We start from the raw sequence: 144,179 nt of genomic DNA on the forward strand, positions 1-144,179 counted from the left end.
TACATTCCCACAATGCAATTTCAACAAATGCACTACAGAATTATTTCCTGGGTGTATTTAGGTGTTTATATGTTCATAAATAACTTCATATATTGTTATTATTTCATGTTGTTTCATGTGCTGTCTTAATTTGATTATCTTTATATACTCTATGTTCTCTCTGTGTGTGTAGCATGAAGGGGCTACAACTTTCCATTTGTTGCGCATACCAGTGCTGTGAAGTCACAAATAAATGAACCTTGAATGACATGAAGCAATGATTCTACATTGATTATTAGAGGAGGAGGTGAACTGTTGACCCTGTTTTTTTGGACCAGATTGGCAATTTTTACACGCTGCACCTTTAAGAAGCCGTCATTTTGAAAAAGCATCCTCATAGTTTTGATTTATTAAGTCAAGATTATTTAATAATTGTCTCTTAAGAAGGCATTTCTTTAATTTAAAAGTCTTAGTTTTGACTTCCCATGGCTGTTCCCAACATTTCATCTATTTTTTCCTCTGCTGGCAGAAATGGCCATCTGCAGCATAAGATATGGCAATTAGGCCTGGATTAAACTCAGCTCTATAAAGTGAATACTGTGTGTGTGTTTGTGTGTGTGTGTGTGTATGTGTGACAGTGCTGTACATTAGTTCCAGCTTCCTCGCCCTCTTGAAACCAAGAAGTTTGTCTCTCTTTAATTAAAAGTCAGACTGATTGTTTGTTTGTGGTCTGGGAGCTGCACTCCTTCTTTCTCTCCTGCCAAGGTTTCATTTTTCACCAAACTGTTGGCCAAGACGAGGGAGAAGGAGGAGGAGGAGGAGGAGGAGAAGGAGGAGGAGGAGGAATGCTTTGGCAGTGTGCGTGAAGAATCCATTTTCCTCAGCCTGCTGCTGCAGCGATGGCGGCGGCAGTGGTGCGAGCGACAGCGGCAAGGGGAGATTAGGAGTTGATATCCTGCCTCCTCATTCGTCCCTGATAACACACAGCAGGATAATGGCTCTGCTATTTCTGCTGCTGCTGAGACGATGACGGTTGTTATCTGACTGCTGGAAGCTGCTGTTTAGAGCTGCGGGAGGTGACATGGCAGACCAGTCAGTCAGTATCAGTGATGGATTTATGGATCTCCTGCTGGTTAACATTAGTGTCGGTGCAGCTGCAGTCAGAGCGTCAGACTGATGATACACAACAACATCACTCAGTTTTAGATCAAATTTGTTAATGTGAAAATAGAGGCAATTACAGATACTGTCGTCTTTTATACTAACATGCTCAATAATTTGATCAAATCTAAATGTTAAACGGGTCATGCACAGACGCAGTGAAACTATTTTCTGTTTTCAGTTTGTTGTGCCAGGATTTCTCTTGTTTTCTCTCTCTGCAGTGGACACGGCTCAGACTTCTAAGATGCTTTCTGGTTGCTGAATCTGGAGGCTCGTTGTGGCTGATCAGCACAGAAGCAAGGCGCTTTAATCCAAAATCTCAAAGGATTAAAAAACGTGGATGACACACACACGCCAGGATTTTGTTGAAGAATGCTTCACATCTGACATGTGACTATCAACTTTTAAGGACGTTTTGTCTGACATGTTACGAAACAACTGCCTGCTTTCACATCCAGCAGACCCGGAGAAACATGATCATCCAACTGAAGTCCAACATCAACTCCTTTTAGCTCTGGTGGTGCCTCCATCCATTTTCATTTACCCTCCTCTGTCAGATGGTAGACTGCTCCACAACAGAGGCAGTTAGGAGACAGAAAATTGTAAATCTTTGTGAAATGAACATTGTGTTGTGCATGAACCTGTTTTCTGCCCCATGAATACGCATACAATCCATAACTTGTAACTTAATGGGTCCATTACTTATTATTTGTTACTATTAGCCATGCTGGCAGCTCTAGGGACGACAACACTGGTCTATTAAATGGATGGTCTACCTCTTTGGTCCAGACTGAAATGTCTCAACAAGGATGCGATTGATTTGTTTCATGATCCGCAGATGATGTATCCTAACTGACTTTGCTGATCCCCTTTTTGACTGAACCTCGTCTGACAGCCAACAGCTTCACGTCATTGACCACGTTTATCTCTCTGTCTGTGGTGTAATCAGCTCAACTTCGTCTATAAAAACACTGAATGACTTGGAGTTAATTGTCTGAATCATGTTTCATGTTTGATTGAACTCAGATATTTAGTTTGATGACTCCAGAGAGAGAGAGAGAGAGAGTGGTGCAGTTAGACATAGAAGATAAGTTTAAAGGCCTCAAATCTCTGCAAGAATCTACAAACAGAGACGAGAAATGTTAAAACCAACATCTGTGCAGCAGCTGTACAAAAACAAAACAGTTGATTTCTCTCTGAGGATAAATAGAGTCGGTTAGTTTAACAGTCAAACTCATGACATTATGTCTATGACGCAATGCAACCTCTCATCCAGCATTACATTCATTATTTAAGGACAAACAGCAAATTGAAACCTTTATTTTTTTAACACCAACTACTTTGTGAACACAGAAAAACTACAGCAACCATGAAAACTTCTACCAGCACGGCAGCATGGCCATTCACATCGTCATACCTTGGTTTCATCCATATCTATAAAACTCTTAATGTTTTTTATTATTTATCCGGCATGCAGAAAGACTGTTTAGTAACACAGTGTATCGACAGACATGAAGAAGTTTATGAGACGTCTGTGTGAGCTTGAATATTATTAACGACTTTAAAACACTACGCCGCTGCAGCAGAATGGTCATATATCACCAGTCTCTTTGTAAGAATGATGCAGATCTGTCATTGTCAACATGAGCCTAATAGTATATATTTTTCTTTTTTTACTTATTTGAATTTGAGAAATACATGTTGCATTCCTTCCTTGAAAATGTTATCGCAGACTAAACCATCAAAAAGCATCATGTTATGTTTCTTTTGTGAAGTAGATCTATGTACTTCTAGATTTAGTGACTCCTTCATGTGCAGCAGTTTTATGTAATGGTGGTTGGTGGAGTTATTAAAGACTGGAGCTATTTAAGTCTTATGCAGCAGATGTGCACTGATCCTAATATCTACTCATTACAGTCACTTCACTCTATTTTTGAAACAAAACATTTTTCACTCTTTTAATATTTCGTCTGTAATCAGATTCAGTCAGAAAATCCTCATTTTGATCTTTATCTTCTTTCTGTTCTCTTTGCACTCTTCAATTATTATTCCTTGTGATTTTTCTACGTCTACCACTTCTCTTTACATTATGTCTCGACAATCTTTGACTTTACTTTTATTTGATTTTGTTTGATTTTACCCAAGGAAAGATGAATCTTTGCTGGATCTTTACTGTCATATTCGACAGACAAAGACTTTCTCTCTTGTGAAACAGTGCTGGAAGCTTGGTGGGGCATGTTGGTGAGCTAAGTGCTAACATGCTAGTGCTAGCATCCACAGAAGCCAAAGCACAGACTATGGCTGCTTGGTGCTATCTGGGTGCTTTACTTATCAGGTCTTTGTTTACGTTGAAGAGCAGTGATGTTCTGATGGTTTGTATGTGGTTCATCATGCAACTCGCACAGATTCAGAGTCTGTGATTCTTTCTTTCTTTTACCCCCATCAAACCTTTCAGGTCTTCAGACTTGCAGCTTTTGATTGACTGTTCCAGGGATGGGATCAGGAGCTGGGTAAGGTGCTTTTAGTTACTGTGGACATGTCCTGTGCCTGATGAGCTGTGATCAATATATCGACACATCGACATTTCAAACTAAACTTAAACACTTCCTGTTCTCTCAGGCCTATGGACATTGTTTGAGTGTGTGTGTGTGTGTGTGTGTGTCTGGTTGGGTTGTTGGTATTGTGGGTCTGTATAAATAGATGTTGTTTTCTTTATTGTCTTTCTGTCCTTATAATGCTTTTTGTTTTTATGTCTCTCTCTTGAATGTAAAGCACTTTGTATTTCTGTAGTGAAATGTTTAAATTCATTAAACAGTCCGGTCAAGCAAAAGCTAGCTTTTCACTTACCTTCCCTCAAAGGTCAGTGTTCTCCTGATGGTTTGCAGTCAGTTCAAGACTGCCGCTGAACACCACTCGTAAAGATTGCCATGATTTTGGGTGCATTTTGAACCTCACAAACATACTATGACACTTTCTCACATACTTTGCATGTGTCCCTGCCAGGGTTTGAACCTACGTCCCTATGGTACTGGTCATCTTCCTTCCCCACTGAACCATCAGAGAACAAACTTCGGACTGGATGGAGATTGAAACTGAAACATGACACAAGTCCAGTTTAAACTGTCGGCCTGCAGACAAAAATAACACATTGTTGAGACTGGATATTCATTCAGATGTTTCAGATAAAAATCCTGATCATCTGTTGGTACAGCATCAGCTGATAGTCTAACTTTATTCTGGGAGAAAATAATTAGATCTGCTCTCAGGTTAAGAGTTCAGATGACTCAGCTGGGTAATGAGCTGGTTTGTAATGAAAAGGCTGGAGGTTCAAATTCACTTTGTATTTTTAGCTTTTACAAAAAATTGTCTCTTCATGAGAGTCCAACCAATAAATGTTTATGTCCAGATTATTTAGGATGTTAGGATTTATAATTTTACAGATAGACTCATCTGAGCATCTCCATGAATCCATCCTGAATTCCTCCTCCTCCGTCTGTATTTATCAAACATTCAGTTTGATAAATGAAATGAAAACTTATTTAGACTAAATAAAATGTGAGTTTTTGGTGAATACCTTCTGTGAGGCTCAACACTCAGATCAGTTGAACATTGTCCAGCCCTAAATATCCCACTATTTCCCAGGCCCATAGTAATACTCTAATCTCAATAATTAACATTTTTCCTACAGGTGACACATTATAGAAACTGTTTCAAAAATGCTTTAAAGGCATAGCAATGAAATTGACAAAGGAAAAAAGTGAATGTATACAGTATAAAGGTATAAAGGTCATTGTTGTATCTTTAAATTCAGAGGATTCAGTCTGTAAAACTGATTAATTGTCCTCAAATGACCAACCTCCCCTTCAAAAGCAGAATTAATTTTAATTCAGTGTCTCTGTCAGGTTTTTAATTTCCAGGAGTACTGCTGGATCCAGTGGTGGGTACCTCCATTTAGAAAAAAGAAATAAAGCCCATTTGTAACCTTCCCGTGAATTAATTTGTGTAATGAGCTGCTGCTAAAGTTTCTCTGCTGAAGAAATATGAAGCTGCTGCTGATTAAATTAAAGTGATGAGTCTCTGTTGAACACTGAAACACTGAGCATATTCAGACAGTCCACTCAGCTCCATGCTGTTGTAAATGGACGGAGTCATTGACCTGTCGACAAGGCATTTACAGTCACACAACCAACAATTACAAGAGTCACTAGAGCTGAAAGTATTGTGTAAAGTATTGTAGAATGAGCACCCAACACTGGGACTCCTAATTTCCTCCTAATACCAGATTTTTTCCACAGATTTTGTTAGATTGATATGGATCGCATAACATGACATATTCCCTTTGGTTCATTTAGGCCTTGTGATTCGAGATAAGACATTTATTTTGGGTATTTTAGCGACTCTCTAACTTTAAAAGTTGAACATGTGGCCTTTAGATACATGCATGTAAAAACAATGTTGCACATTCTTCCTCCCCGATTTCCAACTGGGTTTTAATGTTGAAAGCCTCCATGCAGCAGGTGTGATATCACTTTAAAGTGTATGCTTTTCTCCACATGTAACAACCTGTCATTTCAATTCCCTCAGATATCATCATCAGTGACACACAGGGCGCTGTCTTCCTGTCTGCCTTCTATGTAAACTCCTCAGATAAATGGCGGTGGGTCGGTGGAAATAAGGCCTGTAGGTGAATCTGAAAAGCTGGCGATAAGAGAACAGGATGAATCAAAGTCTTATCGGAGAAGAGCTCTTATTGCTCTTTTGTTTACTGCTCATCCTTAGAGAAATGAGTTGCCAGCGAGCATCATCAAACATCCTGCAGAGGTTCTTCCTCTGGGTTTAACCGCCTCTACAGGCAAGAAATAAAGCAACGGAGTCAAGTGCATTGTTAACTTCAACTCTGATTATACACCAGAGGTGGAAATCTTTAAAAAAAAAAATACATTTAGATAAAGACTCTTTCTTGGTTTGACCCTGAGACGTCTTATTGAACAAGAGACTGATTTCAAAATTTCAATTATATACAGGACTTGAACTCATCACCTTTGTGCTGTCAATCTACTTCTTAAATTAGTGAGCAATTAGGGCCGTATCATCTTTTGTGGCAGTGACACAGAATAATTAGATTTGGAGTTCAAATGACATTTCAAAAGGACGCCATGACAGCATGAAGAAATTGCTTGATTTTCAACTACAAAGGAAGTAAAGCTCATAATAATGTGGGGAACTGAAGTCAAAGAGATGGTCTCATTGTGTTCTTATCTCTAAAACTATAAGTCCCATCTTAATATGAGCCTAGATATTCCAGATATAGATGCTTATTGTTTAATGTAATATAATGATTGCCATTGTGTTTCAAAAGGGGATTGAACCCATAAAGTGGACATCACTAGGCAGATTAGATCAGACTGAATAATCAGGACGTAAATGCTGATTTATTGGACCCAAACAAGTAACCGTTTTACATAAAATTTGAAAAAACACACGAGAATTTGAACCAACAACGTCTGAGTTACAAAACAGTTCTTTAACCAGTTGAGCTACCAGAGGTCTTGTTTTGAAACCAGATCTAAATATTTTTACCTAGAATAAAGTTAGACCTGCAGCTGAGATGAGAACATCAGTAAATCAGATCAATCTGGATAAACAACCAGAAGTCTGAATCTCCACATTATCACTCTACAACATCTGTTAATTCCCACTGCAGGCCAACAGTTTGAACTGGACTTCAACCTTTTTTCACTTTCAATCTCAATTTTCAGAGATTGAGTTTCAATTTTGAGTTTGTCTCTCTGGTTGCCCCTGATTCTCAGTACTGAAGATGGTCAAGTGGAGAAGGACAACGACCTGCAACATTGAGACGTGGGATCGAATCCCAGCTCGAACAAATAAAGGTATGTGTGTGATTGTGAAGATGTATGTGAGGTTCAAAATAACTCAGAAACTGCGTCAATCGTTGCGTCTCGTCTGCGTCGTTCGTTGCGTGAATTTCCGTCATGGACAAATTGCAACCATCAGGACAGCACTGGCCTTCAAAGACCTGAACTGGTAAGTGAACACAACTGGTAAGTACAAAGCTAGCTAGCTTAGCAAGCCAGCTAGCTTTTGCTTGACTGGATTGTTAAATTAATTACTTTTTTGCTAGTAAGCAACTGAGCAAACCTCAGCAATGCTTTGGCCTCCATGACTGGCTGGTGCTAGCATGTTAGCAGTTAGCACACCAACTCTCCCCAAAAGTGGTTCTCAAAGAAGAAACAGACGAAATACAGTCTGGTGGTGTAATCCATTAGTAAATTACTCAAAAGCAATTTAATCTATCTAAGCAATTATGAATTGTTTAAATGAATTTTTATGGGAAAATGCTAAAAGTTGCCAGCTGTTAAATTGTAGATATTTGCTGCCGTTGAACTTTGATATGTTGTTCTGGCAAAATGAGCTTGTAAACCTGTGATGGGTGATGGGAGAATCCATTAAAGAAATCAATTAAACACTTGTTAGTTGCAGTCCTACAGTAGTTGTGAGTTGTGGCCAGTTTAATATGACCTCTTTGACACTGGTGAACTGACAACCGCTTTTTCTTCTAATAAGCATCCCTGCGAACCTAATCTTTCAGCTTCTGTGGCTGGCTAGCTCTGGCATGCTAGCACGACAGACTCAGTTTGTCTGTAAACTCCCTTAATGACAGACATCAGTGTCACAAATGGCTCATAAGCTGACGACTGACACTGTGGCCTCTAGTTTCACAGCGGAATAATGAGCCCAAAAACGTGGAGCTTATTAAACGTAATGAGCTGTGTGTGTGTGTGTGTTGTCCCCCTATGAACCATCATGAGCTTCAACGCAGTTTAACTGAAGTTTATATGCATAAAAAGGCTTGTTTTACAAATACATAAAAGCCTAAACAGGAATTTTGCCTTTGATTATATCTCATATACACTATTTCACAAAGGCAGTAGGAGCTGTAAGTGCATTGCAATGAGCACTGACATTTAAAACCTTGTAGTACTGCAATGAAGAGTACTCTTTGTGGTACTTTACTGATACTCTCATTGCAGGAGCCTCTCACTGTTTGTTGCAAATAGTATAACCACAGCCTGTGTGTCTGCAAGGGGGAAATGAAGTGACGGCTTGCTGATATATCACCTCTGTGTTTCCTTTAATTAATCCTCCTCCTGTGCTGTAAAGTGGGCGTAATAATTCCACACAGGCCGCTCTGATCTGCCTAATGTGCTGCTCTACCTCTGACTTAAAGCTGGACCATAAATCCAGCTGCAGCACAGCCTTTAGAGACGGCACCTGAATAATGTGCCTATTAGATGATAAGGAGGGACGCAGCAGGGGGCGGGGTCAGCTCTCAGGTTCACCTGTGAGGGAGAAACTCACCTCATATACAGTCATCAACCTCTGAAGGAAATGTACATCAAAGATCTGTAGAGAATCATATTACTGCAGTAGGTAAAACTAAAACTCAGGTTATAGTAACTGCTGTTAGACTGTCTTCTTCGTGGGTTTTTTTTTTCTTTCTGTAAATCAACCAAACTTAAAAGTAACTTCAACTTCTCACTACAGTTTGGACAAAACAATGCTTATACTTTATCTCTAAAGTGGTGGCTCTTGGTTGGAAGGTCATGCCTTCTCCTTCTTGGTCAGTCCTTATAGCACTACAGTCCCAACGTTTTCAAAGATGCCAAATGTCTCAAGAATATTCGCCTTCGATCTGAATATATATTTGAATATATATTGTATTTTATTTATCTTTACCATGAAAGCCAGTCGAGGTAAAAAAAACAAACAAATGCTAATAAAAAATAAAACACAATACAAGAGAGGTGAAGGTGGTGGTTTTACTTTAATGTTACTAGAGTAAACTTGTCATGTTTCATGCTTCAAGTTATTGTTTAATCTGTTTCAGTGTTCAACTAAGACCACCACATCTGTGAAAAAGTTCATCATGACAAAGTTTTATCCTGGTTTAGTTGAAAAAGCTGAAATTGAGAGAGTGAACAGTTTGCTGAAATATTTGTGACTTGCCAGATTCATTCATTAAAAGCATTCCCTCATTATCTTGATGAAGAATATAACCCATGAGACATTACGCTTCTCTCAAAACATTTTTTGATTAGTTGGGTATTAATGCAATTTCTCGGAGACGGGGTGAAAGAGATCAAAACCGTTCTGTTATATGTTTTTGTTTGACCTCTCAGCCTCATATCCTCATATTGTTGTATTAAAACACATTTTTAAAAAAATCTTTACATATTTACCCCTTTACAGAAAAACACAGAGGGAGAGATGAAGACAGAAACATGCAGTCGAGTTTGATCTCAGTTCTCTCAGATATTTTATGTGTTGCCTTAAGAAACTCTGCGCTCTGCATAGCAATGTCAGGAAACAGAATGTAAATTTCAGATTGAATTTGGATGAAATGTGCCCACTACTGACCCGAGGCCAGTTTCATTCACTGCGTCCTCCTCTTTTTATGGGAACATTAAACTTGTTTCAGGTGTCTGAAGAACTGAACCAGTTCTCGCTCTCAGTCCGTCCAGATAGTGTTAAAGCACCAATGTGGTTTTACAGCTGCACTATCTGCAGGAGAGATGACTCTCTGAATTGTTTCTGCTTGTTTTTAAGACATTTTGCTAAAAAATCCATCACTCAACTTTACTGCGGGCAGAACTGGAAATTAACCGTTTAACGCATGGTTACGTTTTTCTGCAAATAAGAATGTGTACAGGAAACAGAAAGGTCAGAAGAATAAAAAGTTTCATTATAAAGGCTGTGTTTAACTTTGATCATTGTTTCATCTACACAGAATGACAGAATGACAGATTTAAATCTATCTGCAATTCAGCCAGTTTTGATACTCTCTGCATGTTAAACTTTACTTAAGTAAAAGTACATTATTAGGATCAAAATATACGTATAGAAGTTGAAGTGCTCCTTAAACACATTGGCCCATTGCAGTATACTGTATATTGTATCGGTATTGAATAATAATTACTGATGCATTCATTAATACACTACAAACTATGCTTGTCTCATCAGGTGTGAAAAATGTGTGGACAAAGAAAACAACTGTTTCTCTGGTAATGAATGTCACTCCACGTGTGGCTGAGCTGCAGTTTGCAGGAGGGATTTTCTCGTGTCTTTGCAGCTGAAACTTGCTGAGGTTTATATTGGAACTGCAGATCTTTTCCTCTGAGTGTTCAGATGATCAGCTTGTAGGTTTCAGTTTGCAGTGATTGATTAACTCACATGGTGATAAAATGTGTCGTGTTTAATCGCTGATACTTAAGTTTTTACTGCTGCTCTGTGTAATCAGGCTGCTGCTGTCAGTGACTCATATTTCACACACACACACATCACACACACAAATCACACACAGACAAACACAAACACACACACACACACACAGTTATACGATTCTAATATAACGCTCCTTAATCGCAGAATTCATATCAAGTTTTTTGCCACATAGATTTTCAACATTCAAGGAATTCCCCTTTGTATTTTGGAGCATAGCGGTCACAGTAATGTGTAGTGTCTGTGGGGCAGGTTAAGAGTCGGTGTCTGTGGGGTTCCAGCTGACGTTGATGAGGCCGAAATAGCTCAACTTTCCAGTTGAAGTCTTTCTCCACCTTCTCTTGACTGAGAGCAGTCATAACCTCCAAAGTCTCTGAGTAACTCGAGCACAAATTGATAACTTCATTCAATGGCACAGGAAGGCCATTAGCAGTTTTACCTGCCAGGGGAAGTGAATTTATAAGTGAGACCAATGTTTTCAGGGTGGTGCAGTGGTGCAGTGGTGAGCACTGTTGGTTAGTGCCTCACAGCAAGACAGTTTGAACCTGTGGTCTTTCTGTGTGGAGTTTGCATGTTTTCTCTGGGTACTCTGTCTTCCTCCCACAGTCCAAAGACATGCAGGTTAGGTTAAGTGGTGACTCTAAATTGCCCGTTGTTGTGAGTGTGAGCGTGAGTGGTTGTATGTGTTTGCCCTGTGATTGGCTGGCGATCAGTCCAGGGTGTACGCCGCCTCTCGCCTGAACTCAGCTTTGGGCCAAACTTTGGGGATTCGTTTACTTTTCCTGTAGTTCCATCATCAGGTCAACATTTTAAATTTCTCAAACATTTTTGTTTATGACTAAATAATTGCCAAAAAATGACACGTGGAACTCTCTAGTTGTAGTTTTGTTTTGCAAAATTTAGCTTGTGAACATGGTAAACCTGCTTTGCAGTGACATAGTGGCTTTACCATTGTAAAAATGTTAGCATGGTGATGTTAGCATTTTGATTGTAACGCACTGCTGTGCCTAAGTACAGCCTAGCTGCATGGCTGTAGACGTTTAAGCCAGATTCAAGTGTCCTACTTGTTTAGATAAAGATGGTGTTGAAGCTAGCGATGCTGCGCTCTCTGTCTTGTTCATACACAGTGAAAAAAAGCTGTCTTTTTGCTAAAGTTTTTTTCTTTGAAAAAAAAAAAAAAAGCTTTTAGCTATGAACATGCTCTCAGATCAAACTCGATGGTGGCTTGATGACACTTCTCTCCCTTCTCTAACTTAACAACGAACAAAACATCAAAACAAGCCAATACAGAACGTGAAAACGAACGAGGACGACATGTGAAAAGCTCCTGGCCGAACTCAAACTGGGGACGTTGGTACACAATTAGCACCTTGAACCCCTGAGGGTGAACACAGCGCACCTGTTAGAGGGAATGTTTGAAACTGTGTTAAATGAGGTCTCTTGGTAGTATAGAAAGAAAAAGGGCTGTGTGTGTGTGTGTGTGTGTGTGTGTGTGTGTGTGTCTTTGTGTTTTGCTGTGAACTGCTGAATCAATGACTGTCTCTGCCGACTTCAAACACTCTCCACTTGTCAAAGCAAACCTTTTCCTCCAGCTGAGTTAATTTGGCTTCTGGAGGAACAAAACAAAAGCCATATAGTAGAGAAACAAACACAGACACCAACAAAACAAAGAGACACTAAAGATCGTCAGCTCTGAGTTAGTGAAGTAGATTCTCCATGGAAGGAATCAGGAGAAGCACTCCTCACTTTAAAGGCAGCTGTGTCGTTCTTGTTGATTGATGACAGTTTTTTGAGTTATTTCCTTTGTTTCCTTCACACCTGCAGAAAATCATTACAATGCAGTCTGGAGCTTTGATTGCTTCCTAGAGAGACCACCAGAGGGTTTTTAGTTTTTAGTTCAAGTTCAACTTCTTTATTTGTCATATGCACACTGAAGCAGACATTTACAATGAAAATCTCTCCCTCCAACAATACTTTTACAGATACTGTATGTAAAAAAAAAAACAGACGCATGCAAGTAATAGTAAAAAAATCTAACTTAAGAAAAAATAATGCAAAAGTTAGAATACGAGATTAAATTTCAGTACATGTAAAGTAACATATAATACTATGGTAAGAATATGAAGATGTGGTAGCACGTGTAAATAATGATGCAGTGCAGGTATGAACAGAACTAATGAATATATACAAACACACACAAACAGGTAGTAAATAGTAAGTAAAAGTGGTGTTGGACTTAAATGAACACTTTATTCTTAATGAAAGAAAGATGACACACATCTTTCCATTCATACACATTTGGTCAAAAACAAAACAAAATGATAATTAAAAGGCAGCAGAATTTCAGTTTGTTCAGTTTAACCCTGTTAAGGTCGGCGTTCACATATGATTGAAAGCTAATTTTCCTTTTTCAAGAACTTTCATTACCAAGACTTCAGGGATTCACCACATGTGAGCACTAAAAGTTAGCTGCTGGCTAAAATTCTATTGATGACTTGATCACTTAATTAACTTAATTGATTATTTTATACCATACACTATAAAATCGGTCATGTCTATTCTTGCACCTTTTGGAAATGTCCCTCTTATCTCGACCTGAAACTGTGAAGTCCACACACACTAATTGACTGATCTGATGGTGTAGCAGGCCAACAGAGTTGTTGCTGGGAGGTGGATTTGTTCTCTCTTGAACTTGGCTAGAAGTTTTGCCCTGCTTTAAAACTTTGTGCCGAGTTTGGCTAAACATATCCTGGATCCATCTCTGTTCTGATCCAGACTGTTGCTTTAAATTACCTTCAGACAGATGCAGTGGTAATTAGATTCAGCCTCCATGTTGGTTGTTAAGGTGACAGTTTGTGGTTACAATTATGTCAGGTGATCATTGCAGGCCCTCGATGTTTTGACTGAACAGTCTTCATCTACTCCATGTCAAACAGACACTTTTCATTTCCTGTGCTGTTACAGATACCAGATGAGTTCTGACAGTGTTTGCGTTGATCTCTCTCTCTCCAGGCTCTTCACATACAACACCTCCGGCCGCTGACTGACGGCTCGGTGGAAAGCTAATCGATGGCAGGAAAACATCAGCAATAATCACAGCCGCCAGAAGCCCAGAGAGCACGACCTGATGGAGACAGATCCTCGTCAGAGCAAGAGGGCAGCGGTGATGGAGCCTGTCTGACAGACAAGAGCTGCCGAGAGCTTTGATAAGAGATGGAACATAACCTGGGGCCTCTAAAGCTGAACGATCAATCAGCTGGATGGATTCATTCAAAGAGGAGAGCGGGAGGCTTCAGAGCTGACACACTTCTGCTGCGGTCATCATCAAACGTCTCCATCAACAACCCACAGTTTCATCTGCAGTCACTCTTCTCCAAAGACGGAACATGTTGCTGTTTGAAACTTTTTCAGGTGATGTTCGAGAAATGAAGTGTGCTCAACAGATGAAAAAATATTTGGTAAATTAATGTTTACAGCTAGGTTTTGCATTAATGTTGATAAAGAACATCCTTCTACTGACACAACATATTATATTATATATAATATAATGGAAATGCTTTAAGCTACACACAAAACAGCAAGAATGAGGCATTCCTCCTCAATATTTTGTGCACGTGGCCTCAACAAGTCACTCTACTGCCTAAATGAGGCCTGTGCAGTACTAGACTCACTGCTTCCACAGATATAATGTCACGGCAAATAGTATGTATGACCTGAGTATTTTATCGTACAATGTGTGTAGCTTCTGAATGTCACATCTTTAATCTCTTACCCTCATCTATCTCTTCAGACTGTTTCTTCTCCTCCTGTAACATGTGCATTTACTCCTGGGAATCTTATCTTAGGAATCACAGGGGAAATCATTTGATGAATCTTTCCCTTGAATATAATATAGAATACGTATTCTGTCGGCCTCCAGGTTTTCTTTGTGTCAATTAATGTGTTCATTTGACCAACACAACTTTATTTTGGCAGAAATGTCCTCACTTTTGAGTGTATATCCAATGTTCCTGACAAATATAGAAGTACGAGATCTTTCTCATGTATGCACACACACACACACACACGCACACACGCACACACACACACACAGGCAGTATCTTTCAGTCTACATGCTCCCAGTTTCACCACGTGTCACCTCAGCAGGTTGATTGACAGGTGAGGATGTGGTCAGGTGTTGCCTTCAGGCCTGACCTTTGTTTTGTGTGAGGAAGAGCGGAGCGCTTAGAAGACAGAGTGCAAGTAAACACACCGTGATGGAGAGAGGAGAGAGAAAGGTGTCCGCTGTGTAGACAGAGAGGGTCTGACCCTGAACGTCTCATCCTTCAGCAGGAAACAATCAGCTGTTCAACAAAAAGTCCAACTGGTTGAATAAAAACTTTGAAAAGTCCAGTTCAACCCTCAACAAGTAATGAATAATGAACAACAGTGAATATCAGTACAGAGCCTCCTTTATGTATGTAGCAATTTTATTGTTTTATTTATCGTTTTTTCATTTACATGTACATTTACTTTAGTAAATTAATGCATAAGTGCAAATGTAATCAATTTATAATAGCTGTTTTTTAATTTGATTAATCTATTATCAAACACAGTAAAAGTCTGTCAGGACTGTCCAGTCTCTTTATATATATCTATATAAAAGTCATTTTTTATAAATAGAAATATACAGAAAATCCTGTATATAGAAATACCAAAATACGTGAGCATTTAATTTTGCAATTCAACCTATTCAAAGACATATTACAATATGATATTAATATATTAAAAGTGTGTCACTTGACCACATGAAAAGTCTATTTTTGTCTCATTACAGCCTCTGTGTGCTGACAGCAGCTCCAGTTTCTATAGAAGCTCTGAATAATTTATCCCTTTATGGTAAAAGACACAGTAATTAGAGCAGAATGTAAAGAGCAGCACATTGCAGAGTTGGATCACAACAACGTCAGAGTTCAGGCGAAACACAAATAATTGTTGGCTGGTAAATTGCTGCAGTAATTCATGTTGTCACCAGTAACTTAGAGCAACTGAGGACCTACATTTTCCCTCTTCAGCAACAACAGACTGTTTACAGAAACATTCTTATAAAGGAGGATTACAGCTGACAAAATACTTCTGGTTCAAATCCAGACGTGTTCAGTTCATGCTGGAGGAAGCAGCAGGAGGACTGAGGCCGCCTGGATTAGTAGACGTTAATAAAAGTGACATAAAGCTGGTTTGTACATTTCGGCAAAACTCCTGAAGTCTTAAAAGGGAAAAAGTGAAAGGACGAGCAGTGACTGACGCTTTTCATAGAGGCACGGTGAATTCTTAGAAATGACATTTGGAGCTTTAAGAAGGGGACAAAGGACACTTATTTTCTCACAGATTACCTGTCGTGACACTCTCAGGAAATATGATAAAAAAGTCACCACCTGTTGCACACATTCACATTCCTGTGTCCATCCCTCCAGAGAACATCACACAGACTTGCAATCATTTCCTGGAGATACTCTAAATACCTTAAACCAAGTTTTCACCCTAAAATGTCAAACTGTATGTTGTGGGGACTTGTACTGTGTCTAGGAGGAAGGTGAGTGTCCACAATGTGAGTGAGTAAACATCATTATATCCCCACAACATGAGTAAGACACACACACGTATGCCAAGATGCCTGTGGACGGGTTTGACACGTGTTAATGTAACCGGTGTGACGTCAGAGAGAGAGGGAGAGGGAGAGCGTGTGTGTGTGTGTGTGTGTGTGTGTGTGTGTGTGAGAGAGAGAGAGAGAGAGAGAGAGAGAGAGAGAGTCGGTGAGTCAGTGTGGAGGCTGCCGGTCGCAGTGGATCTTCAGACCCAGAGGCAGCAGCCACTTCTCCTCCTCCTCCTCCTTCCTCCTCACCAGCGGGCACTGCGGGGCGCCAGACCCGGCGGGGAAACGTGCAACATGCCCGCTGAGCAGCTCCAGCCGGGCCCGGTGTCGGTTTTTCCACTTCTGGGGGGATTTACGCGGACGAGCAGACGGAGACTCCTGATGGAACCGAAGCGCAGAGAGCTGTGAGTTTGAGGCGGAAAACTGGAAACTTGACATCCGGAGCAGATTTTGTGTTTTGGTGAACATGCTGTGGTGGAGGGGGTCACCCCGGGAATCTGCTGCTGCTGCCGGCCACCACTGCGCACCGTGACGCGCCGGGGAGCGCGGTAAGGACCCCGCCAGCTTCACCCGGAGAGTCTGGGGAGGGAAGACGAAAACCTCTCTGCTGCTTGAAATCTCCTCCACTTTGGATTTGTCACCTGAGGCTCCTGTGTGGTTTCTTATCCTGGAGATGCCACCAGTCTCTCGCCTACGTCCTCCTCTGGGTCGGATCGGCATGGATGTGGCGTAGTGAGGAGGCACCAGCCTGCGGATAATCACAGTTCGGACTTTTTGGCTCCCTGTGCGGCTCGCGGCTCTCCCTCATGCAGCTCCTCCGGCTGGCCTGGGCTCTGACTGCCGCTGCGGTCTGCTTCCTGGTCCTGCTGCTCATCCACAGCCAGATCCTGAGAGAAGGTACGGCCACAGGCTTTGGGATGGTGTGTGTGTGTGTGTGTGTGTGTGTGTGTGTGTGTGTGGTGTGAGTGTGGTCAAACTGAGAAATGCCTCAACAGGTCACAGAAAAGGTGTTTTTATTCACATGATTTAGGTACTGTGTGATCTGACAGGGTTCAAATCTACGTGTGCGCACTCGTGCGTGTTTTGCGCACCTGTCGCCCCGTGTGTGTGAGGCAGTGAACGGTGCGGTGATAAAAGGCGGGAGATGGAGAGCTGATACAGCAGCAGCAAAAACACAGCATCCCCGTGTTCGGGCCGGACCGGATCGGACCGGACCGGACCGGGCTGTGTAGCCGAGCTGAGCCGAGCTCCAGCGCAGGTCTGGTCTGGTTTCACTGGAAGATTCCAGAAAGATTATAGACAGATGACAGAGGGAGGGAGGAAACACTGTGACTCTCCCTTTACCTGACTCTCCCTCACTGTGCTGCACACACACACACACACACACACACACACACACACACACACACACACACACACACACACACACACTGCAGTCTGCTCCCTCTCATTCAAACTCCAATTAATTATATTTGATCGATAAAACAATTGCAAAGAATTAAAACAGATAAATTAGATTCAGACTAAACTGCTTCCAATGATCACTTTCACTGTAGATTTATTTTTCAATAAATGAATTGTTTATTCTATAAAATGTCAGACAACAACAATGAGAACGACCTGATAATGAATGAGTCCTTATTGAATGATGAGGAGCTCCTGGAGAACAGACTGTGTCGAAGGATCATTAAGTAATGATTAGTTCATATCTGTGAAATGACACACAGTCTTTGTTCAGGAATCCTTCCTGATTAACCACACAACTTTACCAGCAGTGGGAAGTAACCAAGTATATATACTCAAGTACTGCACTTAATTACAGTTTGGAGGTACTAGTACTTTACTTTGAGTATTTTCATTTTCTGCTAATTCATGCTCCAACTACACTGCATTTCTATAACTTTAATTATCTTGCAGATTGGGATTAATGATACAAAATGTAATCAAGAAAAAAGATGATTACGTATTATTATGTGTTAGAACAAAACTTAATTGGTCCCAAGGGGGGAATTCAAAAGCTATGCTGCAGTTTCAGACCACATACATCAGGGATAGTAAACTTTTTGCAGGGGTAACTTTTGCAAAATGATGGGAGGCTAGGGGCCAGTTAATAAACATCAGATTAAATGATTGAGCATTAAAACACTCATAACCTGTTTGGTATTGTGCTGTGTATCTTTATTGACTTGCGTTATTTATCTATTTGTTCTTTATGTTGATTGTTGTCAGGTTTATTACTGTGTCCACTGTTGGGTGTCCTGCTATGAGACGTGATTAAAACTTTCTCTGTTGAAGTGTCTCACAAATAATGACGGATGTGGATTATCAGTTGCGTCTGTTAACTTGTCGGCAGTGGTCGACACGTGATCATTTCAGTCTAGAAAGCTGAAAAGCATCCCATCTCCCAGCCTCTGTGCTGCTGTTGAATCACGGTTGACAATGCCGTCTTTGTTCTTGTCTTCTTTTGTGAAGTTGAACACTGTTAAACACAAACTACACGAATGGCTGTGGCTGGTTCCAAAGTTACATGAAGTGAAGCAGCTTTGGCTTTCTCCGCAGCAGTCGTTGCAGTTGTCAGGATCGGTAATGTGTCTGAGTAAGACGGCTTTAAAGATGTAAACTCCTCTTTTCTTGCTGCTCTGAAGCTAGCATGGTTTGAGCTTACATGCATCAAACACAGTGGTTTACCATCAGTGTGAGGTGGCAAAATAAATTAAATTCTTCTGTCCATCTTTCATTAAAATTTCCCATTTCCTTGTCAATCCTTTGATGCTTGCTTTCCTCACTCATATTTGCCAAGAGGCAAATAAAGTAGCAGCCAATCACAGCAGCCCAGTCAGGTGTGATGTTGCCAGATCTCACAAGAGAAAAAGGTGAATTAGAAAGTCGGTCTGCTGGCTGCAAGTTGAGTACTGACATATGTTAATGTTTACAGCCAAAGGTCACATGCCTCACAGTTAGACAAGATGCTAAGCTGATTTATGATGGTATATTCTAACACCTTGTGATCGGCTGAATAATATTCAATAAACCTTACTCTCCATCACAGCTGCAAACCACAGCTCTTTTTTTCTGGCTCATTATTGGACAGCTAACATGCCACTCAGAACCTCAAACCAATAACAGCAAGTTGTTCATTTAGCAAAATGTGTCTTTTCAGGATTGTTTCTGACATCCGACGTCCAATTCATACACCTTTAGTGTTGTTTATGGCCTCACATGCACAAGTTTACATTCTTTGTTCACTGATTTAACGCTAACTGTCCAGCAAGAAGCGGTGAATGCTAACAAAGCATGATGCTAACTGTCAGTGTTCTATAAACATCTGTTCAACATTGCTGACACTAAAGCGACCAGACATGTGATGTATTGCTGGAGTGAAGCTTTGAACACTGATGACTGTCCTCATTTCATTGACTATTCATGTCAATAAAATACAAGAAACTTCTCTGCGGATGTTGGGAGTTAAAGAAAGCATGAAGGAAAACTTGTTGGACCCTCCAGCAAACAACTTGATGACCTAAAGTGTCCTTAAGTTTCTTAAGTTGTCAGTTTCTCTATGAAAAAAAAAAAATGTATGAATGTAGGTTGTTATTTATTGTCAGTATGCTCATGAAAATACACTATTGATCATTAAAAAGCAGTAAAGGACTGCGCTCTTTGTAGTAAAGAACACTGAATTACCTCTCTATTAAGGAAAACATTTAATTGGCGTTAGTGCATTTATAATACAGTTTACATGCACGTCTGTTTTTGTTTATCTCTTGTTTTGTTCTTTTGCAATTATTAATTTGGAAATAAACTATTCCAAACCCCCGAAAATAATTGGTGCTAAATATTAATTGAGTTTTTTTTTCATTTTGGATGCCTGTACAGAAGTCTCAATAAGGAACAACGTGAATCTGGTCTCACCTGCAGCCTTATAACGAAGGCGTCAGTGCAGTGATTTGTGTTTACAGTCCTCAGCAGTAGACGGATGAGCAACATAAAGCTCAGAAGAGTCCTGCAGAGTGTCGGAGCCTGCATTAACAGAATCAGTGTAAAACTGCTAAAAACAACTTGAGTAAAATGAAAGCTTCCCTCCTCAGAAGCTGTAATGATGTTGGTGCGATGTTTTTTCACAGCTTGTTATCAGAGGTTTCTGTAATGTTGAATCTATCCCCCAGTGAGACTCTGCAGGAGAGCAGCAGCATTAATAACCACAAAATATTCAAATGTAAAGTGCGGAGTGTGGCGTATAAAGCACAATTTAACGCACATGCTGAGCCAAATAGTCACACTGAGTGAGTTTTGATCTCACAAAATATCACCAACCATTGTTTTATTCTGTTTATACTCCAGCTTGAACCTTCAGTTCTTTTATCAAAGAGATACAAAGGCGGTAATAGTGATTCTCATTACATGTTCAATTATATCAAAGGGGTACTCCACAGAACAATTTTGGTTGTGGTTAAAGACTTTTCTCTGAATTAAACCAAGATGATGATCTTTCCCTTATCAAGTCCTAAAGGCAAACTTAACCTTATGTTCCTAACCCTAACCATAAAAAGGTTGTTAATGCGGAGGTCATGATAAGATATTGTGTTATGAGATCACATATTTTGGCTGAAAATACACATACAAAGACATACAAAGTCAGTGTACATTGTAGTGAAAGATCAGTGTGAACACAATTGTTATTTGCCAGATAAACTTAATTTCTAGGAGACAGGTAATGGCTCTTAATTTCGGGTGATAACTTGAATAAGTCGTCACATACATACACATTAATTTGATAACTGGGAGTCTGGTTACACTCAAACATGGATTTAACTTTATTTGTCAGTCAGACCGTTAAGAAATGAAAAACTGGAGCGATGTTCATGAGCCAGTTCAGGCACATTCTCAGGCAGGCTGAGATTTAATGCTCCGCTCAGTCTCTGGTGTGTGACTCAAACAATAAAAGCCCTTCTGCTCTCTGAGAGACTGAAACAGAAACAGTTTTTGTTTGGCAGCTGCTTCTGACTCTCCTCCTCGTAAGCAGATGTTTGAGATAATCAGTGCTGCTGCAGAAAGATCATAAATTCGGCAGCTGCTCATTGAAATTCAACAATTAGAGGGGCTCAAACAGACTCAACTGAGCAGGCTTTGGGTTCCTCTGATGCTGCAGAGGCTCTTCTTTGGAGACCGATCAGGTCTGTCACTTCACATTACATAATCAGGTTAAATGGGTGAAATATAAGTATGTCAACTTTTACTCTCTGTATTAAACCAGATTAGTGGTTCATCGTATTTCTGTATTCAGCGGCATGTTGACGTGCGTATGGGGGTATAAAGTGGTTAAATTCCCAAATGGGAGATCAAATGAACCATTATAAAAGCTTAAAGAGTCGGTTTTAGGAGGTGGTGTCTGTTGTTGTCTCTCTTCCATTGATCATCTCAGTATGAAAAGCTTTAATGAGCACAAACTGTAGACTGAATTTAAAGCCCTCACATTCTCTGTTTACTGAGTTTCTCTTTTCTTTTCTCTGCCTGCTCATAAAGCTCACTTAGATCCTGGAAACGAGCCTATTATGCAGCAGATACACTGTTGTGCCTGCGGTGTAGAAAGCTTACCTAAGGAGCCTTCAGAGTCCAAATTAATTCTCAATGCTCCATTAAGTCAAGCATATATTCATGGGAATTATGAACACACTGCGTCTGAAAGAAAGAGAAAATCAGCTACAGAGAAGAAGAAAAAAACACAAACAGAAATTAACAGAGCAAAAAGCTGCAGAGGGTGTAATTGGATTTGAATAGACTCATCTGGAGAGGGAACGTCAGCGAGTGATTCAACAGCGAGGATGACTGGTGACACCTAAAACTGAAGCTCAAATCACACCTCAACTGCACAACAAAAAATGCTCCAACCCCCTCAGCTTGCTGAGACAAAGACAAGATGATCAACCACCATGTGACACCAAAATCAGCACTGAGACTTCAGAATAAGTGTCCCTGCAGCGACAACATCAGGAGCGACAGTAAACTCTGCACTTGGGTTGAATTTACCTTCCCAAAAGTCAGAAACTAAATTCAAAATCCAGGGAAACATTTAGGAGTTTAATTCAGAAACTTAGCACAGTGTAATAAATACATTTTAAGGATGGCTCAAACCAACACTGACACTGACAGACCTCATCGCCCTTCAAAATAAGAGCCTCTGCAGCATCACAGGGAACCTCAACCTACTCAGCTGACTGTGTTCAAGCTCTGATTGATGAATGTCAGTCAGCAGCTGCTCGATTTTACGATTTTTCTGCAGCAGCACTGATTATCAGACACATCTGCGCATGAGGAGGATGCCAAACAAATAAAAACTGCCTCGGAAAGTTTCTGCTGACTGAGTGAAGCATTAAATCTCAGCCTGAACACAGTTTGTCATCTGTCTGAACAATAGAGATCTTTTCTTTCTTACTTGGCTTTTGTTTTGTTTGCTTTTCCTCTCAGTTATGACAGTACATTTCTCAATAATCTCATCACAAAGTTACTGAATGAAGAGAGTCACTTCAGGAAGAGCTTGTATTGGCTGATTTGCATCAGATGTTTCATTCATGCTTCACAATTATCAGCTCATTCACAGTAACATCCAGTCATATTCATGCAGGTGTAACAGTCTTAATAACTTTCTCTTTGAGTGCTATATTCTAAGTATTGTTAATTTAGGAGACACATGATCCAAGTTTTGTAATTTGTAATAATGAAAGTTACAACAAAATAATAATTATTAATAATATAGATCAAGTATAGGAAATATTAGAAAACATAGAAATATGAAATAAAAGAAAAACATATAAAAGTTATGATCATTTAGGGAACTCACCAAACAAATCTTCATAAAACAGATCCTTTGTTTCCTGTTAATTAGACTTCAGTTCTTGGTTGGTTTCTGTTTTCTGTCGTGGGTTTTTTTGTAGCTGTTCCTGGATTTGTATCTTCGCCTGCCTGCAGGTTTTTTCACATTAACATTGTTGAAGATATTCCTTTTGTCCACGTTTGGGTCATTTTCCCTTTGTTCGCGGCAACCAACCATGACAGTTCCTGTATATCTGTTTTTGTTACGAGGTAGAATCATGAAATAAATATGAACAAAAGGTGCGACACAGTGTGACTGATACTAAAGTGGAAATACACAGCTTTTACTTCCAAGTGTTATAATTATTTGTGCCAGTGTCACAAAGACAAGCGCTAGCAGCCTGGCTACTGTCCAAAGCACGTGACGACAGTGAGAACCTCAGTTTGAACTAGAAACCACAATCCCTGTGCTATAATAACGGTGGAGGAAAACATTGTATTAATAAGTAGGCAGGTTATGTTAGTGATCGAATAGAAATACAGCCACCTGAACACCAGTTTGGTCCTGCAGCTGTCACTGAATGCCCATCTGAGGTTCACTCTTTGTGTGTTATCATTAGGGCTGTGCAAAATGACGATATGTGATTGTTTCATATGCTCCATTGCTTATTTTGTTGTGTTGCAACAAAACATTGTTTGTTTGTAGTTGAAACCTCCAACAACTTCATCCTGTAAATCCACCAGCAAACAGCCTGACTCGTAGGCCAGTGCAGCACACTGGCTGGATTATAGAGGGAACTCCGATGTTTAACTTTGCTAAACTCCTGCTAAACTATTACTTGCCAGAGGAATCACTTGGTTTTGCTTTCGCTGGCCAAGTTTTGTAATGCGTCTCAAAAGTATTTCTGGGTTACGCCTATAAAGGTGCTATAATTTTTTTTTTATACAGTTATGGGGTGTTCATTTCAGGGCCTGTCTGTGTGTGGTACGAGGGGATGGCTGCCGATAGCTACAGAAACTTTCTGTCCAGCCTCATGTTGGATTCTGGATTTGTCTCCTGCTTCACAGATTCATTAACCGTCAACAGAGGATCAGCAAACAGCCGCCACATCACGTCCAAACCAATTTCAGTCTCATCATTATTCCCTTGTCTTCGCTGAGGACAAACACAGTGACTCCAGTTTTCCTGCTCTGTATTTGTTGCCCTTATTTTCAATTTGCAGGGAATTTAAAAAAAGATGACAGATAATAAAGGCTCATATCAACTAGATGTCAGTTTATCCTCCTTCCTCTCATTCATGAATAGATTACATGTCAGCCGTGATTGAGAAAACAATTGTCCGAAAAGTCTGAGTTAACAAAGCGCTGTGATTAAGCTGTAAGCTCTGTGGAGTCTTTATGCTCCCACAGACAGGGTGTTGAGTTTTGCCTGAAATTCATTCAGCTGATTCACAAAGTCAGATAAATTATCTGGTGTTTCACTGCAGAGGCAAACTGTTTAGATCACCGGGAGGACATCGATCCCTGCAGGCAGCACATCATCACAGCAAGTTAATATGTGAGATAGGAGAGGGAAGAGAACTGGGATGAGAGCTAAGCTAACCCAGCTTGGACCTGAAGCTGCTCCTGGCTAATGTCATGGGAAACCAGAGACCCAGTTATGCCCACATCTCTACAGAGACATGGCTTCATTATCTTTTTATCCAGTATGTTCTATGTATGTGTAGCATGAAGGGGCTGCAACTTTCATTTTGTTGTAAAATGATATATAAACAAACTTTGAAGCTTGAGTCACTAACATTGCAAGGTTTATTAAGGGAGGATGAGGGTGAGCGGAGGAGGTGAAATACTGCCCTCTAACGTTTGGAAGATTTAGCCAAATTTTACATATTGCACTTAAGTAACATTTTCAATCCAGGACTTTTACTTGTATTTTCACAGGGTGGTAATACTAATTTCACTTAAGTAGAGGATCTGAATACTTCCTCCGCCTCTGCTGTTGATGAAACCATTTCATTTTAAATGCGCTGTCACGTCTCGTTCCGCCTTTGCTGCACGTCCTGTTCAGGGACTGTGGCTGCAAATTAGTTTAAAGCTTGTTGTGGTGATGGTGCTGTTTTTAAATTGGACATAAGTACATAACGTACAAACAGTGAGGTGCCGACCAATGTGAGCTTCAGTGAAAGTCAAATTAAAAGCAAATCAAAAACTTTGGCTTAGTTTAGTTTGGGGCTAGAGGGAAATATTAAGACCAGTGGCTCAAGAACATGGAGGACTTAAATACAGGACACCAGGACGCTTTTAGTCAGTTTAACACAGGTTTTAATGATACACAAGATTTCACAACACTTTCTGAATACAAGGCAGATGGACCACATGAACACAAGACGATGTGGCACAGGACAAAGGGAGACACAGACTATTTATACATGAGATAATGGGGAACAGGTGGAAACAATCAGGGCGGGGCGGACAATCACAAAGGCCGGAAAACACACAAGGGCAGGAAGTAAGGAGAAACGAGAGGGAAGTTAGTTTTCAAAATAAAACAGGAAGTGACAGACAAGACTAGGCACAAGTGAACTTGACAAACTTAACAGACACGACGAGACATAACAGGAAAGTCACGGGATCATTAGGAGCAGGAATATCTGCAGCACAGTTCATGCCTGTCTGTCAAAGACTAGTTTGTTTCTTATGATATAAACAGGTTCTGAAGCGCAGGTAATTGGGAAATCATTCAGAATTTGTGTCGACTCAGCTGATAACTCCTACAGTTTCTTTCTCTTTGTAAACTGAAGTCATTCATGTTACAGTTAAAAGTTTGTATGTGCTGCTCCACAAACAAACCTGCAGCATTGAGCCTCGGTCATCAGGTTATCATTGTTCATTTTAATTTTGCTGCTGTGTCTCTTTAATCTTGTTCACAGTGAACATGCTGTTCGCTCGTCTTCTCGCAGCGTCCTTAGCTCTGCCAGACTGACGGAGATGGAAACAATAACTTTTTCATCCTGGTGTGCTGCAGCAGATGGAGAATAAAAGGAGGTTGGTGATGAGCGGCAGCTAACGAGCAAACAGAGACTCGCCGCTGCTCTGCTGCTCGCTCTGGTTACCATGGGATACCTGTTAGCGAGCGGCATCTCTTACATCACCTACATGCAGACTGACTCCCAATTACTTCTGGATCTCAGCAGCTCCAAGGATTCAGGATCACTGAAATAGAGACGTCGACCTGTGAAGTTTTAAAAAGCTCTGTCACTGATCCTGATGATTTGAACTTTTATTTTGCTCTGATGATCATCACGCTGAGTTCAGTTTAAAGGCTCAGTCACACCAGAAAGTGGCACGACAAAATTAATCTGCACATCTTTGCGAAATACTTGATGCTTAGTGAAGATTGATGTAGTGAAAGTTACAGTTAAGTTACTTAACTTACAATAAACTAAAAACTAGAACTTGGTGTGAAAAAAAATTAGGAGTAAAAATAGAACTAAACTTAAGGGAAAAAAAGAAAACTAACTGAAATGATATGTCTTTACTTTTCTTTGTCAATACAGTCAAATATATCAATACAACAGGTTGAGAACAGTGAAACTAATAAAAACTAAATATATCTAAACTGGATAAACTGAACTGAAATAAGTACAAAAAAACAAAATGATGATTTAAAAAAGCTAAAAAATACAAAACTATAATACCTCTGGTAGTGACCATTTACTATTTGACTGGCAAGCTAACCGCGAACATGCTAACCTGCTGGGGACATGCTACCGCCATTCAGTCATTTTATTCAATGGAGTTACTGAAGAAAGAAAATAAAGCTGTCTGAGCTAACAAGCTCGCTAAGGATCAGGCTTGTTATCCATGCAGCCGAGTTTCATATCCTGATTCCTGTGTGTGGTTAGCTTAAGACATCAAAAGACCTCTTGTTAAGGTTAAGACAAGATAGTGGTTTCAGTTACACATTAAAGGAATGGTTCAACATTCAATGGGCGCCTAGAGAAATAATGAGATACTTTGTAAGTGAGCATTGCAGATACATTCATTAAAAAACACTTCCCACTTAGTCTTTATGGTACCCTCTCCTTAAAAATATTTGCTGTTGCAGAATAATAACTTAATTTGACTTAATGTCTGCCTCCAGTTTCTCACCACATACTCTCATCCTTTGCTCACTGCAGAGGTCAGTGTCACACTCCCCTGTGGTCTGTGGTGGTCTTTGTGTCAGATATGATTACACTAAGAAGACTGAAGGTTAAAGCGTCTTGCTGGCTGGCAGACTGTGACTTTTGACCCTTTAAACATGAAAGTACATAAACTGCTGATTCCACAGAGGTTTGACTGCCTGTATTCATACGGAGAGGAAGAGGAAGAGGAGGAGGAGGAGGAGGAGGAGGAGGAGATGATAACCCCCATCACAGCAGCCTCCATACAAAGATGAGTTTATTAGCTTCCATGTAGGCTGGAGGCTAACAGGGGACAGAAACACATCAGTAGTGTTAATGCAGGCTGCCAGTTGTAATTATGAGCTTCATTAAAACTGCACACAGTCTGAGCGTGAAGATCTGAACAGTGATAGTGTTTTGTTAAATCAGGACTCTATGAAATACAACCACTTACTCCTACAGTCAGTGGTCCTGTATTTCTGCACGTGAACTTTCAGTCATTTTCCTGTAAAAGCGGAGAAGCTTCTGTGGTTTGGAGAAAGAAAAAAAAAAGCTCTTAGTCAAACAGACATTAATGGCATTGAACAATAACTCACCTGATAGACAGCAGCGATGACTCCGAGCAGATGGAAACAACAACGCCGTGTCTTTATTCATGTTTCACAATGACGCTGCTGACAGCGAACGCTGCTCGCCACATCAGAGCCCCTCAGTTCCCCTCAGAGTGCTGCTGTCTCTGCGCCACGTTTCAGGTTGACAGTTAAAAACTTTTCACCCCGACCAGCAGTGTGGACTTCACACAGCTGCAGAGATGAGGGAATACATTTTTGAAAACTGCTGAAGGACAGAGTGGCCTTTGTAAAATAACTGTAATTGACGACTATGGGCGGTCTTACAGGGCCTTTGACGAGACAGTTTCTCTTCTTACATTTCTGCTTAATTAAAGAGTGTAAGTCACACTGAATCTGAAAATATGAGTATCATGTCTGTGTGTTCAGATTTGACTGACTAAGACTAGATTTCAGTACTCAGTATGATTTTATTGTGTTGCTTGGTGAGAGGATGTTGGTGAATTAACCTGTTGACCTGAAACCTGGGACATGTGGAGCCTCTAGAGTCCCACAGCAGTTGCCTGCTTTGCCCAGTTGGCGTTGCTGCCGTGGTGAAACCTGTATGAGATGGAAATGTTGTGTTAAAGGTGACATATCGTCCTGATAGGAAAGCTCACATAGTGCCCAGAATAAAATGGTCAGGATTTGCCATTTTCAGAGAGTCTCAGGGGACTGTGTGAGGTGAGGGTCATGTGACCAGCGGAGCTAGGCTAGCGCTGCCAAACTAGGTAACCTGTTCTGTGAATGTACAAAACTATGTACGGACTAACAAACCATGCAATGCGTTGGTTTGTTTTGTTGTACAGACGATCAAAACATACAAACACAACATTTAAACAAGATACAACTGGATGTAAAATTTACATTGAGGTAAAAGAGCAGAGGAACTTTGCAGGAAAGTAAAAGCAGCCTGACAATTACACTGGCTGTCTCCATTGACCAGCTGCTGAATCAGAGATGATCTTGAAACGTATGAGTTGTTTGCGCTTCTTAGAAAGACTTAAAGTCTTAAATGAGCCGCTGCTGCTGTTGTTCTTTGACCCCGCTGACCTCCGTCTTTCTGAAGAACTGTTCCCTCTGTTCTCCTTACTCTGAGGTCCTGGGTGTTGTAGGTCTGGTCCTCTCTGAACAGGGGAGACACTCCATGGCTCTATTGATAGCAGTTCATCAGCATGCAGGGGGGGGCTTCTGCTTCTGCACTGTGACCAAATACACCCCCACCCAGCGGCTGAGGCGTCTGTCCCCTCTGATTCAACCCTTCATCATTCAGCCTGTGCCTCAGCTGTGAAGATTTTCAATATTGATATCTTCAGCCTTCGATGATTCCTCTCATTAATCCATCAAATGTTTAGTTGATAAAAATGTTAGAAATAGAGCCGCGTGTCTACCTTTAGTTCCCAGAGTTCAAAGTAGTTCGTCAGACTGCTTTGCATTATGGATGTGTCAGTTTTGCTGGTTGGACGGTCCGCCACTTAAATAACTCAACAACTATCAGAAAGATGGCTTTGGCATTCATGGTGCCCAAAAGATGAATCCAACTTTGGTGATCCCCTGACTTTTCCCGTAGCACCACCAGCAGTTTGTCACTTATCCAGTGAAATATCTCAACATTTGCTTGACTGACACAGATACAGATTGGTACAGGCATGAGGTGTGTTGCAATCAACCTGTTTTTATGCGCATTATTAATTTCAGTTTAAAAAACCAGAGTGGAAATGCGAAAAATCTGACAAAACCTTGAGATATTGCAAAACAGTTTTTACGCTTGGCTGAGGGGGAAAAGTTGGTGAATCAATAAAGGCAAAATGTATCAAAGTGAAATGAACTGAAGCTTCTGCTTCACCGCAGCTTAACACAGTCTCCTCATTGCTCCACACAGATGTGATGTAACCTTCCTCACATTAATACCAGCGAAAAACAAAAATGTCATATTTCCATCATATTTTCGACATTGTTTTTGACTGGCACTCTTTTGATTACGTCATCTTGCTGCGCTCTCTTCTTTTGCAATAATCTAATGGTTTTCTGACTGCAGGATTGGCACCGCATAGAGTTTATCTCAGAGAACCAACTCCTAATAATCCCATAATGGAAACAAACACTCATTTGCAGTTCTTCAGTCTGACCTGCTTCACAAGGGCCTGGAAGACATCTTTAGAGATTCTCATATAAGGTGTTAACTGTCTTTGAAGAGGTTGCAGGGGTTCTTGAAGAGGTTTTATATGTACTTGAGGAAGTTCTGGGTGTTCATGGGGATGTTGTAGAGGTCCCTGAGAGGGTTTTAGCTGTCCTTAAAGGGGTTTTAAGAAGTCCTGAAAAGGTTTCAGGCATCTTTAAGACACAACCATGAGGGGGTATTATAGCTCACTCGAAAGGTTTTAGCTGTTCTTAAAGAGTTTCAGAGGTCCTCAAAGAGGTTTAAGTGATCCTTGAGGAGGTTTAAGAGGTCTTGAAAAGGTTCCAGGTCTTCCTCACAAGGTTCCAAAGGTCTTTGAGGTTTGTGAAATCCATTAAGAGGTTTTAGCTGTCTCTTAGTGGGTTGAGGTTTCAGATGTCCTTGCGGAAGCCTTGAAAAGATTCCTGGTGTCTTTGAGGTGGCTGTCCTCGAGGAGGTTTCTTAAAAAGGTTTTAGATGTCCCTGAAAAGGTATCAGACGTCATGGAGACAGTTCCAGATCTTCTTTAAGAAGTTGTAGAGGTTCTAGAGGAAGTCCTAACGGTCCTAGAAGAGGTTTCACTCAAGTTCGCCAGTATAGTGTGTGTAATCAGTACTGTCTGTTGCTATGGTGACCTGCGGCTTAATGAAACCTGAGCTATGAGAGAAGTACATATGGTGCAGACTTTACCAAACCCCGGTCAGCCAATCAGAGAGCAGGATTCTATTCCTATGGTTACTGTGGTAGCATCTGTGTAAAGTGCTGGATGAGTGTGTGAGGATGTGGTCAGCTGAGTGACAGGCTGACTGACATGCTGCAAAAAACACTGACAGAAAATAATCAGCTGTGAGTTCAGATGTCCAGCTGCCGTCAATCAAACGCTGTTTTTTTTTAAAGCTTGTTCAGCGTCGCAGCAGCAGAGCGAGGAGGAGTGAAGAGTTCTTCCTGTCTCACTTTAAACACCTGCTCAATTTATCTAACATCTTACATCTGAGGCTGAGGACCAAAACCCTGTTTATTAATATTTCTCATATTCACTTTATTTAGATATTAATTTTGTCAGCTGAATTTAATTGATATTATTGATTTATATTTTCAGAGGAAGTAGAAGAAATGTGATTTCACTAGTAGGCCATCTGTAAACTGATCTACAGCAGAGACCAATGTTTTTTGGGAATCATGTGGATCACAGTATTCATGTGGGATGGGTCAGTTTCACTTTCCATCACGACAGGACAGGACAGGACAGGACATGTTTTTATTTTCAGTTTTTATACAAATATTGAATTATTTTCTTTATTTTTATCATAATGGTAGTTATTCTTTCTTATTCTCTTTTATTCTCTGCTACGGTGGCTGGTTGCTGGTTGCTGGTTGGTTGCAACCACCTGACCAGTGCATGGCATGTGCTGATAGCTGATGGTTCGTGCAGCCACCAAATTCAAATGCCAACAATGGAGTCTGAGTCAGATTCAGGAAGACAGTGTGGCAATTCATTGTAAAGGAAAATGATCCATGTATCACCATAAAACTCCTATAGTGTAAGACGTGTTTGTGTAGTTATCAAATACACCACTGACTGACCCTTTAATGAAGGCATCTTTGGTCTTTGGACTAAGGCAGTGTTTCCCAGATGACATATTACCACAGGTGAACCAGTGTTCCTGCCAACATACTGGTTAAATGGTGTGAATAAAAACTTGTGCGGTAGAACACAAAGCAATCTAAGAAAAGGACGACAAGAACATCAAATATAAATCATTGCATTGCCGAAAGACCCCTCCCCCCCTCTAAAAACACAACACAAGAACGAGATGGGGTGGGAGTCATTCTTCCCGGATTGTGATGGGACAGGATGTTTTATAGGATTGCGATGGGAGAGAAGTATTTTCTTGGAGTGCAATGGGACAGGAGTGAAAATTCACTCCCATCACCGTCCTGTCACCCTCTAGTCTGCAGCAGTTTGTCAGTTGTGACACAACAAAATAAAAGACTGACAGTTATAAAACAGAAAACAGCATGAAAACAATATTTCCACACCTGGAGCTGTAGAATATAAACCCAAATGAACAGAAGCCTTAGTATAAAGCCTAAACCCTTGATGGGATTATTTTATTCAGTCATATCACCTATTTATTAATCTGTGTGATACAGGTGGTCTGTATTTGGATACATCATCTGGTAAATGCAAAGACCTGATCCTCAGGCCTAGTGAAGACGAACAGAGAAATGCCCACAGTGTAAAAACCTTCCTTTATTCAACTACCTTGGTGTCATTCAGCAGTGCCCTGAAGGTTTTAACCACTCAGTGGTTACAAAGAGCTTCAGTTTGTGTGAGCCATCCTTTTTGACCTCTACTTTTAGAGTGCACAATTAAGAGCAGCTGTTTGTTGACTCTCAAACTGAATCCATTAAAAAAAATTTGTGAGAGTAAAATGTCCTTAAAACAGTTGAAACTTATTTTTATATGATTTGCTGTGTTGCCTCCCTCAGGTCAGCTGGCGGCAGGGACATGTGAGATCGTTACTCTGGACCGGGACAGCAGCCAGCCGAGGAGGACCATCGCCCGGCAGACGGCCCGCTGCGCCTGCAGGAAGGGACAGATCGCCGGAACGACACGAGCCAGACCGACTTGTGTTGATGGTACGACACTTGTTGTCCTCTGACCACTGCTAACAAGCCCTCCAACAACATACGTTAAAATACGACGACCTCTGTAACGACTCAAAGAAGCATTTCCTGATTAGGCTGTGGTTTAGGTTTGGTTAGGCACAAAAATTACTTTGTTTAGTTGAGTGAAAACAGTGTTTGGGTTCTAAAAAAGCTCTTAAATTTGGGACATCCAGCTTTTGATACCATTAAGACAGGCGAAAAGTGATTTATTTTTATTTTTATGTGTTTCTGCCTTCACCATATTCCATATTCACCCAATCGCTACAGTTCAAAGGCCACTCGGATGACTGATGTGTTTGTATTTAGCATTAAGAATTAATAAACATATTTTAAAGGATTATTGTTTCATAGTGGGTTAAAAAGTTGCCAGTGTGCAGAATGTCCTCTGAGAGTGAAAGGCAGTTCACAGCTTGAGGCTAGGTTGTAGTTTTAAGGAAACAGATGCACACAGACCTGCAGCTTCCCTCTAACATCCTCCACATCTCTTCATCTGGACTGTGAGGTTCAGAAAGTCACAGCACAGATGGGAACAGACCAGAGTTGCATTGCATTTCATCACTGGCTGTCTCCTCCTTTCTCTCTCTCTTTCTGCCATCTGGAGACGGTGGCAGCAGCTGGAGGGACTCGTTCTGCTCTGCGGGGATTTACAGGCTCTCCTGGTGATTTCCAGAGACTGTGAACAGTTGTTTAGCCGAATTAAAGAACCTCTGCAGTCTCTCCTGCTGCTTTCTCTTTCATAACGCTTCAGTTGAATTGCACCTCAAATATTTAACTCTTATGTTCAGATATTGTTTTTTCTTTACATCAGTGTTGATTTCCAACAGTCAGGACAGTTACAATTAGGACAAACTATCCAAAATGATCATACCCAACAGGAAATGACCTTGTTCATTGACCAGGTTTAAGCTCTGTCCTAATTCCACTGTCAGACTAAAGGGTTGGTTGGTGTCTAGCTTATTACAGTAGGAGCATTTAAATCAAATAGGTTTTGAATTGGCGGAAATGGATTTATGGAGTAAGGCTAATAGTTCCCCCATTGTCCAGTCTGTATGCTAAGCTAGGCTAAGCACATTCATAACCGAGGGAATTTAACAAAACGTTGAAGTGTTTCTGTGAGCTAACGTATCCCTTAAATTAACATTAGCTTGATATCTAGTTAGCATGCTGTAGCTTAGCCCCATAATTGACTTTATTGTGAATATTATTCTTTACAATCCCACCATGATCCTACCAATGTTTGTAGTGGATTTTACAACTTGTTCTGCTTTTACAGGGCTGGTGTGGCATTCCTCTGCTCTTTGTGTTGAGATTTCCCACAATGTTGTTGGTTTACTAGCAAGCTAATGTGTCAGATAGGCAACGTTTGCTCTCTAGCTAAGACTCGTTAACTCAGTATCTACTACGATTGTCCATTAGGTAAAAATCGTACATTGTACAATATGGTTTGTACATAATGGGTGCACTAAAATTAACATTAGCTCGCTAGGTAGTGCTAGTGCTTGTGGTACATTTTTATAGTAGCACAGCTAGTTTAGCTAGCAGTTTCTTTGTGATACTTTTGGCTTAAATTGACACAATTTGCAGCACATTTTCTGACTTTCTAAATATTGACAGAGCTAAGCTAGCATTTTCCACCTGCTTCAGGCCTTGATGCTAAGCTAGGTTAACTATGTACACTGCAGTGGGTGTACAGACATGAAAATTCCTGGAGTTATATATCTATTTCCTAACAAAACAGTCTCCTTGTATGTCTTACGTTTTTGGGGATAAAACTTTTATATTATTATTTACTGATTTACTGAAAAACCACAGACAGTGTTGGGGTTGAACGGGTTAATATTTGGGTTGTTGGAGCTGAACAGGTTAGAGTTTGTGCTGTCAGTGATCGGAGCTGTTTGAACGTGCTCTGCTGCTTTGGGAGGATATTTTCAGCAGCAGAGTCGATGTGAGAAATGCTGCTGATTGCTGCGACCTGCTTTCTGAGCTCAGAGACTCATCAGCATCTTCCTGTTTCCTTGAATGTCTCTGAGAAACTATAACCAAACCTGCTAAGACTCTTATTGACTTCGGCACTACAGTGGTTGGCAAACTCTTTCTTTAATATGTTATTCATTTACAAAGAAAACATGAATAATCAACAGTATATGTGGACACCACATGTCATATGTCACATGCAGTGTAACAAATATTGGAGAGCACTAATGTTAGTGATTCAAAAGGCAGTCAAGGCAGTGAATAAGAAACACATTAAAGCTAAGTGTCTCCCTGAAGGTGAGCAAACTGAGGTGATAATTCTGATCTTCAACCTTGTGAATGATCAATGTGAATGACAAATTGTTGTCCAAAAAAACTGTCCAGCAGAAAAGAGTTGCATTCAGGATGAACTTTGGCCTTAATGTGAGTTTCTGTGACCTTTACAGAGCTGTGTGTTGGTATTTATGTCAGGTTGTGTTTTGTGTCGTCTCTACAGTGTTTCTGGGAGAAAATCTAGTGTAGTTCAGATAAAATGCAACTTTATTACATTTACTTTGATAAAAGTACCACAAATTAAAACCACTCACTCACAAGTAAAGGTCCTGCACTGAAGTAAACATGCAGAAGTACCAGCAATAAAATTTTTTCTAAAAGTTCTCATTATGAATAATAGCCTGTATCAGACCTCTTTAATTATATTATCTATACCGCTTATCCTCAGAGACTCACAGGGGGACTGTGATAACATGTAAGCTCGACTTTAATGTTGCAGTTGTTCAAGGAAAAGCTATGTTTAACCTCTCTATATACTGTTGGGTAGTTAAATCAATATTCCTTCATATATTACTGACATCCTTTGATTTGTAAGTTCATTTTTAATCTTAAAAGCATCATAGCGTTTAATAAATGCAGCGCAATTAAAAGTACAATATATTCCTTTTTATATAACATGGATTCAGCATTTTGTACAGTTATTAAATGCTTCTCATTTGGAACAGTGTAACTGGTGCAACACATTTTCATTGAGTTGCACCTCCCTTTAAATTTTCATCAATTTTTGACATGCTTAGTAGGTATTTATAGTATTTTTGTACCTGCATTTTTCCAATATGTATTTCAAATAGGCATATTAATTTAATTTTCACTATAATGAATAAGGTTCTTTCTTACTTTAACTCTTAAACATCAATCTTAAACGAAATAAACACTTTTCAGCCAGAGTGCAGTCAGCATTCAGAAAGTCTTGAATAAACTTCAGAGCTCAGCACCTCAATCTGCTTCCTAGCCACCTTTCTGCGGTCGCTGAAAGCTGCATGTTGGTATTTATGTCAGTTTGTATCTGAGGCAGTTACTCGCTTTGCTCTTTGTTGATCTGCAGCAGAGCAGCAGAGCTCCGACCGCCGAGCTCAGAGGAAGGATCAGACTGCAGTCAGTTCTTATCTGTCCTCTCACATCTCAAAGCTCGGGCTCCAATACCTCGGCTGACTTTAAACAAGAGTCTCAGCCCTGGTTCCTGTGCAGAGGTAATCCCAGCATGCATCACAGCAGGGCACACTGAGATGATACAGAAACTTCAGCAAGATGGAAAAGTCCCATTAACTCTGGTATAAAGAACCTGAGTCTGGGTCTCTAAGTTTGATTTTCTTTGTCTGACCATGAAGCAGTAAATCATTCAAAAATCATCTGAGAACTCAGTTGAACCTTGAAAAATGGCCACAGATGCTTCTTAACCACCTCCTCTGCTGTTCACACCTCATCTGAGCAGTAAAATGAAAAGACTCTCGAATACAACAGAATATTACCTGCTGTTTTGTTTCACACATTAATGGTATCAGATTGACAGCGATGAATAAAAAAAAGGCTACGAGGCTCTGAGCCTCTGTGGTGAAACAAACAAACAAACGAGAGACAAGACCTTTTTGTCTCTCATCAGGTGAAAACGAACTGAAAAGGGCAGAGAGGCGATGTGTTCAGGGATGCTGAGGCACTGAGAGGGATTCCTGGAGTCTGAGACACATTAAAAGCTGCTCGGGAATTATGACTTGTAATTATCTTTTCATCCTTTTTCTCAAATAATTTCAGCAATGTAGAATATACGTTTTGAATGTATCTATAAATAAGTTCAGACGAAAAACTAATGAAGATGTTAAAAAACATGCATCCTAAAAGTACATGCAGACTGGATCATTAACAGACATGAGTATACACTCATGTGATATGGTTTCATGAGAGTTTTCATGAGACAAAAAGATAAAGAATACTATACACACAAATAATGCTGAGAAGAAAAAAAAGGCAATCTTGTGATTGGGATCTAATGGGATCATCCCAGTGTTAATACATGTATCTCACAGTGGAGATCCTATGAAAACTAGATGGTAATTCTGAAATCTGTATCTCATAATTATGAGATTCTAAGTCGTAATTAAGAGAAACCATCTCATTTTTTCCTTTTGTTGAATGCAATGTGCTTCTGCAGAAAATAAATTAAAACAGACCCTCAGGAAAATAAAGAGAGAAGAAAGAGAACAAGTAAAGGACGGCAACATCAAAATGAAAGTAAAGCGGACTTGATTAAAAGGAGGGAAGGAAAAGAAAAGCTGAGTAAGCCAGAAATGAAGAAAGGAAACAAAAGGAAAGATAAAAAAAGAACTAAAAGGATGATTTTCATTCCCTCTGCGGCTCATCAAGCGCTATCTGTCCGTTCTTTAAAAGAGAAATAATGGCTTCTGTGTCCACTTCCTGTTTAGACTGTAGCGCAGTTTTTATTTTTTATTTTCTTCCATCTGTTTGCCTCATTTTCTTTTTGTTTGTTCCTCGTTCTTCCCTCTCGTCCTCGGGGGACGAAGAAGCGTCCCTCCTTCTGGACGGCGTTTTTGATGAATGTAGCGATTACAAAATGGCCTCCTCTCTTTTCGGATAAATGAACTGCGCTGAGCGGCGGCGGCGGCGGCGGATGGATCTGCCTCGCGTTCGTACATTAATCAGCGCAGTGATGCAGCGCTCGCAGGTGTTCAGGTGTTCTCTGATACCTGAGATTAATCCACTGCCTCTCCACTACACACTGTTTGTTAATGTGAACGTCTGTTTTCTGTTTCTGACTCTTTTCTATATTTAACACCGAAGAAGACACTGATTCCCCTGGAAACTCCAGGTAAATCATCTTGCGTCCATCCTCAGTTCTTATTGGTCAAAAACCAAGAAACCTGCTGGTCAACGTTTCCATAAACTCAGATTAAGTGCAGACTTCTGATTTGATCCAAGAAAAGTGTTCTGTAGATGACAAGATGAAAATCCCAGCACAAATGAAAGTTCTTTTTTGTTATGAACCAAAATCTAATTGTAGAAAACATCTTAAAATGTAGATTGTTCTCATGGGCAACCTCTAAACACAGCAATGATTGTTTAGATCTAATAAAAATAGTTTATCCAATGTGGAACGCCATTTTACTTGTAATAGAATCACTTAACGTGACAAGTGAAATATCTAACTAACACTAATTCCAGGGGATAAAATGTTTAAGTTATTTCCACTAAGGCAGATAATAAAACATGAACACATAACAATAAGCCCTTAATTCTAACATTACAATACATTTTCAATGGCGTAAATGCAATAAAAGAAAACAACAAAGTCTTAAAGAGGCAGGGGTCCTCTTTGGTCCCTGTTAATGGATCCCATTAACAAATGATTCCAAACTTTTGCCAAACTTTAAAATCCATAAAACCATAACTAGAGCCGTTCATGCTGTGAAGGGGAGGTTGGAGATGGAAACAAGACTAAGAGTCTGCAGCCATGTTTGTGGCTCTGTGAGGCTGTACAGCGATGCTGTGAGCTAACTGGTCCTGTTTCATCAGCAGGCTAACATGCTCACAAGCTGATGTTTGACAGGTGTAATGCTCACCATCTTTGTTTAGCATGCTAACATTTGGTAATTAGCACTAAACACAAAGTAGAGTGAGGCTGAATATCATTAGTTTTGCTGGTATTCAGTCGTAAATCGACATGTGAATCCATCCAACAGTTGTAGAACGAGTGAACACACCTCCAGTGTATATCAAAGCAGACACTGATTTTGTGGTTGTTATCTTGGATTTGTGGCTAATCAGTTCAATTAATGTATCAAAATTCTTAAAGCTCCTTGTTGGACATTTTGTCTTGTTCTCTCTGCGTAGGGTTGTCTGAAATCATCCACTCATTCACTACTGCTGCTCACTGGGGAGTTCAACATCGGGGACAATGAATACACTGAACACTTACAGACAACTCACTTCACTGTTAATTATGTCTGTCTGCCTTCCATTCAATACAACAGCACTTGGTTAGTGACCATTGGTTGTATTCTTCCTTTCACATTGTGGGATATTTAAGTGGACTATATAGGTTATAATAATCAATACTATACATTGAGACAGCAATACAAAGTGCAAACTCACTATATAGTGGACTGTATAGGGAGTTGTGAATGATTTTGATGTCTTCAGTGTGATTTAAGGAAACAGCAGCATTTACAGCCTCACTGTGAGGCGTCTGATAAAGCCCTGAGACTCTGCTGAGGTAATGGAGGCCTTATGGCGACAAGTGTGCGGCGTGTTCATTCGGCGGAGGCGTCCTGGGACGATGGAGGAAAGGGACGAATCAACAAACGTGGCAGCCTCTGTCGGCTTCCATCCTCGTTCTCAGCAGGAAGCGGAGATGCTGTGATTACACGTCGTCCTCTCAGAAACAAACAGAGCACTCCTGTTTCCCGCCGCTCTGCTCTCTGACACCTTTCATTGTGTCTCAGCAGGAGTCTGAGCGCGCTCAGTGCCGCACCGCCGAGCCACAGGAGAGAGGAGGTGAAATGTTTCCATACAAGCCAAACATGAGCAGGGCGACACAGAGGCAAAGACAGCAGGGACATTAACAGGCTCCTTAACAACTGTTGTGTGAAGAATTGATGCGCTAGCATTCAGTATCTCTGCTTCCTCTGATGAAGAAGACGAAGAAGAGGAGGAGGTGGTGGAGAAGAAGATGAAGAAGGAGGAAAATGAGCAACAAGGAAGGCTGGAAAAGAAAAAAGGAAAGGGGTGGAAGAAGGAGAAGGGGGAGAAGAAGAACAGGAAGGAGAGGATGAGTGAGAAGGAAGAGCAGATGAAGGAGGGAAAGGAGAGAAGAAGGAAGAGGACAAGAAGAAGTGGAAGGAGGGGAAGGAGACAAAGAAGGAGAGCAAGAAGAAGAAGAGGAGGAAGAAGAGGGAGGAGGAGGAGGACAAGAAGAAGTAGAAGATGGCTGGGGAGAAGACGAAGAAGAGAAGGAGAGGAGGAGATAAAGAGAAAGAACAATGAGAAGGACGACAAGAGGGAAAAGGAGAAGAAGGACATGGAGGGAAAAGAAAGAAAAAAGAATGGTGGGGAGAAGGAAAAATGCCCTTTTCAGAAGCAGTCAAAGTATTTCCTGCTTCTGGAGGATCTCTCTCTCTCCATCTCGATAGAGGTGTGAGCAATGTGAGAATTTAATTAAGTATCATGGCTGAGAGGAGCTGCTGTTGTTCAATAGGAAATTGGTTTGATAATTGAGGGCTAACGGGCTATCACAATCACACCACTGCTCTGCCGCTCCAAAGGGAGAACTGATTACCTGGTTATGTATTACAGGCCTGCACAGACTTTCATTTTATTCATCTTTCCCCGGGGTGGACTCGCAGAGTGTAATTTATTGCCGGGAATGAGAACAGGGCTGGAATGACGGGAATGATTGGGTCAGGAAAGCATCGCCCAAATAGCAGGAAATCCCTCTGAGTTAAGGAATTCATTATCAAATGAGATGACAGAAAGAGAGAGAGGTCAGACACGGGTGTGTTTGTGAGGGTGTGGCTTTCCACGCCTGCCAGGAGCACTCTGGGTAAAAAAAACAACAACATTATGTTATTTATTTTATTTACATTATGTTCTTCGTGCCGTGCTATGCTATGCTACATTATGTTACATTACCCAGAGTCCCACTGTGTTGCATTTAGTGTGTTGCGTCATGCTACGTTGCCTTGAGCTGTTACATCAGGCCTACGTTATGTCATCGAACCGTAGGCCTCACACCACAACGCATTGCTTTACATTCATTATCTCGTGATGATGTGTCATCCCATCTCATTTCACTTCATGCTGTGTTATGTTATGTTGTGTTACATCACATTGTGTTATGTTACATTGTGCTGTGTTTATTACTTTGTGTTGCGCTGATGATGTCAATCGTTACTGACAGAAGAATCTTGCCAACCAGCTTTAGCACCAACATTAATCACATGTGTTTGTCTCAGGAAGTGCTTCTCTGATTTATGTTGTTGTGTTTGATGCTTCCTCCTCATATCTTTCCTCTCCATAATGAGGAACATCACTTTATGTTCCCCCTTGTGTGTTCTCTCCCTCTGGGACCAGCGGCCATCTTTAATGAGATGCTCATACTGTTAATTGCTGACAGATGTTTGTTCCATATTCTGATGAATAAATGAACTGTAGCTATATTCTTTATTTCATTGTGAGTCGAACGTTATGACCTGGAGTCACACTGACATCTGCCGCATCCCTCTGACCTTTGACCTCCTAAGTACTGGCTGTTAGTGAGGCTGATTATATGGACGGTTAATATCTATCCCAGAATCCTTTACTTAAAGGAGACATTCAACAATTTTACACATGAAGATCAGTTAGGCATGACGAAAAACATCACTTCCAACGTAACACATAACTTTCCAACCAAGTTTTAAAGGGTCATTCCACCAAATCTACACATACATTTCAGTTCACTGGTTAGTCTGATGTAACCTCTGAAAACAGTTCTAATGTCTTCAGGGTATCTTAGATTCAGATTGGAGACTACACATTTATAAGAAAAAGGGTGCATTATAAACTGGTGGTATACAGGTTGAAAGACATGGGTGTTTACTAGGTAGGGAGGAGACAAAATCCAGTAGCATTATGGGAAATGTAGGATCCAGTGTTTTAGAGCCTACATGGGACTAAAAGTGTCTTGGCCTGTGACACAAGTTAATGTCCTGTGTTACATGTTTTTAGCTGTTTTCCTGCTCAATTACACTCCTGTCTTCACAGCTCAACACACTCCTCCTCGTCTTCATCACCCCCCCCCCTCCCCCTCTCTCTATGGGCCAATCAGGGAGCCACAATATGCAAATGTGGTTATGAGAATGTCCTATTTCTTTATAAATAGCTGATTGCGATGAAAAGGAGGTGTGTACAGTAAACAGAAACAGTGATCTGATGTTTAGTTTTAGTTCTTTGATTTCACTCCTTTCTATTACCTTTGGATATTTAAAGAATAAAGATGTAATATTTTGACAAAGAAGTCATAAGTTGGGGAGAATAAAGTTGTAATTTCAAGAAAAAGTTGCAAGGTTATGGGACTGAAGTTTGAAGAACAAAGGTAATAAATTCAGACTAACCAAGTGACAGACACGTCTTTCCATAAAAATGTATTATGTTAAAAGTATTAAGTCATGATACAAAGTCATAATGTTATGAGAATAAAGTTGTCATTTTAACAGAAGTTGTAATGTTTTAAGTTGTATGTTTGCAAAAAAGTCTTGATTTTATAAGAATTAAAAAATATTCTGAGGAAAAGTTGTAATATTATGACTCCTCATCATGATATTATGACCTTTTTTAATAAAAATATCATGACTGTATTCTAAAAGTAATACAAACTTCTTCCTCCTCCTCAGTTCGTATCGTCAGGACTCGTCAGTGGTGTGAGATGATTCCCTGTTTGGATGACGAAGGTTGTGATCTCCTGGTCAATCAGTCGGGCTGGACCTGCACGCAACCAGGAGGCCGAGTCAAGACCACCACGGTGAGAACCGAACAGGATCAGCCTGAACATGAACCTGTTCCACCTGCTGCCCTTTGTGTTAGTTGTGTTTTCTGTGTTGTAGCACCAGCTAATGTCAGACCTGATATAACAATACAGGTGGACACATTTGAACAATGTAGTCCAGCTTACGCTCAAATGTGGAACGGTGCATTTGGAGTGAATTTGGTGTCAGTTGTTGAAAAGTGGTTTGTAGTTGGCACGGCTAATTTTTTTGTTGTTGGCAAGACTTCCTTCTTCTCTGCTTTGCAAATTCCACATTTAAACCTTGATAGAATCCCTTCCAGCTGAAATTTGACAGAAAATAATACACTACATTGTGCTTAAACCTCTAAAAACCCCTTAAAGCACCGGTGCTCCTTTTTACAAGCCTGTCTTAAGACAGTATCCACATGCCTATGAATACTGAAACAGGTTTTACTTGTTATCATTGTTCTGTCCATATTGGCCATTCAAAGATCTCCTAATGGACAGTATGAACGTATTACATATTTGCACACGATTATTGTTACCTAAAATATATGATATTGTTATAAAATAACGAGCCTTTTCTTTTTAGGGGTAAAAAGTGTTGAGGACACACTCCTGCTGCCAGCTTGTTTCAATCGTTCACACATCGTTCCTTTTTGTGTTCAGTTAGTGATCTAATTTTAACTTCAGCTTCTAATAACATAATAACATCTTCTAACGAGGACGCTGCTGGCCCTTATTAAAATCACAGCCTGTGAGTGTGTGTGTTGATTGAATAATTGCTACCCATGAGCACTCTCTTCTCCATCTGCCACTCTTCACAGCGGCTGATTAACAGGAGTTGTTTCAAGGGCCTCTTCATGCAGCAGATATCACCACATCAACCAAACCTCATTCAAGATTAGATTTTTTAAAAACGCATCTCCTTTCAATTATCTGTCATTCTCTGTTTAGCTGAAGACTGTTGGTCTGATGAGCCTGATTATCTGCTGGACCATGTTAAATTACCGTCTATTCAAAAGCCTTCAGAGCGACTGAGTTGTGAGAACTTCTGCTCTCTGTTTCTATGTGTCCTCTGCGCTTCTCTACTGCCGTAGTTTATCTCCTTTGTCAGACTCTCCCAAACTATTTTAGTTCACATTTTTAACTGAGCTTAAAAGTTCATCTTTGACATCAGAAGCCAGTTTTCACCTAACGTGCACTTATTACCTTTTTGTGGAACTTCTGAGTGTATCACATGGTCTTCATCAGCTGATTGAGTTTAAAGATATAATCTTGGACTCCGGTTAGTTGACTAGTTGCAGCCCTGACATTGTCCCTGCCTGAAGTCAGTGATCTGCACACACTCACATGTAAAAAGCTGATTAGGACCCCAGTTATGTGTATCCAAGAAATCAGCTTTTTGTTGGAGAAATTAAGTTCCTTTAATCCCCTACTCTGATTACACAAACCAGGTCTCAGTGTACATGACGTTTAAGAAATCAGATTACTGCAGAAACATGAGTGTAACCTGCTGTCTGTCTGTCAGAGCTGAGAGTTTCCTCTGAGTGTTGGAAAGGTGATGGGCAGCGTCCTGCATCAACACACCAAAACCCCACTCACGCTTTCTCTCCTGCGTTCCGGTCGGTTGGTTTGAGACGAGTCAGCCCGCTCTCTGAATAATGAAGTCTGTCAAACCGCCGCAGACTTTCACACATCGAGACGCTTACAAACCTCCTTCCTTTCTGCCCCGTCTGGGAGTTTCTCCCTCCATTGGGAACTTGTTGTTTTAAAGATGGACAGCAGAGCGAAGAGCTGCTCTCCGCCATGAAAGTCAGAGTCAGATCGTTGGAGCGTCGCCTCTAGGCCTCCTGAGGGCTCACTCGGACACTGCTGCAACACTACAGGACATCTGGAATCAGCAAACGTTTTGGGTTTTTTTTGCCTGCTGCCCTTTGTGTTAGTTGTGTTTTCTGTGTTGTAGCACCAGCTAATGTCAGACCTGATATAACAATACAGGTGGACACATTTGAATGATGTAGTCCAGCTTACAATCAAATGTGGAACGGTGCATTTGGAGTAAATTTGGTGTCAGTTGTTGAAAAGCGGTTTGTAGTTGGCACGGCTCGTTCTTTTGTTGTTGGCAAGACTTCCTTCTTCTCTGCTTTGCAAATTCCACATTTAAACCTTGATAGAATCCCTTCCAGCTGAAATTTGGCAGAAAATAATACACTGCTTGTGCTTAAACCTCTAAAAACCCCTTAAAGGATCGGTGCTCCTTTTTACAAACCTGTCTTAAGACAGTATCCACATACCTATATGAACACTGAAACAGGTTTTACTTGTTATTGTTATGTCCATACTGGCCATTCAAAGATCTCCTAATGGACAGTATGAGCATATTAACTAAAATATACGATATTGTTATAAAATAATGAGCTTTTCTTTTTTGTCTTTCTTGGACTAAAAAATAGATAAATAAATGTTTTGAATGATTTAAATGGTTCATTTACCTCCTCTTTTAAACTTTACAAAATATATTTTTATGCACTTATCTAAGGCATTATGAGCATTTCATTAAAGCAGCCTATAAAAACGGTTCACCGCTGTTTTCACATTTTGTCGTTTTACAACTCTGAATCAAAGTAGATTTAATGTGGCTTTATGCAGCAATATCAACATGTTATGTAACAGAAAAGGCAGCAATTAAGGGTTCATTTCAGTTTGGTTTATACGATGGACTTTGGGTAAATCGCCTTTTGATCATTCTGTAAACCAGACACAAAAAGCACTAGAAAAATCCTTTAATTAACGGAGCCTCAGTGCAAGCACCTTTAAATAAATCCCTTAAAACCCTTAAAGTTTTTTTAAGGCATTTATTTGAAGGACAATACTGAGAACATTTAAGGCATAAATAATCCCAAAACATGCCTGACAGCATGATATCATGACCAGATGGAGAATTTAGGTTTCTCTGAAATCTGGACCATGATCCCGACTCTAACTGGAAGCTGAGGATGCTGGGAGAGGACGTTTCATCCTCTGAGCTCGTCCTTCAGCTTATGAACGTCTCCCCGGCCTCTCACACACAACAACACGCTCTCATCTCTTGTCTTCATTTGGTTGAAAGATGTCGGCGCATTGTTGCATCTGCCGCCTCCGGCTCTGTGCTGAACACATAGACGAGAAAATCTCATTTCTTTAAGGAGATTCACACAAACAAGCTCCCCTGCTAATGAAGGACAGCAGATCTGATTGCCTCGCTGTAAGGCAAATTACATTTACAGCACCGAGTGGGCGGACCGACACAGAGCTCTACTGTGTTTACACGAGGAGACGAGTCAGCATTCATTAAAACTCAGGAAACAGGATCAGAGGAACAAATGACGTTCAATTAGCCCTGAGGAAGTTTACAGGCTTACAGACGTACAGAAAGTGTAGAAGATTTAACGGGAGAAATATAACGAGTCTGGACGAGGATTTCACACAGTCTGAAGTCTCTACAGACTGATGGAGAGGCTCTTTAAAGGACGCCGCTGTTGTTATATATGGATCCTTTGTGGTCCGATGGAAGGAGGTATTCATAGCTTCATCTTAAAGGGAAACACAAGACTTTTTTAACATGCAAAAACATTTTATTATTCCTAGAATTACATCTAAGTACAACTAACTACATCAGCTCCAGGATATATAGCTTACCCGCTGACCTCAGGACATTCCTGGTCATTTCTTGGTCAAATGTTAAAACTAAAAGGTGACCAGTCAGGAGATCAGACAAGCTAACAGCAAGCTCTCTATCTTTTAAACTTCAATTTTAACTGACTTTACTGCTTGTTTTATTATCGTTTGGTGTATTTTATCATAATATTAACTAACCGTTTGCTCATGGTCTTTTTAATTCCATGTAAAGCGCTTTGCAGCTTGTTTTGAAAAGAGCTATATTAATTATTATGATTATCATTATTAAAAGTCAAAACCTAGAGTCTGAATAGTTCGATAAAGCATCACAGCTAATTAAATAACAGCTATTCTGTGAACTCTTTACAGCCTCATTTCCCATTAGGCAGAATAGGACACAACCAACTTTAATGCTCAAATGCAGCGTGGATCACTATAGCAACACACCAGACGGGGTAACGACCAAGTGTGATAGTTCATGATGCTTTTAAGGACCGGGGCTATTGATACCTTTACGGACGAATAGAGGCAAAACCGGTTTCATGTTCTTGTGGCCTGAGAGAAGCTGGCGTCTCTTCACCTGAACACTCACCTGTGTGTTTCAGAGCCGGACTTTAATTTCTCAGGAGGATTTTAAACGTCTATAGGCTCTGGGAATATTAAAAATGGGTTTATAGCGCTCTTTAATATTTTAAGAAGCCGCAGCTTTGCATTATTAATGAGATGACTTCTGGCTTGTTTTTGCTTTGGAAGTGAAATAAATAGTAACAGAGCGCATTGTTTCTCATCACCAGCCGCAATTCATCATAAAGCAATTATGTTGGAAACAAGGCCGCCTGCTTTCCAGTTTACTCCCAGCTGCAGCGTTTGTCATGGAAACAGCAGATAGCACACACACGCACACACACACACACACACACACACACACACACTCCTCTGATAACTGTAGTGTAGCAGTAATGTGATTTAAACTGATGTGTAACTAACAACACGATGAAGCTCATTCTGTCGTCTCTGACACTTTGTAATATTTTCTCTGACTGCAGAGCACGATCTCCTCTCCTCAGAGCCTCTGATCGTATCTGCCTCTTGTGTCAGTCTCCTATTAATTTGTTTGTTTGATATCAATTGAGCTTGTGAAAATAAGCTGCAGACGCCAACATCGGCGACTGATTGGTTGGTTTTGATGTTTTTATTGCTTTTATTTTACTGCAACGTTTGGGTCTCTGAAAACAGCTAAATTATTATTACATCTCGTGTTTACATCTTCTTCAAAATCATCAGCGATATTAAGACTGAGTGGTACATTTTGTCATTCAGTCTTCTTCTTAGCTGTTTACTGTTTGGGAGGCGAGGTTCACTCAGTGTGTTTACATGCACGCAAGAAACCAGGCCACTCCAGATTAATCAGGTCACTCCGGATATCGGACAACGTGTTTACACGTGCCGCGTAACGGGGTTACCGCAAAATCCAGTTTACAGTCACAGCTCAAATGTGTCTGAATTTTTCAGCCAAAAGGTCAACAGCAGAAACCAACTTATTTTGACTTTTAGAGGCAACTTAATGTAAGTTTCAGTTTCAGTCAGGCTGTGAATTTAAAGGATCAGGACACTCAAAATTGTGAATGTGTAGCTTAGTTGGCGTAAATGTTGTTCAGTTTAGTTTGGGAGGTGGACTTTGTCGTCAGGATTTTGTGAAACTCACAAAGTCACAGCTGTTTGGACACATCGGTAACGTTAAATGTCTTGTTTGTCTTTCCTGCGTCACCACACACAATCTTCTCTGGCCGATGTTGGGTTGTTGGTTTGGTGTGTTTGTGTTTCTCCATCAATGACTGTTCACCTGCACTTCAAACATAGAGACTCACCTGAATTGGGTTGAACTTGGTGAAGCTGCTCTGAAGTGTTTTCATTTCCGATTGTTCAGTCAGATCAGTCAAACTCAGAGTTCATCTCTGTGCGATTTCACCTTTTTATGTGGCATTTTGTTGCCATAGCAACCTACACTAATGTTAGTTACTTCTTTTGCGTCGAACTGAAACACCAATACCATCCTTTACGACTGGACTTAATGGCTAAAATCACTAAGCTCACAGGTGAGTTTTAGTATCTGATTCTTTCTGTTTACAAATCTTTGTGAAGTTCATTGCGATAAAGGAAAGAAGAATTACTCCCTCCAGAACGATACCGTGGCAGAGTGAAGAAGGCTTTCAACCATCATTTAGGAAGATAATATCTAAAGAAAATATAATTGGACAGTTAGAGGCATAGGTCGACAATTTGTGAAGTGTGCTGATTCACTTTCTCGCCCAGATTGAGGTGAGAAAGTCAGTACGAACCTCGTGTCTGCATTTTAAATATAAAGCTACAGTTAGGAGCCAGTTATCTTAGCGCAGATGTGAAGAACTGAGGGGCGGATGAAACCAGAGAAAACAGACCGAGAACAAAAAGGCACTGCAGTATGTGTACATGGTTACTCCACCTCAGGTTGTGCACACCTTCAGTAAACTGACTCTGCTGCTGCGTTTTCAGTGAATCTCTGTTTGTTTCCTGTTTGTTTAAACACCTGGCTGTGAATTAAAAGCTCTGTCCCATCGGGGGAAAAGAAGAGAGTGATGCATGACAGTTGCTGCGTTCTGATCCTCTTCCTGTAATTGATCCCATTGGGCCGGCAGGTTTAAATCGTGTGGTGGCAGCTGCTTTAGTGAAGTCAACAGCAGGAGACAGGAAGTGTTGATTATTTTGATCAAAACTCTGAACAGTCAGATCACCCCTGCTGAGGCTGACGACATCCAGTTGGGATCTGTGAGGGTTTGAGTGAAGATCTGGATCAGAGAATGAGGCCCGTTTGAAGACCAGTTTATCCCTCCAGAACCACCAGCATTTGTAACAAAACTACGGCCTGAAATTAGTTGATTTCAACTATTTGTTGTAAAAAATGGCATAAAATACTAATGTTGTTTCAGAGTGTAGTTGGTATCTTCATGGCTATGGACTTTTCACTTTATGATGATAAAGATAAAACAGCTGTTGATGATGTTACATGCATTATGTTGCTGTTATTTATATATATATATATCTATTAATTCATTCATTTTTTTATACTTTATTTTTTCATTCATACAGCTTGACTTTTTCCAAATTTACAGTTCATGATAAAGGTGAGTTGTTGTTGATGTTGCTGTTGTTTTTATGATCAGTCTTTTTGTTAATATATTGCAGGGTTGACTGCAAATGGACTTGATGTAGAATCTGGAAACATCAACATCAACATTTTTATTTTCTTTTTCTTTCGACTCTAGTGAACATAAAGTAGTGTGGCATTTAACAGCTAAAGATAAAGATATTTCTCTCTGGAGCTGGTAGAGACTAAAAACAAAAAGAGAGTGAATCCAATCCAATTTACATTCATCAGGTGGCCGGAGACGAAATTCAAATGAAAGTGGAATGAAATGTTGCTTTGCAAGTGCTGGATTGGTAAAAAGCAACTGTGTCATATCAATTTAAATTGTGATGATATGTCAATGTTGTGTTTCCACAGCCTTCAAGTGGCCAGAGAAAGCAGGTATTCCAGGTTTAAGTAGCTTTAAAGGTGATTAAAACATGTTCTCTTTGAGTCCGATAGATATGATGTCTTTGGGCACTTTGGGTCTTCATTGGAATTTAAAATAAAGTTCTTAAAGTATGAGCTGGTGATGATGGAGGTGCTTTTATAGAGATGAAGATGATAGACCTGCTCGCTGCTGTTCATCTCTTTGAATAATCAGCTTAGAGCAGCTGAAAACATCTCATTTCTAACATTCGTATACGATCATTACCGTCTGTGGAGCGAGGGTGTAATTTGCCGTTGCAAAGGTGTAATCAGGCGACGCAGCAGAAAGCAAAACTCATTTGCAGCACACTGCATCAGCTCACCTGGAGTTTTTTTCTTTTTTTCACAACATAACCGTCCTTGACTAAAAAGTGTGTGACTTTACCTGTCTGTATGTTTTTGTATGTTCGTGTGTGTTTGTGTGTTTAAGCCTGAAACCTGCAAGAGGTACTTTGAATTTATTTCAAACTGGGAGAAAAAGACAGAGGAACAAATCACAGTCTGTTCAATCAGACAGAAATCCAATTCTCCTTGGAGAGAAGGTGAATGTGAACAGGGCATGATGCAAATTCAGAGACTGGATAATCCTGTAATTTTTTTTGAGGAACATGAACGAATGCAGCTGGTTGTTTTCACCTTGTTTTCTGCTCACATAGAAACTATCAGGGGTCAGTCTGACTGAAGCCTCCTTGTAAACAGTCAGAGGGGTCTGAAGGCAGTCACATGACAGACAATATGTCTACGTCATTGTTTTTGTCTGATTTTACTTCAAATCAGTGAAATCAGAGTCAGTCAGCAGCAGGATCAGATCCAGACAGACAGGTTCCCATGTTTCTACAATCATTCAAGTTGAAATATTGTAGCAGATTGGCAGCTGGTAGGTTTGAGAAAAACATCATTTTTATTACCATTGGAATAATGTAGTAATATGTAGAAATAATCATTTTTAAATAGTACTGACAACATCACTTTTTTGGTTAAATGGCAGCCGTCACTGGCTGCAGCTTTAGATGATTAATGTTCATTCTGTAATGAGCTCTCTGCATGTCTGTACTCAGCTAAAGATTTTTTTGTGAGTCCAACAAGTGGCAACACTTCCAGAGTAATAATCTATGATGTATCAGTTCTAGGAAAGTCTCCCGGTTTAACTTTCATTCATATCAGTTCAATAATTGATGCTGACCTACTTCATAGTTGTGAAATAGGACCTCTAGGATTTGAATAAAGTAGTAGAGAGTTATGGTGTTAAGGTCAGTAGGATCCAGCTGTTATTTCAGTGTCACACACATATTAATTCAACTTGTTGTATCTTCTCCTGCATGCAAATTTTGAAGCTAAACATAGTTAAGATCCAGTATGGGATTCAAAAGGAAAAGGATACTGGATTCACATTTGATAACATTCAATCGATTTTGTTTTATACTTAAGAATTCCACAAAAATATTCCAAAAGTTGGAAGTGGTGACTCTGGATGGCGATGCTCTGAGCCTTGACTGATATGATACAATGAGTGATGTTTCCTCTAAACCCCTTGAACATTTTGTTCAGTTTCCCCTTTACTTATGCCAGCATCAGTGTATGTAATAGATTTTTATTTTACTTTATTTCAAAATACAATGCAATCAATCAGCAAGTCAGGTTACTATACATATTATAAGTTATAAGACAGTGCTCCAGAGATATAAGAAACACTGATGGCACATTTTAAGTCCTTGACACGTACGTTTATTTGCTGTGCTCTGAATCACGGACCAATTTTGTGCTCACACAGACACGTCTGTGACAGACAACTGCTCTCTAATTAAGATAAGATAAGATAAGATAAACCTTTATTCGTCCCACATTGGGGAAATTTGCAATTACTTGATTTCCATGTGGGAAACTCCTGAAAGTAGACAAAGAGAAAGAAGAGAAGACACCTGTTGTTCTGTTTGAGAAATAAATTGTGGAGGTACAACTATGTGGGATGCATTTGCTGAAGATGAAGTTGCTGCAGGTGCATATTAAGACGGTACAGGAATGAATGGACATTGCAAAGCACATCTGTCTAAAGGAGCTGGTTTAATACAAAAACACGTAATGCTTGCTGCAGTTAGTTGCAGTCAGATCATGGTCAGATGGACCACAACCAAACCGTACCAGAGTTTGTTAGTAACCAGGCCAACACTGCTTCTTTACCGTGGTTCTAGTTCAGTTGTTGTTGTCCAAAGGGTCAAACTAATGCATCCTTCAGAACAAGATTGAACAACTGAAACAGTTTTCATGTTGTGTGATTATTTTGGTTTTCATTTCAGTGTATCACAGCAGCAGCAGCAGCAGCAGCAGCAGCAGCAGAGAGTGTATCGTGTTGCCTCCTTTTCCTACAAAGACATTTCCCTTGTGCTCTCACTGCAACACATTCGAAATGTTCCAAACACACCTTCACCTCCATGTTTAATCAGCTGTGAGTGGAGCGTTTAGGGAAGGCCTGAATGTTGATGCTGTTTCAGAGTGATGTATGGTTCTAGTGGTGTAATCCAGCTCGTCCTTGTCTGACTCCTCCGGCTCTTTTAGGATTCCAGCTGCAGTCAAACAGGATGGACATGAATAATTCAGGGGTGAGCAGCTCAGAGGTGCTGCCACTGCTGCTGCTGCTGCTGCTTCTTCTTCTTGTGAGTCTTCACCTGGAAGCAATTACAGAGAGCTCTGCCTCCACAGTGGGGACAGAAATGAAGTGTCCCCGCTTGTCCCCAGGGCTTCATGATTTTAATCGGAGTCTCAGAGCCTTCAGGAGGACATGTCCAAATGCTATGAGACGGTGTCTTCACATGTGGGGTGGAGCTTCTGTCAAGTGAAATTGCAGTGTAGTTCACCATAAAAACACCAGAGTTTATGATTAATTCAGGAGGGGAAATTTAGCATTTTTATATATTTTTTGGTGATAATGCAGCTAAAATGGAAAGTTAACATCAATTACAAAAAAAAATACAAGTCTAGCAATATAAATTTCTTTGCTTCTAGTCAAAAAATCTCACAAAGATTCATTATGAATTAATCCCACTACCGAGTATTGCGTGTGTATCCAGCCTAATACACTATTAAAACACATCAGTGAGCCATAGTGGGTGACATTTTCTTTCATTACTATGAACACACACACACTATGGTTTATTCTGACTCAGTCCCACATACACCGTCCTTCTGTTGGTTGCTTACCAGAGCATGAAATTATTATTTAGTTATTAATTAGTCCACCATTGAAAATAGTCCCCAACAAATGCACTTCTTCATCCTGTTGGAGTAACGTTTGTTAAAAACTAAAGTGCCCAATTGTACTGTATATTAATGAGCTTTCTTTTAGAAAGTAAATTTGTGGGTTGATTTTAAAGATTTACGTCTTCAGTGGGAACCAATGGGCGAGGGAGCCACAAACAAGTCAGAAAGCATTAAGTGAATGACTTAACACATTGTTGGTTTCGGGTCTGCACATGGGATGTGTTGGCAATAAGACAAATATAGAAAATCTCTAGCTTTATTCTAAAAAACAAAAATTTACACAATTTACACAAAAACACTTTGTTTGACAAGTACCAGTAGGTTTTCAGTAGGACCCAGTGCAGCCTTTGATATTTTTGATTAAAACATTGATAGGTTGTAAAGATGGCAATTCAGCGCCTCTCATCATGATAAACAGACATTTCATATGGAGCACCACAAGGCTCTGTCCTGGATCTGCTGCTTTTCAGTCACTACAGTGGGCCATCGTCTGTAAGAACAATACCAATTTTCAGTGCTATGCAGATGACACTCAGCTGTACATAACATCTGAAAATCAGCTTGCTAATGACCCAAAAGTTACTCCAACTGATTCAGGGCAAAACTGCTGAAGAGCCAAATGTTTTGACAGGAATTTTCAGAGACCAAAACAAAAAAAAAACTGAATGTTGCAGTTCAATTCATAACCCGTATGAGCCAAAAATCAATTGAAGACACTTTGAGATACAAAGTTAAACCAGCAGTAACTGAGTTTTGGCTTTTTTGGGGCAGTAGAAAGAACCTATCAACACAACAGTGTCATGTTACCCTTTAAGTTGATATGGTAAAGTTATGGAGCAATCAAAATCATTCATTTTGAGTCAACATTCACTCTGCTTTAGTACTGTTTTTGGTCTTACCCAATTCCTGAGGAAAATATCTGGCTCTTTAGGCAGTAAATGCTCTATTATGCTCACCAGCTAGTTTCTAGCTGTGTTTGTCTGAGATTTGGTGCTGAGCAGGCAGTGCACAGTGAGTTTTTTGAGTATTTCTTGGAGCAAAACAGTACATGCTGTTTGCTGAACATCCAAGCATGAGCGGAAACGCACCATAAAGCTCTGTAAAACCGATGGGAGCTGCAGATTCAGGTGATAATTCTCTGTTCATCAGCAACTGCTATCACATTGTTTTCACATTGTCAGTGGATGAAATAACGATTACAGCCGCTGGAAACTGTGAAAATAAAAAGTAAAAGCTGATAATTATGTGAAAAACATCTGTGTAGTTTTGTGTTTGTAGCTGAACAGCTGAATAATGAATGTAGCAGCAATGAGGTCTAATATAAAATTCAATTCTGTAAGATCGTTAAGTCAATACTGCTGACTTCAGGTTTGGTCGGCGTCTTTCATTCTTTGTCTTAAACTTTATAGTCAAACTTTTAATTTCCAGGAAAGGTTGTTTTAAAAGCAACTGCGGCATTCTTTTTAATGTTTGAAGTTAGCTGTACTTTCATGATGTTTTTCTGAAAATTGTCTGTAGAGTTGATGTTTCTGCTCCTCATTTACTCCGCTTGTTTCCTGCTCCTCTCACATGCAGAGACGTGCTGTTGTATAAATTCCCATCCTGTCAGTGACTCTGTATTCCGCCCGAGTTCCAGCTCAGCTGCTTTAATTGGATGAAGGACTTTGTGGTTTTTAATTCTGCGGTCTGTGTGAGGCCCATTTTCCCTAATGAAGCCCAGCAGAGTTTCTAAACTCAAGACGCTTGCCGACAGCAGCTGGAAGTAAAACGTGAAGCTGAGGAGACTCAAACTGAGCTGCTGTGGAGGACGTTTTTAATCAATCTGTTGGACCCTTATCAATTACTTTATTTTTATCCCTTTATAGATTTCATTTGTAGAAGCAATTTTGAAGCTTTTAGTTTATTTGGCATAGATAACTCATGTACTTGATCTAATGAAAGCAACTTGAATTGTACTGTCGGTAACGTGTTTATCTTATTTAATTCTATGTAAAAGGCTCATTGTCTTTTGCAGCATACCTGTGTTTGATGTTGATAATTTAACATGTAAAATGTGCAGAGATTCTTTGGGTGATGTGAAAACGAAGTTGTTGTAGTCCTTGTTGGGGTTCGTTGTGTAAACTGTGGCACTAAAAGAACAAATTTTGTTCCCGTGTACACTGAGAACTAAAAACTAAAAACTTCTTGTACATTGTATTTTATTTGAAAAGAATCCAGATGACAAAATTACTATAAATATACTCAACATCAACTAGTTTCTTTATAATCAGTTGTTTTATATATTCATAAATGGGCATATGCTATTTTGTTGCATTCATTTACTATAATATTTATTATATGTAGTATAATTATATATAAAAATTACTATTTCCACGTTCTGCAAATACGTAATTCCACTTTACACTATTATTTATGTATTCGAAAACCTTTATTGTTTACTGTATTTTCAGATAATAATTATGCAAAATATAATGTAATATATAAATTACGATGCGTTATTATTATGGAAGATAAAAAAAGATTCTGGGGGAAGTTCACAAGCTACTAATATTAGAAAATGTATGAAATATAAAAAATCATAAAAAGTTGCATCAAAAACTAATGTACACATTAATGCATCAATAATCATCCAGTCACATAATGTAATTTACATTACTCTGAAATGAAAATATTCTACATAATATATACTGTATATATATTTCATACTGACACATGAGCTCACCATGTATCTGAAAGTCTTGTCTGACGCTCTGATTGGTTGTGACAGATGTTCTCCTAATGCTGCTTATTTCTGTCCTCCAGGTCTCCTGACAGCGGCGGCGAGGACAAGACTCTCCCCAGAGAAACACTGGTTCTCATCGTCCATCGGCCATCATCGCCATGCGGAGCCTCTCTGCTTCATGCTTGGGTGACCTGCGGAAACTGCAGCCTGAAGTTCTTCTTTCTGGAAAGAAAGTGACTCCGTTTATTTTCCAGGAGATTTGAAAAGCAGACTATGACAAACTGCTGGATCGATTTATTTTGTTTGGCACAAAACTCTGTTTCGTTTTTACAGACCAAAGATGAACAGAGCCAACGATGAGACGTTTTAAAAAGGGGCGGAGACCTTCAGAGGCCCCCCTCCCCCCACTCCACCATATCCATGTAAAGAAATGAACACATTGTGATATTATACAGTAAGTGACTTAACTGAGCAAATTAAAATTGTATATGAGTTAATGATAAAACATGTATCTGTGTGAGGAGAAGCTGTTGATGTGCTGAACATCAGTCGGATGGAGAAGGTGAAAAATCATATCAGGCATTTTTATGATAAAAACATTAAACTTTGTGCACTTTTAACACCTGAGGACATATTTTAAAGACTAGGGGCGATCTGCAGTAACTATCAGTCAGCCAGGGCAGGAAAAACATCTAACATGGTAACCAGGTGAATGTACTTTTATAGAAAAACACATAAATTAAATGTTCATACAGTTACACATATAGATTGAATACAGACACTAAATAGATGTCAGACAATAAAATATATCGTAAAACTCTGTTTTGAGCCTCTTTTGACCCAATTTGATGTTAATTTAAACATGATAATTGTTTTGTTTGCATAGTTTCACTGAGGTTGCTTAATGAAACTGTCAGTTCTATTTATGTAGGTATATATGTTACTAGTCAGCTGCTTCAAACAGCTGATGAGTGAGCCACTACTGAAATAGCCACAGTATGGAATATCCTGATGACTGAATTTATCAAAATATAAATAACAGATGTAAACAGATTTCCTTTTGTCTCTGGGGATTTTTCAGTCCACCACTTTGGTCCAGAATGAAATATTTCGACTTCTAGTGGCACAGACATCCCTTAAATTTTCATTGAATGCTACCATCAAGTCAAAATTTAATGTGTCCAACACTTCTTATGTCTAAATACCTGGAAAACCAATTACATTCCCATGGGCTTTGCAGCTATGTGGATGTTAGCATTTAGTTCAAAGTATCCCTGTGCCAAAGTACAGTTTCACAGAGCCACAAGTATGGCTGTAAATTCTAAGTGTTATGTGTCACCTCTGACGAGTTTACATAAACAACAGCAGGCTCCTGCAATATAGCGCCTCCTAGTGGACAGTCAATTTCCACTCACAATACACCCAACTTGATATCAGTGTGGAAAGTTTTTTTTTCATCATAAAAACTGCACAATTCTCAATGATTTCTGGCTCTTCTCCACCAGACTACATAATGCATTAAATCAGATTTTACATTTTTCAGTGCCAGATTCAGACAACATGCAGTCAGCATGGTAGGTTTTAAAAAGCAAACCATTTCACACTAGAGGCCGAGCTGTCATGTCTGTTTGGGGGAAATAAGCATTAAATGTATTTTCAAAATCCTAAAGTTCTATATTTAACAATTTTATATGTTGTATCTTTGTAGAAAACCTTATTTAACACACATTTCACTCACCATAAACTGGATTCACAGCCAGCTGCAGAAGAACATCACCACTGTTCAAAGCTCACTCAGCTTCTCAGTAACGACGGAGGAGGAGTGACCCTTTATAAAGCATTTATAAGTTGCAACTAATGGTTTTATTAATTGATAATAAACACCGTGATAAAATTCACTAATGCTTCATAGATAAGTTATAAACTATTATATAATATATAATAATACCTAAATCAGTTTGTTGGGTACTGAAAAATCCCTTTGGCTGCGTAAGTCATTTATATATATATATATATATATATATATATATATTACAACAGTCCATCAAATTTGCAGTTGTAAATATTAATAAATTGTTAATAAACTCACTTAAAGAAAAAATACAGTGAAAGGGATTTTAAAGCTGTAAAGCATTTTATTTAATTAGCATCAATATAGTCATTAGTTACAACTTATAAATCTTTTTTATGAGAAAGGTACATTCAGTTTTTTTTCAGATATTGTAGATTATGTACACCAAATCCCAGAATGCAGTGTGTCTGTAGGTCATTGCCTTATTCATCTCGGTCACCATCAACTGGAGGAGATTAACTCACCGTGTCTGTTTTGATGCTCTGCAACCATGACCCATATTTTTCATTAAACAGAAAACACGAGTTCATCTGGTTTTCATCTCAAAGGTTTTCTTCTAATAACAGATTAAAAATGCACACAGTTTTCTCAATGTAAGGTGGATTCAGGGAGGATTGTGTTCATTCACTGTGTTTGAGAGAACAACACATTAATGTGGTTATCAAGACTTTGTTACTTGGAATATTTAATACCTCTCAAACAAGGCATCGCCCAACTGTGTTTTCTCAACATAAAGCAGCTTCAATCAGTTTAGTACTTGACTTCTCACATAAATGCAAACACCCCACAAAAAGGCAGCATTAATCAAGGTATCATCTGCAGTTCCCAACAAAATAACTCCATATTCTTAATGATATTCGTATCTTATGTTATTTAAATGTACCTGAATCAGTAGCTGAAGTGCTGAAAGGAGCTGAAGTGTCCTTTGAAGAATAATTTACCAAAAGGAGCTGGAAATGTCAACTGCTGAGTGATGCTGATTTGTCAGTTCAGGGCTAAATATCGAGTGAAGGTAAAGTGGCAGGGAAATGTGGTGCGAGGTGATGCAAGGAGCTGGACGTTCATGTGTAAGTGCTTTGAAATATCAACTAAAATGTAAATTCTGAAAGGAGCTGAATTGGTATGTCTGTATAATAAGTACAGAATAAAGAAGTATTAACAAAGTAAAGGTATAACAGTGAAATGAGTTGGAAGAGAGCCAACTTTCAAAAACTGTAATTGTGGGAGAGGACATCTTTTTCAATATGATGTATGAATTAACATAAACTATTATTGCTGAAAAACTATAAAGCAATGAAAAACTAAATTAATGTTGGATAATTAAGATTTAACCTTGAGATAATGTTTTGACATAATGTCATAAAAAGTTGTTTGATATCTTCAGATAATGAGATTAGTCACAAGATAATTATTCGATATCTAAACAATATAATCATGTCCTGACCTTCAGATAACACAGATAAGCGCAAAAATAATTAGCAGTTCGTCATGTTTCTTCTGCAGTGGTTTACTGTGAACGTACAGATGCTCTCTCTCATGTACGTGTTTATACGCAGGTGATTTGTATCCACAGCTCAGGATCTCGGACTGATGGGTGTTACTGACTCAGAGGTTTCCCCGTCAAACTGAAGCCTTAAGACATTTTCAGACGTTTTCCTGCTGAATTCACCGGATGAATGTGTCAGTTTTCAGGCTTCAGATGAACTAAAAATACTGAGCAGAATATAGGCTGAGCTCTCTGAGGCTTCACTGCTCTTACATTATCCTCTTTTATTTATTAACTTTTTATTCTGGCCTACTTCTCCCCCTCAGCACTATTAGCCCACTTTTACAAACAGAACAGGAAATCACCAGTAAAATCTGCTCCTCCTCTTTGTACGTTTTATTCAAATCCATATCAGTGACTATTCAGAGCAGCAGCTGAATGAAACTGTCTACACTTTCATCGGTGAATTTTGACATGTCCTTTATATGAATCATATGGATCCAAATGTTCGGACTTTCCTGCACCTGCAAACTCTCAGCGAGGAGCCTCAAGACCACTTTCTGCAGAGAGTTACAGACTTCTCCTGACGTCTCTCATGAAACCCATTATGTATCTCAATATGGATGTGAAATTATAAAAGAATGCAGCGGTAATCATGATCACAGTTGTTATAATAATCAGTCTAGATGGTTTAAGAGAAGAATGGTTTGGGAAAACATTTCAAAATACTACATGGTGTCACAGTCACCATTTCAGCCATTTCAGGGGACGGACCCCAGGGAGGAAGAACAGAGGGGAGATGATAGCGAGGAACTTATTTGTTGGGATTGTAATGGACAATGAATGATAACCCTAATCCATGAAATACTGTGGTTTAGCTTCTATTTTTTAATAAACCATGAGAAGATGACCGGAGCGGCTGAGAGAAACGACTGAAGTGTCTGCAGGGTTCAAGCAGGGCCTGCACACATTCTAGTCAGCAACAGAAGCCAGTACTGCATTTGACATTTGACTCCATTTCATAGTGCATTTTATCCTCTTGCAGCCCAGTGCCATCAAAGACTTGATATGATGATGATGATGACAAGCACATTCAGGTACGTATGGATAAAGTCCACGAGTCCAGATGGATTGAGTCATATTGGTGAAAGACGATGAGAAACAATTAGTTGATTAACCAGGTGACTGACAGAAAATCAGTAACAAATTTGATAATCACTTGATAGTCACACTTGATGATACTGGTGCTCTAATATACATCCGTTGATGCTTAACTATCACACAGATCATAATGAGTTAATGTCTGTTTACTGCATCAGTAACCCATAAAGAGTCTATCTGATTAACAGAATGAGTCATACATGAGTTGCTATTTATTAAATTTGTCATCATGGATTAATACCTTCTCAACATCTAACATTAATCAATACTGTAAGTCCATGTGTTAATTACCTCAGTATTAGTCCCTGAATTTTAACCTCCAGCCGTCTGTAACTACTTCCCAGACATGAAGGGGACCTACTGTGCTGCCTTTTGCTGCATTCTCATGGCAGAACTTTGGGTCAAGCAGTCGAGCAATACACTGGGGTTAAGGTTAGTTTATTTGCATTCATGTAATTATATAACTGTGTCTATAAAAAACGTATCGAATGACGACTGCAAGCCTCATAAAACAGCTTCAGAAAAAGAAACTGCTAGGAAGGAGAATGTTGTGTCAGATAATGTGGTCGTGACATGACGATGAAAAGACATCCGATGGCTTTCACCTGTGTGTTGTCTGATCAGATATCTGAATTTCTAATAAGGTTGTGTGGTGTGTTAGAATTTTCCAACCAGCCATTGTCAGACTGATGATTTCTTTACATCCATGTGTGTATGGTGGGACTTTATCCGCTCACATGCACAGAGCTTACATGTGAAAATCTGATATTACTGAACCATTGCAGCCTGTAGACTACTGTTCCCTCAAGTAAAACAAAATAAATCAGCTTAGGATCTAAGTAATAAGTTATAAAGACTTATAAGAAAGAAAATAAGAGGCTAGGTAAGATGAAAAAGAAACATCAGCTTGAATCCTCTAAATAAACTAGCAGATGGGAATAAACATAACTATGCTATTAAATGATCAGTTTCTGTCTCAAACGAGCGGTAACTTAAGGGCCGACAGCTCGGAGTTGGCTCTGTCTCCATTAAATATTCACATGTGGAATCACAAAGGCTCGGCCCATTTTGGATAAAGAGGATAAAGCGCTCAAGCTCATGAAATGGTGTTTTGGAGATGTGTCGATGTTGATCTGACGTAGCAGAACATACAGCTCATATTTGATGTTTTAGTAATAAGGTGGGCACTAGGGGCAGTAAGTAGCACCACTGTGACTGTATTTAGTCTCCTCTTTAAAAGAAACGTTAGCTTCTGCCAACTGCGAGCAAATGACGACAACAGCACCTGGCAAATATTAAAACTCTTCAGCTGTGGGACAGTTGACTCTGTGCCGTACTTGCAAGGCTGGCCTGCTGCCTCCGTTTGCAATTAATGATATCTAATATATATTTTGATCCATTACAGGCATACCAAGCACGTATTTGTACTCGCCACTGGGGTTATCTTTTGTTTTTTGCAATTTCATATAATTAACTGTAACTCTTATTACAGTATAGCCGAGGGAGACAACTAGGAGATGAAGAAATTGGGTCTTTGGCACACTAGGAGTGAAGGATGAGAAGCTACATCCAGTCCCACAGCTTGTACAGAGAAGAGGACGGGAGCACCTTGTACTAATAGTGATCAGGCATGTGTGTCCAGGCTCGGTGATGAATGGAGAGCTTATAGAGGTGCATTAGCCGCCACCGGCTACACCCACTTTAGAGTCAGTCACACACTGCGGTTTGTGGATCCCCACAGTGGAGGAACACGGTTGAAGTGTAAGTCTATTATTTAGAGGCTTAAAGGACACATAACAGTAGGAATCCTGAAGCTACACCTTTCAGCCACTGAATGGATAAACAGACTGGGCGACAAACACAGTCGGGGTCCCTTTGATAGACCGTCATCAGTTGTCAGGGAAGGAATGCACTGCATGACATGCCAGTCTCCTGGTGTTTGGAGCCAAGTTCTGGCCTCATCACTGCCACAAAACAAGCGAAAAAACATTAAGGTGTCAAATTTGCCCAGTTGGTCTTGACCGTATGGTCACTGCAATGGTTGCAAACTCTAATGATGATAACCAATAATAAAAGTTAGCTCACAAGTCTTGACCGCAGAATGCAAACCTCTAAATGATTTAATTTTATTGTGAATTTTTGGCTGCACTGACTTTATTTTCATTCCTACAGTCTAACAGTGAAATCGTGATCAGCTGTTTCTGTTTTAATTAATCATTATCATCACAGATCATCAGTAGCCAATCATTTGTGAAATTATTTTTCACATTATGACTTTACTTGGTGAGGCACATGACTGTTAGCTCATTATTAGCTACATATTTGGTTATGGTTATTGGTTTTGATACTGCTTGACAGGCCACATGTCATCACGAAGGTTTGAGGTCTGTTAGACAGTTGCACGGTGAATACGACGTCAGAGAACATGTTTGAAGAAGAGGTCAGTTGGAGTACACACAAATATCTAAACAAGTTACTGAAATAGCAGAACCTGGCTGCATGTGGTCAATGTCCTGCCTTTGAATCCTGAACTGTTCCATGACCAACACGGCGATGGATAATAAACAGATGTGGCTGTTCATCTGGTACAGTGGTATCCATGACTAACACTAACACTGTGGTAATTAACACATGAATTCACAGTATTAATTAATGTAAGATGTTTATAGGGAATTAATTCATTATGGCAGACTTAATTAATAGCAAGTCATCTATGACTCATTCACTTAGTCAGATAGACTCTTTGTGAGTTGCTGATGTGGGCATGCATTGATACATGGTTTATTTTTCATGAATCAGACATTGACTCATAAGCATTAATCAATATATCTTAGAGCACCTGTATTACAGTGTTATCCAAGCAAATGTTTCATTTATCAAGCAGAAATTCTCTCCATCAGGAGGATTTGCTGCTTTTCTCTGTTTCATATCATTGTAAAATTAATAACTTTGGCTTTTGGACTCTTGGTCAACCAAAACAAAGACACTTGAAGGCGTCGTTAAGGAGTCTGGAAACTGAGGTTTTAGATTTTCTGATGTTTTGTAGACCGAACAGTTAATCGCATTCAATTTAAATGACAGATTAATCAATGAGGAAGATAACAATTATTTTCCACTATAAAATGATGATGTGGCATGAAAAAAGGAGTTTCTTCCAAATCTTGACAGTAAAATCCTCAATCATTACTCTTTATACAGTGTAAAGCACAGATTCTTGATTGATGTAATGCTTAAATTAAACAGTAATATCACCAACACTTTGATATCTCCCCCCTCTCCCTCTCCCTCTCCTCCCTCTCCTCCCTGTCTGTCCTCATGGCTGCAGGGAGTTGAGCTGATGTCAGCCAGTCGTCAGGCTCCATTTAACATCACTAACAACCTGAATACATTAACACCTTCTATTACATCTCTGCTGCTGTGTGTGCGTGTGTGTGTTTAACTGAGAAAATGCTCAGCAAATTAATTGATAATGAAAATAACCCTGCACTTGTCTGAATATCTGACTGTTGGTGTTTTTGAACTGTCAGACACCTTTTAAGAGATATCACTGCAGACAAGCTAACCGCCACCACACTGCCTGGGAAAACGCTAGCGCCGCTTGGTGTTAATAGCTCACGATCGCTAATGTGACAACAAGTTTGCACAGTTTTCTTCAAAAGATGTGTTTGAACTCTCGACTCCTGTCTGATAACTGTCAGTAAACCTTGTGGAGCACTTTATACTCCGACTCACAGCTAATACGCAGCAACTTCATTATAGATAATTACACAAAATCTAAATCAAAATATAGTTAATACCTGACTTGGAAGACCTCCTGAAGGGTTCATCTTTGTCCCTTTATTATCATGGACTATTATTTCTAATTGTATGTATTTATTTTATCTTCCCATGTCAATATATAGATCAGCAGGCAGTTTTATTTAAATGGCACCGTCATTACTGTCAGTGCCACTGCCAAAGTTTACCACAGTTTAGATTTACATGGAGTTACTTCACTGCTGATGGCAAATTGATTATGCCTGGAAATTTTGACCTTTTTAATTGCTGATGTGATCATCTAATAAATAATAACAAATGATTATTGTTCTGTGCTGTCACTTTACACTTTGAGTTAAAGGACATGATTTCTGACAGAGCTGCCTTTTCTCACCACAAACACATTAGAGGTGTTTTCATCTGGAGCCTCGCAGTCCTGATGTAAATTTCCTCTCTGGGTCTGTGAACCAGTCTGTGAATGTTAAAACCAGACTTGGCAAAGCTCTGCAGAGCTCTATTAAACCCTGCCAGCCTCACTGACATGATGCCAGTAAAATGTGACCCGCGTTGTGAGAGGCTTGGTGTGTGTGTGTGTTGTGTGTGGTGTGTGTGTGTGTGTGTGTGTGTGTGTGCGCTCACGTTTGATATTCCAGCAGTGTTTCTAAGCCATAAAGACCAGTGTGGGAATCTGGAAGAAAACCTCAGGGCCACTCTGCTAAGTCATAGAGAAACAAAATGAAGACTCTTATTCTGAAAATATGATTGAGAGTCCAGAGCAGAGCTAATAGAGTGAAATATTACAGCAACGCATTCCCACACAACCCTGAATTTACGAGCTGCATACACACAAGAATATTTATGCATGGTAATGTCTTTACACCTCTGTATTCCAGGCTAACATATCCAAGCTGTCATGAAATTTCCTGTATGTATATCCATGTTGTCCTCAGTATAATGTGAAATATCTGTGGTGATCATCTGGATTTTAATCTAGTGCCATTATCAAGTCAAGTTTCCAGTTTGTCCCCCACCAGCCATCAACTTCTACTGTACTTTGTATTTGCAAATTAGCAGAAATATTAAGATGTTTCTTGTTATTGTTTTGCAAAGTAAAGAGATATTTTGCCAGCTCCTTTAAAAAGCCCATTACATCCTGTCAGCTCTTATTAAGACACAGAGGTGCATTCACTCTTGATATATTATATTACTGATAGTAAAGAGATTTTCAAATTGTCTCAATGTAGATGTTTTTTGAGACCCTGATTACACCAAGATATCTGGCTTGGTTTGTAGTAACGACTGAAGCAAAGTGCTGACAATAGCTGTACAGCCAGTCATTGATTTGTTCAATGCACCTGCTCAGAGCTTGTGTGGGACCAGAGACACCAGGTGATATTTATGTTATATGAATCTCAACATCTTAAACACTGCGAGGAAACAGTCTGTTCAACCACAGAAAACACAGAACAACACACACTTCTTTGGAGTTAAGATATCAGAATATGAAGAGAAACTCTGTCAGATCAGTTTTTCATTGACCTCAACAGGATTATACAGCAGATAAAGTGTTGATGTTCTCATTTTTATCACCCTGCACTCACAGCTGTGTCTGCCGGTCACATTCAGTCTGCAGGACGAGCGCTCGGCTCACCGCCACTGATAATAAACGACCACTGTATCGGCCTCAGAGTGGAGCTGCAATGGATGCAGGGGGCATGAAAAATGCAGCTCTCATCCTACATGTAACATTAGCATGATGAGATACTCACACACACTTTATCAGACACATGCAGGCTTCTATGCCTGAGTAATGCCATTTTGAGTTATGTTACACACTATATACAGCACGCAGTACATATACACTGTGTGTGTGTGTGTGTGTGTGTGTGTGTGTGTCGGAGGGTTTTCTGTTTGAATAATTGAAGCTCAGGAGCTTTATGTTTGAAGGATATGATGCGCATAAATTTTCATATTTTCAGACTGTACACACACAGACACACAGACACGGACACAAAATTGTTCATTTTTCCAGTCATCACGCACATTCATGGCTGTAGTTTGGCTTCTCAATCCTGAACAGAACCATTTTAAAACTGAAATGGATATTTATTTATTTATCTAGATTAGAGAACTTCATCAGCTCCAGAGGAGAAACTGTTGTGCCCAGTATTGAAGCATTTCAGAAAGTGTTTGTTTTTCACAATTTCTGTGCATAGTAAGTAAAATACAGTTTGGGTTTGGGAAGGATTGTGGTTAAGGTTAATAAAACAGTGAACTGTAATTGAGCCCTAGATGAGGTGCACAATAATACTGCTTTATTATCTTTATTACTTTATTGTAAACTCAATATGTTTGTCCCTGTTAGGATCCTGTACGAGTTAAAGGTCTCATATTATGTTCATTTTAAAGTTCATATTTCTACTTGGAGGTCCTACTAGAATTGATTTACATGGTTTAATGTGCAAAAACCACATTATTGTGCCCTGTACCTGACGAGGCTGCTGCAGCTTTCTGTTCGCTTTTTAGACCAACAGAACAAAACCAAAACCTTTGCTTTTGTATTTAACACCTTTCTGTTACCGGGAGCTGGAGTTAGTGAGGAAAAAAACTATGGCGGACAGCGCGGTGAATTCAGGAGGTTTTAATTGGCGTGGACAGCCGGCCTGCGGGAGGGCTGGAAGAGGTCATGTGATCAATAGATCTCCGTATGACATCATAAGGGGAGTCAAATGTAACTGACATGTTTTCACAAACATTTACTGACAGATGGAGCAGGAGAAAAAGAGAGAGGTCTTTTCTCATAGTTTGGCTGTCTGTAGACACATCGAAGACACATAAAGACACATTTTGCATAATATGGGACCTTAAATGATTTTATTGTGTATTATACAGCAAGTTTTCATACACAGGTAGAGGTATGTTATAGATTTAAGTGAATCATATGCAGTGGGGGAAAATAACTAAAAGTAAAAATAAAGTACATTAACTGCTTGAGCTGTACTTTCCATTTTATGCTACTTTGTACTTCTACATGATGACTTTAATCTAATATATGACAATAATGCACTGTTAATGGCAAAGTCTCTTTTTCAAATGGTCTTTTTGGCTTGTGAGCCTTTACAGCAGAGCCATGTCTACTTAATACATTTTAAGTGTCTGTGAGTTGTTACACTCTGTGATTTTCTTCCCTCTAAACTTCTCAGATGGTTTTATTTAAACAAGCATTGAAGGCCCAAATAAGAAGAGTGCAGTATATCTGACACTGACAACATAAAAATTAGATATCATATTTTTAAATCAATAACTTTGAGAAAATATGTTCCTTCCTTAAACAATTTGTGGGACATAAACCATTAGAATAATATCACACTATGTCACGCAACTTGATTTAATGAGTCTTACTTACTTACTTACAGGAAATACGTCACACAAGTGGGTGAATACTAATAAGCCTGGATATGAATATGAGACTAAGGAAACATATTATTACACATTAAGATTGGCTGGTTTTCAACAGTAGGTCGTGAGAACTAGACACTGGACTGGAGAGTGTAAATGTGAACGTCTTCTCCCTCTCGGCCTCTCTGACGTCCACTGAAGCTGACTGGAAGGTGACATTCAGGAGTCTCCACTCGGTTGTGAATCAATCAGTTTTGGTCTCCAGCGCTCTGGAACAACCAGCCGCTTCGCAACAAAAGACCTCCGCCTCCTGCCTCCTCCCTGCTGTTGTAATCCTGTTACTACACCTCCGCTGCACCGTCCCTCCATCACCCAGGGGCGGGGTTTACTATCCGACATGCAGGATAGAAGGTCACGGAGACTTCCAGAGAAACCCGGGTTTATGTTATCAGGCAGGATGGAGGCGGCAGTGTGACTCAGCTGAAGTTTCTGCTGGATGCTCCTCTTACCCTCCTTTGTCTGATTTTAATTCAGAATATGTGGTAACACACCTCTTTAGATATCTGCAAATACACAGAAAACTCTCTTTCCTTAACCTAAATAAACTAGCTTCTTTAAAACCTCCTGGATCAGCTGGGAAAAACATCATCACATTCACATACATGGTTCTCACACTACAACATATGATCTCATAAAATATGGTGCATTGCTGTAGATTGAACTACTCCACAATATCATGTATATATCAAGTAGTTAAAAATTTTAACAAATTTTAACTTAAACTTAAATTGCCAATATGCCAATGAGGTATCGCCTAATTAGATATGTGCTAAAGAACACAAATCTGTGTCTCTTGTTTCATTTTGACATTTGGAGCCAAAAGTTTTTAAAGAGGAATCTCTTCTATCACTCCATAAACCAGAAAATAGTCAGCCATGAAAAAAGCTTGTAAAATGTTGTTTGTAGGAAAAAAATGTTATATAAATCAGACTATTAATGGCATATACACAAGTGGACATTTCCAGTAGTAGAAAAGAACAAAGTTTGACAAAACGGCCTATGAATATTTCCTGTCTGAGAGAGAACGTGTTATGGAAGCAAAATAGTCCAAAATCTCGAAATGAACCAGGAAATGAAAAGCAATGTTTTTGCCTGAAGTGTCTTGTGGTGTCTCACCTTAAACAACTACAGCAGTAAAATACACCAGTGATTTTAGGTTTCATAATTAATTGAATATGTAGTTGAATCAATTTCCCTCAAACAACGTCATTGGGGACATTTTGGGGTATAAAAACATGCTCTTTTGTTTCACGATGTGATCAATATAAGCTGTGAAGATGAGATATAAGCATCAGTGCCTCAGAAAGGAGACACTGGGTTCAGCAGCTCAGTAAAAAGGGTCAGTGATCCTCTCTGCGTCCTAACACTGTTCACTCACCATCGTCAACACTTCCTGACTGTCTGTCCTCATGATCAATACCACACTGTGTCAGCTATACATGTCATCATGACGTCTCCATGGTGATTAAATGTCACATGCAGTAGCGTGAAGTAAATCTAAAGGTTGTCATTTCAGCGTTTGTTTGCTTCACTATGTTTGGCTCTCCAAAGAAAACATTCACCTGCAGAACAAACTCTGGTCTCCTGATGACATTCAGCTCATCTTTAACCTCAAATGTCGCCGTCCCCTGAAGCTGCTGCTCATTCGGAGGTGAAATGTGAAGTAAAGATGCAAAGATGTTGACGGTGTTTTAGGCCGTTGGAGAAACCTTCTCTCCATCAGGATCACAGACCGTCCGTAAGCTTCCCGTCAGTGTCTGGTTTTTTAATTACTCTCTCTGACAGCAGTGCGATGAGCGTCACTTCACCTCCTTTAACGACCGAAAACTGCTGATTGAAGGTGACATTAAAACTCAGCTCAGTTTTCCCTGAGACCTCAAAAACAGCAACAATGACACCAGAATAGAAAAGTTTATGTCACACAACGGACATCATGGGACTTTATGTAGTATGTAGAGTCAGTGTCAAATTTAATGGGTCTAAAACTGGAATTACTGTCCTCTGGGGATGCGCATAAGCGTCTGAGTGAACCTGCACTGCAAAGCGCATTATGGGTAACAGTAGGCTGCAGAGGCTTGAGGATCTGCTAGAAGAAGAAAGGAAACTAAATTCCTCTTCAAATTACTTTCTATCATTGCCATCTTGTCATTGTCCCAACATTAAATTAATCTTTTCTTCACTGTTCATTATTGCTTTGCATGCTTATATTTTTAAATTACTTTTTAGGATGACAAGGTAACATCTGTGGAGGGATTACAGATGAAAAATAGCCTTTTGTCCTTCTGGAACATTTACAGCAATATTTATTAACCTGCACTGTCCCTGTTAAACAAAGTGAGACAGAAAAAACCATTATGAATAGAAATGAGGCAAACACAACCAGTGTTGGAACATTCACCTATTTTATTTCATTTGTGGAGTATTCCTCTTCTTATTATTGTTATTATCATTATCAACTTGGTGTTTTTACTTTGTGTTTAAGACTATTTAAGTATTTTTGCTTCTCTGTCGATAAACACATTTTAAATACACTACATGGCGAAGAGTATGTGGACAGGTGAACGCTGCCACCAGATGAATATGCAATTCAAGGACTGAAGATATCAATCTGCTGCTATGACAGCTGCTGATCTTTCATGACAAAGAAACCTCGAACTAAAAATTTGGGAATAAATCAATAAAAACAAAACCTGAGGTGTGTCCATACACGTCTGTGACATCATCACTTCTGTTTAAAGGAAACTTGAGTACGTGTGAGGCCGATGCAAAGTGGTCACGTGAGAAGCTGAAAAAGACAGGACAGGTGAGGTCATGAGGACAGAGAGAGACGTCAAGGAGTCCTGAAGGACGAGGGTCGGTGCTAACGGGCAAATGAGGCGAGATCCCGGGAGGAGGAGGAAGAGGAAGAGGGGAGGGAGGACAGGTACGACAGGTAAGACAGGTGCGACAGGCTGTTCCCTCTGAGACGATGCTGCCTGCAGATGATTTATGTCGGGGTCAGAGTGGTTTGTTGAAGGTTACATGAGGACTGAGGCAGGTGAGGACTGAGGCGCCGGGCACAGCTTGCCGCCATGACACTTGGGGAAGGGGACGCAGTGGCAATTCATTCGAAAGGACTCCCAGCAGGCCGCAGATGAAGCTTCACTCATCTCCCCTGAGCCTCCTCTGCCTCGGTTTTCTCTCCACATGCTAAATTTACATCCCAGAGACATTTATCATTTGTTGAATTCAGCAGTAAAATTTAAAATGTCTCGTTGTCTTAATTAAACTGTCTTTGATATTTCTGGATTTTTGGAGAGCCTATTTTTCCTGCAGTCGGTGTGAAGACGAGTGTGGAGCCCTGTGGTGATAAACACTGCAGAAATATATAAATGTGACTCCACACGACATCATTAAACAGCTGGAATGATTTCCTCCTCTCAGATGTGACTGTGTGAAGACTGAGAAATGAACACGCTGTGATCAGTTTTACTGCTGCTGCATGAGCTCGAGTTATCGCCCGAGGTTTCATTAACATTTTTTCCCCTGAAGGACCCTGACAGCCAGAGGCTCAGTAGCTTCACAAATTAGGAAAATGAGGCTAATGTTGAGGCGCTGCAGTAACAGTCTTTTCTTTTTTTTTATTGAGTAACAGTAAAATAATTAAAGCTAAAGAATCAAACAGGACAAAAAAGCAACAGACTCCTTAAACTCTGTTATCACTGTTACAAGCTCATACTGTCCAAACTTCATTCAAACTTTCAAAACTTTATTTCAAATTCTAGTTTCAAAGTTTTCAAAGATGTCAAATCTGTTTGGCTGAATTGGTGGGAAATGTTTCTAAAATGAGGAAGTAGAAGTGTAGAAAATTTCTATCTGAAGGCAGGACCAGAGCAGCATTACACATCTGTCACAGTTATGTTATCTTTGTGTAATAATACAGTGTAAGTGCAGATTTTAAATGTAATTGATGAAAATTATATCAGAGCTGACATTCGCTACGATTTAGTTTCAACATGATTTTAATAATGCGCAGAAATGTAAATTCTGTCATTGTTGATGATTATCTTTTTTTTTTTATATTTAGAGATTTATATATAACAAAATGTTGCTCATTCTTCACCTAACCTGGGAGGAATTGTTCATCATTTAGGGAAACACTTTCATTTGATTTCAGGCAAAGAGTTAAATGAGAAAATTGTCATGTCTTTATGGTAAATATGAGACTACAGCCACCATCCGGTTTGCTTAGCGTAGCAAAAAGACTGAAAACAGGAAAACAACAATTGAAGCGCAAACAACAATTTGCTGCTTGATTTTGGTTTTGAGGACAAATGTTAAATAATTCCCCTGTAAAACAGAAAGGAAATGATAAAAGAGTAATTCTCAAAATGTTGAACTTGAGCTTTTAAAGTTGGGTGTAAACAGGTGGATGATGATGTGCAGCTCTTTGCTTCTTCCTCTAAAACATCTTCAAGCTGCCTGCAGATACAAACAGTCTAAGTAAACAATAAATAAATGTCAAAGGGATGGAAAACGTTTTTCTACAAAACATTTACTTTCTATAAATGCAATAAATATATGATGAATTCATACATTTTTTATTTTCATGACAGACGACTCACCACACTGTTCATTTCATTGTGTTGTGTTTTACACAACACAATAAACGTCTGAATGGACTTGAGCGCTTCAAAGGCTTTCTTCTCTTATTTCCTTTCTTTGCTTCTTCTTTTCTTTTAGATTTTCTCAACTAACACAGAAACAAATAAATGACTTTATCACGTCAAAATCACGAAACCAAAAACTAAAGCAACACCTGTTATCTGAGAATAAATGAGGGAAGATGGAAAGGAAGGTATGGAAGACAAGACAGGCGAGAAAAGAGGCAATGCTGGAAAAAGAAGAGAGGATGAAATTAAGGAAAAGAAAGGAAATAAATGAATGCAAGCGTGGAAGGAAGAAAGGAATGCAAAGAATTGAAAGGGGGAAGAAGAAATAAAATGAAGTTGAAAAAGAAAGTAAGGAGAGAGGGAGAAAGGAAAGGAAGGAAGAAATTAAAGGAAGGAAAGAAAAGAGTAAGAAAGAAACAAAAGCAAAAATGGTGAAAAGGGGGAGGAAAGAAGGAAGAAAAGGCTGCAAAGAACCAAAAAGAGGAAAGAAATTAAAGAAAGGAAAAGTTGATAAAAATGAAAGACAAAATCTGAGAAATGCAAGGAAGGAAAAAAGGTAGGATGAAAAAAAGGGGAAAGAATGGAAAAAGGAGAGAAATTAAATAGAATAAGAAAAATAAGAGATCGAGGAGAAGAAGGAAGGAAAGGAAGAACAAATGGGAGAAGGATGGATGGATGGATGTGGAGAGATGGAACATGTACAGTTCTTGTAAAAAGTCAAATAAACTGAGCTACATAACATTTAGATCTGTGATGTTTCCATCCTTTCACAGCTGTTTTTGCCCTTCGTCTCCTCCTCTCTCCATGTCAGTCCCTCTCTCTCTCTCTCAGAACCGCCGTGGTGAAAATGTGCCGATGGACCTGAGAAGAACATAAATGATTCACCCCTCGTCTGAACACAAGGTCAGCGAGACGCTGCTCGTTTTGCTGCCGTCCACGAGCAGCGAGCGGCCGGCTGTAAAAGCAAAAATATGTTTCTTTCATTGGACCATATGGTAATGTGAACTGATGCCGCGCCATGCCACATCACATGAAAATAATCCACATCAATAAATAAAGCGTGGGTGAGGGTCCAGGAGCTGCTGCCCGTCCAATCAAAATCAAGAAATGATGAAGTGCAAACAAACTGCAGCATGGTGGTTTTATTTCTATCATTACTCATCATTATGTGTTTTAAAAATAACTTTTACAACAAAGTTTCACCGATTAAATAGAACTAAATAAGCACAGTGGGGCATTGAGCTACACGCTAACGTGCTCTCAGTGACATGCTGATGAGTAGCAGGTGCAGCTCTGACAGCGGTGAGAATGAAGCAAAGCCAAAGATGTGGGTCAGACAGCTAAAAAATTGAGCTGAAAGTCACCATAAAACTCTGTAAAGCCGAGGGGAGCTTCTTATTCAGGTGATTCTCTGTAGACTCATCAAAACAACACCTGTCTCACTGTAATTTGATACATCATTATCATAAGATATAAAAAAAAAGTATTGCTTATAACCACTTTAAGGGATCATCAGATGTAATACAATTCATCCTCAGAGGATCATGAATGTGTGAAGCTAATTTAATGACAGTTCATCCAAAATCACTGGTAGGTACAAAAACCTTTTGAAACTGGTCTAGTAGATCTCCTCAGCTGGCAGCCGACAACTAGCTACAATGGCTGTAATGTAATCCTTTGGCCCCTGAAAGTACAGTACGTCCATACGTCCATTTGATCATCACGGAAAGGATCCCTGCGGAGAGAGTCCTGTAAGATCTTTGTTGTTTCACCAGACATTTGTTATATCACTTGGTTTAAAGCCACCAGTCTCCACTGACAAAAATCATAATTGTACCTCACAGAACACAGGAATTGTTGGTCTTCTGCTGCCTTGTTTGTGTAATTGTGTGACTTTGGTGTTTTAAGTTAGTTCAAGTCTGAAGTGATCAGCAACTTCTGTGCTCTGGGATGTTAAATGACTGTATTTGTCAATGGAGTCTGGTGGCTTTGAACCAAGAGATATAACTTCTGTTTTTAGTCTGTTTTTTTCCATTGATTATCTGTTTGTATTATTTATTTCATCTTCCCTCACCTGATGTCTGACCTTTTGGAGGGTGTCTATTTATTTTTTTCACAACTTCACATCAGTGACTCTCATCAGTTACATATTTCATGAGAGGGTTGTTGTATGTGACCTTTTTAAAATGTTTTTCACCCTGTGTGTCGTTTATATGCATTAGCTGCTCTATAGAAATAAAGGTCATTATACTTCTTAAATTCTTATTTCCTGACGTTTGCGTTATTGATATTGTTCAAACTGTTTCTGGTTCAGACTTTGCTCCTAAGTGTCAGAAAACGTCTGTGAAGCAGGTCTGTATTGAGCGCTGTTTAACCTGCAGTGAGACGCTTTGCCTCCTGGGAAACGTGTCCCGCTCCTCTTCTACATCATCCATCATGGCCGCCGAGGGAGGCAGCAGGCTGTTTGGTCCCATGAGGAAAGCCTCCAGCGCCGCAGGTTCCTGCTTTAAATCCACACAAGACCAGAAGGACATGAGCTCCTGCGATAAATAAACGTTTTGTGTGAAATAAATCAGCAAAGAGAATCATCGTTCAGTGTTGGAGGAACACGAAGGATCCAGACACCGAGCCCGTTCTTATTCTATCAGCTGGAAAAACACCAAAACCAGGTTTAATTTAGTGTCATCAATCATTTCAGAGGAGAAACAGTACACTTATTTGTTACTTATTTCATATTTCTTTTTAATTGTGCATGCAAAAATGTATTCATTTCACCTAACAAAGCACATTTTCATACCAGACATAATCACTTAGACGACACCTTCACATAAGACTAAAAGTGTGTACCTTTGTATCCCATAACTTGACTAATACATATATTATCTCATAATTAGCAATCATAACTATACACGAATCATGAAACATGATCATAATTTTGTATCTTTTGTCCTGGTTCAGTAAAATTCTGAAGAAAAAAATAAAACATTCAAAGTTTGCATCAGTTTGCAGCTTAATTAAGCTCATGTGCAGCACATTAAACAGGATTCATTGGTTTATTTGTTGGAGCCACAACTATAACGGTAACAATGTCTATTTGCAGAGAGGTCAGTTCAACCCTAACCCTAACCCTAACCCTAACCCTCTCTGTTGGAGTGTTGTTTCTCAGAGAAAAAGTTTAGTCACATTAAAGAAACCCTGCATAAACCTTTGAAAGACTTTTACAAATGAAAAGATGAAAACATAATCAATAAAACACACACTTGCAAAGTTCAAATGCAGCCAAGTAAGGAAGCTCCCAAATATTGTACATCTGTCAGGCTGGAGTTTTGGGGAAATGTGTCTAACATGAACAGCAAACACCAAGATGGGAGTAAAAACAGCCAAATTACCCTGAAATCTTTTTATCTTTAAAGCTGATAAGAACGAGAGGAGTTTGACAGCTGTGTATTGTTCTAGTTGAGCAGAAAAAGTGTCAGTTTTTGACTAAAATCCTGCTCAGATTTAAAGTTTTCTTAAAACTCAGTCTTCTGGTTGAAAAAGAAGCTATAGCTTCTGTAACACCAGTATTTTCTAGGTCATCTATATGCTAACATTAATTTGACTCACTTCAGTAATTCAGAGTAATTTTACAGAAGTCTAAACTCTCCGACATGCTGTGAACATCCTCCCTGCGGCTGTGGGAGTATTTTCTAAAGACACCCTCCTCACATTGTTAGGAGGGGAAAGAAACCTCTCTGGATGAAGCCGTGATAGAAGCAGAGTCAGTGTAGCATCGCGGTGACACTGAGCCAATGACACTGAGCAGACCTGGCTCCCACAATGCATCAGCTGTCCTCAAATATCAATTTTGCACTTGACTTCACACGGCTGGCTCCCCATTGAGGGCTCCTGCGGCTCGTTCCATCCATTTGTCATTAGTAGATCATCAGTGAGGGCCCGCACATGCACACACACACACACACACACACACACACACACACACACACAGATAAACTGTATTAACGCCACAGACAGTCCTCTCTACAGCACAAATTACATCTGCTTTCACACAAGTCTGCAAATTAGTTATCAAACTGTTCCTGTATAAACTGAGACTGATTCAGATAGTTCAGGTTTCTGAAATTCAGTTAAATGAGAAGAGAGCGTGTACCTCTGATGTCTGAACAGTTTGGATGGTGGCGTCTTCTTTTAAAAATCACTTTTCCCAATCCAAAGTACACGAGAGCAAAAATGACTTTAGCATGCTTGGTTAAATAGCTCGATGCCTTCTGTAGTGACATTGGGTGAAAGCCAAAGTCCTAATTTGATCGTTCCATACTGTGTATTCATGATGAGGAATGAGGAATGAGGAATGACATAAAAAGTTAGTATTAGTGATTGGATACTGCACCGGCATTTTATTGGTTTTCAGACTCACCATCTAGTTAACAAACGGTAGATCTATAGGTCTGATTGATAACACATAAACAGCTTTCTTCATTCATTAGGTTTGTGATGATTTTTTATTTTTCCCTTTTAATGTGTTCCATAATATAGTCAATATAGTAGAGGAGGCAAAAAGCATTCTAATCATGAGATGGATGATTGAATAATATAATTTAAATGTAATAATAAAAGCAGATGCAAATAATTTTGAAATTTAAAAAATGTGATAAACATTTAAACAAGAAAGACTCTGAGTGAGCTGAGTGACAGCTGATCCATCATCTTTAAATACAAGACGTGGCTCCTGTCAGATCCTGTCAGTCCCTCCAGCCCTTTAATTACCTCATTCCCTTCACCTGAGCGTCTCCGCCCATCTACTCACCTGCATCACATTCCCTTGTTAGTCCCCCTGCTTATATACGGGTCCAGTTTCACCCGTTCTCTTCCTGATGTTTTGGTGTGTTTCATTTAGCTGTCCAGAAGCCTGTATTTGTATTCCTCTCTGATCCTGACTGCTTTACCTGCCCTCTGGTCTTCAGATTTCCCCTGTTTGCCCCCTTTCCTGATTTGACCCTTGCTGTCTTTTGCCTGAATGCTCAGTAAACCTTTGGAGCTTTTGGGTTCAAGTCTGTCTCCAGTCCTGAGTAGAAAAGCCTGTTCAGGATTTGAACATAGGGTTAGGGTTAGAGTTTAGCTGTGATAGTATAGCAGACAAACACTGCTTAAGCCATTCCATACACTATGTCTTTGGTTTTGGAAAGCTGATAAAAGGCACAACCCCCCTTTTTTTTTTAATGTATTTTTAGGTTTTATTCTGTGCTAAGTTACTGTTTCTAAGCTATGAGTGTCCCAACAGGAGTCTTGGTGCCTCCTGTTAATTTCTAACTGAAAACTGCACATTCAGACAACGCTCTTACTCTTTACACTTGATGCAGCAGATTTTTAACTATAGTTTTCATAATTTAATATTATCTGTAATAAATACCAATGTACTAATCAACTTTATCTGGTGTTCTATTAGCTGCATTACCAACTGCGTAAAATAGACTTAGCAGCAAATCAGGACAAAACATGATGTGGTGCGTAGTTGTTGAGCTTTCATTATTCTTTTAGTGTTTGCTATGCTGTGTGGGTGTCGGTGTTAATATTGCATATGTTCTGCATCACCTACTGAATGTATGTGGGATCCCATGACAATACAGTGCGGCTAAACAAGTTTTGCATTTATAATCTTTTTCACCTTGCTGAGAATCAATATAGCTCAGAATATTGACAGGAAAATAATGAAAGAGTGGTGCTTTTTACAACCGATTTTAAGATGAAACATCACCTACACCTGTGCAGTTAAGGTGTGCAGAATAATCTCATCATGGCGCTCTAGCCATGTTAAAGAGAGTCACCTTCATGACATTTAAAACTCTGGCTTTAGGCTCAACATATCACCAGCCCATTAATCTCACTTCGTAGTCTACCCCTCTGGTGGGTGAGAGGAATATTTGCAAATAGGTGTGTACCAGCCTGCTGAGGTGATTGCTCTACCAGCTACCGATACCTGCAGGCGACTGGCTTCTTCCCGATGCAACTTGACTTTTTGGAGAAAAGATGGCAGCAGTGCTGCACAGGGCAGAACTCACTTCCTGTTGCAACAGGATGTGTTGCCATTTGTAGAATCTCTGATCACTTTTGGGAGTTTGTAGGGATGCTGCTTCTGTTGATTTTGGCTTCTTGCTTATTTTATATTTCAAATACACTAAAAGGAATTTAAATACAAATCCACCTCAGACGTTCTGAAAGAGGGGGATTAGTGCAACATTCCTTCTCCTTTCAAAGTGAGAGAGAGATGACGCAGATCCCCACCATCTCCAGAGCTTTTACCCATTGATGTATGGCCTCTAACTCCATCTCCCCACTTCCTCAGCTCCACCTCCTCTGAAGTAACGCCAGGTGGGAAGGGGGGTCTTGGAGTGGGGCAGGAATATCAGCTATATCAACTCTGGCTGGCTCACCAGACAAATCCCTTTCACTCAGCTTCTCACGCCGGAGCTTTTTAACAAACACATGAATGGTACATGCAAATCAAAAATTACAATAAAGATAAGATCAAGCTTCATACTTCTATCTAGTTTTTCTTCTATTGAAGTAAAGTCTTCCAAATGGACAAAAACAAGAACGAACCCCCAGATAACCAGTCTGACGTGAGCCCCGTCGTATAGCCAGAACCACAGCAGGCATCGTAAGCAGTGGGGCAAAGTAACATGGGGACATGCTTGTTGGAGGCCAGCAATGTAAGTGGTTGGTCAAATGCAGCAGAAAGGTCCATTGGGATTTTTTTTTTTTCAGATTATGAATAATAGAAATGGGCCATCGTAACAATGGGCAGACCCCCCTGAACCACGCTTGTAGCTGTTACTAAACTGTCAGCTAACCTGAGCTGCTTCATTGGCTAAACGAGGAAAAGGTTTCTGCAATATTCAACATAACGGCGGCTTTTGTTTTTTTTCTTTCTTTTTGTCCAAAGCTTAGAGAAGAAGCTTACCTTGCAAGGCAACTGCATTTGTGAGGTCATCATATTTTCATATACCTGATATGCATCTTGCCAGGTTCCAAGTTTGTGTTTTTGTAGATGAACCACAGTGGTGCAGACTCATCAGTGGAAGCAACGGGTGGGGTTTAGATGTGACAACAGTGGCAGCTTCTAAAGAGGTTAGCATAGATGCTGCTAAAGGATCAGTTCTATCTAAACTGGAGAATATTTCTCCATTGAAAGGAGAGCGAAGAGCTGCTCTTCTCCCAACTGGCTTTGTCAAGAATTTTAACTGTTTAATGGCTCATTGATGTGATTGGTTGAAGTTAGCTTGTGTTAGATGAGACAGATGACTCATCCAAACACTTATTTGAGCGTGCCTGCCCCTTCAGTTCTGATGGAGGACTTCCCAGTTGGTTAAGTGTAACAAACCATTGGGCGCATCGACTTAGCTTCCAGTGCTTGTTTGTTTTTATTTTTTTCAGTGTTCTACTTGGAGAAGTGTAGCGGTAGTTCAGTGAGCGTGAAATATGAAATGCATGTTGTCAGAACAGCCAGAGAAATGCTCGTAACTCTAGCTTCTGCAACATTCAGCGTAAAGGCACATAAGACTTCAAATTAAATGTAATACTATTAAATTAAGTGGTTTTTATGCTATTAAACTATTAAATAAAATAGAAGCACTTGTCCTGAAACTGGCGGCGGCCTCCGTTTGCTTTTCTGGTGAACAGCACGTTCATCCTTTTACTTCCTTTTGTATGGAACAAGATTTGAGCATTTTGGTGTCACCAAACACTAAAAGTTTCGTCAGACTTTCCCTGTGCAGGCAGTTTGTCATGTGGCGATGGCAAAGTGCCATGATCTGCAGTACAAAAAGGAGAAAAGTAATGTTTGTGGGTGAGGCCAAACAGCTCCGCCGCTTTCATCGAGTCACCTAATTATTCCTCTAGAGGTCCAATTAGCCCAATGGTGGCTAGACATAAAGCAAATAGCTGGTCCAACAAAGAGTTATTGGATTGGCTGTCTGTTCACACTGGGTACAAAAGATGCTAAGAATACACTGCTTTTAGATTCCTCATGCAAAAGACATAATTCTGTGTTTTTAAATCAAGAGTAAAGTTTCATTTTCTCTCAGTAAACTTTTAATTGTTACGATGGTGGCAAACGGATGTGACTATTCTTTTAAGGGATAAAAAAACTGGAACAACATGCTAAAGACAACACAGTGTGTCTTATTTTAGCCAACGACTGAGTGCAGTTCTGTTATTTCACACAGACGGTCAAACGACAAACATATGCTAGAAAATTCTTATTACCGTTTAATAAGGTTATGCAACACAAGTCAAACCTCGTGTTGAGCGTGTAAGCTAACAGTTACAAACAAATGTCAGGGTAAATGATGGTAAATGTTGAAATCAATGAACTGAGATAAGACATAATTATAATTGTGGAAGTGTGCAAAAAACGTAATTGATTTTATACGTCAGACTGTGCAGGTCTTCAGGAGTAATCCTGAGGCTGAGACAAGTTTGAAAATGAATAAAAATCTTTGGGTGTAGCCTTAAAACGAAATTCATCAGACTTCCTGTTGTCACGTCTCCTTTTTGCTTTAGGCTAACAGTTCAAGACTACATTAGCAGTTATTAGCAAAAGGAACTCTGACTGAACGGTCGAGTTGCATTGTGGGTAATGTGTACGCAAGTGTGTTGCAGTACACTGTGACCTCACTGTTGGCAAGTTGTGAACACAACATTGATATTTCAACATTATTCATTTTGAGTTGTGTTTATGGCTATCGGATGAATTAAGTCCAGTATTCACTCTCTTTTAGCTCTGTTTTTGGTCTCCACCAACCCCTGAGGGGAATATCTGGCTGTTTATGAGCTTAATGCTCCACTGTGTTCACCAGCTGTTTTTGGTGCTGAGCAGATAGAGTACAGTAGGTTTTTAGAGCTTTCTGTGTGAAAACAGCTGCTCGCTGTGGCTGAAAACAAATGTGGTGAGTGAACCAAAGGAGCAAAGATGTGGGTCGGACAGCTTAACAATGAGCTGAAACTTGCTGTACAGCTCAATTGTTACAATGAAAACATTGATTATAGCTGCTTTAAATAAGAAAATTACACTGAAATATTCCTCTATCATGTTACCAGTAAATTTAATAAAGGGAGCCTTAAAGGGATCTTGAAAAAAGACTTCAAACATGTCTGATAGGATAGATTCCTTTCTCTAATGATAGGAGCTAATCAGGACAAATTCCAATTTAGTCATATCACTGTTATCGTACCTTCTATGACTTTTTGGTGTGCTGAGTTACTTTGGTCTTTAAAGAAGCAGCATTTTCTGACAAGACTTCTTAATCTCTTCCTGACTCGAGCAAAAATCCATCTCCTTTATTTCTTTGTCTCCTCTTCCTCTGTGTTCTGCAGTGACCGGCCAACATTCAGGACTGCATGTTAAGCAAAGTTTCTTTAACAATTGATACCAGCGAGCGTAAAGCACAGACAAATGAGCCGGAATGTGTACCATCCATCACACCCACAGAAGACTCATTGTTTGCAGATTTTAACCTAGAGGAGTTCCTCCCGTTCTTCTCCTTTGAGACCCACAAATCATGAGCTGACAAGGAGAGCTGGACCGAGCTGGGCCGGGACAGGGAGCTCACAGGTTTAAAGAGAGGAGAGATTCCTCCATTTTTATCTGAAGCCTGCTTGAAACAGGAAGTGTGTTCAGGAATCTGCCAACAGCCACTCGCTCATAGCAGTTTTATTTAATGGAGAAAGTTGCATTTAATCTTTCTCTTTATCTTGATAGTTTACAGATGCACTAACCCTTTCTGATGAGTTTGAGGTTGTGTAGATGTTGCAGGAGCAGCAGCGATGCAGGTAGTAATGATGTAACCAGGTTTCTGGGGGATGGTGAGTCTTTAGAACAGCCAGAGAACAGAGAGATCCTGAACATAAGCCAAGAACCGAATGGTTTCTCCTCAGAGATCAGAGATTGATGAAGCTGCTGCCGCTGCAGGACGAGCGAAGTTCAGTTTGTCTGTTTCACTTTTCTTCATTCAGTGACTTATTTCCCACTTATCTCTATTTTTAAGACTGAGTATTACAGCCGCTGCTTGGTTAAAGAAGAGAAAAAGTTTTAACTTTACCTGAAAAGTTTTTTTAAGGTTGTAGTTTCTAAAAGTGTCCAGTGGAAGAATTCATCATGTAACAGGTTTCATTTCAATATTCTAGTATAATCTCTAATATTAATGGTGAAACACACAACTCACTTGTTTTATTATGACTGAGTTCTAAGGAATCAAAGGCACAATATGCTTTACATCACAAAACCTTGATAGATTGAATGGAAATTGATACAAATATCTGCGTCTGATTCATCACATCTGACTGACGACTGCAGCAAAAGAAAGTGTCTAATGTTGCATCTGAGAAAAGCAAAAATCTGCAGCATGATTTCAACAGACAAGAAATAGTGAGTGGAGACGGACAGAGAGAAAAATGCAATTGAAAATAAAGATGCATTACAAAGTTACCAGACGGCAGCAACAGCTTGTTGTTTTTTTTCTTCTAGACCGGTGACCTTTCGCAGCTGCTACATGCAATTAGTGTACAGAAATAATTGAGTCAAATGGATTTAAAGTTTCAGTCCGCATCTCCCTCACTTATTGTCATATCTCCATTTGAACTCTGTTCTTTTAGTTAAGGTGACAGGATATTTAACCAATATTTCCTCACAAAGTTAACACTTGCAGTTCCAAAAGTGAACTCACTTCAACCAATATCAATCACTGAATCAATCCGTTGATTTCCTGACATGCGCAACACGCGGCAAAACAGCCAAACACGTCTTATTCAGCAACACTATATGCACAACTGTTGAACTGCAGCTCGTTTTAGTAAATACCGTCCTAAATCAAATCAATGCAGTGATGCAAAATGTTTCACATCTGATACTTTGCGACAAGCTCCATAAATGTCCCTCTTTGACTTCAGACATGGTCGGTTGAGTTTTGTGTCTCTATAAGCACCTTAATCATGTTGGTCAGTTAACAGCAGCAACAATACAAACTTGTCTTGTAAATTAGTTGGTCTCACATATGATCTCCTCTGTTGGTTAAACCAAGTATCTAATCCAAATTATTTGGAGAAATCTGTCTCGCGTGTGACCTCCTCTGACCCGGTGTCCTCTTCATCCATCACCTGATATGATGTCAGCACAGAGCTGCTGTAATATTACTAAAGACTTTCTTAAAGAGTGGAGTGGTGGCAGCGGTCTGGTTAATATTCCCTGAGGGACGTCCTTTAAAGATGTGATAAATGATAGAGAACACTGCGTCTGACACCTGCGATTAGCTAACATTCATCAACAGGAACTAACCACTCCCCGAGAAATGGCTTCCAGGAAACATAACTCCCTGTTATAATAAATGTACCCATCTCTTACAATAATTCACAGGAAAAAAAGAAAAATGAGAGTGTAAATGAGTGGCTGGAAGCAGAGCTGTGAGTCTGCTAACAGGAACAAATGATGAAGTAAAGATTTGTCCTGACAGGGAAATATTAATCTGTTCCCAGTCAGACAGCGTGGAATAACAACGGGAAATTAAACAACTTTATAAATAAGAAGAAGGTCAAGTGTTTCTTCAGGAAGCTTGCTGGCAGCCATTTTGGGGCGCGGCCACAGGCATCAAGTCCAGTGCCTGCAGGAGGGCCTGCTGGTGGAGACGGGGCCAATCACACGAGTTCCTCACATCATCCTTGAAAGCAGCAGACAGTTGGAACCTCGGGAAAGAGGATAAGGTGTGTGTGTGTGTGTGTGTGTGTAAAAAAAAATACACTTAGCACCTCAAATCTTAATCCACATCAACCAATTACTTCCCCAAATATGCCGTCGGTGGTAGACAGTATCCTGAAATTGCTGTCTGTGTGTCATGAAAGGTTTATCTACTACAGTAACTAATAAAACGTGTCTTTTGGTTATTGTTCAAGCAAGCGAGACTTTTAGTTCTCAGGCACTGTGCCTGATTTCAGGCATTGAGCTGTTCTGAATTCATACAATACACATCACATATCCTCCTGGACAACTTTTCAGACTCGCAAATCATTTCTTCCTTTAAGCTCTGCGCAAGTAGAGTGTGTGTTTTTTTTGTTTTTTTTTTGCAGGAGGCAGAATTAAAAATGTGCAGTAATAATCCCCTTAACTGACAAAAATAATTAGATTCTCAGGAGATAGTGGAGTTTGGACTTTTTTCTAATAATAAAATGTCCCAACGGGGGTCAGGACTCATCCTGCATCACTCCAAATTATTTTGTTAAGCTTGGGATCTTTGTGTTGCAGCATATCCGTCTGATGTGTACAAAGCACAATTTACTGCTTCATCCTGTCCATCTTTGTGGCTGTATCAGGAGATTTCAATAATTGATAATAATTACAGCTGCTCTGCCATTCGAGCATTAAATGTGCACAACCCTGCTCTCAAATCAGCCTGTAGATGACACATGGGTATTATCCAAGCTGCTGCGTGACTGCAGATATTCAATCAAGTGCATGCAGAAGAGTCAACATAGCTACACTTACTGACACAGACAGTGCATGATATTATTAACAAGAGTGGGCTGTGTTTTCTGATCCGTTTTTTCATGTGACAACTTTACGGTTACGATTTAGGCACAGAAATGACTTCTTTAGCTTTAGGATAACATTGTGGTTTGGCTTAGGAGACTTCCGTCATGGTCATAATGATAAAACATACATGAACAAACAAGAAACAACTGTTGACTGCCGGTATAAACAGGAAATGCAGTGTTCACGTCGACCTTCTCCCTACATAGTTTGTCGTCCTTTGACGACGTCACCAGACATAATTCATATGACTGAGCTGTTGTGACTTTCTGTCATGTCACATTAGCTCAGCCTAATGAACACTTCAATTGACTGTGATTCCATCATATCCACATGATCACTCGCTTGCTAAGTTGAGCTGAGTGAAGGTCTAGTTTGGGTTGCTGCTGGGCCAATGAGTGAATGAATGAGCGGGAGTGCATGCGAGTGTGCAATCCATTACGCTTCTAAATATAAAATAAATCTAGCTTGCATGCGTCAAACCTGCAGTAGGCCTATGTGGATTCAAAGTGTTCAAAAATAACTTGCCCGATGAATACTTTATTAATCAATAAATGTCTCCAACAGGAGCACTTGCTGCAACAAGTGATGCTGTTCTTTTTGGGAGGACGTCTCCAAACCGTTGGCGTCGTCTCTGCCAGCAGGTCACCTCAACTGATTTAAAAGCAAATGCAATTATTTTCCCAAATTGCACTGCTTCACCTAATAAGCACAAATGAAGCCTCATCTGCAACTTTTACTTTAGCAAAAGCTCTGAGTATTTCTTCCGGCACCCACACACTCTCACACGCACACCCCCGCCCCCCGGCTGTGCTGCTCTGTCAGTTATCAGGCAGATTAAATGGATTCTCAGTGTTACTTAAAAGGTAATGATGAGACTAATGGAGGCTGTTTTTACTCCGTCAGGGTTTCTCTCCTCACAGCTGCCAGAATGCAGACCACTTAAAGAACGTAGGACCAGGATCAGGCTCACAGGGTGTTGAAAGATCTCCTGTATATTCTGTGAAAAATGTGTTTTGGGGCGTGTGTGTGTGAGCGAGAGAGAGAGAGAGAATAAGTGCAATTGAAGCAGTTTTCCTTGGATGAGATGATAATCCAGATCAGAATTGAAGCCAAAGATTATCACATTTCATCACTGGGGAACAAAAGCAAGTGCATTTATTTATGCATGTAGCTAAAAATTTTCTTCACAATTTTTTTTTTTTTAAGACTCAAATGTCAACTTGAAGCTATGAAATGATTTATGAACATCATGGTACCTGATACTGCTGAATTAGCAGCTTTTTTTTTTTCCTTGCTTTGGATGCTCACAAATAAAAAATGGCCAATCTGATGACAGCGGTAGATCAACACAGAACACGTTACGGCTGCCCAAAAACACAAATCACATGAGGTTCAGGGGCTATACACATGCTGCAGTTCTTACCTGCATGTAACAGTACAGCACTGCAACATAATAAATGATCTGCCTCACTGGTTAGTAGATTAACTTAACTTTATTCATTCATCTGTTTTTTTTTTTCTTTTGTGGACCTAATACTCAGTTGTAAGAAAAAAAATTAGACAAAGGACGAAAATAAACAGGAGAAAAACGCTGTAAGGCAGGAAACTGGGACAAAAGGAGGGCATAAAAGAAGGAAGGAGAGGGGAATGAGCAAGCAATGAATCCAGGATGTTAATAGTGTTTGGTTTGTGTTTTAGGCTCTATTTTCTGAGACTCTACTCTCTCTCATGAATCTGTCAGGCTGTAAACCATCACAGCGAGCGCGGATGAGACGTGTTTTTATTCAGCAGGTAATGATTTTTCGTCCTCATTTGTTTATCCTGGTGATTAGAGCTGTGTGATGGTGCTGCTCATTAAATGCTGCTATGCTAATGAGGACGCGCCTGCATTCGTCTTAACAAACACTAATTACAGCTACTCGTTAAGCAAGGCTCTCGGTGACATTAAAATTCGCAAAGACCTTTTGAAGCTCAGACCATGGAACAGAGGAGGAGACCAGCGCTGTCGTCTTCACTCAGAGACAGACGGTGGGAAAAAACTGGAGGTCAGAAATCTTTAAAAACAACTTTGTAGGATGGGTTTTTTTAAATTATTTTTTATTTCTGGATTTTTGACCTCACTAGAAAGCTAAAACAGATCAGAGTCACTACAGTTTGTACCAGAACTTGTTTCTCTTTGTTAGGTCGTAAAAAGCACTTTAGCCCAACATGTTTATGGGAGTGTTTATGTAGTCACAACCAAAACGTCCTCAGAAACAAACTGTCATTGCATACATCACGTCCTTGAAAGCAACATAACCTCACAGCCAAAAAGTCTTCTCTCAACAATATGTCTTTGCAGACTACTAGTCTTCAAAATTAAAATGTCCTCATGAGGAATATGTCCTCACAACCAAACTGTTTTTGAAAATAATGTTGTCAAAACCAAAATGTCCTTTACAACTTATATGTTCTCAAAATGACCACGTCCTCACAAACACTAAGTCCTCACAACTCCTCACCACGTCGCTGCAAACAGTCTTCACAGCCAACACGTCCACACCACCAATGTATTCCTGCAACTATGATCAAAACATGTAGACTCAAAAGGGGAAAAAAACTTTTGTTGTTTGTAACTTCCCTTTTTACGTTCCTTTTACAGATTTTCTTACCTTTTATTTTATTTGTTTGCATCAGTGTGTGTGTATATGTATGTGTGTGTGTATGTATGTGTGTATATGTATATATATATATATAAGCAAGCCCCTTGTTGATTTTTTTTCCTCTCTGGCTCAAATTAATTTTGCTTTGTTGCTGTACTTAGTCTGCTGTTTATAACTGTGCAAACAATTAAAGTAAATATAGTTTGAGGGTTGTTTTTTTTTTTTTTCTGATTTCAAAAAAATGCTGCAATATTTGGATTAAACATAGAAAAACACAAAAATAAATAAATTAATCTTGAATTTCCCTGAGCTAATTTTGGGTTAAAGTATGTTATTTCCTAAATAAGTCATCCTGCAGTAAAAGAGATTAGAATATTCAAACTTTCATGTCAACATTCACTTCACGGTTTGTCATCTCACCCATTGTCTTCATAAATAACTTTGCAGAATTAATGGAAACAGGGTGAGCTGAAAACATTCACAATGTTACACATTAGCATACTAATTAAAATACCATCACATCCCTCAGCATACAGATCCTCCCACTTACTAACACAGCTCCCTCTGGTCTTTCTTTGACCTCTGACCCCTCAGCGCTGCGATGATGACACTGATTTCATTAATCCTCAGTGCACTCAGATGTAATTAACGAGCCGGAGGATCGGCTGGAGGTGAATATCAATCCGCTGAAGTGGTGACAATTTGGGTGGCGGCTTCTATGTCCTCCCACATGTTCAGACCTGTCCATCAGACAGAGAGCAGCAGCACGGATGCACAGGATGTTAATAGTAACTCTCTGATGAACTGCCAACAGAATCTGAGCTTATTTTATGACGTAAACTTTAATTATCCGTGAGACGTTTCAAGTAAGAGTCTCCATTGTTCCTTTTATGGTGACAGAAGAGGTGAGAGTGATTTTACTTAAGTGGTCTTCATACTTGGGAGAAAGAAACTGAATAAGCATGTATAAAACTGTGAATAGATCTGTGTGGGAGAGAGAAAAAGACAGAAGTGTGTTTTACAACCAGAAAAAAAATAGACTATAAAGTAGAGAGTAATGGTAGAATGGGGCTGAAAGACTGACAGGTTTGAACTCCTGTGGAAGGAGGTTTTGACAAAATAAAGAGCCTCTGTTTTCCAGGGAGATTTAAAGTTTATTTATTGTCCTCAAAGTCCATCTGACCATCAGCTAAACCCCCGAAGCAACTACAGCAAGGCACAGCAGGTCTGCCAGTTCTTGGATTTCTCTGTGTGTTGAAACAGTGAACATGGATACTCTGATTACAATAAGAGAAAGTTGTCTTTTCCTCTTTTGCCTTTCTACATACAACCAGCTAAATGAACATTAAACTGTAAGTGATGGTTTAAGCTGTATAATGTAAAATGCAAATGTTAGCATGTCCGGCTAAGTTACTACCTGTAAGCTCCAAGATTCGCTAATCATTAGGAAACTACTTTATCTACAACCTGCTGGTGTTACACCGTCTGAGAAACAATGTAAACAAAGTTATGAAAGAGTGAGTAAGAACCACACCAGCCTCTACGTCTGTATCCATCTACGAGGACGGGTATTCTGCTGAATTAATGCAAAACTGGAGAATCATGAAACCAAAAAATATGAAATCTCATCACAGGACAAGGGATTTACAGAACATGTACAATGTTGTAGTATTCAAATGGCAAAAACAATGCAGGTAAATTAAGCTATTAAATAGCTGGAGTAATCAACAGGAACGTGAAGCAGATAAAGAAATGACGACTGAATGAGCTTCTGCAGAGAGACACGGGGGAGTTTACTGTTTCTGCTTCAGTTTAGTCTGTTCAGTTCTGTCTCACCTTTTTAAATCATCTTCACGTCGACCTTTGCCAACATTAAAATGATATTTTGACGGGTTGTGAACGAAGCCCGCCTCCAATCGACCTCAGAGGAAAACGACTACAACTTCCTCTGACTTCATGCAGCTGTCAGTGTTGAAAACATGAATCCTCTGCTTGAACGTTGGCTCTTTATTTCCTCTAATTACCCATCGGCATGATATTGCTCTCTGTTTCTCTGTGGCCGAGCAGCAGTACATCCTTTTCTTCTGGCACCTTTTGGGAAATTAATTCATTCTTTGCTAAAGTGTCTTAATAATTACAGTGACATCGAGGTTAATTGCCTAATCTCTATTGCCATGGAGGCATCCCGTTGAAATCCCCACACAATCTGTTACAGAAACAGCAGCCAGAAGATCCTCTGTTGCCAGAGGGGACGCTCTGACCTAAATAAAGTTTTTTTTTTTTTCTCTCTCTTTTTTTTCTTTTAACATCCAGCAGGTAGCGGACAGGGAGCTCAGGTACACTGTTCGCTGTCATTAATTTTCCACTTTGATTTAACGGTGGAAACTTGTTCTGGAGCAGAGGGAGGGTGGCTGTCTGAGGTTTCTAAAATATGGAGGTCCAGTGTAACAATGTCAACCAAGGACTTCTGTTTTTTTCTTTTTTTTTTAAATAAAAAATGCCAATTTGTTTTAATAATGTTCTAAATTATGATAAGTCATTTTCTGTTAAGTTAATCTTTCATTTAAGGATCAGATTCGCCCTTCAAACTTTTAGCTCCTTAAAAGGCAGCTGCTTTTTTGCCCAAACCCCAAAGAAGGTTTCTGTTTCTGTTCCTGAACCTTTTTTCTAACCATTTGTATTACAGATGTGCAAGAGTGTGGGTTTGGCTTCACAACAATGAAGTACTGTGTGTAGTCTGAGAGGCAAAAGAAGGATTAAACGCACACTTGTGGCTGCTCATTAAACTCATTACTGAGAGGCTGCAAAAACGGAAGCAACTCAGATGAGCGTATCAACATTTTTATCAGATCAGCTCAAATCTCTCATGTGGACATTTGAAGATCAACCTGAAACTGTGAAAGTGAGGCAGACATCCAAGGTGGAAACTGTGCTCCTTGCAGTCATGACCTTGCTCACTCAGTTGGCACAAACGTGGTGGAAAAAGTATATTTTCCTTCCCTAACTGTCTTTAAAATTGTTGTTCAACAAGAAAACAGTTTTTTGCAGGAAAAAGTTACAAATGCTGCTTTTCCACACCTTTTAGGTGTGACACGTCGTCTTCTGAATCCCAAAAAGTTGTAGCCAGTTTTCTCACATTGTTTTTAATGGTAACATAAACCATTAACATTAAGTTGACAGTGAAACAGCGCAAGACTCTTCAATGGGTGGGCAGCATTTCACCTAATAAATATCTTTGAAAATATATAGTGACTCAAGATTCATTTATTTGTGACTTTAGAACAACTTATATGTGGCGTTACTGACAAAATAACAACTTGGAACAAAAATGTTGTGACTTTCAAAGGAGCTGCAGCCACGGCATCTAGAATACGTCTCAGTCCGGTCAGTCTTGTCATTAGCTGCACTGAGGGCAGACTGGACGCTGTGACTCACTATCACCCCCAAAAGTGGTGTTATGAGACAGGACGGGTCGGGGCTAGCTGGTTAACATGCTAAAATATTGTACCTTTTTAATAAAATGCCCATACTAGCACAAATGGCTAAAAATTGTTACTTGCTGCCTTATTTTTGGAGTCCTCACTCTCAACATATGCCCACACTTTGACAAAACGTTTTTCAATTCATCCTGACTTTCCTTCCTTCTTTTGTCCAAAACTTTCGTCATTTTCTGCCCAGTTTAAATGTCAAAGTTCAACAGAATCTGATGGAAACACGCTCTCAGGGTCCTCGTTATATATTCAGATGGCAAGTCAATATGTCACACACACACTGACTGACACACTTGCACACACAGACACGTTCAACCTGGGTGGAGGGGGGTGGCCTGTTGCCACGGCGCCGAAGCTCCACGGCTGATGGATGACGACCTGCATCCAGAGGTGATGGATGTTGGTGTAACAGTAGGTGGCGGACCGGGGCGGCGAGGGGGGACGGGTCATGGTGGACATTGGTTGGTACTCTGTCCAGGTACACTGACAAAAAGTACCCTCCCCCTCCCTCCCCCCAGGCAGTCCAGAGACAATGTCCCCAACCGGAGTGAAAGGTCAGTAATCTGTGATTAATAAGAGAGCAAAGGGACGCCTGCTGAGGATATACACTAAACTGACACACACACACACACACACACACTTGTATACTGTACTTGTGAGGACGCTCATTGACATTTCACATTCCTGAGCCACTAACCTTCACTTCGCTCGTCGGTGTCCCAACTTTACAGAATTATCTGTTGCTTTACATCACTCAAATTTTCTAAAAGTGTCCCCACTTTTCAGAAAAATCCCCCACGTTTAGTTTCACCTGAACCAAACACAACGGAAACATCCTGCTTTTACATCAATGTGTGTGTATTGATAATCTAATGATATAATATAATGTAGCGGACCGGCTAACATGTTTGTGTTGAGCACAAGGTTGTGAAGGTTACTGTTAATCACAGTTACTGAGTTTTCCAGGATATCAGTGAACATCTCTTATTCTTAGACATTGTCAGTCAGTTGCAGCGAGCTATGACGGTGATTTTCACGTGGGATGCTGTCTGGTGTTCCTGTTTGGGGTATTGAGATAGACAGGTTTTTGTTGTTTCGGCGTTAGCTAGGGCCGACAGTAGCCTGGAATGGAATGGAATACTTTTGATACTTTAAGTACAATTTCTTGATTATACTTTTACTCAAGTTTACAGCATATTAGTATTTTTACTTCTGAAAACTTCCTCCACCACTGATTGTTTGTTAAAAGGTCGATACTGATCAGCTGGGCGGCAGGTCAAGTTATTTTAAAGCACAGCAGCTCTGCCTCTGCTCGTTGGTTGGCTCACTGTTGCTTTAATCATATTAAAAGTGCTTCATATGTAGATATTAATATTCAGAGTGGTAACCTTCACTCAGCTGTCTGTCATGTGGTTGCACAAAAATGGCTGACAGCTTGAGCTTGATGTCATCGCCTGCGAACACTCAGTTACAGTCAAGTGACATTTCGTTTTTCACAACCAATAAGCCGCCGGCCCTTCACATGTCGACACTGCGGCATTCTGGGTTGTCCGAGTCACGCTGTCTACATCCTCGCTGACGGGCCATTTATCTCTGTTTGAAATGGCGGTGGTGGCAGCCCCTTCGGCGCCCTGACGGCAGGAAGAGAAGGTGAACAAACGGCTTTTCAGAATGGAAACGGTGAACATTCGGCAAAATGTCCGCCGTCCTCGGGGGCGAACAACGCATTTAATTTTGTGTTTAATAGGTTGTCATAACATGGCAGACGGTCTGCGAGAGTGATTGAATAAACCATTACCTCCCTCTTGCCGTCATGGGGTGTGTGTGTGTGTGTGTGGACTCATGAATGCTAAATGCGTCTTTGAATATAGCAGCAGTGTGTTACACCTGCAGCAAAACAAACTGTCATCAGTCTGAATGCATTAGGCTTCATTTCTCTTTCTCTGCATTTCAAACTAAAAGGAAAACATACTTTATTCATGTTTGAAATTCAGCTCGATCCTTCAGTCTGTTAAACTTACAAATATGTATGGTTTAATCCCTATCACATTTAAAACAGATATCATCATCATCATCCTGCAAGACCCTACTAATACACTTACCGAGGAAATCTCTCACTAGGTTCTAATTCAGTAGACAAAGTATACACAGTAATTAAATGACCTTGTTCTATTAACTTAATACTATTTTAAGAATTTGACAGTGATCGAAAATGGCCTGAAGAAATGGAGTATCTGTTGATTTGGGTTCATTTTCTCTTTCTATGCATTCAGTATTGTCTTTGTTTAGCTGTTTTTTTTTTTTAATTGTTTTTACTCCGCATGCTTTGAGTCTTTATTCTCAGCACAAAAATAGCCATAAGTCTCATTCCTCACTTTGCCAATTTAATAAAGCAGCCGGGAACCCAAAATACATGAAAACTGTTTCACCGTTTTATACAAAGAAATGCAGCAGGAAAAAAAAGTCTATTATTTACATGTAAAGTAATTTCATTGCAACTCATCTTTGTGCCTTCTTCACTGAAAGTCTATTCAGGCCTGTGATAACCAAAAATATTAATAATTCACAGTTCTAAAACAAATGTCTTATGGTCTCAAAGCCCCACATCAGCACTTTTAACTGGTTTTCTAAGCTTGTCTCTACATAATATATAAAACGTTTTGTACCTAGAAATTAGAGCTGATAAATGATGGACTGTAGAGGGTTTAAAACAAACAAAAATTTAGATTATCATCAATCTGTTTATTTAATATCCATTCACCACAGTGCTCTGGCCTTCTGTCATCAGCACCTGAGCATCAGTCTAATAACCACGTTTGGAGTGTGGGTTAGTACATACGTGTTTGAAGACAAACTATTTTTGTTCACCTTCTTTTGCAGGGTTGAACTAAATCATGTGCATCTCTGAGAGAGGGTAGGGTCCCAGAGAGACTATTTATTCACCCAACAGTAACACTTTATTGATAATGCTAATAACGTAAAAAAGAAAATTAGATTATATTCCCAGGCGTTTTTAGGGCCTCCACTCTCGCCTTCACCACCACTAGCCTGAGTGTGACACTTAAATAAATATTAATGAAGTCTCTCATTCATTGTATACATTAACTCGTGCAAATAATGAAAAAATATAACATCAATGCAACTAACGTAAAAATAATTAAAAAAGAAAATACTATTAGTGTATAATATCCTTCGTTTTTCTGAACCTTTGACCTCTGACTTCTGTGATCGGTATGCTTTCTTTGGTCGACTGTGTTGAATAAGTGCGCTGCGTGGGAGCAGGAAATCATTTTATTGACGCCCGCAGTCGGACGCCACTCGCTCATTCCCACCAATTAGCAGTGACCTCGGGGGCGACTAACAAGGTCGCCGGTTATGGATTGCTCCCATATTTACTTACATAACCCGATCATGAGCTCAGAAGATAAATTACACCACAAACTGTTTCAGACAAGCCTGCTGGATATTCATTTATAAGCTTTGATTCATATATTTATAACTGCAGTGAGTTATTAGGCAGCAGCAGAGAACAAGGGGAGGAAACGTGGAGGAGAATTCAAAACTGGAGCAATGAGGGAGTCATGGAGCGAGCTCGACTTGGTCTCTTTTGGGTTGTCGGGCTCGCTGAGCCAAACATCAGTGATCCTGATACCTGGTGTCATGAAGTGGGTCAGGAGCTGACTCAGTTAACTGAGTTTTCCAAACCAGCTCAGCGTTTGTTCATGTGAAGCAGAGGAGGTTCTTCATAACAAGCCAACAGGCTTTTTTCACAGGTGACGTTTTGACTTGCCACAGCACCAAAAGCACAGGTGTGACCTGTAGTCAGTATCCATGCACATGTTCAAGCACACATTTTAAACACATTTCCAGAAAATCTCACAAAAGAAAATGCTAATGTTTCCATACACAGATATCGTGAGTGTGTTGAGATAAACAAGTGCGTCAGGTCTCCAGTTGGTTGCAGCTAGATTATTGCGGAAGAAGATGGATGAGGAAGAGGGTGCAACGAGATGATGCAGTCAAAAGAGCACCAGCCGAACTGGAAACAAAGAAAAGGACATGATGTAAATGTGGCATTTATGTTTCATGTTTAAATTTGAGGAATGTGAGTGAGTCTTCTGCTATGTTTTGTCTCTTGTTTAGAGCAGAAACCCGAAGGACCTCCAAGATTAATTCTTGAGGTGTTTCCACTAATCAGTCACCAATTTTTTTTTTAACCAATCACCAGTTTTGACACCACAGGTAGTTGTTTCAGTTGTTGGGGTGTGTTCTGCTCTTCTTTTTTCGGGGGCTGAGGATAACAATGAGACAGTCTTGGTGAGGATCCACCACCGCACAGCTCAGTGTAATGGAAAGTGTGTGTGGAGGAGAGTTAATGGAGTGTGATATTGGCCTTTAAAAGTTTAGTTCCCTGTAGCCCTGCAGGATGAGCGTCAGGCTCTCCACTGAACGCTGACAGATTGTGAAGGTGATGTGAGACTACGAGGCATCTTCACCATCAGGATGACGGACAGCTGACTCCTGTCACTATGATGTCATCACTCAGCAGGAAGTTACATCAATGTAAATGCCTGATGTAACAGTTTAAGGTCCAGCTAGAAAATGTGACTGTCTAGCAGAACTGGTTATGCCATTATGTTTGATGTAATTAAACAGAGTTAAGTGGAGTTTTAGATAATAAATATTTATTTTATTGAATATTGATTGGTTTGATTGATATATTCCATTGCTTATTCATTTGTTTTGAGTTTTAAATTCTTTTATTTTCTTAATGTGTATTTATTCATTTTCATAATCATTGCTTTGTCCTCTTTTTTCATTTGTTATATTTGTATTATCTATGTGAATTTGAGCAACTTGATTTTTCAACTTTTTAATCCAAAATTGACTATAATGACAGCTACATTTTATGTCTACTACCTAAAATCTGTTTTATTTTGTTTTTTAATTGGAATTGGAAATTTCAATTAGAAATTAAACCACTTAAATTCATTTCCAAGTCAAATATTTCAGTGGCATTAATTGAACACTACATTGTAGGTATTTAGTTTCTTGTAAAATTCAAATTCTTATGGCCTTTCTTTGCTTCCACAGTTTGCGTCCGTTACACACTTGGTCAGAGCACACCATCTGAGATTAGTGAAGGGGAATGGAAGTATTACCTTCATCTCTCTCCCTCTAATAGATTTGTCTCTGTTGGGAGTTTTATGTCTGGCTTCATCCTTTCTGCTCAGACTGTTGGAGCTGATGGACCGTATCCCTCCATCACCTGACCTCTGACCACTGCTGCCGCCCCGCTCCATCACCACCGGTGCTGGACAGAGGTGTGGTCGGAGTGGAGGGGGTGGAGGTTAGAAAAGCATTTGCCTGTCAGTCAGTGTTCAGGGCTTCAGGCTGCTGCTTTAACACCTGAAATAAAATCTGACTGAAACATCACTGAAAAAGACCGACAGCACATCCGCCTACAGACAGGATGAGTGCATATTAAGGGAATAACACCCACTTCACTGCTGGAACAGATTACTAACACAAACCAAGGCTGTAGGCTTGATCTCAGAAGTCAGTCCAGCAAATAACACGTTAGGATGTGAAGCTTTCCAAGCACTCAGCTTCCTCTCCTCTTGTATTTTTAAAACCTGTCACAGCTCACACTCTTTATTACTCAAGGGTTCTCTGTGCAATATAGATATCGCATCGTTAATTTTTATCTATTCAGTTTCATTTCCATTTTTTATGACTGTTATAATTATTATTTTTTATTCATCTGTGGGGCCGGCAGATGTGGCCAAAAAATTTATTGATTTGCTTTTAAGCTTGGGGTCAATTCATGATCTTAAGCTATTTAGTTTTTCTTGCAAAATGCAGGAAAAATAAAACATGATCGTCTAGTTTTTATAATATTTTACAGGACATACTGTTCATATAGAGAATAAAAGAATGAACGGAACACATCCAGTTTAATAATCAGTTTTAACACAGAGCAGGAAGTCTGAGCATTGACTCATCCTGCTGTTTGTGTTTCTTGATGCGATATCTGGTGACAGCTTGTGACAGTTGCGCTTTATTTGAGTTCGAGACACCTAAAGTCACAACACTTTAAACTAGCCGTAAACTAGCGATAGCACGTGCAGTTTAATTATTCACATCACAGCCAGTTTCTGTGCATGGCCCCTTTTGTCTGACACCATTTGTTGATTTTGAAAGTTTACTTTTGTCGTTTCATCAAACTTTGACAGAAACTAAATTTAAGTCACATTTGTCTGCATCAACTTTGAATCCAATTTATGAGTTCTTGACTTCACTCCATCAACTCACTGCTTTCAATGTGTAATTAAGTTTTCTTTGTTTTGTTTCAAGTGTTTTTGAGTTTCATGAGAAGCACTCTGTAAATGAAATGTATTATCATTATCTCCAAAAAAAGACACAATGTGTATCATACTGAGACCTGAAAAGCCAATTTATATTACGATATGAAATCTACAGTAATGAACAGATTTATGGGGTGGTGGTTATTTACTCCTCAGTTTAGAGAGGCCAGCTGAAGGTTTGACAGGCTGAAAGGAGATGATGAACAGAGGAGAGGAGGAGGAGGACGGTAGAGGTGATAGATGGAGAATTGACAGTGATTGTGTTGCACAAATAATAATCAGTGAAGGTCAGTCTGAGGCCGAGCAGCTGACAGCGCCTTTTTAAATATGTAAAGAAATGAAAAATTGAAAATGAGCAATTTGATTATCTTCTCGTCAGCAGCCTCAGTGATGCATGGAAGACGGCCGGCCTGTTTGCACTTCATTTCATTACAGAGGAGAAAAAAATTAAACCAGATAAAGTGAGCAGGTCACCAATTGAATATTGAAAAAGTGACAGCAGTCGCCGCTCGATTCAGTGACGGGCGGCGTCCCGTCTGGAAGATTGCGGTCTGATCTCGAGGTCAGATGGAGGTTGTTTGGTTGTTGTTTTTTGCTTCAGAGTGGAGCAAAGTTAAAAGGGACATTTTGACTGAGGAACATTCAGTGTAAGAAACCTCAACAGCCAAAAAAGCATTAAAAGAACATTTAAACAGGGGAAAGTCCTAAAAAAGAAACTATGAGGAGACCCTGCACAGAGACCATTTTCCTCCTCAGGTTTCCTTTGATATGAACTCTGATTTTGTTTTGTTTTTACCTGCAGGCTGCTAAAATAGTCTAACACCCTGTTTTAGCTGGATCACTGGCCCCCACACAACTCTGTCAGATAGTTGCTAACATCCCTCCATTTGACCACATCAATATGTTTTACCCACGTTAAGGACTAGACTAGTGGTGAAGAATCAATAAAACTGTAGCTACTATACCAGAGTGACCATGGAGACACTTTGCATGCTGTTTGTTACATCCATACACAAACACACTGGTAAAAACCTCAGAGACTGGATGTAGCTGCCAAACATATAACGACATACAGTAAGCGCGCACAGCAGTCCGACTGTTTTCACCTGAACTCTGACGCTCTGATTCTGCAGTCGTCAGTTTCCAGGGGTTGGGTGAGGGGTGTCTGTCCTGATGTTTGCAGCATCGTGGTGATATTTCACTTTCTGAAGCTCCCCATCGTCACCACGTCATTAGTTTGCCGCCACATCATCAATAAATGACAGGAAAAGAGGCAGTTTAACAGGTTTTTTTTTTTTTTTCAGCACTGAATTAACTTTAATGGAATCATCCTGATAAGTGGATTCATTGTAGGAGAAAAGTGCTAATCCATGCAGTCTTTTTGGAAAGTTTTAATATTTTATTTATAAGTTAATACATTTTTGGAAAGTCTGAACATTTTTTTAAAAAGAGAGGCTGTTTGTGCTATTGAAGATAATTATGGAAATCATGAACAGTTTTAGAAAGAGACATTTTTTCTTCTTGAGTTTGACTTGAAGTTAAGTTTAGGACTGGGTTTAAGATGGGTTGGGGAATGTATCCTGTTTGTGAGGGTCCTCATAAGTCCGTGTGTAGTCTGGTCAGAATCTGTCCCCTTGTGTGTGCTTAACCATGCGAGTCAATTTCCATTATAACAGTTCATATTTACTACTTTGCTAGTAAATTCTGTTAAGCGTGGATAAAATGTGCTTTTAAATCAGCAGTAGACTAGCGTGTAACATGTTACTTGACCTGAGGCAGTCCTGCTGCTAGTGCATGTTACATACCTGGGTTCTGTTATTAACTGATATGAATATAAGGATGTGTTTGTACAGTAAAGGGTTTATTATTGATAACAGACTTACATTTGTAGTTGGCAACAGCAGCAGTTATTGTACATATTTTGATATGTACATTTATTCCTCGGTTTTCTTTCTCCACAGATATATTCAGTGAAGCTGACATGGACATTGACTGGACAGAGTGAATTTATGGGATTTTCTGTAATTCATGAAGTGACCTGGACACTCTTCCCAGTGTAAAGTTTTTATTGACTCACCCGTGTAAGTGCAACCCTGCCAACCTGCCATACAGACTGCATATGTCACCTGCCAAATATAAACAGCCACAGAGTCAGCCTCCCCAGCATAACACCTTCCTCCCTCACCCTCAGAGCTTCGTCGATGAGGTGCCGGCGATGGAGATGCTATCACGCTTTCAGCAGTAATATGTCACCTGTGGGTGTCAAGTCATATAATGGGACCGTGCGTGGGGGGAGGGGTGGTTATCAGGTATCTCAGCAGGTATCTCAGCTCTGTGGACAGCTACATTTGTGGCTGCTGGGATTGGTTTCTCTGCCTAAAATCACAACACAGCCGTCCGTCACGCAGGAAATGGATGCAGCGAGATGTTTTTATGTGTGTTGTGTGTGTTTTGTGTATGTTGTGACACACTTGGATGGGAGCAGTTTTTTTGTGAGAGACATGGTGTGTTTTGGACCTGATGCATGAAATACCAGCACCTGGGGGATAGGAAAACCTTTTCGCTGTTCTGGAGGGGATCCGATAGCTGAAGGTTACATGAATAAAAGAGTATTTGTGTTTTATTTTTACTATTTATGACCAAATATTTCTTTTCGTTGATAGTTTTTTAGGTTAGTTGTGACTACAAAACTGGTTCCTATTCATCCATCCTATTCTAGCAGACGTATATAAACAATTAATTAAAGGTCAGTAACACGCTATGTGTTCATTAACATATTTATCAATCAACTGCTCCTGTGAGGCAGCTGTGACTACATGAGTATAAACAGTTAATGAATGATATAATACTGAGAACTCTGTGGTGCCTTGTATCTGGGATGGGGGATATGACATCTGGTCATATCCCCCATCTCCCCCCTGCCAACATCGCTGACAATTAGCATCTGCAGATTCATCCAGAATGCATCAGCTTGGCTGGTTCTCAACATAGCGAAGTTCTCCCACACTAATGCCGCTCCTCTGCATCCTGTGCTGCACCCTCTTGGGCTTAGAGAAGTTTCCCAAAAGTGTTTCCCAAAAGTGTTGTCACTGAAGACAGCCTGGTAATTATTCCTGGGTGCCTCCCACCTGCTCATAGGAGGCAAAGTGCATTTGAAGAAGCTGGAGGAGGAGAAGAGAGAAGTTTTTATTGTTTATTTTGTTCATCTTTAAGTTTCTGCTTTCATCATGCACATTAGTGTTCTTTGTTAAGTGATATTCTTGAATTCACCGCATTATTATATACTGCATTAAAACCCTGTGATAGTCTGGTTTGGGACTGGATCCCATACAGTCCCACAATCCTGTTGTCTCACACAAACACTGGAAAACATCATCTTTAAACAAGCACAGCTCATGTCTCACAGCTAAAATCCAACAACAAGTCCCAAAGTCTTGTACTGGGCTCCGTCCTTACCCACTGACACCACTGCAAACTACTATTTCTTGTGTCACACTTGAACCTTTCATGACGGCCTATGGAGCGCTGAATGTGAAGTGCAACGACCCAAGATGCTTTTGTTGTGTGTTATTCCTCATTTCTCTCTCTCTCCCCTCAACTGTTCAGCTAATTAAAAAAGTTTAAATTGATAAAAACATTAAAACTCTGCTTGGTTTGACTCATTGAATCAGCTGCTTTACATGTTAGCTGCTTAGACTGCAGTTTGTAATCAAACACACACACACACACACACACAAAGCCAATAACCTTGTCCAAAGAGTCATTTTTGCAAGCTCAGTAGCCAATTGTGTCAGAGTTAATTGAAGGTGAGAAATATGCTAATAAGTTTGTGCAGAGGCCGACAGATATTCAATGTTCATTCCATCATGCAAATGTGGTGCAGCTGAATATTTTCCCGCTGTGTTTATGAATCAGCTGATCAATAAGTCATTTGACTGATGCTGTGTGTGCGTGTGTGAGTGACAGCTCTGTTAAAAGATGACATCATCAGGTGGCAACATAGCTCGAAACAATTGTTTGACAAGTGTTTTTAAATGTGCACCACATTGAGCGTAAACTGGTACGCCTGGTCCGGCACACCTGATTGACGAGTAGAGGGCGTTCTGGGATTTAACTTGCTTTTTCTTTTCGCTGGCTAAGTTCTATACACAATTAGATGCTTTGACTATTTGAATAGCTGCTAGAAAGAGAGATAAGTACAAATACAGCTGTAGCAGGGATATTAGTATCAGTGTGAAGATAGAAATGGACCAACAAGGAGAGCGAGGCTAACACAACCTAAATTGTCATTTTTCTCACTTTGGTCATCTAAAGCTTTACTTGTACTCTAAATGTATTTGTGGACAAGTTAAATGTACTAATACAAACAGCCAGCTGATGTTTGTGTGTTTTCTCCTCCAGAGTAAAGATGCTTGGTGAGCAGCTCACTTGATGCACATGTATGTTAGTGATCTTTTCAGTGATAGATTAGTAGAATCTGATGCAGGGAAGATCCTCAAAAATGTGAATCATGGTTAAAATATTAAGAGTTAATAGTGTTTTATTATAAACTGCTCTAAGGTATATTGTAATACAGCTGTGTTACCGAGCAGTAATGTCATTGCTGCCAGTAACAATTTAATAAACTGAAATGGAATCAGGAATTGTTATATAATCTGGAAGTGCACACAGTGACTGTAAAACCGACAGGACTAATTCATTTTTTTACACTCATCAGTTTAATTTCTTTCATGTAAATCATGTAAAAAAAACTATAGTAGTATTTATATTCTAAATATGTAATTATATTCTAAAGGGAATTATTCTGCTTTTTATGTTTTGTTTTAATCTACAGATCAACATAATCAACATAAAAAACAAGATTGACAAGACTGATGGGGATAATTTCCTAGTATCAGACTGCTACGGATAGAGATGAGGCAAAATATGCTCACACCTGTTCTATCAGCATCTATAATAAAGGCCAGTATAGCACTGACATGAGTGGCGCTCAGATCCCCATTGGGAATAATGGGACTGCCAACCATATCTAAAACCTTCATGTCACTTTGAATTGCTTTTTCACGTTTTCAGGCTTTGGCATGTCCAATATTTCCTGAGATAGGTTCTGCATGTATTGTGCACGTATCATGTATATTGTATCTATGGTTATCCTCAAGGATTGGAAGTGACAAATACATTTGAAGAGTTTTCTGGTCATAATAGACTTAAATGTTTATGTGTCAAGTGGCATTTGTATTCAGTAGTAAATAGATTCACTACCGCGGCTTGATTTCACAGAGTAAAAGGTAAATGTCACAGCATCAATTCCTAAAAATAGTGATGTGCTGAAACCTGACGAAAGGTGCTTAGTGTTGGTGCCACGTACTGTGTGCAACAGTTCAACTGTTTAATAATGTATCAGCCGATTGTCACGCCAAAGCATGTAATAGACCTGCTGGTCCACTAGAAGATACCGTGTCAGTGTCACGTTTTGTAAACACAAGTGTGAAAGTGCAGCACAAATAAAGAACGCAGCGACAAGTAAGAATTTCACATAATAGACCGGAGTTTGTTTCCTATGTGTCAAAAAGTCACTGCTGAGTTACACATGTACTTTATGTTGCATATGCATACGCAATTTAATTATGTACATCTCATAGCTTCACTTCTGTAACTAACATATTTATTGTAACCCCATAGTTTTGGTGCTTTTGGTGCAGTATGGAACGAAAAATCCACTGCAGCCCAAAAAGCATTCTCTCCATAGACCACCATTGTAAAAGAGATGTCTGTTAAACTATAAACACAGTGAAGCATTACTCTTTTTATTGTATGTATTTGAGGTTTTCATCTTTGTAAAACTTTTCCAAAGCCTAGAAAGTAATTTTTGCTGAATGACGTCACTGTGGAGGTGCAAGCCATTCAGCAGTGCAGCTGAGGCAGAGACATGATGGGATGAACACTACTGCGCATATTTAGTGGAGCACATAACCTGGAAAGTAACTCGAGGCCAGATAGTGTCTTTGGCGTGTGTGCCAGATGAGCAGTCTCACTGGACAGAACAGGCGCCATCTTTGCCTTCGGTTTCCAGTTCAGACAGCACATCCATTGTTCTGCACGAAGGCGAGCCAAAACTCAGCACTGACAACTAACTTTTCTTCACAGGCCCACAGACACATGGGAACTGTCATTGTAGAAATAGAAGGTGTCTTTTTCAGCCTCTACATCATTACACCAAACAACTCAGACATTTCATCCAACAGAACAACAAACATCCCTCTTTGTGCCTTTTCTCTGTCCCTCCCTCTCACTGTATGTTTATCTTTGTCTCTCTTCCAGGTGTAAAATATAATTAATATATTAATACAAAAGTTTCGGGGCGCTACGTCACCGTGCTCTTACCAGAAAGTAGGAACTCAATTATGTGTGAAGCGAAGATCAGTGGCACTACAAAAGCTGTGAGAAATGTTCTCATTCACAAAGTGAGCTGCTTATTCAGTGCAGTGCACACGTACAGAAAGTGATAGCGCGAGATGAGTTAATGCGCACAAAAGGCATTTTAATACGACAGCATAGAAAAGTAAGAAAAAAACCCACTGCCCAATAACATTTTAGTAGTTTTGAGTTTAACAAAACTATACTATTTCAGTTGACATGCACATGTACAATTACATACAGTAAGTAGGCTAATTGTTCAGGCTAATCAAGGTAAAGGCTCCAGTTTTTCTGAATTGCTTTCCAACTAAGTGAAGGCCAGAGTGTAAGTGAACACACAATTTTCTTGTGGTGTGTTTGCCCCAAACATCTTCACTTATTTAGTTTAAATTCACTTGAAATATTTCACACAGATGTTTTTTTTTCTCCCTAGATTCACTTTTATTCTAATCAAAGAGAATAAAACATGGGAAGAAGCCCTGTACTACTGCAGGGACAGAAACAGGGACCTGGCTTCCATCCTTGACAAAGTGACGCAGGCCTGGGCTTGAGCTGGAGCCCAGGAAGGCTAACACTCCCTTTGCGTGGCTGGGCCTTCACTACACCTGCACCCTGGAGTTCTGGTTCTGGGTCGATGATCATCGCTTAGAGTTCAGCCGCTGGGCTTCATAGAATAAAACAGCGGAGTGTGACGTGAGTGGTGCAATGGAGACAAGAGAGAGCCATCTGTGGTTCAGCATGTCTGACTACGAGAAGTTCAGTTTCATCTGTGCAAAGTAACAGAAGTCAGTGTTTTTCTCAGCTCCCTTTTTAATTCGGATGTGAGCTTCAGCTGTGGTATTGTTGAGTTGTGGCAGCCTCTCTAATGTGTGTCGTAGGTGATGGGTTCAGGTCCAGTGCAGCAGCTTTCCAGAGGGCTTTTACAGTCTCAGAGAGAGGAGCAGAAACATGGCTTACAACAAAGCAGATATCACTTGCTTTTTCAGTTTTAAGAAAACAGTAATTAACCTAACCTGCATGTCTTTGGACTGTGAGAGAAAACCCACACAAGCACGGGGAGAACATGCAAACTCCACACAGGAAGGTTCAAGGCTCAAAATGCAAACCTGCCAGCCAGCAGAGTCAAACCTCTAAAGGTGTTTCCTCTGGAGAAATGTATTGAAGTACTGCTTATATTCATGTATGCACGTATTTGATTTCAGGATGCCAATATCAAGAGTAAATAAAAGTTGAGATGTATTTGAACAATTTATTCTCTTCCTCTGTGGTTTTGTGGATTCTGTGGTGGACAAAGAGAAACTGGACCTGGTCCCCGTTTCACAAAGGCGCCTTAAGGCTAAAAATAGAAAATCCATTTCACAAATGTTCTTAAACTGAAGTGGTGTTTTTAAAAAAAAAAAAAAAAAAAAGCAAATGATCTTTGTTAGACCATGCAGCTTGCAGCAGAGGGTGTTTTATTGGTCCTGATCACACATACTAATAATATAGATTAAGTCCTGTTCAGCCATTAATTATTCAATGGGGAAAAAAGTTGCTGAAAAAGCTTAATTGTCTGTGATTTGATCTTCGCTGAGCTGAAAAACATGCGTCAGTGATGACGGACCCACCAGGTCGTTGTGTTTGACAGATTGATGATCCAGCATTTTACTTCAGCTGTTACTTAAGTTGTGGCTTCTTTACAAGCTTCAGGGCACACATAAGTGAGCACTGAGAGCTGAGTGGGAATCCAATCTGCACGGACAGACAGATCGATGCCACGCAGCCTGCGGGGGTTTGGACAGAAAAGACTCAAGCAATTGTTGAATGAAAAGCAGCTCCAGTCTCCCACCTGTTGAAAGGTTATTTTGTCATAACGTTGAGTGTGTGCTGTTTCAAATACCACTGTACCGCACACTCCTGTCTCAGGGGAGACCTCAGCCTGTTTGAACATGAAAACAGAACTCACACCATGTCTACATGACACAGATTCATCTGGAATTACAGTTAACCTGTTGCTGAGTGTTACAGGAAAACAGTAAGAGTCCTAGTTGTTGTGATATTTCAGTCTGAACCAAACTGGAGGATCGACTGGCAGATAGTGCCATAAAATCCCCAAACAACCCCAAAGCTGTTTTACACATTACATGACGTTTATGAGGCTTCAGTTACCTTTCAGTTTTTAGTTTTATTTTTGAGCATGGGGGTGGATTCATGACCTTGGGATCAGTATGTGTCAACGAAACATTTCAACTCAATTTCAACCATTTTTGGTGGCTTTTATTTGGAGCTTTTGTTGATATCTCACAGTTTTGGTTCAGCCTGAGCCACTTTCATTCACTGAAGGAGACATTTGGGTGAAATGTCATATAAAACCCTGTTAATGGCCCTTTGAGGTGAGAACATTTTTCATATAGTGTAACTTAGTCATTCTTCTTTAGGGAATCTATGAGTGAGACTTCTCAGGTGATTCTCAGACAGGAGAAAATAATTCCACCCAATCAAAATTTAATAACGACTAATTTAATCATGCCGCTGTGTTTTTTTCATCATTAATGAGCCGAGAGATGATTGTTATGGGGATAATACGGCTGGTGTCTCTCCAGGAAACAGGTCCCTGCGTGCCCACTGATGATGCAAATCTCATCTCATAAATCATCAATGTGAGGGGCTTCGAGGTAACTCAGTTTAGAGATGAAAATACCCTCACTGACTCGAAGCTCCTCTGGAAAAACTTCAGAAAGTTTGGAAGCCGGCGGCTCGTGACAAGAGGACATCATCAAATTCCCCATCACATTATTTTTCTCATCATTGCACGTGTGCAGAGGTGTAAATTACGAATCACTTTGCTGATTCAATTTGTTTAGTTTAGTTTATAGCCACTGACTGTCTTTTGTCCTGTTTATTTTCTGTGCTAAGCCATTTCATCACTGGTCAACTGAACTTAAGTACATCAGTAAGTGAATGCATCACCATTCATACTGAACCTCAGTCCACAACAACGGTGACTCAGCGTACTCAGTTAAGTTTGAACATTCGGTCACATCAGAGAGATGATTATTATGATGTGGCGCTGCTGTCACTTTCTTTGACTTGATTAAGTTAAAGGCATTCAGGTCAAACAAGAAAAGCAGCCAGTTGAGATAATATCATAGTCCACAGTGTGGTGATAGCACAGGATGGTCCCACAGAAAAGCTCCTGAAGTATTTTACAAAACTTCACCAAAATGTGGCAGCAGGATTCAGTGAGGAGTTCAGTTTGACTTTCAGCTCAGAGATCTGTAGTCACCACATCACTGGCCAACGCTCAGAGCTGATTCTGACTCAGTTTAACAGCAAGTCCAGTCTGCTCAAGCTGTTTAAGCTCAGCTCATTACACAATTAGCTTACACAAGCACTGGTGATGAGGTCAATAACTCAGCAGCTACTTATTGCGACAGTGCAGAACTTTAACTTTCAAGAGCCCTGTGAGTCTTTGACAAGAGGTTCCATTTGAATTTCCACTGTATCTATTTATTTTTTAAATCAAATCTCTGCTGGATTCCTTGTCAGCAAAAACAACGAAACCACTTTTTTTTCAGTGTTGTCAAGTTGACTTTCAGCAGACGAGAGGAGAACCTGTTGGGAGGCAGAGAAGAAGTCAAAGTGGGAGGGGGAAGGAGGGAGCAGCTCTTGTTTCCCGCAGTGAAACGTATCGCCTCAATGTTTGTCGCAGTTAATGTTCGCTGCAGTTGGCTGTCATTTAGCAGCAGGGTGGAGGTTATTGTTGGAGCCTGTTCCACAATACACTGGTCCAGAAATAGCCAACAAACAATTGAATCAAAAAGAAGTTTTATTCTTTTTTTCCCCACTGCTGCTGCTCTCCCTGCCATCGTCCTCCATCCCTTCCTGTTTTGAATTGGTTAACCTTTCTGTTCAGGGCGGCGCGGCGGTCCTGCTCCACAGATTAGCCGCTGACGCATTTATCAAGGGATGACAAATGAGCTGTCCTTCCAGATGCCTGATTACTTGACCTTTATTCTACAGGAGCTGGGCGGTTAGCAGAGTGGGAGGGGGTCCTGATGAAGCTAAGTGGTGCCAGTCTTGTATTTGCCAGCCCGTTGTGAGGGGAAACGCCTGGATGCAACGCCTCGACGCAGACGTGAACACGAATTAAGAAAGAAGTTATTAAGATTGGCTGCCGCTGAGGCGAGGTAATTTAAATTCTCACATTCCCCAGAAACAGGCAGAGACCTGGCACATCAGTTTCTATTTGAGGCAGAGAGGCTGATGAGTATCACACATTAAAGCCTGGGGAGGAAAATTGTCCTTTTAGTGGCCTCTGATTCAAGATCATTACATGAGTGGGACTGCATCGGCCCCTGAATGTGGCATTTCTTCTTTTTTCTTCTGCCAGCTCATTTCTGGTTTTGTCGGGCAGCAGATTGTCACTTACAGCTCTAATTACGCATTTTTTCTGCGCTGCTTCCCCGTTTGTGCACACAGCGAGCAGGCCTGCTGGTTATCTTCGACACACACCACAGACATTCAAGCCTGACTCCACATGCACAGCTAGCGCCAAAGCAGCCAAACACCCTGAACGTGTGGAAACCTCAACCCTGATGGACCCGTCGCTGGATCCATTACACGCTGACATTCACTAAAATCACACAGAATCTCAAATTCTTGTGAAGTTTCCAAAGTTTCCGAGCTTTTGGAACATTTCTTCAAATTAACTTCATAATTTAAAATCATATAATAACACTCCACTACAATTCATTAGATAGATTAAATTAATAATTCAAAATATAATCATTAAGTAAATATACTAATATAGACTTTATTGATCGCCTGAAGGGAAATTCAGAAGCTACCCAGAAGTCTCTAAAGGCAGCTCCACCTTTACCAGCTGCAACATTAAAGTGATGAGCACATGGAAACAATAATCATTATCCATTAATTTATGTTATTCTGAATACTTTTACTTCTGGTAGTTTAGTAGAAAAGTTTGATGCTTAGACTTCTACTTTTACAAAGGTAAAAATGTGAATGCATGACATTACAATACCTTTTTCCCACTACTGGTAACAACAAAGGAAAGAGGATGATAGAAAACGTATAAATAATAAATAGGCTAGTAAATAAGTGAATAGATATCATGCAAATCCAAAAAAACACAAAAAAACAAGAGTTAGCTTGCAGAGCTATTAGTGCTGACTCACTTTAGGATTTAGACAGAAAGCAAGAGGATTTAATAGGACCTACATATTTAGCTGCATAGAAATGTGTGAAATGTTATCACTTCTGTGGTTACAGTCTGGTTAAGTTCAGGGAAAGATGGAGGTCATGGTTAAAAGAAACCTGCAGTGACTGTAAGTCGGAGACATGGTCGGGAAAAGTGGTGTGCTGGGAAATAATCAGTTGATAAAAAACGTGTAACTCATGAACATTGTTTTGCTCTTTTGTTTGTGGCAGGATAGAGCTTTTCATTTAGGTTCCATTTATGTACAAATTATCAAAATGTGTCTCATTTATTGATAATGTTTTCATTCTCAAAGTCGTGAAGACTGATCTTCCTGACCTGAAGGGAGAGAAAGCCGAGTTCAATCGACATGGTTACCTAATTTAGGAGTACCTGTGTAGCCTTGTAAGGACATTTTTCATTTCCACCTTTGGGCAGTAACCAGTTACATCAGGCCATATCAGTGGCTTGGTTATAGGTTGTAATTAAATATGAAATAGATGAAGTGACTGAGGGTAAAAGTTTAGATGTTTGGCAGAGTATTCCTGTAATGATTTTGGTGTTTAATGTAATTTAACAACTCACTAAAAAGAGATATAGAAATAAAGTCTTATTCAAATCTGTTTTACTTCTGAAGCATGAAATTCACTTGTGAATGTCTATAAATGCCTTTATTCACTAGCAACTGACTTAAAATTGAGCGTTTGATTGTGCATTTAATTTGTTTGACAGTAAGAGAGAAATAAATCTCAGTAAATAAATCTCAGTCTCTTAAATCTCAGTTCTGTCTTCTCCTGCGCTCTGTGATCACAAACACTCAGCACAAAGCAGCCGAATCCTCGATTTAGTTATTCTCGTGTACTGATTTTCTGTTTCTATTATCAGACAACAGAAGAAGTATGAAATTTGACTGCAGCTCATAAATATTCTGTTGTCCAGCAGGCATGCCCAATCTGCTGAACTGCAGATAAGCTCATTTTGTGATGATCACAACATTGTCTGACAAAATAAACAAAAGGGAAGGTTGGGAAGCCACAAAATGTTGCCATATTCAATACAGCCAAAAAGCACTGGTTAAATCATCTGTTGTTGTCATGCTTATAAAACACAAAAACTGTTGGCAGAACAACTTTGAAGTATGTTTCAAGTGTGGAGGCTGAAGAACAGACTTGTTGCTTCTTAAATGTTCACAGTGGACATTGAAAGCTGGTGAATCTTGAAATGTAAAACTTAATCTGTGAATTTACCAGGTTTAAAACCAAAATATGACACTGGACAGAAAAATAAATAATACGTGTAATTTTCTGCAAGTGCATCTCTAACATGATACATGTAATATTTAAACGTGTTGCTATTCTAAGTTTCTACTCATTCTGTGAAGTCCAGTGACTTCAGAGTCACTTTTTTTATTAAGTGGCATTTCTCATCTTGCAATAAAACTTTCCAATTTGTCTGTCCACTAACTTGAGCAGTCGTCTTCACTTTGGGCAGGAGGAGTATTTTTTTAATCCCGTGGGTTCTGGAGAGTGAGGTCAGGACTTCATCAGGGGCCTCCGGGGCCCTCGGAGCCCTTCTCTCGTCTCTGCAGCAAATGAGGGGATCAGCAGGGTGTGAAATGGCCGTGGTGATTGCTCCGAGGCCACGGGGCCTCCAGCCCATTCACAGCCCTGTCAGCTCTCTAATAGAGCCGGTGGAGATTGGTTACGAACCTAGAGTCACCGAAACCCCCCCAAATCACACTGTTAAAGGTACAGCCAACCATATAAGTGCAAAAACTAGTGAAAAGTGTGCACTGAGTTTCCTCCTTGTGTTGCTTATAGTGTTCAAGTTTTAATTGTTGCCAGAGGGGAGAAATTTTACATTTTTTATATTTAATGATTGTGGCCTCTATCTGTGACCAGTCGGAGTGCTGTCAGCTCTCTGCCTATTCAGATAACAGACCTGTTTCCATTGCAACCAATGAAATCACCTAATTTTAAACCATATTTGCATAAAGCATTTACAACAGCAGCTACAAGAGAAGCCACAGACTTTGAACCACAGCCCCTGAGACTGTTGGTCTCCACCCACTCCTCAAGACCCCAACCACGTTATTATAAAGCTTTTGTTTATCCAATATCCAAATACACACCTCTGACCCGTGATTTCACTCAAGTGTGGTTTGGGCGGTGTTAACTAGTTGCGTAGTCAGCTAATGTATAGAAATACAGCAGGGAAGTGTGCTTTGCGATCGTGATTGAAAGCTTTTAGCGTGAAGCACCAGCAGTAGGAAATATTTGGTTTTCATTAGCCAGTACCTTAATAAATCTCTAAAGTAAACAGTGAGGCTGATATCAGTGATATGTCAAATTACATTTGATTACGTCCGTGCATGAATAATGAAGAGACGTGCACAAAAAATCGAATATATTTAACAGCTGCTGCAGAAAAAATACACACCATGAATGGTATTTTGTAAAAATCTTGAGGATTATAACTTTGAAAGTTGGGTTTGAATTATGTGTTCATGTAAGTGTACGCTGAAAGTTTGTGGGGTCTGTAGTCATTCCTCCCGTCCACACCGGCCGGGAACTGATCTCTGACCACAACCACGAGAAGAGAAGTGACGCTTCATCACAACAGAAGATGAGGTGACATTTTAACTACATTTTTATTTTATGTTTATTAGTTTGCAATGAAACCGTTTGATTTGTTGTATAAAAAGTTCTCCATGTAGATCATGTATGTCTGACAGCATTCTGACGTGTTAATGACACACAAGCTCATGACCATAACCATGTCAACAGTACTTCAACTCCTTTTCTTAAACCCATCCAAGTAGTTTTAGCGCCTAAACATAACCAAACTGCAAACAGTTTCAGGATGTTAACCACTTGTTTTTTTACTATCAGGGTCGTCCATGTGTGACAAAGCTGGAATAAAAAGAGGTCGGAGTCAGTGTGGACAGTACAGACTGGACACGAGTAAACATCTCTTATCCAATGTGAATAACCAACAGAAAACTTTATCTGAAAAGTGTTTGCTTGGTAAAATATGAGGCACTATGAAGCAAAAATCGATATCATATATATTATGATTATTTAAAAGCAGATTTAAAGTGTCCATCACAGACAGGAAGTGAGCAGAGCTTCTTGGACAGTAAAGTGGGCCAGGCAGCTTTTTGATGTGTGGAGTGTAAATATAGCCCTCCATCTAATTGTAGCTGTGTTGTTTTCATATTGTTGAATCCCAGAGATGTATAATTCATCACGCAAATAATCTGGAACAAAACAAACTCTCCTCCGAGCTCCCGAGAGGCCAAGCGTCTAATGAGTTCACTCCATAAAATATTCATACCTCTGCAAAATATACTGTCACTTTCCCAGCAACACACACACACACACACACACACACTAGTCCAATATCTCATTAGATATAATAGCAGGTTGTGTGACCATAACTGCCCGTTGATCACTGTCACCCAAAAACACTACAGACTTTCTGACTGTGTGTGTGTGTGTAAGTAATTGTGTACGCGTGACTTGCTGTAATAAGTAGACCAGTTACCCACAATGCTTCAGGTGTCATTCAGACTTATTTTCATCAGGTGTTTCAGGTAGCAATGTTTCTGAACAATAAAAACAGGGATAATGAACTCTGATTCATCTTTTTTTCTCTGAACTCAATTGAATGAAGGGTTCATGTTATAAACATTCGTCTAAATATAAAGGAAGGAGTCTCTGTATGTATGTCTGTCTGTCCGTCCTTTGCATATCTTGGGAACTGTTCATCCAATCGACTTCAAACTTGGTGAGTGTATTGCTGAGGACCCAAGGGAGTGCAGAGATCCCCAAATGGTCACTGCACTGGTTTGTTAAGAGTAAGAAATAAGTTCAGATTCAAAGTGATTTGCAAAAGAATCTCACTACAGGGCCTGCTGTTCTGGACCGCAGATGGAGTTATGTATTTCTCATGACATTGTAGAACAGGACCATCTATCAGGACCATTTGGTGAGAGTGTTTGGTCAGCTGCTATTTCCAACATCAAGAATAAACTTTCAATCTGAAATTTTAAAGTCCGACTCTGGTGTTATTCTCATCATCAAATCCCACCAAACACCAAAAGCAACTATGTATTCTACTTCTCTAAATGCTGAAGGCACAAATCTTAGTCTTAGTAATTTCCTAAAACAGTTGGTCACTGTAAATTGAATCGTTTAGGAAAGTGTATTTGTTGGGGACAAATTGGTTTTATATAATGATTCAGGAAAGGCAGGATTGTTTGGACCTATTTGCACGACCCAGAGCCAAAGCCGATAGAGACTAAAGCTAGAGAGAGAGTCAGGAGGCAGCAAACCAAGCAAGTGAACAAAAAACGGAAGACTTAACAAGGCAAGGATTAGCGAGAACAAAAGAGCCCAAGGTTCAGGCAGGGAGTCATGGAGGCAGGCAGCAGGCAGGTCGGCTTGGTGAGGAACACGTAAGATCATCAATCAGGAAACAGGTAGAAATGGGCTAGTATACGAAAAGCTGAAATGGCGGGAACATGGGTGACTGCAGGTCAGGTGGGAATGGTAGAGTGTGATTTATTTGTATTTTGGTGTTATGCCACGTCTGGCCCATCACACAAAGGATTAACTGAACAAAGCATATATGGTCTGGTAACACGAGGAAATAAAAGGATTACCACATTATAAAGCACGCCCATACTCTTTCAAATAACATTTGTAAATTGTTCACTGACAAGAACTCCCAGACTTTCTCTGGCTGACTGGCTAATCTAAATGTTTTATATGTGGACCAACAGCTCAATTTATTTGCATTATCCATATTTACAAAATCAATATCTATCTTTTTCTCACTAAACAGAATATTGTGCAGTTCCCGTTGAAAAAGACAATAAAAACTAAATCAAATTAATTTTCTACCCTACTCAGACAGCTCTTTGAACAAGTCTGCTTTTCCTCCTGCGTACTGATAAACCATCCAGTTTCAACAGTAAGTGGTAAAATACCAGCTCACAGCTGGGCACATAAAGATCTTTGCTTTTTAGATGAATTATGTATGACATAATTCTTAGTACCATGTTCATATTTTATCATTTTAAATGTATGCAGCTTTTTTTCAGTCCGTATATCATTAGCCCACTGCTCTTTAATCTGAGCAAACAGATTCCCTGAGAACAATGCTGAGCTCCTTATTGCTTCACTGAACCAAACATCATAGAACAAAATGTGCACATTTTTTGACTATAATAAAGGACTATTTCACCTCCTGTAACAGTGTGGCTCTGTTTAAAATAGTTTTTGGGCTACAGTGGAGCTCTTTGGCTCAAGACAATGAGAGACATCAGATGTTAGATACGCAGACAATACGTGTGCAAGGGATCAATTCATTGTTGGTTTTTTTAGATCAGATTATCGCTAATTTATTTTCAATTGAATGTCCAGATTTGGACACTTTGGAGCCACCAGGTTTTCCCAGGTGTGGGCCTGTCTCCTGGCAGCAGGACAGACAGGTGGATCCTGCAGCTTCATCCAATAACGTCCGATAATGACCTGGGGATCGAGAGATGAGCAGGGAAGAGAGGAAAAAACATTCAAGGAGCAGGTTTTTCATTTCTGAGTGGCTGTCGTCCTCCGCTGACTCATTTCTCTTTCAGAGGAGAGAATTAAATCCAACAGCCTCTTCAGGAAATCATGTGTCCTTTTTAATATTCTCCAAGACTCCGTGGCTTCTCAGAGAGCTGAGGTGACGAAAGGTCGAGGACCGGCTTCACGATCAACGGCCACATCTCGGCAGCATCGAGAGGACAGCAAGCAAGGAGGGGTTGGCTGATTTTCATTAATATGGACTCTGGAGCGCTTGTCTTATTAGCGGGTCATTAGGCTCTCTGAGGCCGACAGATTGGCTGAACAGGAAGCAGGGGAGCAGGCAGAAGGTAATTGCACTGGTAGTGACCACACAGGTGCCTGCTCGCCCCGCGCTCCTTTATTGGTTAATTAGTGTGTTGTCAATCAGCCCCCTGCAGCAGCTCTAACTGTGGTTAAAAGATGAGAGAGTGTTTCTAATGAAGCCTGAAACTTCTCCTCCAGCTCGTTACGACTCCAATTAAAAATAGGCTCCATTGAATAGTGAGGAGCAACACACATGCGCACAGATACTCTATCTATCTATCTATCTATCTATCTATCTATCTATCTATCTATCTATCTATCTATCTATGTATCTATCTATCTATCTATCTATCTATCTATCTATCTATCTATCTATCTATCTATCTATCTATGTATCTATCTATCTATCTATCTATCTATGTATCTATCTATCTATCTATGTATCTATGTATCTATCTATCTATCTATCTATCTATCTATCTATCTCTTTAGAGAAGAATCAGTGAAGTCTTAGTTTGTCAAAGTAAGCAACTGATTCAAACGGATTTCAATTCAAATTTCGCACATGGGACCAGCTTCCTAACCTAACTACGACAGCTGAGGCTCATGGGTATTGTAGTATTTAGAGCCATTTGTCATGCCAAACTCAAAACCTTTGATGATGATTAATATTACAAGAGCAGATTGAGCAGATTTCAAGTATTTGAGGTATACAATTAAACAATTTTGGAGAGAATTGAAACCTTAAAATTAGCTAAAATCAGATCAGATCTTTATTGTCAAACATTAACCAACAAATTCCTGTATTAGTAATTGTCAAAATACCTTAAGTATATTCTATTGTACAAGTATATTTAAGTAAAAATCCTCAGAAGAGAAGAATTCGCTCATCATTGGTCTTCGCTGTGTTTTGTTCACTTCCGTTCTGTCTCCAGTTCAGGATTAAAAAACGCTCTGACTGCCCTAAACAATACAAGCACTAAATGTTTTACAACCACCACTGCGGCTCCCTGAAGCAGCTGATGATCCTGCTTTCAGACCGAAAAGCTTTTTGTTTCCTCCAAACGATTAACGGCAGCTGAATGCAGCCTGAGAACACGTGTTTTCTTTTCATTATAAAGCCATAATTGCTGTGTAATTATTCCTCCATTGTTGTGTTTCCAGCAGAGAGAGCTCTTCTGCTAATGACATCAAAACTTCAAAGGTGACAAGCCGCCACCGCCGCCATGTATTAACATTTATGAGGACGGCGACTGCACTAAGCTGAGGTGTTCAAACAAACAGAGCGACCACTTGTTTATTTTCAGCAAGAGGACGTTTTGTCTCGATGTCTGACTGCAGATCCGCATAGAAAAAAGTTTATCAAAGCGCTTTATAAGAGCCGAGCCTTAATTCTTTCTAATGTAATCATTTGTCCCCACAATGCAGCGGAGTCCCCGTAATGTGAGTGTGTGAACTGATTGATGTCCTCACAACGCACAACTACAGACTTCCCTGCAGGTGATTCACTCCAGTGTGCGTCATAAAATCCTTGTTTTGCTCATATACATCTTGTTATTAACCACCTGTTGCTGAGTTTCCCGCCATTTGCATACTCACCTGCTCCTCATCAGTCATCTACGTAAAGGATAAAGCCCTTCGAGGTGTCCATTATCAGGAATTTATGGATGACGTGGAGGCAGAGAACCGTCTGATGTGCAGTAATTCCTGATAACGGACACCTCGAAGGTGCAAAAGCAAAAATATATTTTCATGCGTTTTGCAACTAAAAGTTTTTCACAAACCGTGACACCATTTCCCCGATAACGCCAGAGGATCTCACGAATACGTGGATCAATCATTACCATCCCATTAGGTTTTTATGCAATGGAAACGTTGTTCACTCCTCCAGTAAATAGAACGGATCATAAATACGACTTGGCAACGGGAGATATTTCTCATCCGCTCAGCTCATAGCTCCCTTTGGCTCAGCTGTTAGCCAGAAAGCTAACGTTATGTTAGCAAGATTCAACATAAATAACAATGTGTACGGTTGACAATCAGTAACTATGATGTCACAGTATGTTTAACAACAAGACTAACCAGCTACGTCACTGTCCCCAAATCAATATCAAGATAGAACAAATGAATGGTGATGTGTAACGTTACTGTTGTTGCAGCCTGAAGCAGCGAGCTGAATGTGAGATGTTTCTCATTTCCAACAGTGAGTGTAACACTAAGTTAGCGTTAGCTTAGCAAGGTGTTGCAGCAAACTGTAAACAAAGGCTCTGACTATGTCCTTGTTGCTATGGTTACTCCAGCCAGTGCATTCATTTAGACGGTGAATCGACAGTTTCACTGGAGCTGCTTAAGTGTCCATTATCACTTTTTAATGGACACCCAGCAGCCAATTACAATCGAGTATTCGCCCAGACCATGGTATAAACCAGTATAAACCCAGTTGCCAGTTTATTAGGTACACGTAGCTAAAACTATTGCAGTCTGATACAACAATGAACCCTCCCATGGATAACGATGGATGTTATTTTCAGTGCTAAAAGTGGTTGTGGGTGAAAGAGATCTTGCTTGGACCCCTTACCAAAAGCATCATCAGGGTGTTTAGAGCTCGGACACATGGAGCGGTTCAAAAATGGAAAACTGATCTGAAACAAGCCAACTGCCGGCTTCTCCAGCTGGTTTTTTGGCTTTTTGCATAAGACAAACCCTGTTCCAGTGGCGCCTGCTGCATAAATGGTGTGTGTGCAGAGAAAATGTGTTTATTTATAAGCTGGACACTGTTAATTACCCACATAGATGGATAATTACCTCCAACTTCAAACACACTTTAACCCCAAGAGACCCAGAGAGTTTCTAAGTGTCTTAGCTGGACGACAAGCTCAAGACGCCCAAAATATCTGCCGCTAATTAGAAGAAAATCATGAGTCATCAGCAAAATATTAACAAGATGCAGGACTGTGGAAACCAGACCTACAGGGATACTGGAACACCAACAGCAGCTACAGATTCAACTCAATGAAAGTCACAGGCAGAAATAATCTCATTTTGCTGAGTTCCACTTCAATGAGTGTAATAAAAGAGTATCACTGATAACACGCCACGGCCAATAATCATCCATCCATTCATTTTCTGGTGCCTATCCAGGTTGGGGACCTTTGTTGAATGTCAGTTCCCATCTCTCACCTCATTTTCTGCCTTTTACTTACAGTCTGCTGTCAAATAAAAGGCTAAATTGAATTCTAAATTACACATAAATACATTAATACAGACTTTAATAATCACAAATACTAAATCTGAGATTTTAATCTTCCTGAGTTTTTACTGTTGTTTTCTCTTTATTTCTGTATCATCAGCTGCTTCACAGACAGAACAGCAGCTCCACCTTGTGCTCAGTTGATGACATGCAGGAAAATTACTACATTGTACATTAATTTACTGTTGTTATATTTAAGAACTGCATTTCTTTTGGGACTTTGTTGATACATAATTAGTTTGAATGATTTTTAACATTTTGTCATTTTAGAGGGTGTTTTTTCTTGAAGTAACATAGTTTATATTTATTATCTATCCCCATCTGGAGCTCAGACCTTATGATGCATTTCCTGGCGTCAAGCCAACACAGAAAACTTTTCTCCTTTTGACAATTGATTAAATGCTCTTATCTGGAAAATGATCATATTTAGTCTTTAACGGTGTTATTTTTAGTGTGTGGTTGGAGGGGGAATGAAGGTTTTTTTTATTTGTCTTCGTACTGCTTTCTTTTAAGTTTGTTAGTGCCCGATGTGTGTTTATAGTGTTTTATAATTTACATAATTTTATGATTACAATTATAAAATGTGGAAGGAAAAAAAATATTTAAAAAAAAACGCCCAAATATTTCAATATTAAAAAATTTAAAACAATGAAAATAACAAAATACTAAAATATACCAAAAAACATAAAAAAAGAACAAAAATAAATAATAAAATACATTAAGAGTAATATCAATGAAAACTGAATTTAAAAGTCCCAAAAAAATAAGAAGAGAAAATAATTTGAATAAATAAGTTTGAAAAAAAACTTTTGCATGACAACAGAATAAAACCAGGACACGTTCCATCAGTGATTCAATAACATATTTTAATTTTTCAGTGTTTTAGTATAAAAATCCCACCGGCCTGCCGTCGGCTGGTTTCTGCTCCTGTTGGCTATAACTGTGGTTTTTCCCAGAGAATCAGCTAAAGTACCAAATCTATTTACACACAACATCCACATCCAAAGGGGCCAAACAAAACAGGAAGTCTACCCATCGCTACCCTGCCAAAATAAAACAAACACTATCACCTCACCTCTCAGATTTAATGCTATTAATCAAAAAAAAAAATAAAAATTAAAAAAAAATCACAAAACAACAGAAGAAGAAGAGGGGCCTCTACATATGGCTCCTTGTGTGCCCGTAGTATTCTCTTACAATACTCTCTCTATAAAGTAATGCATAAACATTTTCTGCTTTACAATAAATTAGTACAGGCACAATCTCTTCTCTCCTACAGCTGACTGTAGTTCAGATCAGGTGGAAAAGATGATTCTGTGACGTTTTACAGAAGACTTGAACGTATCACAGCACACGAAGAAAAAGGCTGAAAAACTGAAAACAACTAAACTGTAAAAAAAAAAAAAAAACATTAAAAAAATTAGTGGGAAACTTGTGGGCAGCAGAATTTTTTGGTTTCGGTGTGAATGATGCACTTTAGGCATTTTAAACTTTTGAGAGCATCTATATAGATTTTATATAAATATGTACAAACAAAAAAAAAAAGAAGTAGTCCAGTAAAAACATTCAGGTAAAAAAAAAGATGCAAACACACAAAAAAAGTTAATGCCAAAGACAAGAGAACTTGAAGCTTCAGAACTCAATAACTTACAAAAACTGTAAAAAAGGAGCTGAAATAAAAATGTTCATTACAGTATGCATGTTTGTTTTTTTCTCTCTGTAGAGATAGCACCAGCAGAAAGGCCGACACCATCAGTGCCGGCGACGACATGGATCATCACCTCCGACTGTATAAATATCTGAACACCATGTACCAAAACAAACTGAGGGAGTGAATAAATTAGTGTCAGGCCTTGTACAGGATATTTACAGGAGCTGCTGCAGTCACACGCTCACTGATGGACATTTTTCGTGGCAGTGAGACTGTTGCAGCAGTCTTGCAGCACATTTAAGGAGGTCAGAGGTCAAACTCTGACACATTCAACAGGTTTAGACCCGTGATTTTTCGGTCCTTGCAGCCCAGGTTTGATTTTTCTTTTCTTTCAACTTTTTGCACCCGCTAACTGAGTCGTTTTCATTGCATAGCTCTTTGACATAACAAGATGGCCGTCACAAGCTACAGTATTTTGGACGCGGGGGCACATGTGCGGGGGAGACATGAAAACGATCCGGTTCCAGTTTGCAGGAAATAGTAAACATGACAAGTGAGTATGAAATGAGTGTTTGTTGTGCGTATGAAGGCAGAAACTGAGTGCTTCTCCTGTGACGGTGTTCAAAACAAAAAAACATTTAAAGGACGAAGAGGGGAGATGGATGATGGGAGGATTTCTTGGGGTGGGGATGCGGGGGTTCAGTCCGTGGCTGCGAGGCCGGCGCTTGGCTCCAGCTCACCGCGGACTCGGTTCAGGTGATTCATGGCTCGGTCAAAGGCGAGCCGCACAGCTTTTCGGATGCAGGAAGAACGAGCTTCCGCCAGCTTGATTTTGTCGAGTGTTTGGTTGATCCCAAAGGGAGCCATCTTGGATCTAGGAAGCCATTGCCTGAGGGGAGAGAAGAGAGGTCAGTGTGCGACTGGACGGACAGAACAGATCCCTGCGCTGTGCTGACTCTCATATTAACCGCTCCTCGCTGCCAGAATAAAGCCTGCAGTGCTGCTACATTTAGTTCATTGTGCTCCAGTCTTATTGAGAAAATTCTCTACCAACAACTGAATCAGTTTCTTAAATAAAAGCTTGGAAAAAATCCGATTTGAGGGATGTTAGTTCCCCCATCACTGTACTGAGACTCCTCTTAATAAGGTCCTAAATGACATTCACATCAACACTTTTTATCTTTGTATAACTAATTCAGCACTGCTGTTATCGATAGAACTGATCACGTCTCTTTTTTAATCCATTTGGAAAACTGGTACCATAGATGCTGAGAAATCCCACTGTGATGTAACCATATGGAAAGGATAGTGAACTTAATAAAATATTTAATAATCTTGGTGTGGTCCAACAGTCTCCTGTGGGTTTTGAACGCTCCATGGTTTCATACAGCAACATAAAGCTCCCCATTTTGCAACCCTTTGAGAAAGGTGACCCCAGTGGTGAGTGAATCAAATGTACTTTATAAGTTTGTTACTTAAAGCTTTAAATGGACAAATCAGGGCACGTGTGATTATATTCTTGTTTAGTGATGAAGGCTGTTTTGACCAAAACACTGATCAACCCAGTATTACATGATGATTGATGGTGGTATTTATGCAATTTGTAGACTCTGTACATAAATTCATGTGCTTTGAAAAAATAAATTGTGCTCTATCGAATTAACACATGCTCCCATAAAAAAAAACATTTATTATTACATCAACGCTGATGATACATTTTTCTTTCCCCACATGACAAAGGGCCTATGACTCACTATGTCAGTGCATTTAACAGTGACTGGATGGAAATCAATAAAGGCAGTAACTCCTCTAGAGTACACCCTGCTGTACTATATGTTGGGCCTCTTAAGGGACATTATATCATCCCAGCTTTTTTCTACTCCTCTTGTTGCTAGAGTGGGTTGGGGAGTTCCTCACCAGCTGCGCTTGCTGTCGAAGAAGTGGACGAGGAAGAGTTTCTCTGCGGACCTGAACTGCATCCGCTCTCCGACTCTGAGAACGTCCTGTGGCGGCTGGGGAAGCTCCACCCCGTTGTGCTGGCACTCCGTCCTCCGCACTCTGGGGTCCATGATCTGAGAAGGCCAGAAATACAGAGAGGGATGGGGACTGAGTGAGGCGGCCTCCACGCATTGACAGTGTGGAGTATATCCTGGTGGCAGCGGCCGCACAGAGGAAGCCTGCACCCAAGAGACAAAAGCATGCGAGGCCGAGTCGTGCCGAGCTCGCTCTGAGCGAATCGGCCGACTCCACACACACCAAGCAGTCCATGATGGGCCAGCTGGAAGCTCCTGCATGGCTGTGAGCACAAATCACGAGCTACAGCATGCACAATGGCAGAGGGGCAGATGGGTAATGAGACACAGAGGGGACTAACACTCACTCACCAGGGCAGGGTAGAAGGGATATCCACTACATTTAGCCCAAACTAGTTTAAGAGGCTCCAGAACAAGTGCAGAAGTAGCGGTGGGCTTCCACACCTCTACAAGAACAACGACAAGCAAGTTATGAAGTATTCACTGCAACAGACAGAGAGCACAACCAGTCTGAACACACAGCCGTGCACACCAGCACACACACGTTTTTTTTAAAGATCGCCTTTAAAAAAAACTGTTGAGGAGATCGGTTTAAGGATATTCAGACTAGTACAGGGTTTATATAGTTTATCATAACAAGAATATGGAGGGGAAGTGAAGATGTCCCAAGCTGCTCACAATGTTCTGGCCAATACGAGCACATTTTAATGGATCGTTAATATATAGTCAACTGTGTTTTATCCTCCTCCTCTCCTTTATGACAGCAGATCAGATGCTTATCTTATGCATTTAACAGCAGTGTGTATTCTGCAGTGCTGCTGCTGACTATATAAAAACTAGCGCTGCACACTGTTTTACATTTATTCACATGTATTTCACTTAGATTTGATTTACATAATCGCATGAAATGGCTGTCATTACTTTTTCACATGGAACCCCAGGAAGAGCAGCTGTTGCACAGGTAACAGGAATCCAAATAAACACAACCAGTCTAAACACCAAGCCATGCTCACCGCAGAGGAGCTGAACACACACACACACACACACACACACCATAGACTGAGTATAAGAATTTGGAACATCAAAACTGGTTTGGTGGACACCTTGAGTAAAAACCAGATATCAGCTAATGTATCACACACCTCAAAAAGTAGTGTTGGTGAGATGCTAAAGAAAAGAGAGCTCCCTGGACATCGTTTGTTGATGGACAAGACCTTATTTCACTTCACTTCCATCTCTTCTTTGAGAAGTTTTTCCTGTTTGTGGACTCTGTGTTCATTTAGCACTTCCTTTATGGCTCAAACCTGCCCTTGGACCTCTATTTGAGAACCAGTGAGCTGGACTCCAGTAGTTTTCTTTTAAAAGCAGTGTTACTGCTCTTTGGGTCACACAGGTCTAACAGTAGAGAGAGTGAAGTAAAAGAGAAGTAAGTGAAAACAAATCTATTAGTATAACTACAGAGAGGGACTTTTTAGTAAGTTTAGTAGTCTTAAGCAGACAGAGAAAAAAGCTGATCAATCAAAGAGAGCGAACCCGCTGATGGCGCAGACAGACGTAGCTCTGCTCACCTGGAGAGATCTTGGCAGCTTGCGTGAACTCGCCGTTCTCTATGCAGGTCATCAGAGTGCTCTTGTCGTCAACGGTGCTCCGTCGAGCCGCCGGCGTTCTCCCTTTAGTGCTTTTAGACACGATGACGGTGCTGAAACATGACGAGAGGAAAGCTAGATGAGGAGAATGTTTAGAAACACCAAATGTCTGGTCTGGTGGAAGAATTGGTTCAACCGCACCAGCTGGGGAGAAATATCGAAATGGTCAATGTTTAGACTGAATGATGGCGGCGGTGGACCTTCTCACTGGAGCAAGCTTCATGTCTTTGGTGTTGGTGTCGATCTGCTGTCACCTCTAAAAACCAAATTCAGGTTTACACTGAGAATACTGTCATTAAGTCCTTTTGAAGTTACATCAAGATATTTTCATGATTTTTCTCATTACTGTATTTTTTACAAAAAACAATAATAATAAACAACAATAAAATATTTCTATTACACAATACCAACTTCTCATGGTAAGACATGGTTATTGGTAAGACATGTCTGACATGGTAAGACATGGTTATATCCCTCAGTGTACCAATCCAGAATAATTAACCCACATATAAAAATAAGACAGCAGGTTCAAACTGGGGTTAATTGTAACCATGGGCCTTTGTTCAGTTCGAAACAATTGTATTTGTAGAAATATACATCTGTCAAAGAATCTGGGGTCCAAACACAAAGGTTTATTCTTAAATTATAGAGCAGTGTCTCCATCATTCTCAACATGTCACCGTGTTCCCAGATCTCTTCATTAACTTAGTCAGCATTGCGTCGGAAATGATGGACAACGCTATCCACATAAGACGCCGTTTCGAGTAAACTGGATCTTTGCGTAAATAGTCAACTGTATGGCTTTGGATGTTTCCTCCTGAACTCACCTCGTGCCGCAGAGGACGCTTCCGCTGGAGGAGATGCTCGACTCTGAGGCACAGCGACGACGAGGCTCAAGCAGCCGAGGAGACGGTGAGACTTCCTCCTCCTCCACCACGAAACCGTTTGCTATTCCTACAGGGAGAAAAAGCAGGAATGTTGTCACAGTGTAGGGTGAAATATTCTCATCAAAATGTTTTTTTTACATTTAAGTTCTAACATCTAACAGTTTGTGGAGTGAGTACCTGTGCCAAGGCGTTTTATCGGTGACTCCTCATCCTCCTCCTCACCATCCGCGCTGCTGCTGCGTCTTCTTTTCTTGGGCAGGAGGAGTGTCTCCAGCCGAGGGATCACCACTGAGAGGAAGGTTTTGGCGCCCAGAGGCGGCGGCGATACAGAGGATGCCTCTTGGGTCTTGGGTGGTTTCTGGGGGCTGGCGCTCTTGGACTTGCGGAACAGGGCGTTGGTCCGTCGGTTGCAGGTACGAGAGGCGTCTGCGTGGAGGTCGCCGTTGAGGAGCAGTGGGTCTGGGATGTCCCCATTGGGGGTATTTGGGAGCACTGAGGTAGACGTGTCGGTGTCACCATCGAGGTCCATGGGAGTATGGTCCACGCTGGGTTTGACAGCCTTCAGAGGGGGCGGCTCCGAGTCGCTGGGTGAGGTGTCGAGCTGCGTCAATGAGGTTAGCAGCTCTAACGTTGGTGGAGGTAAAGATGTCTCCACCTGTGGCGTGCAGGGCTCTGCCGGGGGTTCGGGTAGTGGTTTCTCCTCTGACTCAGCGGGGGTCGGGTCGGGCGGCGATGTTGGGCGGGATTTCTTCAGACTCATCTCGTTGCGGACCTCCATGATGGTCTTTTTGAGCAATTTGAGCCTCTTGCTGCGGGACGGGCTGTGCTTCATGGCCGTGCTCAGGTCCAGCTTCTCCAGCAGCTCCTTCAGCTGATCCTCCAGAGGGGTCATCTGACGGTAGGCGGGAGTCAGCAGGCGGTCAACTGAGACGGAGGGAGAGATCGTCACAGCGTTATCTCCATTACATCACTGCAGCACTTCCATTTCAACTGCTTTCATCTGTTACACCTTAACCACCATAACAACTCATAACAAGGCAGTCCAAAAATCCAAAGAGATTTAGTCTGGAGAGTCTGACACATAAACAAATCTTTGCAAAGGAGAAAGTGAAACCCAATCATGTTTAGAGATTTTTCTGGAGGAATTACTGGAATTGCTAATGGTTTACCAACAGAGTCATCCACAGAGTTTCTGTTTTATAATGATCAATCGTCTTACCGTCCTCCCAGGAGAAGGGAGGCAGTGGCTCCAGTTTGGGGACTTCAGGCAGATGCAACCCACTGGGGAAGTCGAATCCGATTCTGTCAGCCTCTCTGCGGGCCCTGCGGAGGATGACTCCTCCATGGTCTTGCATCCGCTGGCCTGCCTTGTGGAAAAACGTGTCCTTGGCGTTGTACGACAAGCAGTTGGAAATGATGAGGTTGAAGTCGTCCTCGAAGTCCTCCAGGCTCCTGTACTCGTGAGCATCGATGCGTTTCCTCACGGTGGAGAAGTCCATGGGGTTTTTGATGTGGTCCAGGTAGTCAGGAACCTGCAGGAGATGGAGAAGACACGTTGGAGGCTGCAGAGTCTCAGAGAAGATGATATACATGGATTCACCTTCAGGCCATTTACAATCACATCTGACTTGTTAAACACATGAAACAGCCAGAGTTTGTCACAATATTGTTGCTGTGAACAGACCTTACAAATGAAATGTAGAGCTGCATTAAATTTTTTACCCGAACACATAGAGCCCCTGCCTCTTAACCATTATGAGACCATAGCAGTGTCAGTGTTATACTACAGTGGACAGTAAAGCAGATTGTTTTTGAACAGACTATTAAATGGTTGCAGACCTCCTTGACGTTGACGGGCTGTGCGAAGATACTGTACTGGTCCTTGTCCTGCAGCTGACTGAGCACAGCTCTGAGAAATGTGTTGAACGGGGTCAGTTGGACCTCCAGCACCGACTGATGCTGCTTCATCTGACGGGAAAACACACAAACAGCTCAGTGTGGACACGGATGACGTTTCTCTTTAGAAGGTGGTTGGAAATTTTAAAAATATCCAGACAGGAAAATTACTGTCATTACTTATTGATTGCAGTATTTCAACTGAAGCTTTGAGAAACCGAATCTTTGAATGTTGAAGTGACTCTACCTCCTCCCTCTTCAGCTTCTCTCTCTTCCTGATGAGCTCCAGCAGAAGGCGAGCTCGCTCCAGGTCGTGGCGGAGGCGATGCCACTCCTTCAGCTGCTCCTTCAGCGCCTGATTCGTCTCCGCACGTTCCTGCAGAAAATATGCACGCAATGTAATTTTAGTTAGACATTAACCACATTAAAGGATGATGTTCCACAGTGGGTGTCAGTAGCACTGACCAGCTGCTTGGCTTTGGGCGGCTGAGGATTGGCCTGTAGCCGGCGGATCAGCGGCACGTTGTTTCTCGACTGCCTCTTCTGCACCCAGTAGCTCAGCACCCGCTCAACGAAGAGACGCTTCCTCTGAACAGCTACCTGGTTCAGGATGGTGTCGAAACTGACAGAGGGGAAGCCAGAAGGAGATATCAATCAATAAATCAATCATTTGTTTAGTTTTTAGAGGGCACGACTTGAGCAGAAACACAAAATTCTACCTGACAAGCTTTAAACTTTTTGTCTGCATCTTTCTATGTATAATCGTTTATAATCAGCAATCTCTGCTTGTGTTTCTTGGCCCTGCAGACATCTTTTTAGTTAAAGTAAACTTTCTTACTCATTATGACGGATAAAAATGATGAACAAAACTATCGAAAAAGGACTCAAGTTTTTGAATGCATTTGTTTCTTATTAATGTAAGGCAAATATCAAGTTTTTCTTACCTAAACTTTACTGGTCGTTACTAATGTTGAGATATCAGAGTGCACTACAGGCCTGTGGAAAACCTTACTGAAAATGATGTACATACATTAATTAAAGCCTGGATCTGACACCAGGTTTCAATGATTCTGAACTGAGTGGATCTATGAAGACCACTAGTATGTGCTGTACTGCAGTAATACTGGATCAAATAAAAGAAAAGCAAAATAATATTTTGCACTGCTTATCTAGTATTTTATATTACCAGGTTTGAGCTGTATGATGACTCTGTGGATATGTCATTGCAATGTGAAAGATGAATTGTGGGAGCCCTAGCTTCCAGCCTACCTTGAAGCAGTGATACTGGGCCCAGAGTTGGTGGGAGTCTCCGGTTCTGGTTCTGGTTCGGGCTCCACTCTCTTACTCTTCTTCTTCTGCCAGCCCTTGGCCCGGGACTTCCCCCTCTTGTCAGCCCTCTTGTGGCAGGCTCCATTTTTCGGGTGCTGCTCCACGTAGATATTGAGCGGCCGGCGGTCACAGCCTTCAGGCGTGTGGCTGCAGCAGTAAGCAGTCTTTTTCACAGAGAAGGTGGTAGAACCGGACGTCGTCACCTCTTTAACAGGCTCCATCTTCATGTAGAGACCGGCCTTCTGGGCGCAGCTGACATGGAAGGCAGTGTAGCAGTTGATTTTATCGCACTGGATGCACGCCCCTGCGCCCTTCTCTTTGCACAGGTAGCAGGTGAGCTTCCAGCGTGCCGGTGGAATATTGCGCACACCGTCAATGGGCTCGATGAATACTGTGTCAGAGAATCCGACCTCGGGCACCCACAGAGCACAAGCTACATGGCCCCAGCGGTCGTCATCAGTCTTCTTCAGGGCTCCACCTCGATTAGGACAGAAGACGCACTCAGCTGGCCGCGATGGGCACTGTAGGCAGTGACGGCACAGCCACTGGCCCTCAGGTATGTACGGCACGCCGTAGCACTCCTGGTGCACTGCGATGTTGCAGGAGTCACAGAAGAGGATGACGTTACTGTCAGCTCCATCTCCATCCATGCAGATGCAGCAGACCGCATCCTCGTCCACCAGTGACTGCAGATCACTCTGACCCAGTGTGGCGGAGTACGCCTCCTTCTCGAATCTGTCCATGAGGAACTCAAATAGGTTGTGCGACACTTGGCTGATGCCCTCGCTTTTCCTCTTCTCGTTGATTAGCTCCAGCCAGGCATAGTCCTCCTCGTCCATGTCATACTCCACCTCCTCGTCCAGCTCCTCCGCTGTCCTCTCTGTGTATTTGTAATACACCGCCGGCCTTCTTGGCACCACCGGCAGATTGTATTCAACTGTTCTAACCTTTGGCTCCAACAGGCCACTGGCACTGCCGTGTGTGGCGCCATGTGAGGCCGTGAGCGCTGCGTTCTTCTTCTGCTGGTTGTTTTTGAGGCGCACAGAGCGCACCAGAACCTGCTGGGGCTTCTCATTGTTCTCCTTGTTGCTGTTGCACTCCATGATCTCCTGAGCCGTGGGGTCGTCATCAGTGATGACATCCAGCTTATCAAAGATGCTGAGCCTGTGGACACGGCCATCCACCTCCAGCTCCACTATTCGTTGAGCCTGTGCGTATGTCAGTGTCTCCCGGTTGGGCGACGGCTTGATGGGAGAGGAGTCCCTCTTCAACACCGCCGGGCGGTGATGTCGCCCTTTTTTCTTCATCTTGACGTTGCAAAGACCCTAAAATCCAAATATATGCAACAACAGCGTCAACTCACTGGTGCAATGTTGTAGCAACAATTGCTGAACAACAGTAATATTTCATGTCATTAACTCATCCTATGAAGCAACAACCAGCACACAGAGCAGTGGGTGTTGGATCCAACAGAACCTGCACTAATGATTAACAGTTTTAACCCTCAAAGTTGCCTTACAGGAACAATGACGGGCAGTTAATGCGTTTACACAAGGATGTCAGCACCCATTCCAGCCTTCAATCATTGACCCACATTAAAGGACAATGGTCCACAGTGAGTGTCAGCGATGTGGACACAGAAACCTGTTAAAATACAATTTTTTTAATGGTGCCAATTATACAAATGTCCTGGCTCCATTAGGTTGACATCGCTGTCATTGTGACACCTGAGTTTCAGAGCTGATAGCAAAACTATTCCCAATATTTTAGGGGATACAGCCATGTGTTATCATTCATTCCTCATGCAACAATGTGCTAAACCACCACATGCATTAGCTTTCAGCAGAGAATTGCATATATTTAGGTGTTGAGTTAGAAGTTTGCTGATTTAAACCAGGAACTATTCGATCAAAGAATGTAAACAACATTGCAAACTTTCAACTTGACTGTTTTTCAATACTACAGGCAACTATCTGTATTCAAACTGTATTTAGGTTTGATATCTAGCCCTAAACAATAAAACACATTTACACTACTCACAAAAAGTTAGGGATATTCGACTTTCAGGTGAAATATGTGGAAAATGTAAAAAGTTAATGCTACAGTGATATTATATCATGAAAGTAGGGCATTTAAGTAGAAGCATGCACTGGTCATTTTATTCATCTTAAACAATTTATTGAAAGAAAATCTAACAACAGTGGTGGGTATACCACAATAAAAAAATTTTGGTGTCTCAATAAATTGGGATGTGGCCAAAGGACGTCCACTCCTCTCCTTTCTGTGACTCTTCCAGTCTCTCTGTATCACTGTTACAACCTGCTGATGACACTCTGTGACCCTCTAAGCTCAGTGAACACCTCCGTCTGAGGACTTCCTGTTTGAAGCCTCGCAATGGCGAGGTGCTGTTGATCATTTGTTAGGTGTTGTCTTGGTCTCATGATGTCAGAATGTGAACAGCATGATGAGGAGGACTGTTTAAAATACCAATACCAAAAAGTACTGAAACACTGAACAGTTGGACATGCGCATTCACAGGTTTAGAGAAGGTCACATTAAGTTCACCTGGAAAGGTTAGAATGCATTTTAGGTTCATCCTGAAATTTCACCTGAAAGCCAAATATCCCTAACTTTTTGTGAGTAGTGTATGTTTGCTTGTTCTTAGCTTAGCAGTGGGTCTTAATCTGTATCCGCCTGTTCAGCTGTGTACAAGTGTGTTGACATCAACTTAAAGACAGAGTTCTACGTTTGTGTCGACTTGTACATTGCATCTAATGTTAATACAGCAATATACTGATTATTTCCTTGATTGAGCATTTTCTTATTTCGTTCATAAAAAGGTCATGAAATAGTGAAAATGTCCATCACAGCTTCCAAGAGGCCAAGCCGACATTTTTAAATGGCCAGCAACATAACAAAACCAAAAAATATACAGTTAAATCTCTCACAGAATTGCAAACAAAGTCCTCGACCTTGAGAATGGAGTTTTAACATTTAATAGATGATTGTAATTTCCTGTTGAGCAACTAAAAATTTTACATTAAAACATTTCAGCCCCATACTGTATGTTTGGGTCTATATCAGCCTGTAACTTTATCTACCTCTGCAAGATTACTGAGAGCACAACCTCAACATACTTGGCCAGAACAATTGTTTCTATCCCCCCCCATTGTTGTGCAACTAAAACTAACAGTATGCAATTACAATACCCTCACAGGCACACATGGGACATGATGTTCAGCTAGCAGCTTTAAATGTGAGGCCACCGGGTCTGTTTGTGCAGCTTTAATTCATGAAATCAACCTGCTTTAAGGTTACCTGCTCAATACAAGTTTCAGTGCAGGGCCGACTGTGATAACACTCACTGGATGAATGAAATAAACGTGCGGAGAGCAGCACGCCTCCACACCGGCTGCATGGAGCCTCCGGTCGAGTCAGCGAGCCTGACTGAAGCCGCTGAGAGCTGGTTGTTGTCGAATATCATCGGCTAACAGCAGCAGCTTCTGCCCCTCTGTCTGCTAGCTACAGCATACATTAGCTCTGCTCAACCGAACCATAGCATTCATCTGAGTGATTAATCCAACCTGTTTTGAAGGTATTGTCCAAACACCTGTGTGTTACAAGCAAAAACGACCCGGCGGTGTCCTACTATGAGGCGGTGACCTCTCTGGTTGCTGGTAAAACGCATTAGGACACTCCGTCCACAATCCGGGCTAACGTTAGCCTGCTAGTAGTACACCTAACTGAGGGGGGAGGAAATATGGCGACCAACACAACAAGAAGCTGCCTCGAGTGGAAAAGGTGGCTTTTCCTCAGAGCAGCGGTTGTTGGTATTGAACTTAAACCTATCCAGAATGTATGGGAGTGATATTGACGAGGCCAGGGCAGAGTGAGGCTGGACTTACCTCGGTATTTTCACGAATTCAGCTTATAAAAACAGCAGCAATGGCGGCGCGGCCTGTGGAGCGAAGCGGCAGTTAAATCCACATTCAGTCCGCTCATCCGACGGCGGCCGCGGCTCGCGCTGCACCGAGTTAAACCTGAAAGTGACCGACAGGTATCCAGGGCGACGGAGCCGGGTTCAGGTGTTATACTCTGATCAGGTGGAAAAAAACAAACCCCTGATCGACAGGACTGTTTGGAAGCAGTTGGAAGTGGCAGAGCTCAGCAGCTGCCCGAGCTTCTCTTCCCCCAACAACAATGCGGTTGTGTGAGTCTGTACGTCGTGACGTCAACGCGTACAACCAGGAAGTCGCTTTGGCATCTTGATGGAGGAGGGTCATTGACAACAGAAGTACTACTATTTGCAAAAAAATTTATTCCGTCATATTCAGAGCATGAATGTTGAAATGTGTCTGGTCTGTGGGGCCAGGTGAATGGACAGAGGGGGATTTAAAAGGACACATTTGTTATTATTCTACATTTTTGTTTTTTTATCAACTTAATAAAAATACTCTAGTGTTGGTTTTTATGTGGGAAATTTTACTTGACTTACTGATCAGCTGTTTTTATGAAAAAAATGAGAGTTATTAAATTGTCAAATGTAACTGCTTTTATTAAGTTATATAAGTGTTATTTAATGCCTAAGTTCCAGCACTTCACATTAAAGACCACCCAGTTAATAATCTTTGAGTAAGTCACCTCAAAGCTTAGTAGACCTTGAGAGGGCAGAGTTGTAAATTGTTCCCAGTATCCACAAACCGTTTCAGGACCAGAGTGCAAGATTTAGTGACATCTAGCAGTGAGATCTCAAATTGCAACCAACTGAATACCCCTCAGCTCATCCCTCTCATTCCAAGCGTGTAGAAAAGCTACGGTGGCCTACGAGGATTCAGCCTCTGTTGCTTTTTGTTGTGCTAAATATAATCCTCCATTTGTACCAACACAAAGTATTCAATTTTTGCTAATAGATCCTCCTAAATCCTGCACGATAAATCTTTAACTGTTTTTGTTACTTTTTCTATTGGGCTTATTACAAGCAGTTGAATCTTAGTAGGAAAGGAAATCTATAAATGATTAATGATTAAAGATTTCCTTAAAACTTGATAATGTTTGCATAAAATAAAAAAAAATAAAAAATTCTCAGTTAAATCACCCTTAAAATACAATTCATGTAAACCAGGAGGCTGGTTCACCTTCAAGAAAACTTTTATTTTTAAAATATACAATATTTAGAATTCCTCAGCCTGATGGATGAAGGATCTGTCACAAATATTCCACATAAAATCAATCAAAAGAATAAAAACATACTTTTCCAATTTGAAAAACATCCAGTACAGCGACATGTCCACAGCGTGTTTAGCCTAGTTTAGCACAAAGACTGGAGGCAGGAGGAAACTGGGCTGGGCTAAACAAGTCCTGGTCCTGTCTCTGTGCTGGAGGCAGAGAAATGAAACAGTTATCCATCCTCTTATCAGACAAAACCGAAGAGACGTTCCCAAAATGGCAGACTGTTTCTTTAAGGGTAACTGTGGTCTGTCTCCTGGTGTTTTTTTTCCACCAATCAGCAGCAGTCAGATGGATCATGTGGACTCGGCCGGTGGCTCAGCCTCATCTCGACTCTGGCTGGGACAGTTGGACACAGCGTCCTCTCTTGACAGCAGGTTGTTTTTGCGGAGGTGGCAGGCCTGCTGGTACGGGGGGCGTATGGGCGGCTGGGTAGGGGGGGTGTACTGATACTGTTTATCAGCATCCAGCTGGAGAAAGAAGACAAGTGTGAGATTTGACTGCATGAAGAAAAAAAAGAAATACTACAGAAACTAGGTGTAAAAATCTCTTAAATTTGTCAGCCGCATGAAAACCATTCCTGTATTTTGACCTAAAATGAAAAATGAAGGCCTATCCGAGGTACTAATATTATATATATTTATATATATTTATTTAATGTTTATTTGTATAGGGAGAAGAATGTAGGTTAAACTATGCCACACACTACAGCATTTATATCCTAAGATAATTCCTAGATAGGGAAATTAGTTAAGGGTGGCTATCATGTTATTTGGTAAATGTTTAACAGTTTACATAAATTGTGCAGATAATCCATCATACATACCAGAATATTTATAATTTATCTATTAATTATTCCTTTAAATCCCTGTAAAATAGCTTAATTACATCTTTAATAATGGGTAAATTAATAGACGTTTAATTAAACAAATGAATAGACTGAATTTGATTGTGAAAATAAAGAAAACAAGAGGACCACAGCAGGTACAATCAAACTGAGAATTGAATGACAGGTGTTAAAATAACCTAAATGACTGAACCCATGTTTAAGACTCAGTGACGCCTCACCTGCAGAGGGTATGTTCTGTCTGAGTCGAAGGCGCTGAGGTCACCGCATGCTAAGAAGGGGACAATAACCCGGTTCGGACCCTCTAACTGGTTAAAGTCCACATCTGAAGGACAGAGAGCAGAACCCAGACTGAGAACAGACAGAGGAGAACCAGAACCAGGACATGCAGGGAAACCAAAGCCTGACCCATGTCGTGATTATTCAAAATCAAACAGACACGATGTGACCGCTAAAAGAAAATAGATGAATATAATGAGATTAAGATTGTGGCAGCTAATGTCTACAAGCTTTAGAAAGAAACTGCTGCATGACTGATATTACAGACTATTATTCTTCACACTATGATTTAACATGTACTCTTAACCCAATTTGACTTGTGGCCACCGAGCTCACTGCTCAGCAACTGTTACATAGACTCATTTATGTATATGTAATATACCTGCTGATATTATGTCTTTCCCTTTTTCCAAGAAAAAAAAAAATTCTTGAAATTCCACTTTAAATACAAAATAGGCAACTAAGATAATAAGCATGAAAAATCAAATACGTACATTTTTTTTACACTTGTCTTAATGATGTTTGAAAACACTCAGATCTCCAGCAGAAATTAGTAAAGCTGAACCAGCTGACTTGTCTGAGTGCATTTAAATCTACATTAACACAGTCTTTTTTAAATACAGACCACATGCGGAAAAGAGCTCCTAGTTACCATAGGAATGATCCAGCAGGGGGTTGGACATGTTGGGGACGTAACCTTCAGGAGGAGAGTAATTCTGACACACCACGAAGGCCTCTGCACATAATCAGAGAAGTGCTGAATGTAATTAGTCACAAGAGATTATGCAAATACCACAGATTCAGATGTAAATTAAAGTGGTTGGTTTCTACTTTGAGTTATTATTATGTCAAACATTAAGTTGCGTCGCAGATTTGACTTCTTTTTGCATTTTCAGTAAAAAAAATTCTGTGACCACACTGTTGCCCACAGTAGAAAAGTCTCAGGGGCGGGGTTTGCCTTCCTTTGGAGGCATGTGATTGGCCGGCAGTGGTGGTGACTCACCGATGCTGGAGTTCCTGCTGCTGCGAGGCTTTGCACAGGTCACACCAGTGAAGAAGATCTTCAGCTGAGAGTACAGCAGAGTCACGTCTTTACCTCTGAAGATCTGAGACACAGGACCTGGTTAATACAACCTGATCGGACAGGAGACACGACCCACAATGCACTGAAGCATGCAACTATTTAAACTGTGGTAATTATCCAGAACAATATGATGTGTTTTCAGGACAAAGAATTTGGTTTTTCAATCCTAGGCTCTTGGCCCAGAGCAGTTACAGATCCGACCAAGAAATAGACGGATACATATGTAAATGTTCTGTATTTGAATAGCGCCTTGCTACTCAAAGTGCTTTTACATTACATCCTCATTCACACATCATTCATACAGAAGAAATCTTTGGAGTTGGAGGAGACTACTATTTCATACACATTCACACACTGCAGCTACGCTTCCTGTGTGGGGACGCAGGACACTTTGACATACGGACTTGGAGGATTGAAGCACCAATCTTTTGCTTGATGGACGACCTGCTCTACCTCTGAGCCCCGACACTCACTGTATGTTATCTCGTTTTGTTACACGGCTTCATACTAAAGAAATTAGTCATTTGACTCAAAATTCTGACTTAAAAACGTTTTTGTTGATTTGATATTGATTTTATTGCTTCTGCTATTAGAACTGCATCCATAGCAGTTATACAGTCTGTTATATAGAAATAACAGAGCGTAGAATGCCATAATTGACCAATCAGAATCCAATATTCAACAAAGTGCCTATAGATAGATAGATAGATAGAAAGTGGATTTTTAAATACTGATATAAATAAAAGTTGGACTCACCTTGGCCACAAACGTCCCCCCAGGTTTCAGGACATGAGTGGTGATGTTCAGAGCCTGAGAGAAAACATCTGTCAGCATGACACCTCAGACCGACAGGCAAATACATACAACAGACACCTCTATACTCACAGCCAATAGGAGCTGAGCTTGGATGTACTCGTCCACATCATGCAGCCCGGTTACTGTGGAGACAGGACAGGAAATAACACCATAAAGTAAAAAAATTAAAAAGGGAGACAAGAGAGACTTAAGAACATGCAAGGACAGACAGGATTGTAAGCGCCTCACCGTCTGGAGCACCGTCACACACCACCAGGTCGGCAGGATGACCCTCAAAGTGACGGATTATCTCCTGAGCTGTCGACACCTGTGAGGAAGAAGACAGCACAAGTCAGGTGACCCACCATCGCACGAGACTCACAATTAATTTCAGCATGTCGACACTTTTGTGATTCTTTGTGACAAGATTCACAGATGCGTCATCAACAGGAGGGAGAGTGGTAGGAGAGTGAAGTCAGCGGTCCATCACAAACACTTAAGAGGGCCTGTTTGTTAAACCTTTTTTAAAGGACTGGCTGTCCTGCTCCATACAGATGAAGTCGTAAAGTTCCTGCAGAGGAAAAGGACTGTCAGAGTTACATGTTTATTAATCATGTCCTCACCTTGGTGATGTCTCCCTGGATCTGAGTGACCCCTGGCAGAGGAGCCATGGCCTGCAGGTCCACTGCCACGATCTTCACGTCCTCACCCCCCTCACCCTTCTCGCCTTTCTCCTCCCGCCCTCTGAGTGGAAAAACGCTATTAGTGAGTAAAAGGTGCAACTGACATACAGAGCTTTACAAGACAAGAAAACATTTCTATAACTCCGGATTTGAAATACTTTATCTTATAGTTTTAAGAAAACACAACTAAATTGAAGCCATGAAGAGGATTTCTGCCTCGGTGAGTAAATGTTCATTTAAAAAACACAAAATAAGCCAAACCTGAGTTTCCGACTGAGGACCTGACTCCAGCTGCCAGGAGCTGCACACAGATCCACTGCTCTGTTCACACCTGGGAGAGAGAAAAAAAAATGATTTTGTGACAAATCAGACATTTAAGAAAAGGACAGAAGCACAGCTAGACACCAAATGAGCCTCAAAGAGCACAAAGAGGTGAGCGAGTCCCTGCTCCACAGCCAGAGGCAGACTTTATTTAACTGTTCATGTGTTTCAGTGGGATCAGAGTTCTTTACAAATAAGCCACATGTTGTTTTCACATGTAATCAGCATGTTCTAATTATTTTGTAGGACCTTTACTTCCAGCAGTCCATACTGACTGTGAGGGGCTGTAAGGCTGGAAGTTAGGCGGAGGACCCGTTACATGAGTACAGCCCATTGTCTAATAGACAGAGGCATGAACAGGTGTGTCTCAGGTGTCCCGTGGGTCTCACCTGTGAACAGGTTGAACTCGTGGTCGAGCTGCAGCAGCTTGAAGGCGCTCCTTGCTCTCCAGCCTTCCTCTTTGGCCAGACGGTAGTAAATATCCCGCTTGTCTTTGGAGGAGCGACCCATCCTGACCTCTGACCCCTCTGGTGGAAAACACACACAGAGAATCAGAAACACACCAGCCACATTGAAATTGGCTGGAAATTGGCATAATTGCCATACTATAATGACATATTGTTATTTACAACTCTGCTATAATTTAAGGTTTTCAGCATTACTACTATTTTATTCAAATTAATGTTAAAATGATGAATCCAAACTCATTCCATGTGTGTGAGCCAATTTTAAGTTAAGATTTAGTAAAAGTGAATGGCGTTTGCTTTATCTTACATTAGCCGAATTGAAGAGCATCGCCTACTGAATCTAAAACTTATGTAGTTATAAACTAACGTACACTCTTATCGTGCGAAAGACCGGCAAACCTGGTCTAATTAACTTTTTTAATGGAGTTTGGCGTAGAGCGCAAAAGAAACGTCACATTTCATGACTGTTTTAGCTTTTTGTCTGATGTTAGGTCATTGTATGCCTCTGGGTTAAATACATACACATTTATACTAAACAACACACGTTAGTCGGTGAAACCCTTTCTTCTAATAACAGTTTATGAATCATTTACACACTGTAAAACAGTTGTTTTACATACTGTTCACGTGCTGTTCCGGTGTTGACGACGGAAGGACCCCTGCCTTCAGTAGTCCCCGAAGCGCCTGTTCAAAATTATATTTCCGCTAAAAGATTAAATATTCAACTTTGCTACAAAGATAAACTGTAAGCAGAAACCGCGTAGAAGCTGGGTAAAGATAGCTGATGAACGTTAAATCCACATTTTCATTATTTTACAAAATATTTTTGTTAATTCTTTTTCCTTTAGCACTCTCCAGTGTTTCGAGGTTTCGGTCTTCTCAGTAGTGACCACACGGTGTCGCTACGGGAACATGAAATAACTTCCTATAACAACAACGTGACTAAAACCCAAAAGGAAAATCATAGAAAATCTCATTGATGCCAATTAACGGCTCCAAGTAGAAGTATTTTTAATTTTCTGTATGAAAGAAGAAACAAAGAAAAACTGAAATATTTTATTTTAAATGAAAATAGAAATTAATATCAGATTGATTCTTTGATTGATTATTCCATTTCATTTTAAGCCACATGTTATATCTAGTTCCTTTGGTATTAAACACACTTGGAACCAGAAGTCAAAAATGTAGTAATTGTTTTTTTTTCATTATATTAAACTTGAAACACATTGAAAACTGCATTTTAAAAAGCAATATATAGTATTTATGGATTTCTAAAGAATTCATGTGTTGATTATCAGGTTTTCATGAAGGGATTTATTTGCCTATTTTGTGCATTTAGTTTAGATGATTTTTAAATGTTTTTAGATGTTATGAATGTAAAATGGTGCAATACATTTTGCTACAGTCTATTGCATGGAAACAATTATGACTGTCGATTCAGCAATTAAGAGTATTTTAAGTTTGAATTGTGTCCTCAACTGAAGACTGAACCTCCTAATAAAACCTTGAAATGAGGAATTTAGAGTTGTGAATGGCATATTTGTCTCCCTTGACTTTTCAATTTAAGTAAATGGTCACAAACTTCGATGGTTGTTTAAGGTGGTCTAAAAGAATAGTGTGAAATTAAAATATTGTCCTGAACTGATTAAAACTAAATGTAGCAGCGGTTAAAGAGTAAAAATCAATAAAACAATCTGAAGTTACTTTTTCAGCAATGTTGTTGGTACAGAAAAGAGTCTGAAAGGAGTCGACAGATCACACAAAACTGTTTAAATACAAAAAATTTAATTTGAAACTTTTCTATGAAAAAATACTTCAGTCAGAAATGTATATTTCAAAACATCATAACTGTAACAAAGATTTATGTAAATGTATTCTTGTTTTTGGCAAAAATGTAACAAAAATTGCAAAAACATTTCAGAAAAGTTAAACAACTTAAATAACCACAGGATAAAGAACGAGGCTTCACTAAATAAATAAAACAAAATGTATAAAATATATATTTGTGTATAAAAAAAAACAAATACATATTAAAATTACAAAACAATATTTGCATTGACTGTGCATTAAAAAACAAAACAATAAGCCGCCCTGCTTGGACGAGGAAACAGGAAAAACAAAAACACGTCCAATCGTCTTAATGAACTTCGGCTGCAGAAAGTTTTTCCTCCTAAACGGTCACGTTTACTTGTTTATACACTTCCATATATTTTAAAAATCGGTTTTGTTCATTTCAATCAGGAGGAGCCCTCGTCGGTTTGTGTTCAGAAGTGGGACGTTTGTTACACGATGAAAACACTTCTGCTCAGGAGAATAAAGAATGAAAAAGAGTTTTGGTATTTAGGTTTGGCGAACCAGTGCAAGGCCTACAGAGGTTTGTGTGTGTGTGTGTGTGTGTGTTTGTTCAGTAAAGACTCAAATGTGTGTATCCCACCACGTCAGCAGGTGAGGGTTCATCTTCGCCGTCTCAGTGCTGACATCACGGAGTGTGTTTCGGAGGTGAAGGGAGGTTCTTCAGAGGTTAGAAAATCGCTCTTTAAAAGCTGGCGTGGGCTCATCAAGCAGGTTTCTCTGTCCTGTGTGACAGTAAACTGAATATGTTGGACCTTGGACACATTTCAATGCTGTCTGATATCTCACAGTATGATTCACCTCGAAAAATGGAGGCTTTATTTTGTAATTATTAAAACTGTAAGTCATGACTATGAGATGTGGCCCAATAGGATAAATTCTCTCACACGTCCATATGACTAAACTATCAATAGACAAAATAATGAATAAATATTGGAAATAACAGTCATAACGGCCCTACGGACGTTTTAACATGTTGTATCGTGATGAAATGCAGCAATGAACTGGTGTTTGTCAGACTTTAATAGTAAAATGTGTTTTTGGAAAAGAGGCTGTCTGTGTGACTACGAGTGTTCTTTATGTTAGAACTAAAGGAACCTCTGAAGAACCATCAGTGCCTCCAGACCGATTCCTTGGCCGCAGATGGTTACCGTGGCGACAGTAGCCATCACAGAAGACGCTCTGAAACAGGAACGTCAGAGGGAAAACAGCACAGTGACGAAGCTCCTTAAGCTCCACCGTCTGTAGAACAGCACAGACGTGACCTCATCCTCAACTGTGACTCAAACGGTGACAGCAACACGGTCACAAGCTCACTGAGGTCAGACGCCACCGGAGGACATCAAATCAAGTTCATGCCACGCCCCCCTGGCAGCCTCCCTTTGACCAGTCAGAGGCTCTGCTGGCTGGACGAAGAAGAAGAAGACGACGACGATGAGGAAGAGGAGGAGTCAGCTGTGACGGCGTGGAGAGTGATGCCACCGCTGTCTGTCTGCTGCCCGCTGCCGCCCGTCACCCAGGCGTGGAGGAGGATCTGCTCCAGGGTCGGCCTGTCAGACGGCTGCTGGCTCAGACACCAGCCAATCAGCTGCTGGCACTCTGTGACAGAGACACAGGGAGATACATGCTGTTAAAGCCTCTAAGGCAGAGCATCTTTAACCCTGGAGACTATTTCTCTATATCTTAGGCTCTAAATGACTGGAATCCGGTGGATCGTCTCTTCCAGAGAGAACCAGCTATTATGGCTGTGATGTAATCCTGTGGGGCGACTGCACCAGATCAAAGCAAAGTGCTCATTGGTGCTACTGACCCGCTCAAATTGATATTTGAATGACATCATTACAGAAAAGATCCCTGCAGAGATAGTTCTGTAGGATCACTTTTGTTTAACCAGGAACAGCCGTTACATCAATCCATTCAAAGCCACCAGACTTTTACACGGTAGTTGCAAGACAGGGGCGTCCACATACTTTTGTTTTACAAGTTGATTTTCATAGAAATCAATCTAAAACCTGATCCCGTCACTCGGACTGACCTGAGGAGATTTTCCGTCTGAAGTGGATCCGTCCTCTCAGGATCTCCTCGTCTTGCTCGAAGGGGATGTCCCCACACACCATGTCATACAGCAGCACGCCGAGCGACCAGACGGTAGCCGAGCGACCGTGGTACCGGCCGAACCGGATCCACTCCGGCGGACTGTACACTCGCGTACCTGGAGGGGGGAGGGGCGTTAGGGGTTTCATGTATTCCACTGTACACAACAGTGATCTGGGAGAGGCTCATGACGCTAACGGCAAGGGCTGCTGCAGTCGTCATGACAACAGAAACACAGCAGTGCAGTGTGTTAGTGTGAGTGTGTAGAGCGGCGGCGTGGTGGGGAAACACCGGCAGCAGCAGCAGGAAGTGATGACTGATCATCACGCTGCTGGTTACTGACAACTGCCGGTCACAAGAGCGACAGCTGATGTTTGTGGAAAATAAAAAGCTTCCCATCATGCACCAGTTGCATTATGTTATGTGAGGACAGACGAGCAGAGTTACTTCTGTCCAAAGCCAATTTCACAGTAAACTTGCAAACGTGTTTGGTCATCATGTTGAACCATCACACACACACACACAGGTTTGTACTTCTGTGTTTGTGACAGGGCTCCTACAGCTTTAAGAGTTACATTCAAGCACTTTTAAAAAGGTACTTAAACCAAAGCTTTCCAGACACCAAAATCCTTTATGATCTAAACTGTTACTACAAGTACAAGTTTGAAGAATCAAGTTTACAGAATTCCTTCACACCCTCAGTAATCAGTGTAAACTGTCACTTTGTTTAGTTCACCTGCTGTTCATTTTAACTTTGATAATGATAATTATGCGCCAGGAGACAAACAAATGACGACGGGATCCTTTCATTTCAAATATTTGAATATTTTTGCTTTACATGAGTGATTGGGTATGAAACATCAGATTATGATGAACATTTTTTCAAGGAGTATTTTCTATTTCAAGCACACTCCTAACATTTTCCTGGACTGGAAAAAATTTCCAGAATTATACTAAGTGTCCCCACTTTACACAAAATGTAGTTACTTTACCAAAAAAAAAAAAAAAACTCTTTACACTGATCATGTCCCCACTTTTCAATAATGTCCTAATTCTTAATGTTCTGTAAAATGTCCCAAAAATGTACGTCCACACAGTAAAAGTCTGAGATTAAACTGTTGGTTCAGTTCTTAGGTTACTGTGGGATGATCAGACTCACCATCGAACTCTGTGTAGGCGGTGTCTTTGAGGAGGGCCCCTGAGCCGAAGTCAATGAGTTTGATCCGTCCGGTCCTCAGGTCCACCAGCAGGTTCTCGTCCTTGATGTCTCGGTGGACGACGCCGCAGGTGTAGCAGTGACGCACAGCCTCCAGCACCTGCAGGAAGAAGTCGTGTGCCGCCGCCTCGTCCAGTGCGCCGCGCTCCGTGATGTAATCAAACAGGTCCTGTGCCGGCTCGGGACACTCCATCACCATCAGCCAGCCGTCCACCCACTCCCACCAGTCCAACAGCCGCACCACGCCAGCAAACGCCCCGCCCACCTTCTTCAACAGCACGATCTCCAGAGGGACCACAGCGCCGCACTGAGAGGATATCAAAGGGAACATTTACAGACAAGTCACCAGCCCAGAAAATTATTCTGCAGCTGCAACAATTAGCTGATTAGATTAGATCATTTTTAGCCTAAAAACATGGTGGCTCCAGCCGGCAAGTTTGCTGCTTCTCTTTGTCACGGATGACAGTAAACTGAAAATATTCAAGCTTTTAGACTCAAAACTCTACATCTTAAGATATCACCTTGGACATTTTCCCCTACATTCTGCATTTTATACACAAAAAGATCAATTGAGACAACAATAGGCAAACTAATCTGTAACTGAAATTCTTGGTCGCAGCTTTATCAGATTTAATTATAGCAGGAAACACAGACAGGCCACATCTTAAAAAAAACAAACATTGAGTCAAGTGCACTTAGAGTTAAACTTAGCTGTGATTTTGAATATTAAACATTATATGGATGAGGAGCAAATCATTTGTCTAACTGAAGATTAGAAGTGTCATTAATACCACTTGTGTTTTCTTTAATTTGGAACCACTTCTATATGTAAATAATGTGTTTCATGTTTGACTAATATAGGAATAACACAGTATATTACAAGTTGTTATGCTCACCAGTGAGCCCCACTCAGTCACTCTGTCCCTGCACACATGTTTCACCGCCACCTGCACAAAAACATAAACACCATTAACACACATCCTCCACACAGTTATTTAAAATATGCAGTATAACATAATGGGCACAATAAACCCTGCCTCTTTAAGAAACACAGAATAAACAGTGGTCACAAAAAGATTCTGTGACTTCACAGTAACATGAAGCTTTTTGTCTGCTTTGAATGTTTAATTTATAAATAAAAAGGATTTTCCCCATCATCTTAGGGCAACGCTGTGAGAATATTAAAAATGTGACACCACTTCCTGCTCCCATTGAGTTTAAAGCAAAATAGCACGATTATATTTGGATACAACAGGAGAGTAAAGCTTCACTGGCCACATTTCTTTGTGAAAACAAAGACCACATGCCTGCTCTGCATCAAGCAACACAGCTGACAACAATAAAACAGGACGTACAGACAGATACTGCCTTCAAAATAAAAGCACCGAGTCAAAACAAAAACTTCAGTTCCTGGTGAGTACAGCAGCTGAGATATTCTGACAATTTTGGTTTAAAGTATTAAATAAATAAAAGCACATTGTTTAATGAAAAACTATCTTTTCTAGGTAGGCAAAAATGAGGGAGAAAAAGTACTGTAAAACATCAGAACATCCATTAGAAAGCAGACCAACTACAGATGGTTTGTCATACACACAATACCTTGAAATACAACCCAAATCGATTCTTTTAAGTGGTAACAACCAAATGCATGTTCCTGCAAGCGTCGCCAAGACTAACTGTGTGAAGATCAAAAGACATTTGTGTAATGTCATCGGCTGAGAGGGACGTTCTCACATCAGTTGTGAATTCAGCCAAAAATCATATGCTATGCACAAACAAACAAGCTGCTTCCTCTTAGATGTGTGTAAGGAAAACTGAAATACTGTAAATGTTGGGTGCAGACCTGGAATCTCAAGGCTATTGGCCCTTTAGGATGGAAAATAGCTTTACTGTATTCGTAAGGAGTTGAGCAAAAAGTTTACTGTAGATATTTCAAGCAATAAAGCAGTGAGACTTGCAGCTGCTGTTTCTACAATTATGTAGTAACTGAGAAATCTACAGAGGAAGGTCTGCAAAAATCCAAAAGCTTCCAAGGTCAAGGAAGACCTTTCAATCACTAAGTTTATATTCAAAGCTACTTTTATTTTGAAGGCAACAGCCGGAAACGGGGGTGTTTCCCGTGTGTAGCTTGACGCTGTGAGCCGCGGCCATGTGCCGGGACCAAAACAA

General features: G+C 40.4%; 4 protein-coding genes across 5 annotated transcripts in view; 1 reads left to right on the plus strand and 3 right to left on the minus strand.

Annotated features, from left to right (window-relative positions):
- Positions 1 to 16,878: 16,878 nt before the first annotated feature.
- Positions 16,879 to 55,682, plus strand: LOC139201338 (chemokine-like protein TAFA-5). The gene is made up of 4 exons (XM_070830626.1): positions 16,879 to 16,969; positions 32,308 to 32,457; positions 42,177 to 42,304; positions 55,599 to 55,682. Exons 1-4 carry the CDS (start codon positions 16,879 to 16,881, stop codon positions 55,605 to 55,607), a joined length of 378 nt encoding a protein of 125 aa, XP_070686727.1. The 3' UTR covers positions 55,608 to 55,682.
- Positions 55,683 to 118,550: 62,868 nt separating this feature from the next.
- Positions 118,551 to 131,333, minus strand: LOC139202049 (bromodomain-containing protein 1-like). 2 transcript variants are annotated; one of them, XM_070831522.1, is made up of 13 exons: positions 131,053 to 131,333; positions 127,088 to 128,472; positions 126,284 to 126,440; positions 126,066 to 126,194; positions 125,762 to 125,890; positions 125,142 to 125,454; positions 124,100 to 124,846; positions 123,863 to 123,989; positions 122,958 to 123,088; positions 122,478 to 122,492; positions 121,741 to 121,835; positions 121,274 to 121,428; positions 118,551 to 120,245 (listed from the first exon to the last, which is right to left on the minus strand). In XM_070831522.1, the coding sequence occupies exons 2-13, from the start codon at positions 128,452 to 128,454 to the stop codon at positions 120,056 to 120,058; spliced, it is 3,555 nt and encodes a 1,184-aa protein (XP_070687623.1). In that variant the 5' UTR covers positions 128,455 to 128,472; positions 131,053 to 131,333; the 3' UTR covers positions 118,551 to 120,055. The 2 variants fall into 2 exon arrangements, with proteins under 2 accessions (XP_070687623.1, XP_070687622.1); XM_070831521.1 differs by lacking the exons at positions 121,741 to 121,835; positions 122,478 to 122,492 and having other exon boundaries at positions 120,105 to 120,245.
- Positions 131,334 to 132,236: 903 nt separating this feature from the next.
- Positions 132,237 to 137,503, minus strand: ftsj1 (FtsJ RNA 2'-O-methyltransferase 1). The gene is made up of 11 exons (XM_070831524.1): positions 137,470 to 137,503; positions 136,772 to 136,909; positions 136,323 to 136,392; positions 136,002 to 136,122; positions 135,628 to 135,706; positions 135,469 to 135,521; positions 135,340 to 135,393; positions 134,503 to 134,605; positions 134,152 to 134,235; positions 133,442 to 133,545; positions 132,237 to 132,843 (listed from the first exon to the last, which is right to left on the minus strand). The coding sequence occupies exons 2-11, from the start codon at positions 136,890 to 136,892 to the stop codon at positions 132,670 to 132,672; spliced, it is 963 nt and encodes a 320-aa protein (XP_070687625.1). The 5' UTR covers positions 136,893 to 136,909; positions 137,470 to 137,503; the 3' UTR covers positions 132,237 to 132,669.
- A 2,587-nt stretch (positions 137,504 to 140,090) lies between these two features.
- Positions 140,091 to 144,179, minus strand: part of LOC139202050 (serine/threonine-protein kinase pim-3-like) — a 5,309-nt gene continuing 1,220 nt past the window's right edge. The window contains exons 3-6 of the mRNA XM_070831523.1: positions 142,907 to 142,957; positions 141,954 to 142,317; positions 140,736 to 140,912; positions 140,091 to 140,299 (exon numbers count right to left, since the gene is read on the minus strand). Coding sequence (XP_070687624.1) covers positions 140,091 to 140,299; positions 140,736 to 140,912; positions 141,954 to 142,317; positions 142,907 to 142,957 — 801 coding nt within the window. The remainder of the gene's footprint in view (positions 140,300 to 140,735; positions 140,913 to 141,953; positions 142,318 to 142,906; positions 142,958 to 144,179) is intronic.

This window comes from Pempheris klunzingeri, chromosome 5 (assembly GCF_042242105.1).
Source record: "Pempheris klunzingeri isolate RE-2024b chromosome 5, fPemKlu1.hap1, whole genome shotgun sequence".
Classification (NCBI taxonomy): Eukaryota; Metazoa; Chordata; class Actinopteri; order Acropomatiformes; family Pempheridae; genus Pempheris; species Pempheris klunzingeri.

What these genes read in the sequence shown, in the direction of transcription:
- LOC139201338 (XM_070830626.1), top strand. Translation starts at nt 16,879, where the DNA reads ATGCAGCTCCTCCGGCTGGCCTGGGCTCTGACTGCCGCTGCGGTCTGC. An exon ending in CAGCCAGATCCTGAGAGAAG is followed by an intron (nt 16,970 to 32,307) that starts GTACGGCCACAG and finishes TGCCTCCCTCAG; the next exon opens with GTCAGCTGGCGGCAGGGACA. An exon ending in CAGACCGACTTGTGTTGATG is followed by an intron (nt 32,458 to 42,176) that starts GTACGACACTTG and finishes CCTCCTCCTCAG; the next exon opens with TTCGTATCGTCAGGACTCGT.
- LOC139202049 (XM_070831522.1), bottom strand. Translation starts at nt 128,454, where the DNA reads ATGAAGAAAAAAGGGCGACATCACCGCCCGGCGGTGTTGAAGAGGGAC. An exon ending in CCCAGTATCACTGCTTCAAG is followed by an intron (nt 126,441 to 127,087) that starts GTAGGCTGGAAG and finishes CCCCTCTGTCAG; the next exon opens with TTTCGACACCATCCTGAACC. An exon ending in AGAAGCTGAAGAGGGAGGAG is followed by an intron (nt 125,891 to 126,065) that starts GTAGAGTCACTT and finishes TTTTCCCGTCAG; the next exon opens with ATGAAGCAGCATCAGTCGGT.
- ftsj1 (XM_070831524.1), bottom strand. Translation starts at nt 136,892, where the DNA reads ATGGGTCGCTCCTCCAAAGACAAGCGGGATATTTACTACCGTCTGGCC. An exon ending in CGAGTTCAACCTGTTCACAG is followed by an intron (nt 136,393 to 136,771) that starts GTGAGACCCACG and finishes TCTCTCTCCCAG; the next exon opens with GTGTGAACAGAGCAGTGGAT. An exon ending in CAGCAGGAACTCCAGCATCG is followed by an intron (nt 134,236 to 134,502) that starts GTGAGTCACCAC and finishes GATTATGTGCAG; the next exon opens with AGGCCTTCGTGGTGTGTCAG.